Raw genomic sequence first — 141,541 nt, 5'->3', positions numbered from 1 at the left:
CAAAGTCATCCCATATCTGGCCAGTCCTATGCTCAATTTTCATCTGATTCATTAAGAATTCTATGGTTTAATTATACATTTTATAAAAGGGACGAATACGTTTTACCTGCAACTTACTAGCTGCTTTCAAAGTAAAACTCCCAAACTTGGCTGCCCTTTTATTTATATATATATATATATAGTTGTCTGTGCTTTTACTGTTGTGCACAGTCATGAAAATAAGGTGTATGAATAAGTATACCCAGTCAGTTACAGTAATCACGCAGTGGGTTGTCGATGAGCAGACGCTCAGCATGAAGCCCAGCGAGACTGTTCCCTTTTGCCAAGAAGTGTCTTGTGATATTCTCTGTGTACAGGAAGTTAGAAGTTGTATAACACAAAAATCTCAGGCAGCTGTATATGAGAAGTGACTCAAGGTCTTTTACTGACATAGACTGTGAGTGTGTGTTTGTGCAAGGCTGCCACAGCATACTTTTTTTGAAAAGTACACATTCTGAGGATTCCATAATGAGTATAAATGTTTTTACAAAATGTTGTAAAAATTCTGAAAAATCACCTCAAAGCTTCCAGTTTGCAGCATCATATGCCCTACGTGTCCTTTAGTACCAATATAAAATACCATAATAATGAATGCCAGTTTGATGCCCAGTATGCATAGGATTAGCAAAATGTGTGTCAGGTCCAGACCCCAAAAATAAAATAGCACATATGAAAAGGCATGGAGATCAGTTCAACTACTGCAAAATTGACATACATACAGCATATTGTGTGGGGTAAAGCCATGAAAAATTATGTTTAATATAGAAAACATATATCTTCGGAAAGTACATATTCGGCTGAATCCAAAATGGGTAACTACCACAGTGTAAAGTTGCACCAAACTTTGCTGTTTTTATGAAATCCACCCCAAAGCTTGCATTTTACACCATCACATGCTCCACTTATTCAGTGTTGGACTGGGGGGTTGCCACCTGGGGGAGATTGTGCAGGTGAAATTGTTCACATTTTTGCGGACATTCAAATAATTTTAGCCAGAGGTATACACAAAAAGCAGGCAAAGTGAAATGTCCACCAGTGGGCCTAAAGTAAACAAACAAGAGGTCCTCTGCACTCAACCCATTATCAGTATATTAAAGACATTTTGAGTTATTCCTGGTCTGTTGGTCTAGAATAGAATTCTTCATGAATCAGATGAGTTGAGTTTAGGACTGGCCAGACCAAGGATGACAAACAATCCCTGTTCTATTTAAAGGGAAAGGCATTTTTAGTAGCTTAAAGGAGAAAGAAAGTTTAAAATTAAGCAAGCTTTATCAGAAGGGTCTATATAAATACACCAGAAAACCCTCAAAGTAATACTGCTCTGAGTCCTCTGTCAAAAGAAACACAGCATTTCTTTTCTTATATTGTGTACACATGGGCTTCTGTATCAGACTTCCTGCCTTCAGCTTAAACCTCCAGGGCTAGGGCTTGAGCATGCTCAGTTTGCTCCTCTCCCCCTCCTTCCTACCCTCACTGCTGTAATCTGAGCTCAGAGATATGAGTGAGCAGGGAGAGACTCAGGCAGGAAGTGATGTCACACCAAGCCAATATGGCAGCTGCTATCCTAAACAAACAGAGAGAATGTCTAGAGTGTTATAGCTTGCACTATTGTGGCTAATCTATTGACAAACTGCTTCGGTAGCTTTCCTTCTCCTTTAAGGCACAAAATGTCTCATTTTGGGTTAAGTGCAGTGTATTTGCTAACATTCTAATTAATATTTTCATATTTAAAGGCAAAACAATAGGATCAAAAAGAAAAAAAAAGTATAAAAACAAAAAAATCAGCAAAGAAAAAACATTCAGTGATAACAGGGCACACCAAGATTGGAGTTTATACTAGTGAGGCATCTATTGCCAAGAATATAAACATTTTTTCCCACAGAATACTCAATTTATTTTAATTGGTGACTAATAAGTGACAACTAATTTCTTGTAGGTATGAAATAACTATGGTCAGATAGTGAAAGACAGTACACATGACACCCAAAACAGCTGAGAACAAAGAGGGAGAAGTAGGACATAGAGGGAGAGGAAGGATGGAATGTGGGTGCAATAGGAGAAGTGGCACACATAAGCATGCTTATTGCACCCTATCCAAATCCAAGACCAGTCTAAAGGTGGCCATACATGGGCTGAGTGGGCAGCTTATTGGCCCATGTATGGGGACCACCAATGCAATGTTTCTTCAAAAATATTCTTTTGTGAGCACACAAGTTTAAAATGTGCGCACAAAAGAATATTTTTGTGTGCATAGCTAAAAAGGAATTAGAAGAAACATTGCGTTGCATTAAAAACTGGGTGTGCAGGTCAGAATAAATGCAAAATGTTGTGTATTCACATAAATTTCTTTGTGAGCACTACAACTTTTTGTGTGCACATGAGCACACAGCTTAGAGGGAACATTGCGTGTACAGGCTTGACCAATATCTTGCAGAAAATCGTCCAGATATCGATTGAGCAGGTTTAAAAATCCTGTTGTCCCAGCAGACTGCATTGCCAGTGATCTGAACACGTACAAGAGTATACCCTATTTTGTGTCCCTCTGCCATATGGTCCTGGGATAAATTTCCAACAAAAGGTGACACAGGCTCCACACTGAGTTTTCAGAAAGAAGAGCTGAAAGAAAAGATCCTGCCTCTCATATACTAAATCTCTTCTATAACACAGAGTGACCTTTGTAAGGACAGTGAGTGCTAAGGCTAAAGGATATTTGCTTTGCTATAACATAGTGCTACCAGGACTAACTGGGATTTCCCCTTTGAATAGGGAAACTTCTATTTGTGCTGAAGCATTCATCGAACAATTAATGAATGTTTAGCAATAAGCCGAGTCACTGAGCTCTAAAATACAGGCTCCTCCTTCTCCCGAAATGCTTTTCCCTCTGCTAGATTCAGTCTGGATTTCCCCTGCTCACTTCCCACAACTATTCAGGAAACCACGACAGCCTAAAATCCTGTAGAAATGGGCTCTCTGTGCTCTTGCCCGTATACTCTGTCAGTCACGCAACACTCACACACTTGGGAGCTGGATTCAAACACCAAACATGTCTTAAAGAGATTTCAGTTTCTAGCTTATCCAAGTTTCAGTCTCAGTTCTGGTATCCCTAGGATATGAACCTTTGTAGTTGTATAATGGGTACAAATACAGTGAGATTTAGCATGCTAGTGACCATGTATCCTGTAAGCCGTGTGTAGTACGAGTTAGTAAAAGACCCCTGTCTCTGTACTATGTGCTGCTTACAGGATACAGGGTCACAAGATGTACTAGAACAGGTATAGGACCTGGTATCCAGAATGCCTGGGACCAGGGTTTTCCAGATTAGAAATCTTGCCCTTATTTAAATCACCATACTTTAAGGGCAGAGACCCAGCGACAAATCTCTTCTTTGGGGCGACTAATCTCCCCAAACTGCCTCCCGCCAGCTAGAATGTAAATCGCCTGCAGGATGGCAATTTGTGCACTTCATTTTCCGAAGTTGCCGAAAGCTGCCGCACGAGGAAACTTCGGGCGACTTCGGAAAATGAAGAGCTCAGAGCGCCATCCTGCCGGCAATTTAGATTCTAGCCGGAACGAGACACTCCGGGGAGATAAGTCTCCCCTGAAGAAGAGGTGATTTACCACCAGGCCACTAAATCTCCCCGAATCTAAGAGTGTGTCTCTGCCCTTAATCTACTATAAAATAATGTAAACATTAAATAAACCCAATAGGACTATTTTATCTCCAATACATATTAATTAGATCTTACATGGGATTAAGTACAAGGTACAGTTTTATTATTAGAGAAAAAAAGAATTCCTTTTTTTTTAATGTAATTAAAATGGAGTTTATGAGAGACGGCCTTCCTGTAATTCAGAGCTTTCTGGATAACCAATCCCATACCTGTACATGTTACTGGAGAGGCTACAGTGTGAATAATTTCATTTCTACCTAGGTGTCCCATGTAAAATGTAACCCCACTAACCTTCTTGAATTTAGCAATTGGAATTTACATCCTCAAGCTGTAGCTACAAATGTCTAAATTGTTCCGGTTATTTATACCCTCATCCTAACTGCCTCCGATCCATTCTCTTTATGTAAAAAGAAGATATATTTCCATTTGTGCAATGAACAGCTGTCAATCTAAAGCTTGTAATCCATGCATAAATCATACAGTGAAACTAACAAATCATTACATAATTCGACTCACATACATTTGACCCTGGGGCTAGGAATTAGATCACAAAGTAGAGGTTTTCCTCCCACACTGATCAATATCTCATAAGCCATGTATTATTCCACAGAAAAATAAGAGGAGGAAGGCCTTGCATAAGGAATTGGGAGAGTGAATGGATTACTGATTTTGAAGGCACAGGGCTGCTGGCCATGGGAAGCAAAATGCAAATGGCGTCCAACATAAATACAGTTATGGGATCCGTCATCTGTAAACCCATTATATATTTACATGATTTTCTAGTAGACTTAAGGTATAAAGATCCAAGTTATGGAAAGATCAATTATCCGTAAAACCCCAGGTCCTAAGCATTCTGGATAGCAGGCCCCATACCTGTATTGGAAATCAGTTGAAACAAAGGCTTAGAATAGATGGTCTTAAAGAAGTTAATTTAAAGATGAACTTTACTTGAATTAATTTGCTATGTATGCATATGGCACAGTGGTTGCTTTAGACTCATTTTAGGGCTAATGCACATGGGGCATTTTTTAACCTGCACAATTTCTCACTGGTGGGTGGGGGTGACAATGCCATCTTATATTTTCCTTCATAGGCTCACCATGTAATCTCTCTGACCTTGCCAGTGCAATCATTTGAAATTGGTACACATTGGCAGGGTCAAATCAATTACAAGGTAACTTATAGAACTTGCATTGGGCCCAGCTAGTTCAAAGCTATGGAGCTAGCAGCTAATGGGATAATTTTATAATCACCATGCGTCACTTTACTCAGTCTAAGGCAGGGATCCCCAACATTTTTTTTACCCATGAGCCACATTCAAATGTAAAAAAAGTTGGAGAGCATGGATAAGCATGAAAATTGTTCTCGTGTGCCAAATATGGGCTGTGATTGGCTTATTGGTAACCTCTATGTGGACTGGCAGCTTACATGAGCCTCTGATTGGAAATACATGGTTTGTATGCAACTAAAACTTGCCTGCAAGCCAGGAACTCAAAAATAAGAACCTGTTTTAAAGCCACTGGGAGTAACATCCAATGGGTTAGAGAGCAACATTTTGCTCATAAGCCACTGGTTGGGGATCACTGGGCTAAGGGATCTATTTATCATGCTGTGTAAAAAGTGGAGTAAAACACTACCGGTGATGTTGCTCATAGCAACCAATCAGTTCTGTGCTTTTGTTTTAAATCGAATTGCCGATTGGTTGTTCTGGGCAACAGCACCGGTCATGCTTCACTCCACTTTTTATTCAGAATGATAAATAGGCCAATAAATATTGAGCTAGATAAACTCTTTTCTTACAACAGGAAAATGAACAACATGCAGTGAATTTCTCTGCATATAGACTATTTAAAGGGCAACCAGAAGAGTTACGGGTTGCATGCATGTAATAAGATGTCTGCTACTCTGTAGCCATCCCATGTTGTCTTATGCCCTCGTTAGTCATCAGTTATTTCAAAGCATTTTCCACCCCCAGTTTCCTGAACTCTACTGAAATTGCAGGGATACATATCAAAAGATTATATGAAATGCAAATCAACCAGCCTACAAATGCATTAGAAATGGGCCATTCAAGGACATAGTAGGCACGGCATAGCATGAAAAAATGCTGCCACCTAGTGTTAGAAATTTTGTTCAAGCAAGGCTCTGAATAAGAAGCCGATTGATAAGAACATGAAAAATACTACAATTACTGCAATTAAATGAGACTGGAATATGATTAGGAGAGACCCTGAATGGAATGATGCATAATAAAAAAGTAGCAGTAACAATACATTTGTAGCCTTGTAGAAGATTTGTTTTTTTAGATGGGGTCAGTGACTCCCCACAGCTGAAAAGACTCCAACTGGTAATTTAAAAACTATAAAAAAGAAAAAATGAAGGACATTTGGAAAGTTGATTAGAATTAGTCATTCTATAACATACTAAAAGGTAATCAAAAGGAAGACCACCCCTTTAACTGGGACAAGGGCTGTGTAACGTGCTAGAACTATATGAATAAAAGCCAGAATTACACATTGTGTTTCCTTAGGTATCTGCTTCAAAAATGCAGTTAAAAGTCAAAATAACAATCCCACATTCTGGAGATAAAAAGGTGAATAGAGGGGATGGGATTAAGGAAGTGAAATTAGACACATACAGGGTTTCATGGGTAATAAATATGGCATGTGATGACCCCCTCACGCTCCCAGTTCAGCACAATTCTGCCTGTCTTCACAAACAATTCAGCTGAATTTTAGTTTTTTTTTTTCAATGAAATTTGTGTGCAAATTATCGAAAGCAGGCGACTATTCTGTTACTGTGGGTGTCATGAAGAATAGGAAATAGTGGACAACTCTGTGGGGTCCGTGCCTCTCTTGCATCTAATTATCTCCCTTGCAAGGATAAAATATAATGGCAATTATGTATCTACAGCGTTACTACTATATAATACTGTATTCCAATTTTACATTTTAATACAAATCTTATTTCATACATTGCAGATGGCTCCATGGTCTCCAGAACTCAGCCAGTAAGAGGCAAGGGGGCAGATCATATTGAGTGTCCATACTGAGAGACATTTGGCAGTGTTAGTCTGTACATTACAACTGTCAGACACAAAAAGCAGCTGGGAGACCATAGATTTCATAAGAAATTGTCTTTGATGCCAACGTAGACCAAATCAAGCAGTTGTTCACTATTCATGGATAGTACACCAATAGTTATTTTTATACTTGGCACAATAGGGCAGCATAATAACATTGGGTCACACAGCAATGCATTTGCACACATGTATGTTTGGACAGCATTCCTTTTAATGTGCAATATTTGGATTGTTAGTTGATTCTTGTGTGAGTATATTTAAGGGCATTGGCCATTCCAGGAAGCACAATGTTCTCAATATTCTGTGATTGCCTACTAATACAATAATATATGAGGTTAATCATGAATTTTTTGAAAAAATGGATTTAAAGAACAACACCAGCACCCGACATCTGTAGGCATTTCCTCTTTCTTCAAGTGTGGTCATATGAAATAGGAACTGTATGGAATTTAAATGATTCATAGGTACAAAAAGAGAAGCCCACAGTTTCACAAACGAAGAATGGGGAACCAGCAATATTTGTCAAGCAGTGTGTTGGGCAAAGCTAGTAACTACGGGCACTGCACAATTTGGGCTTTTTATGGGACAAAGTTCAGCTCTTTGTTAACACAGAACAGTCTATTCACAGTAGCAAGCAGACTGTTAGCACACCTGGGCAAGGGGCACAGAGTTCAAGCGTATGAAGCAAGCAGTATTTATAAATGGTCCTTGTTTTTAACCTGTCTAGCAAGCAAAGAATAAAGGGGCCAGTTTTCACCACCAAGGCATTGTGCAAAGCACAAAATATGGGAACAACGTGCCTGTTTTTAGCACACTGCCTACCCTGCTCCAGAATTGCAGCAAGTCTTTGCACTCTGAAACACTGTCTGTTTGCCAGGGCTGTATTTATAAGAGGGAGGACCATGCCCATTAGAGGATGCAGGTTGCAATGGGGCCCTTTCCTTACCGCATATCCTATGGCAACAAGGTGCAAACCACAGCCACACTAGAGGAATAAATATTGTGCCCTTAAAGTGGGGGTTCACCTTCAAACACCTAGTTGTTTTCAGATAGTTCACCAGATATAACGACTTTTTAAAATTACTTTCCATTTTCTATGTGTGACCGTTTTTTCTAATATTGAAGTGTAAATTGTAATTTTTCACCTACTAAAGCAGCTCTGAGAAGGAAGGGGGGTTGCTGACCCTGTAAACTGTTCTAATTTGGTACATTTCTTATCTTTGTCCCTGCTGAGCAGAATCCCTGGGTTACATTAAATGCAGTTGTTAGAATTGATACAATAGTTGCTAATATTCCAGAGATGCTTCTGAAAACTGTATCAACTAAATGTTTAGAGTCTGCACCTGAATTACTGAGCTGCCAGACTCAAAACACCAGAGACAGGAACATTAAACTTAGATTTTAGTTACAACATATATACAAAGCCTCAAATGGCATTTGTTAGCGTTGTACTAGAGAAAAATGCACCTTGTACCATATATTCTGGACATGTGATCTTTTGAGGCCTTTTTGGGAAGAGGTATGCTCACGGTCTGGTCAAATCCTAGGGGTCAATATACCAGCAGACCCTCTACAAGTATTGTTATTCCACAATACACAACTAGCGACAATCTTTAACTCAGACCTAGAGCCACAACTATTCAATGCAGCAAAACTTTCAATACCGTTACACTGGAAAACTACATATATCCCCACTATCAAAGATTGGTTCAATAAAATTACAGAAATAAGCAGATTCAAGAAAAGTTCATCTCTACTCCAGATCCGTTTGCAAAATTCTCTGCTGTCTGGATAAGATGGTTTCTGTTCAAAGAAACGGACTTCTACAAAGCTTATCAATAGTGAGGAGCGAGTTCACCACCACCCCGTTGCACCCCCCTCTCTACCCTCCTTCACACACCACACTATATGGCCTTTCCTATAAAGGTTAATAATAAACCTTGGCTGATATGTTCTGAAATACGCTTAATCTGTAAATATAAGTTTGTTAGTTGGCAAGCATTGGTTACAGACAAACTTATATGAAACACTGAATGTGCTAGCTCAATTGTTAATATTTCATGTTAAACAGAATTGTAAATGCATTTAAGGCTTTGCATTGTCGGAAACTAACAATAAAGCTTTTTGAAAAAATAAGTAATTGAAAAAGTCTTTATTTCCGGAGAACAATCTAAAAACAACAGGACTTAAAAACAGTGTTTGGAAGATGAACAACCCCTTTAATTGCTCTGCATTTCTTCCCTGGCTGCCATAGAGGAGAATGTAAATCTAGAACAGGGGTCAGCAATCTTTACTTTCAAAAGAGCCAATAGTCTGGAGTCGCAAAACATAACACAGCTTATAAACTTTTAGACGTTTAAACCTTTTTTTAATTTTAATTTTAACTGTTACAACAAACAGAAGTGCAGTGTGTAGTCCTACTTTGAAATTAAACACTGAATAGCCCTATTAAATGCTAGTGTTCTCATCAGTTTAATGTGACTTCTGTTTCTGAAGCTCCATGCTGATCTTCCCTCTCTTGTCTTGAGTTTGTGACCACGGTAAGGACCATGATGAATCATCTTGCTGAGGCTCAGTCTTGCCTGTCACTCCTAGGACGTCTATACAGCCCATGCACCTGCTGGCGGCTTCCTTAGTGTGAGACTGTGGTAAGCTAACCGTTGGCTTACCGCGGACGCACACTCAATGCGCCACCAGCCGGTGCAAGGGCTGTATAGACGGCAAAGCCTCAAGACTGAGCCGCAGCAAGCAGAATGTAGAGCCGCATGTGGCTCTGGAGCCGCGAGTTGCCTACCCCTGATCTAAAATGTATATATTGTGTTCTCAACAACAGCAGTCTTGTTGAACTTCACAGAGCAAAGTCTAGCTATCTTTATAAAAGAACATAAAGTTATAAGAGCTAGAGCCACCCATGCATCGGCAGAAGGGACCTCAACAGAAATTGGACTTTCAGGGCATACTATGAACCATGCTCTCATGTCTTACCACTTGTGGGTAGGAACGCGAGGAGTCCCTAAATAGGGCACTTCATTTTATGGGGGAAGTGTCATAAAAATGCACCAAAAAACGATTCATTTTTAACATAGTTGTTAGTTACAAAAGTATTGAAAACAATTGCATGACTTGCTGACACACATGTTGGAAATAAATGTTAAATGTCTTTCACAATTTAACAGCTTTTAATAGCAGGGCAGCCAGTTGAGAGGAGCAAGAATCAGAGTGAATGAGGAAGTGCATGCAACAAAATGCTCTACTGACATGAATACTGCTACTACAATAGAGATCCAGGGACTGGTCCAATTGCAGTCTTGGAGTAGGGCAAAAGTTTTAACTTGATGAAATTGTCTTTTTCAACATTACCACATATGTAACTGTAAACTAGAATGCTTGGGACCTGGCGTTTTCCATATAAAATGATCTTTTTTTATTTGGATCACCATAACATTAAGTAATTTAAATGTAAAATAAACTCAATAAGTTTGCTTGCCACCAATATGGATTCCTGCAGCTTAGCCAAGATCAAGTACAAGGTACTCTTGTTTTATTATTACAGAGAAGACGGCGATAATTTTTGAATATTAGGGGGCATATTTACGAAGGGTCGAAGTTAATTTTCAAAGTTAAAAACTTTGAATTATTTTTTGGGTACTTTGACCATTGAATAGGCCTAAATTCAACTTCGATTCGAAGTGAAAATACTTAGACTATTCGATAATCGAAGTACTGTCTCTTTAAAAAAGTTCGACTTTGACATCTTAAACCTGCCGAATTGCTAGGTTAGCCTATGGGGACCGCCTAGAACCCATAGCCAACATTTGGCTACGTTTTTAGAAGTTGAAGTAAAATCGTTCGATCAATGAAATCGTTCAATTCGAAAGATTTCATCGTACGATTTGACTTCAACTGAAAACGGTCAAATTCGATAAAGATTTTTTTTAAAAAAGACTTTCAAAGTAATCCCATTCGATGGTTGAATTTCTAAGTCTTTTCCACTTCGAAATTCGACCATAGATAAATCTGCCCCTAGAATTCTTTGAATAAAAATGCCCTTATCGGAGATGGCCTTCCTGCAATTTAAAGCTTTCTCAATAATGGGTTTCGGATATGGGATCCCATACCTGTACTTAATAGTAAAATTGCATCCGGTGTATTAATTCAAAACGAGAAAGAACAGATTTATAGTCCAAACATTTCTTTGGAATTTATGGATTAGAATTTGTTAGCAAATATTGAAAATGTACAATTTAAATGACCCCTTTGTGTTTAGCTTCCATATTGTTTATTTGATGCTTAGAATTGGTTTCATTCTGGCCTGTGGATCTGCACCCACAAGAGACATTAATGTAGAGCATACAAAAAAAAAAAAAAACCACAACACTGGTTCAGGCTAGTTTTCTCCATTTGAGATACAGACCAGCAGACAAGAATGAACTAAATCAACAGGTGTGCTTAAAAGCAAAAATTCACAGAACAACATGATTTAAAGTTCACATTTTGTATAGCCAAATGTAAATAAAATGGGTTCACATGTTGAAGACTTCTGATGCACGTCCTATTGCAAAGAAAACACTTTTTTTTCAGGCAGTGTACCTTTTAAATAAATAAAATATCACAGGTAATATGTAAACACCTGTTTTTTTTTTTCTAGAAGCTGCACCTTACTGCAGGGCATAGAAAGACAAGGCACAACAGCTGGGAAAGAATGACCAGCTATTTCTGAACGGCTGAGTACAAGGCACTGTTAAAACGAATATCACACCTTGCGGTCAATGCAAATTGGGCCAAAAATGCTCACGACAGGCAGTTACCATTAAACTAAATGACAGGGCACTGGTGATATCAGGCTTTTCCCAACAGAGCAAATACAGACAGCATGTTAATTCAGCTGTGTCAGCCATTTCCAAGGGCTAATTTTCTTACAAAAAGAAACACGCACTTTTTTTAAATTTATAATTATTTAATTTTTAAATAATTATTTACTTACCTCTTGCAGGGGATTATAGAAGGCTTTTATTAGATGTAATTATGTATTGTCAGCTTGACTGGCTATGCTTACTGTTGAACAGGGCAAGCATTCCTAAAACATGTGGGAGTGCAAAGAAGGGCGATGGTGACTAGATTTTCATCTTCTGAGTTGTATATGTGAATAACAAAAACAGGTCAGACTATATTAAACCTTAAGAATTCAAGGATTATATTTTTTAAAACAAACAAAATGTAAATTCCAAATTACGAGAGGGTCCTTCTGAGATACAACGGTTATACAGTAACCCGCTGCATATTGGTGAGCAGTCAGTAGAAGTCAAAGTCCACCTTGTGTGTTCGGAGTCTTTCCCATTATCTTTTTCGAACACTCAAGAAGTGCATTGTGTATGTCTTTGGCACAAGATATCTGTGATTTGATCATGCTCAAATACTGGGTATAAGGTAGGCTTTCGGTCTGTACTGCATCAGGTTTAGTGGCTGTAGGCACCAATGTAGGTGAATGCTTTGCGCTGTCATAGCTCTGGGAGAGGCACTCGTAGGCAAGTCGCTTGAAAAAAAAAATTGGATAAAACAAAAGTCAACAAAATAAAAACACAAACCAACATTTATTTATTTATTTTTTAAACAGCAGGCACAGGTGTTTTTTTATATGTAATTATGAAGGTCTTACACGGCCCCTTACCATACAACCTTTTCACAACTGGCACATATAAAACACTACAAATTATGCTCAAACTGACATTTATAAATACAGACTGGCTAGATGAGGGACTCACAACCATCTGACAGAATTACCAAGATCCAGAAACTACAATGGGCACAGCAGAGCAACCCTAGAACACCACAGTAATGATTTGTTAAAGTATGTTTGGCCATCTTTAATGCTGCCAAATAAAGAAATGTAAAATAAGGATATAGATTACAGCTTCCCATGACTACTTCCTCTTAACAGAGGGAATACCCCATACATATTGCTTTTGGAAGCAAGCAAGGAGTAAGCCTGGCCTTCAAGCCAAAAGCATGCTATTAGCTAAACTTAAAGTCAACAGTAGCATTGACCAAAACCCACACTATCTATAAGAACTTAATACTCACTAGACAAAGCTCCATTTGGTCACATAGGGCATAAAACTCCTCCAGGCTTTTGTCAAACCTCTGCACTGGCCCATCTGCACTTTTCCTGGAAGAAGAAGAAAAAAAAAAAAAGGTTTATCAAAAAGATGCATGTTACAGATAACCCTAGTAACCATAGTAACCATAGAAATTTCTAATTTCTAGTTTTTAAAATACTTTTGAAGTGTGATTGTTCTGAATGGTTTCTCAGTAAGTTAAGTAGATATACCCAAGTTCTGCTAATGCCTTAAGCATCTATAAATATCCAGAAAAGCTAAGTCGATTCAATAGATGTACCAACAATCAGGTAGTAAAGTTGATATTAAAAGCGGGTGTAAACTCAAATTAAATGCTGTAAAATGTTCCTCTGGGCATTACATTAATTTGTGTGTTTACAGAGATACTAGCAGTTTTATAAAACTAGGCAGGCTTTCAGCTAAACAGCATTTTGAAGGAGTTTCAATGACCCTAACTTTCTAAACAGTCTAAAAATACAAATCTCAGAAGCCAATAAAAATAGAAAATAAATTATAGTGAACACCACAAGTGCGCAAAGAAGCAGCCTGAGTAAGTTTACATCAGTTCATTATTTAGTATACCAGTTAATGAAACTGGTTGACTGCACTGGTGCATATTTATAGTCAGATTGCAGTTACCAAGCATGCACCCATAATATGCTTGACAAACTGCTTACATCAAAGCATAAGCTTATCTTGTCTTTGCACTACCACTTAGCCTGGCATCACTGCAGGCTACAGGAGTTTGCCAATGATACAGAACATTAAGTGCAGGGGAGACAAGAGTTTATCAAGTGTCACATCATTCCCATTGATAATTATCTTATCACAAAAAACGAAATATACATACAATATACATAATTTCCAACATCACATTAAGATCTTTCCCAACAGATAATATGACATGGTTTCAAATATAAATGTTACAAACTAACAAGTAAAAAGAAAATTTGGTTTTGCCCATTTACGTTTCCTAAAGTAGCCCTATGTATGAATGGCTAAATAAAGCGAATCCCTCGAGTACAGCAGTATATGATTGACCCACTTAATAATCTCTAGTTCTCTAAAGGGAAAGCCAGTATCTTGGTAATAAGATGATATCTAATCTATCCACAATTGCCAAATTGCACAAAAAGGATTAGTGTTTATCAAAGTTAATACTGGTCAATTTATCATTGGAAATAATCCAATCCAGTTTTGCCTTCACTTATTTAACTTTAAGAAAGGGTGATTTCCACGCTTAGCTATTACTTGCCTGGCTGCTAGAAAAATATTGTTCAATAACTGACCCTGTTGTTTAGTCACTACATATGGGTTTCCCTTTTCAATTTAATATGCAGAATGGAGAAAATAAAGTTATAAATCATAATCCAAAATGGTGTCATGGATGGGCATCCCTAATGAGGGACAGCCTCTGAAATGGTGGCTGATAGCATCTGGCTAAAATTTAGCTATTCGAGCTGGGGTAAAGTACCAGCAAAACAACACTTTATAGCCAGTCTCCAGCATAATGGTGTTAATAGAACTTTTCTGTGTGTTATCCTCCCATAGTTTGAACCAATCTTGTTCAGAAAGTCCACCCCATTTCTTTTCTCCATGCTTTAATGTATCCTATCTCCAATACCTGGATCAGAGTATTAAAGGACTAGTAACACCAAAATTTCCCCCCCAAGATAGCTATAATTATAGGTAAGACTTACTTCCCCATGGCTTTTTTTCACATCTTCAGCTTGAATCTGACATGCAAAGCCCCCCCACAGGAGAAAGACAAAAAGGCGACAGAAGCTTGAATTCCTCCGAGCACTAAACTAGAAGTAGGCTTCACAACGATAACCTGAAGCACCTAAGATTTTTTTTTTTCAGTGTCTGCATCTTAAATTTATGTTTTATTAATTTGGACGGCTTTGGGGGTTAATTATGCGAGCTTAGATTTATAGAGATACAGACACCAGAAAAAAAAAATATTTTTTTATATTAATAATAGCATTGTCTTTGAATGCTATTTATAAGTTTGCCATAAAAGTATTTGCCTGATGCTTTCACATTACCTTGCTTACCCCCATGTTTCTGTAGGAGGGGGCTGCCATATTTGCGCAGCAGGAGTCCGTTAGCATTAGAAACTCTGACAGGTTAAGAATAGATAGTCAGGTTGGCAAAAGTCAGGTTTAGGAACTGAAGGTATCAATTACTTACAAAAGGAGAACTATCAGCAAAAAATAATCGACATGACTATAGGTAACTTTTAATGCAGATTACCATTTTGAAAATAAATTTTTTAGTGTCAGTATCACTTTAAGCTGATGCTGAAAAAAATGTGAACAAAGAGGGTTTGTTGTAACGAAATCCACCTGTTTTACTGCTCTGTTTCCTTAAATAGGCCACAACAGTCAGACCAATATAATACGTAAATGGAGAATAGGATGGAGCACACGAATCGGCAGACTCTTGCTGCAAAATATTTATTAATCACGACATGTTTCGGTTCGATATGGATCCGAAACATGTCGTGATTAATATATATTTTGCAGCAAGAGTCTGGCGATTCGTGTGCTCCATCATATTCACCATTTATGTATTATATAGATGCTGAAAAAAAAAAAAAAAAAAAAAAGATTAGGTGCTTTTGGTCAACAGTTGGAAGACAACTTCTGGTTCAGCGCACAGAGGAAATCAAACTTCTATCTCCTTTTTGACCTTTCTTCTATGGGGCACTTTGAATGTCAAATTCAAGCTGATGATTTGAAAACATCCAAGGGGTAGTAAACCTTACATAATATTATAGCTGTTTTGTGGGGAATTAAGCATTAATAAATTTGATGTTAAAGTTCCTTTAAATTGCTTATATAGAAGGGATATAGGCCCTCTAGGCATGATTCCACCTTTCATAAAATGAACAGAGTGTATTTATTAAATCTGCCGATATTCCATTCATATTTTCATTGCACTAAAAATGTATCATAGTACAGAGTTACATGTTATAGGTACTCACTGGCCATTATCAATGTTTGTGTTCTGCGCAAGGTTCTGGGCTGCTATCTTCATGAGGTTCTGGAAAACAGACAAATAGAAAGGTTTTATACAGGTACTTCGTTCCAAAGTTTAATGCACAACATTTGTTCACCAAGGTAACACTATCTATAAAATAAAAAAATAAAAAAGTTTCCCTCTGCTTTCGCTTTTCCTTATTTTAGTTTCCTTTCATAAATGAGCCCTCCAGATGTTGAGCTCCAAATCCTAGCATGTATGGAGCCTTCCTCAGTGGGATGGTTAAAATTGTAACAGCAGGATTGTCAGCCTTCTTCCAGCTGCCTAACTGAAGAGCAACACGATTATTTGGTTTTCTACCAACCACTTCTTCAAAAGATCCTTTCCAAGATTGTAATTGTTACGTTTATGGCCAGATCCATTTTAGAAGCTCAGCCCCTGCCCTAACCCATGGGAATAGTGTTATCAGACTATTATTAACATGTATTTAAATAGCGCCAACATATTGCGTAGCACTGCGTAGACTAGCCTGTCATGGAATTACAAATATAGGGGCAACTTTGGCAACACCAACAGAAGTCACAACGATACATCCCAGGGGGAGGGGGTTTACAGAAAATCCATATAGAAGTTACCTAGAGACCCTCCCATACCTTCCCAATAGCCTAAACAGCCAGTGTGTATAGTGTTCCATTGTGTGAGTACACTACCAACATCTTATTCCAGAATGAGCACTAAAGACGTCAGCTGAATACATGATGCCAACAGATTGCCTAGTAATCCTGGAAGAAAAAGAATGCAGCATTCCCACCACTTACCTGCAGACTTTCCTTCAACTGAGGGATAAGCATCCTGTATCTTTGCACCGGGTCAAAATCCTGCTGTTGTTGCTGAAGGCCGAGCTGCTGTTGCCCAACTGGAACCCCAGGGCCAAGGGAAGCGCCTTGCGTTCCGCCACCGTCCCGAGTCTGGGGAGGCTGAGCCTGGTTCAGCAACATCGCCATTACACTGCACAACAAAACTCACCGGAACATGAGCTCTAAAGCTAATCCCTAATAGGCAAAACTAGTTGTCAATCAATTTGCGAGGGCGAAAGAGGAGGGATAAATATACGCAAATCGCGTGGCCTTTCCGGATAGAAGGCGGGCTTTCCAGAGTACATGCATTTCCCAGTGCGAGATGCTGGGCACAAAGAGATCACTGGGCGTCGGATTGAAAGCAAGCGAGCTATAGGATAAAAAGCTTGTCAATCAGGTGACTTAGAACTGTGTGTGAAGGCCTTTATTAAAGGGACGGTGACACCAAAAAAAGTGTTTTATATGCAGTTACCAGGCTCGCACTGAGCGAGTTAAAGGATAAAAAGATTTTTTGTCAGATCATGAAGCTACTACCTAACAAGACTTAGACCTGTAAAGGGCTTTATTAAAGGGACAGTGGCACCAAAAAATTAAAGTGTTTTATATAGTGAATAAAGTACCCCCTCTTGTAAAATATCAAGATATTCTAAGTTACCAAGGAGCTGGAGTTCCATGACCGAGGTCTGTTTTTTTTTCCAGGTCATGGAACTCTGAGGTAACTTCTAATATCCTCATATTTTGCAACTGGGGGTACTTTATTTATTATAATACACAAGTGTTAGTGAGTCATGTGACAGAAATTACGTAAGAACTCACCGTTTCGTTTATAAGGATATAATTTACAGGATATTCATGGCTTTTGTGTATTATAAGGATATAATTTACAGGATATTTATGGCTCTTGTGTATTATATGCAGTTACCTCGCACTGAGCAAGCTATAGGTTACAAAGCTTGTCAGTCAGGTGAAGCTACCTAACAAGAACTTTGGGCGACTTCGGTAATTTTATTAAAGGGCTACCAAAAATGAAAGTGCTTTTTTCAGTTACCTCAATCAGTTAATCAGTCGTGAATAATAATGTGGATCTGTGATGTGTAGGTACACAACACACACAACATATTATACCAATTCAGTGCTTAATATTATGGCATCTTTAAACCTGTACAGATTGTTCACCAAAAATAAATATTTTTTTCAATTGCTTTCCATTTTTTTACAGTTTTTCCTAAAATTCAAGTTTAAAGTTTAATGCTCCTGTCACTGGTGTTTCAGTCTGGCAGCTCAGTAATTCAGGCACATACTCTGAACTGTTATAATTTTGCAACATTTAGTTGATACATTTCTCAGGAGCTTCTCTGGACTATTAGCAACTATTGTATCAATTAGTGTTTAAGCACACAGGCAGATTCGGGAGATTTAGTCGTCTGGTGACTAATCGCCTCTTCTTTCGAGGCTACACTTTTTCAAACTGCCTTCCCTTGCCTTCCGCCTGCTAAAATGAAAAAATGCCTGCGGCAACGCACTTGCGGCGCTTCGATTACCGAAGTCGCCCAAAGTTGCCTCACGAGTGCATTGCCGCAGTTGTTTTTTCATTTTAGCAGGCGGAAGGCAAGGGGAAGGCAGCTTTTGGGGATTGTCGCCCCGAAGAAGAGGCGATTAGTAAATCTCCCAGAATCTGCCCGTGTGCGTAAACCCTTATAACAGCTACCTTTAATGAAACCCAGGATTTCTGCTCAGCAGGGCTACATATAAGAAATGTATCAACTAAATGTATCAATTTAGAACAATTTAGAGAGTCAGCAACCCCCTCTGAGACCTGCTTTAGAAAGGTGAAAATTTTGATCTACACTTCAATATTAGAAGAACGTTCACACATAATTGGAAACTAACTGAACTGAAGTGTTGGAAGCTGAACAACCCCTTTAGGGTTGGGGCAGACGGGCAGATTCGGGGAGATTTAGTCGCCTGGTGACTAATCGCCTCTTCTACAGGGCGAAAATTTCCCCGAACTGCCTTCCACCTGCTTGAATGATCGCCTGCGCTAATGCACTCGTGGCGCTTCGATTTCCGAAGTAGCCCGAAGTTGCCTCACAAGAAATTCGGGCAACTTCGGAAATTGAAGCGCCGCGAGTGCATTAGCGAAGGCGATTCTTCATTCAGGCAATCGGAAGGCAGTTCTGGGAGATTGTCGCCCCGCAGAAGAGGCGATTAGTCGCCAGGCGACTAAATTTCCCTGAATCTGCTCGTCTGCCCCAGAAGTAATCATCCAACTGAGTTGCAAATAGAGAGAAGTGCAACAGTGAATATACTCACCAAAAAAGCACAGTGTCTGAACCAAAAATGTTGTTTATAGACGAGATTATGAGTGCATGGGTTTGTATAGAGATGCCTAATTTTCTCCAGAGTTTTCAAATTGAAATGGGTGAAACAGGGCAAGGGTGAGGTGTGATGAAGTGTGGACTGAGCATTACTGGTAACAACCCCATAGTAAACTGACACTTATTATTGTTATCATTGTCAATTAGTACTTGGATCTATATACACAGAAGCTTGATTTGGTAGCTATTGCCTCAGTAGGTATGGTCTCAAAATGGGTATCATGGAAAGAAAATAGCAATGACCAGTGGGGTAATTATATCTTTCAGGCCCCCAAAAGGTCTAGAGGTTGCCCTATTTTACCAATATTTATCGAAAATGTATGGGTTAGAGCCTCATGGGGCCCCTATAGCTCCTGGGCTCCCCTGCAGTCACAGGTTCTGCTTCCTCTGTAGTTACGACTGGCAATCATTTGCTTTACAAATGTTTTTTATAGATTTCTAGAGCCAGTAGTAGTACTTTCACTTGGCTATTATTAATGCAAGGTGGAAAGCTAGCAGTGGTTTGAATTGCAGCCAATTTCTAGGCTTCAGAAGACAAGTTTGTGTATATAATCCATAATTCAATTTATTTTAATTATTCACAAAAGGAGATAAGTAAAAAATAACAAAAAGCCCAGACGTAATGGAGTAATCGCATTCACAGTATATGTAGACCTGGCAGCTACAGGGGTAGGAGTTGCAGGTGACCCAAGATTGCTTGCATTTCAGATTACCCATATTTTGCGCAGGGGGCCTGGATTTAGTATGAATAATGATCATGATGTAGCACTCAAGGTAAAATAACCCAAACAGTTGCATTTCTTGAATAGAAGCGCACAGTGCCGGACTGGCCCACCAGGATACCAGGAAAACTCCTGGTGGGCCCTCATGCTTCTAACCATTTGGCCTATTTCATGGCCATTCCCTATTTCTTTATGGGGCTTAATAATATAGTATGTAGAGATAGAAGACTAGGAGTATAAAAGATTGAATGAGGAGAGGAGGAATAATAGTTTGTAAAGTGGGCCCTCAGCCTAAGGCTAAGGCCACACTAGGCGATAGCGCCGCAATTTTTTCTATTGTAGCGAGGCAATTTCGAGCGACAGTAGAGAAAAGATCGCCGCGTGTGTTTTTACGCTGGCGATTTTTCGCGATTCCCCATAGACGGCAGCGCTACAGTTTCCCCAGCGATTGCGGCTTAAAAGTCGCGGCGAAAAGTCGCCGCGAGTCAAATCGCGGCGCTATCGCCTAGTGTGGCCTTAGCCTAAGGGTTTCTGGTGGGCCCCTGGCATCCCAGTCTGACACTGCATGTAAAGAAAAGAGACTTTGAGAATAGAGGTTGAGTAAGGAGAGGAAGAAGAATAGTCCTGAGAATGGCCCCTGGTCTAAGGTTTTTGGGTGGGCCTCTGATCAGGGCCGGAACTAGGGGTAGGCAGAGTAGGCACGTGCCTAGGGCGCAAAGGTGGGGGGGGCGCCAGGCACGTACCTGCTCTGTCACCCACCCCATTGTCCGGTCCTGTCTCTCCCCGACTGCCGTGGATATTTTTTCTTAATTGCGCTTTCGCGCATGCGCTCACGTAGCGCAGTTTTGCGCGTGCGCACTATAACGCGGTTACGCACTAGAGCACGCACTGAGCCAGGTTGCCTAGGGCGCCTGGCTGGGTTGGCCCGGCTCTGCCCCTGATCTAAGGTTTTTGGTGGGACCCTGGTGTTCCAGTCCGACACCTGAAGCACAGACTCAGGGCAGGAGACAAGCAACTACTAGAATCACTGGGTGCAGTGTCGGACTGGCCCACCTGGATACCAGGAAAACTCCAGGGGGCCCTCATGCTGCTTAACTTTCGGCCTATTTCATGGCCATTCCCTATTTCTATAAGAACAAAGAGGCTAAATAGATGGAATAATTGATTATAGTATGTAAAGAAAAGAGACTAGGAGAATAGAGGTTGATTGAATAGATGAAGAATAATAGCACTGAGAGTGGGCCCCTGGTCTAAGGTTTTATGGTGGGCCCCTGGTGTCTGACTGGGTGTGTTATATTACTACTGGAGCTTTCCTTCTCTTTTAACACTTTTAATTTTTGCTCTAATGGAATACGAATGAACACTGCAAATTTGTGCCCAGCAACTTTTTTTTGTTTATCAGCCATGCATGTGCCAGTTTTCAAGTTTCACAAACATACAGGCTGCTGTGAAAATGTATATCGTGTACGTGATGGAGACCTTAGATTGTAAACTCTACTGACGCAAAGAAGGACTGATGTAAAGGATGTTTAATCTCTGCTGCTAAGTCTTTTGTATCCACCTTCATTTGCGACCTTTCCCATATACTCGGACTCTCCTGCAGCTCTCCTGTTTAAACTTACACAATGCCCTTCAGTTCGGGAACTGACGTCCTGACGTCAGGCTTATAGCGTTGGGACGTTTTGTTTGCCGTAGATACACGAACAGGCATTTGCTTTTGACTCCCAGGGGCGTGGTTTTACGAGGACCCGACTTCCGGTTGTGGCTGTGAGTTGCGAGCGGTGGTTGTCGGTCCAGCGGTAAACACGACATGGCTCCTACTATCCAGACTCAGGCACAGCGAGAGGACGGACATAGGTGAGCAGGATCCTTGCTGCGCCATATCAACTCCATGAGACCGGTTCAGAACTAAAGGCGCACCGTTATCAGCCTGCCTTTAAACTCTTTTTACGGGGGGATCTTGGAAAGTTATAAGCAACTTCTTTGTGTAGTTTCAGCCTTAAAATAAGAAATGTGTGTCTTCATCCTTTCTTTCTGCTGGTATATATGACCTTCTTCTCATTTGCAAGGCATGCTGGGAAGTGTAGTACAGCAGAAACGTCAGACTGAAGAGTTATTGGGGGTCATTTATCAGTGTTGGGCAAATTTACCCATGGGCAGTAACCCATGGCAACCAATCGGATATGCATATGGCCCTACCTGTCAGTGCAGGACGTATGGGGTTAAGTTTCCTACTTGCAGCTGGCATAAAAAAAGCTAATCACAGATTGGTTGCTATAGGTAACTGCCCATGGTCAAATTTACCCACTGTTGATAAATAAGCCCCATTGTTTTCAATCAATGTTACGTCTATAATACATACATGCCCTATTGTAGTAATGAATACAAACATATAGTTAATTTTCTTACGTGCTCCACTTGCTTTGGTAAACCTGTAGCTTACAATGATACCTTTGCTTGCATTTACACTGCTAGTAAAAGCTACATTCTGTATGATTAGTGGCACTGCACTTTAGTTCTTACTGCAATATGAGTGCAGTATATAAATGGTTGTGTCTAGCTTCTAATGGCCTGAAGGGTAAAATTTTAGCTTTAATTATATGAAAAGTTTAGATTCTGTATATCTAGTGTCAGATTTATCCTCCTGGGGAACCTGGCTTTGATAGCCCACTTGAAGATCCCCTGGCAGGCTAGTCTCACACTTAATATATCAAGAGAACTTTTAGTGTTCTGTATGTAAGCATTATTGTGGCAGTATCAGTCCTCAACTTTTGGAGAAATAAACTTTAGAACACATGATTATTTTGTAACACAGACATGAACCATTGAGGATCTAGTGGTAGTGTTTGATGAGATCACCAGCGATCAAAGCTAAAGGGGAAAGAAATTTGCATTTAGCGCTGGTGATCTCTGCAAATACTATTTCATCTGAAGTTTGGAGGAGGACTACTTTACCAACCGGGTAGGGATCTGTGGATTTGTGGGGCTTTTATTTTTTATATCCTGTATTTGTTTTTAACTATGGGTTTTTATCAAAACAGTAATTCAGCAGCTGTATTTGGCAACAGCTTGATTTTAAAATTCGCTCTATGTCCAACTTATTTTTATAGTATCACCAAAGAAGAATAGGAGAGGGCCTAAATAGAAAAATAAGTATTAGAAATTAACAATAAGATTGTAGCTTTACAGGGCAAATAGTTTTTTGGCTGCCAGAGTCAGTGACCCCAATTTGGAAGCTTGAGAGAAGCAAAAATACAAAAGAAAGGGATGCTCTGAATCATATAATTTAATACTTGTTTATAATACTATTTTATAAAGGATTTGGCTGATTCCAAATGAAGGTTTAAAAAGAACAGCATGTGGAAAAAAAAATCACAATTTCTTTGTGATTCACATGATTATAGGGATTTGGTTCTGCTCGGATTTGTCTGATTTCTGCTGAAAAAGGCCAAATCCTGAATTTTGTGCATCCCTAATAAAAGATGACGACCTACTGAAAAGTTGGTACGAACAGGGCATTCCACAATATATTGAAAGTTGATTTAAAGATCCACTACCCTTTAAACTCCATGGAGTCTGCCTATTGCAGCTGGTATTAGCAGACCTGTTTTTTCTCTTTCCATGTTTACCTTTGCCATATGTCATATTCGTAGGCTTTGTTGTATGTTTATACCTGTTTATATAGATAGGGGCAAATGTGCCCAACCTGCTGTTGCAGTAAATAGTATAAGAAGATGTTAGTTGGTAGAAAGATCATGGCACCAAACTATTCTAATTCATTTGTATGCAGGTCAATGATGACTTGCAAGATCATCTATATAGAAGATTCTTGCAAAAGGAGCAACTGTTTGAGGTTATTCTGGTTGAGAGATCTGTGCTTGTGTGTTGTTTCTTATTGTCTTGTACTCATGTATGTTTTTATTAATCTTCTGCTTTAGGTCCAGTTCTCATCGTACAGTTCCAGAGAGGTACGTTTTTCTTTGTTTTACAGAAATAGAGTGTAAGCTAACAACAGTTTAGGTAGAGGACCCTAATCATTGTTGTTAATAGCTAACAGTTCAGTTATATTGATTTTAATAAATATTTCAATTTACACTGAAAATCTGGCATTGTAATCCCAATATGTGTAGGCAGTCAAGTATACACTGGCCCATGGATGATATAAACTAAGCATGGATGGTGGGGATCACTCTAACATGTAATGTCAATATTAGGCTAGACACAAGTGTAACAATTAATATCAGTACCTTATTCAGAAGTGTGGAACTCACAGCAGCCCCCCCCCCCAAAGAACCAAGCATAGTGTGGTAGGCAGAAGGGAAAAAGCCTATCAAACAAAGCTGAATCTCCCTATTTCAAGGCGGGGAGGATGTTCTTATTGAATCTCTAGACATGACCAATAGGTAATTAGAAATAATAAGGGTCACCCCAGATTCTATTTATGAACTGTACATTAAAACTAGGGATTTAATATATGAAAATATACTGATCGATAATGTGAAAGACCAATAATGCATTGGCATTTTACTGGGTAAATACACATATAAGAAAAGCTGCAAAATAATAAGGGCATAGCCATTAGCCACATTGACTCTGCACCTGATTGTGATTATACAGGCTAAATGTCATTTTATGTGAACTGGAATATTTGTGAAGTTTATTTTAGCTTCAATAACCTGTTGGCTGTTTTTTAATGTTAATATGAGCTCTTCCTCCTTTGTTTTGAGTCTGAATAGCTACAACACCATAAAGATGAGTTGCAGACTATTTTAGGATTGGCTTAATTGACGGTCACTTTATACATAACTATCTATATATTGGAGAATACCTTTCAAATAAATATATTATTTTTGAGTGAGGAGATGCAATTTTCTTACATTGTGGGCATACATAATTATTGGCACATTGCAGTACTTTTTGAGGGGGGATATATATTTTCATTTATATATTCATTTTATAATATTTGTATTTAATATTACACATCAGTCACATTACTTCTTTCTATTTACTATTTTTGTGTCTCATGTTTAGATCAGGGGTTGTCTGTCGTGTGAAATACTGCAACACGCTCCCTGATATTCCCTTTGACCCCAAGTTTATAACTTACCCTTTTGACCAGAACAGGTAAGGTTTAGAAATGTTTTTGTATATATGTGTCTAGATGTCTGCACGTCATTCTACTGGAGTATTTGTTGTGTTTTAGATTTGTACAGTATAAAGCCACATCGCTGGAGAAACAGCACAAGCATGACCTTCTGACGGAACCAGATTTGGGGGTAACCATTGACCTAATTAACCCGGATACCTATCGTATAGACCCCAATGGTGAGAAAAAAAGCAGACTCTAATCAATTGTAGTATACTGTAATTGCTTAACTGTCAGGTGTGACTGGGGGTTTTAGCCACAAGTCACTCAGATGTTGGTCAGGGGCTGTTCCCCTCTCTTAGTAGTTCTCCATGTGTTCCCTTTGAAGGGGGTAGTTGTTGTTGCCCTCATATTATGTGATACATTTTTTTTCTCAGCAATTAAGAACGAGTTATTTTGCTCACAACAATAATTGAATTGGCACACTGTTGTTTTTTTTTTTGGGTACTTGCATAACCAGTTATATCTACCAGTAATATCTAATAAATTGTAATATTGAATATTGTTTTAATTAATTGGTTACTGGTATGAAATAAATATAAAACTGTTTTGTCTAAAGTTGCAGAGTGTGGTCTCGGGTACTAAATTAACTGTTTGATAGAGAAAAAGAATGCATTATTTTGGGGAGGGGAGAATGCTGCAGAAAATAAAGCACACCTTTATAACTTCATAGGGATACTGACAGTCTACCTATGATTTGACATCCTCGGGTTAACACACTTTTTCAAAATAGTAGTGTTACTGTCCAAAGCGAGTCAGGCCTGGAAATAAATGAGTGACTTGAGTGTCTGAATGTTACAGTGTTGCTTTTGTGACAGTGTCCTATTGTGCTTTTAATTATCTTGCTATACTGACCTTCTGTTTTTGTAGTGACTCTTGATTTTGCTGATGAGAAGCTTCTAGAAGAGGAAATTCAGGCTCCCAGCAGCTCCAAAAGGTAGCAACCTTCATGTAGAAATTCTTTATCCCTAAGCTTCTCCCTCCAAGCAATGGAAATTGAAGAGACTTAAGGATGGGTACACGTGGGGAGTGAAAAATGCACAAATGTTCTTATATCTACCTATGGCAACATTTTCAGATTTTTTTTTTTAATATTTTGTCAGATCTCAGCAGCATGCTAAGGTTGTACCATGGATGAGGAAAACGGAATATATCTCCACGGAGTTTAACCGTTATGGTGTTTCCAATGAGAAGCCAGAAGTCAAGTAAGTTCATGTGGCTGGAATTCTGATGTTTAAGCCTTTTACCAGATAATGTTTCAAGTAAGAAGTGTAAAAGGTTTACCAGGACTTAACCTCCTGAAGCCTTACAATAATGTCAGTGCAGACAGAGTGGCAGAGAGTATCCTGTTTTAAGCATAAATTCAAGTTGGAAGCTCACTTTAATGATAAGAAGGCATCAGGGCCAGGCTAAAGAACCACAAGTGCTGCAGATGTAACCTGACCCTCCCCTATCCTAACTTTCTGACATCTTTTGGAAAGACCTGCATTGAAACTTCTCTGATTGATGCCATGAAGGGTAACACGTGTTCATTTGGTGTGGTGGTAGTGGGTATGATTTGTCAGGCATGAGAAAACGTAGGCAAAGTAATCGGATATGGTAGGTGTGCCTGCATAAGTTTGTCTGCGTTGTGTACGCTTCATGTCTAGTAATGTGATCAGTGCACTTATGAATGAATAAAACACAAATAAGTGAATTAACTTATAAGTGTTTAATAGTGATGTGTGGGCTGGCCTGATACCTGTGGATTCAGGCCGACAACGCTGCTCCTCTTGCTGGTTGAGGGTGGGGTTGAGCTCTTCTGCCTGCTCTCCCCGCCCGCAACCTTAGACTGCCGCCTTCCTGTTTCATAGACTTGTTCCTGTCCCACCCCTTTTGTGACATCAGCGGGGTGGCGTGGGTCTATAAATGGAGGGGTGAAGGTGGGTCTCGACCCGCACATCACTATGTGTTAAGATAATACTTTGTTTACTAGATGGTGGTGGCCTGGACTAGTTATAACTGTGCTGTTAAGAAATGGTAGGCTTTGTGCCAAGAGCTTGTGTCATTTGTCATACTTGAGCCAAACAATACAAGTCACCCTAAATCATTATTATAAATCATTGTCCCTATCTTATTTTCAATGAGCCATGGCTAATTTTATTTCTATTGGCCAGGATTGGAGTTTCTGTCAAGCAGCAATTCACAGAGGAAGATATATATAAAGACAGAGACAGCCAGATTTCTGCCATTGAGAAGACCTTTGATGATGCCCAGAAAGATGTAAGTCAAGTGTGTGATATTATTGCAAGGATTTGGGTTGTTATTTGTAAGTACTTATAAATATTTTTTTAATCTTTTCTACCCTCCTTAGATTTCACAACATTATAGCAAGCCTCGTGTTACACCAGTGGAGGTCATGCCAGTCTTCCCAGATTTCAAGGTCTGTATTTACATCATTGCTTTTAAAGGACCAGTAACACCATAAAGTGAAAATATACTTTATCTTTACATTAACATTTTGCGGATAATTAATATTTACCAATGCAGGGCAAATAATGTCTACTGTATAATAAACTCTTAAATTTTTTTAGTGTTACTGGTCCTATTTTCATCACAAGCTGTGCTGAACATATTTTATCTCTTATTGGTATTATTCCTTGAGATAAACAAGGCAAGCAGGGAGACTGAAGCTACTCCATGTTTGTTCCTTGCTAGGCAGATAATTAGATAAACCCCCTGCATAATGGACTTCTGATTATCTGTGCACTGGTGCTCACCCTGTTTAGCCCAAGAAGAAATAAAAAAAGATTCTTTTTGCGCTTAAAACAATAGGCAAAAAGTTTGTTTAGAACAAGCCCTATTGGCTGAACTATTTAAATATTAAATGTACCTTTAATATTTTTACTGTGTCCATGAATGCTATCTGTTTGTACAGATATATCACAAATTCCCAGTTTTACTGTAAATGACAATTTTTCACCCCACTTTTTCCTGCAGATGTGGATCAATCCCTGTGCTCAAGTTATATTTGACTCAGATCCAGCACCCAAGGATGCTTCAGGCACTGCTGCTTTGGATATGATGTCTCAGGCCATGATTAGGTGAGTGGCATTAGCACAAGTTGTTCTATACCTACAAATATGAATTCATGATCCTTAATTCAGATCAAGTTCAATTTACTGTTTTAATATAACAGAGCAACTGTAAATTAAACCAAAATAAGCAATGATGGATCATTATTATATTGATTTTAGTCTTATTATACCATCTTCATGTAATCAGAAGGGTTATTTTAAATAGAACCCCCTCCATTTCCATTGAAGGGGCTGGGGCTCTATGAGGAGTACAATAAAGATGGCATCATAATGCTCACCGTTAATTGGATTTTCATGCTTCCCCTCCATCAACTCTTCTGAAGAATCAAGGAGATAAAATGAAAGTGTTTTTAATTCCACTGTTGTGCACTAATAAGATCAAGAAATAACAAATGATGCAGATAGTTTCTGCCTGTTTAAAAATGTATCCAGCACATCCAGTACATGAATTCAGAATCTATTAATATTAATAAGCTTTGGGGTGGGCTAAACAATTATAAATAGGTAAAAATAAGCATGGAGATGATATTCTAAAGTAATAGTGCCACATTTAAAGTATTTCTTGTTTATTTGAAAGCCAACATTTTATGTATTTATCATTCCTTTGTTTTGTTTTTTTTTCAGGGGTATGATGGATGAGGAAGGAAACCAATTTGTAGCATACTTCCTACCAGGCGAAGACACCATGAGGAAACGAAAGAGGGATCAAGAAGAGGGTCTGGATTACATGCCAGAGGACATGTGAGTCTGAAATGCCCTCCCACTTCTGTAGGAGAAACCAGTCTCTTTTTATGTTAACATTGGAAAAATCATTTTCCAGGCAGTCTCTATCCAAAAATGAAAGGACAATTTCACTGCAGTCCCCTTTCTCGGTTGCTCTACTGAGCCCCTTTTCGATTCTTTTTTTTTTCTTCCTGTAACTTTAATCTTTCTCCAGTGTAGTTCCACTACCAGTCACTTTACACTGTTCCCTCTAATTCTTTTATCTTTTGTCTAAATGTTTAGAAAACCACTTACTTTCTGCAGTGGGTTGGGGGTTGGTCCAAACATATGTCCTGACATAAGTGTGTTCATAAAGAATCTTGTGTGTTTTTGTAATAGCTTGTGTGCATTCACATAGCTTAGTTTATGGGAAATTGTTTGTCACCTATTTTAGAGGTTGAAACCTTCTAACTGGTCCATTTTCTCTCTTAATGTAAACCCACCTATTCAATTAATTATTTATTGCAAAGGTTGACATTGGCGGCCCAATCAATCATATTAACTGTTCCATTTCCTAGAGAGAAAAATATTCGCTTATTTCCTGCATAATCCCTTCTTTTTAAGATTTGAACCTTCTGCTTTTGTTTGTAGTTACGATTACAAGATAGCAAGAGAATATAACTGGAATGTAAAGAACAAGGCCAGCAAAGGATATGAGGAGAATTACTTCTTCATCTTTCGGGAAGGTGATGGGGTGTATTATAACGAACTGGAAACTAGGTAAGCAAACGTTAAACAAAAATGTTTAAAACCTACTGTTACTGGTTTCAGTGATGTTTTGTGCTGTACACAAACCTCCAGAGGAAAGATTTGTCAGCATTTGAGAACGATTTTTTTTCCACCTGCAGAGTACGACTCAGTAAGAGGAGAGTTAAGGCTGGTGTTCAGTCAGGTACAAATGCTTTGCTTGTGGTGAAACACAGAGACATGCATGAGAAGGAACTGGAAGCTCAGGTAATTACAAATTTTAAGTTATAGATGTATAAAGGTGGTATAGATGTATGGCTTGGACCTTAACTGCAATGTAATTTGGGGTCTGGATGAGTGAAATGGTACTATATATAATAGGTGAATTGTGATGTTTTACTTACTGTCCTATATTTTGGGGGATGTACAGGAAGCACGAAGAGCTCAACTGGAGAATCATGAACCCGAAGAAGAGGAAGAAATTGAGGTCGACCGGGATACACAGGGCTCAGGTAGGAAGGATTGGCAACTTCCACTTAATATTTTTTTTATTTTAAACATTGATATATTTAGTATTGTACAAAACTATAGCTTCTGTCTATTCTCCTTCCACTGTTAACAAATTTTTTTATTTAGGTTCAGGGTAATGTTTACCTTTGGGTAAAATTAACTGAATAGTCCAATTTTCCCTTTTTATTATTTGCCCTATAGATGCTGAAGAAGGAGAAAAGGGCAGCGGAAGTGAGAAAGAAGGAAGCGGTGCAGAGCAATCTGGCAGTGAGAGTGAGAGAGAGGGGGCTGAAGAAGAGGAGAAGGAAGATGAGCAGGAGAAAGAGAGTAGTGAAGATGACCGGGCTGCCAGAGACAAGGAAGAGATCTTTGGTAGTGATGATGATGATGACGACGATGATAGCGATGAAGATGGACATAATGAGAGTGGACAAGATGGCGAGGATAGTGGCAGTGATGAGGAGGAAGAGAAAGGCCAGGGACGCAGAAGCCGTAGTGCAAGCAGTAGCCCGTTTGGTAGTGACCGTTCACAACAGGAAAATGAGGACCAAAGTGCTAGTGATCAGGGCTCTGGGTCAAGTGATGGAAGTGACAGTGACTGAATCTGGCTTTACATGGGGTTTCTTTTTTTTTTTTTTTCTTTCACCTTCTTGTAAATACATCTGTGTATATTGCTTTCTTAGTTCAATAAAGGATATTCCTCAATGGTCTGTCTATGTGCATAAATAAGCTGGATATGTCTCTGGGTTGATCTTTATCAGTGGGCAGATATCCTTGTTAACGAACGTTAGTCTCAAGCCAAGCGTGATACAGTTTGTTTATATAGTAGTACAGGTGGTTTCCTGTCTAGATGTAAGAATCATTGTAGACCGATACAAACCATATTCATGATGTAAGGAAATCTATGTATGGAGGCATTTTTCGAAAGTTACTGCAATCACTGCTCTTTTGCCTTAAGGACAATTAGTCACTTTATATGAGCACTTTTGACTTTATTTAAAGGGGGCATATAACATATTTTTTTACAATGCAGAAAACCATGTAAAATAGAAGGAATTGTTTTTATTTTAATACCTTTTGGGTCAAAAATTTCCATATTAGCCTGAAAACTGTTTTCAGCTCGCCCCTTTGGCAAGTTTTGTGTCTTGGAATCGCTAGCATGTAGCTCTGGAGCCGCTGGCTGCTTCTGCCTGTGAAATAGAGCTGCATCCATTGAGTGAGGACGCACAGTCACGGCACAGTCCTTCCCTGCATTCCTTCTACCGATTCGATCACCTTTACTGCTAGCTTCCCTTCTCTGCTCTATTCATTTAACCCCCTCCTCCCCTGCTCGTTTCTCTCGCTCTCTGTTCGTTCCCCCCTCCCTCCACTGCTGTTTCTTGTCACTCTCTGCTGTGTGTTTTACTCCCTCTCCCTCCACTGATCGTTTCTGTCACTCCCTGCTCTGCTCCTTGCTCTCCCTCTCTGTTTGTTTTACTCACTCTCCCTCCACCGATAGTTTCTGTTACTCCCTGCTCTCCTCGTTTCCTCCCCGCTATTTCTTGTCACTTTCTTTTTTATTCATTTTAATCCCCCTCCCTCCAGGCCCCTTTCTTTTTCTCTGCTCTATTAGTTTAAGCCCCTCTACCTTGCTCTACTTACTCCCTCTCTCCTCATTTTCCTCTCCATCCACTGCTTTTCTGTTACTCTCTGCTGCACCTGACAATAAAAAGCTGCCTTTTCCCTTGCAACTCTCTGCAACTAATAATAAAACATTTCAAAACAGCTGCATTTTCCCCTTGCGACTCCCTGCACCTGATAAACTTCCATAACAGCTGCCTTTTCCCTTGCAACTCCCTGTACCTGACCACAAACTGTTCCAGAACAGCTGTTTCCTTTGCATCCTTCGTAGCAGCACATCTGAGATTTAATTCTGCCTTTAAAGATAGGACAGTTAGGCACACCTCCAAACAATAGCCCTCAATAAAGCCTCCCCCTTCTCCCACATTCGCCATTGTTTTTTTTTTACAGGACAGGATAGGGTGGTAGCTATTTAGCTAGCTGATAGGAGCACGGAAGACCAGGAAGTGGCATACCAGCAGGCTCAAGGAGCCTGACGATGTGGTTTGGATACAGGAGGAGCAGCATATGCGTGGGAAGCCGGTCCTGCATAGGTAGGAAATCTTCCTCAAAAATAACGGTCGCATTATTATATGGTTTTTTTCCCCTGGTTGCGTGGAGCCAAAGTACAAGTAGTGAGGACGCATGGGGGGGGGGGTAAGCGTTTTTGTGCTTACCTACTTAGATGTCAAGCCCAAGGAAGCGCTTTCCCGGTACATCCATTTATGAAGGAGCTAATGAACATGGAATGGAAAAAGCTCCAGTCTTGAATAAAAGAATCAAACTCTTGTATTCTGTGGAACAGAGAGAAACAGATCAATGGGAAGCGCTGTCTAAAGTTGATGTAGCAGTCGCCCGTTTCACCAAGAGAACGGTGATAGCTGTGGTTCAAGCCCCAAGGACGATATGGACCGTAAAGTGAAACATCGCTAAGAAGGATTTATTCGGCGGCAGCTGCACAGTGTACAGTAGCTTCTACCTCAGTCTCCAGAGCCCTCAGGGCGTGGATTCTGCAGTTAGAAGATGTGGAAGGGAAGGTTCCAAGAGAGAACATTCTGAATTACCTTCAGGATATTAAGATAACAGATTTTCTATGCGATGCCTCGGTTCAAAACCTCAGATTGGCAGCAAGAATTATGGGGCTCTCTACCACAGCTGGAAGGGCCATCTGGTTAAAACCTTGGGAAGCAGATGTTACATCTAAAAATAATTATGCAATTTGGAATTTCAACCCGGTCACCTTTTTGGAAATCAAATAGAGGACCTTATGGAAAAGCTGTCAGATGACAAAAAACTAAAGGTAATTGGAGGAGATCCTTTTTTCGTAGACGAAGAAGATCTCCCCTTAGATATGGTCAGAGAAGTGGAAATAGGAACCAAAGTGAGGGAGCAGGTACATTCAGATCTGTTAGGAAGTGTGATGGGATGAATTTAGGTTTTTTTGTTAATGTTAATTGCTGGCCAGTAAACTGTGTAACTAGCTATGTGTATAATTATGTAAATACTTTGTTTAGGTGTAAACTAGTTTGGTTAACAAACATTACATTATAAGGATATAATGTACAGAATTTTCATGGGTTTTGTGTATTATATTGTTATAAGTGAATGATGAGGCAGCATGTGCAGGCTGGGAACACACAGGGCAAAGTGGGAGGCGTTTGCTGCAGAGTTCAGCCTGTTAGTCAGTGTTGTGACCACTTCCTGTGGGAGATTGAAGAGACACTCCTATTTCAGCCTAGCTTCTGACCTGTAAAGATCTCTCTGCAGCACTTATGACAGCTTTAATGCTTTGAAACTGTTTTTCTTTCTGCATCATTACATATTTTGAGGAAGGATGAATCATATATCAGAATATGAAGTTTATATAAAATGTCTCCTAAAAGGCTGTGAGATGTTATTTGCATTAGAGCAGGGCACAATATGGCCCTTTAATATAGCAAGGAACTTTGAGGGAGATACAGTTGTGTGTGTTGCTCTGCCAACTTGAAATGAATACTTGACTTTCACCTAAACCATCCGTACAATTTTGTTTACCATTACCAACATGCACAGGCAGGTGTCATTGATGCTTTTTGTTATTTCTCAAGCCCTTCTTGCTATTTTGGCTGAGATTTGTGCTATGGCTTTCTTGAAGGGTTGGTTCACCTTTAAGTTAACTTTTCATATGTTATAGTATGGCCAATGCTAAGCAACTTTTCCATTGGTCTTCATTATTTTTTTTTTTTTTAGAGTTTTCTAATTATTTGCCTTCTTCTTCTGATTCTTTCCAGCTTTCAGGAGGGGGTCACTGACCCCATCTAAAAACAAAGGCTCTGTAAGGCTATTGCTGTATTGCTATTGCTACTTTGTATTACTCATCTTTCTATTCAGACTGTCTCCTATTCATATAACAGTTTCTTATTCAAATCAATGCATGGTTTCTTGGGTAACTTGGACCCTAGCCACCAGATTGCTGAATAGCAAACTGGAGAGCTGCTGAATAAAAAGCTAAATAACTCAAAAACCTCAAATAATTAGACAATGAGTTAATTTAAAAGTGAACAACCCCTACACTGGGTTGGAGAAACTTTCTCCAACTGAAGCAAAATAAGACCAACAGTAAATAGGACTGCTGTATGGAAGATTTACCTTAGTTTGGGTATTGGAGGCTTGTCAATTTAATGACCCACAAGATGGAGGCAAGAGGAAACAGTGGGTATATACTGTATACAGTTAGGTCCATAAATCTTTGGACAGACAACTTTTTTCTAATTTAGGTTCTGTACTTTACTACGATGACTTATGGTAGACCTGGATATCGATACACCAACTCCTGGAGAGTGTTGTTCACTTGTTTGGCAGTTGTGAAGGGGTTTCTCTTCTTCATGGAAATTATTCTGTGATCATCCGCCACTGTTGTCTTCTGTGGACGTCCAGGTCTTTTTGTGTTGCAGTGCGTTCTCGAATGGCTTGTTTCACCTGCATGGAGAGCTCATTTGATCGCATGTTGTCAAAATCTTCCACATACAAGAACCCTCCCCCTCTCAAATCAACTGAAGGGCTTTTATCTGCTTCATTGATAGACATAACAAAGGAACTGCCCACACCTGCCCATGAAATAGCCTTTGAGTCAATGGTCCAATTACTTTGAGCCCCTGAAATGAAGTGATTGTATTAAAAAAAGGCTTTAGTTCCTCACATTTTTATGCAATTTTTTTGTTCAACCCACTGAATTAAAGATGAATGTCTGCAGTTCAACTGCATCTGAGTTTCATTTAAAATTCATTGTGGTAATGTACAGAACCAAAATTAGAAAAAAGTTCTCTCTGTCCAAAGATTGATGGACCTAACTTTATAAGCATTGTAGCATCAATTGCTCAGATGTACATTCAGAAAACGCTTAATCATAGGCTCCGAGCTTATGATTAAGTTTTAGAACAGAAAACCCATAAGGCTACCTCTTTACACCTAATTCAACTATTATTGGATTTTACACGTCTGTTTGAGAGCCTGTGGTTTTTCGCATACCAAGAATCCACCCCGTGTGGCTCAGCCTCACAGATCACATTTAAACTTTTGTTACGGAGATCTGAGCACAAACTGATAATAAAGTATTCAACGTTAGCCCAACATCCATAGTAGTGATGTGCAGGCCGAACCGATACCCGCGGGTCGGGGTCGACCTCGCAGTGCTCCTCGCGGGGTGGCAGCGGGTTGCGCTCTTCCAGCCCGCCACCTTTAAATGCAGGCATCCGACTTCCGGTTTTATTGTCTTGTGTCTGCTTGCCCTGCCCCTTTTGTGACATCATCGGCAGGGCGGGTCTATAAAAGGACCCCGGAAGCGGGTTAGGGAAACCCTGACCCGCACATCACTAATGCATATCCTTCTCTGTTGCGTTGGGTCTGTGGGTTTTGCCTCCAAGTGTTATCCTGCCCCTTATGAGTACCTGTTTCTGCTTATGCCGTAGCATTTATCAATGGGCGAAAGTGAAAGTTTAAATAAACACGCCTTTCAAAATCCCATAGAAATTAATGAAGTGGCGGAATTTCACTCTAGCAGACTGTGGCAATCTTTATCAGAGTGAAGTTAAATATACCCCTTTATCTTTTAAAGCCAGACCAACTTTTTCACCCATACATTTTTTGAAAAGATGAAAAAAACCTCTGATTTTTGGATACTATATGTTGACTTTAATCAATACATGACATTGTCAAATTTCTAAAAATGTATAATTTTTATTCTGAACCTAGATGGGAAAATCTCTTCCAAAAACATTCCTTACCCAGATGGAACTAAGCTAATTGTCTGGCTACAAGGCTAAGGGCAAGCTTGTGTAGCTCATTGGCGTTTTGGTTTTCAGAGTATGCAGGTGTATTTGTGGACCAGGTCCAACAGCGCCGTCAAACTGTCATCATTTCAAGTATTTCACATGTAGCCTAGAATCAGTTTTGCTAGTTGTTTTATACAAAAACAAACTTGATACAGAATGACCTGTTCTTGACCAGCCCATTGTAGGTGAAATGAAGCTCAAGTGGTGGAAAGAACACCATGACACTTGCAATATCTCTTATCACCCTGGCAGCAAACTCCTGCTGCTGAATTCACTGGCTTGTAAAATGATTTCCTTCTATAAAGTAGCACTTGAGTAACTACTTCTCATCAGTTATTTTCCATTAGCCTTGATAGCACAGCGACACCAAATATGAATTCTGTATACAGTACCACCAAATGGTGATGTTCTTCTTAATTCTTTGGCCTAGGCAAATGAGCGGAGGCAGGCTGAATATAAAAGTGCAATGTAACTGCCTGTCTTGCTTCATAAGGACACACATCTGTGTTCACTTCTAAAATGTAACATGATGAGATTACAATTAAAAAAACGATTTACATTACAATACAAACCAGGACTGAAGAGGAAGTTGCTTTGTGAACAAAAATCCAGGTACAAAAGAACACTCAAAGGGTCACATTTTTACATTATCTTTTAATAATTTTGAACTCATGGTTACCAGCCATAGTCATAACAAAAGTTATTCATAATAAAATGTATCTAAAATAACATTTTTGTTTTCTATTTGAAAAGGAGCTGTGTTTCTATGTTAGAAATAAATAGTTAGCGATATTCTGAAAATACTTCTGGAGAAGGAGGTCACTGGCAGTCTCAGCGGGCACTGCCCAACTCTTAACCTCCACGCTCTGCGTGTGGCAACAAGGGCAGCTCCCAGGACTGAAGCTCTAGTCTACAAGTAAGCAAGGAAGGAGGGCTATGGGCTGATCAGGCCTAGCTGGTGGAAATGCATGATATGGTTGGATACAGTTGGAGGTTGGGCACATATACAGGGGTACACTTCCCCACACATCTGCAAGATTAGTGTTATGAGCAGGACAAACTGCCCCTGCGGGTATTATATTGGCAACATAGCTGCAGTTATGGAATCCAACACTCCTGTCTTTTGTGGCGTCCAAAGAAAAAAATCCTAACAACCTCTCCTGACTTTTTAAGATGCCTTTCACATTGCCCAGTATGCTTTTGTGAGCAGCCCTGTCCTGTCCAATCATACATTTGTTTCCGAGTGCATCAGCCTTCAACATCCTTTTACGGTGGCATTTCTTTTCCTCTAGCTTAGTGTGGTAGCCGAGCTTCTGGCTCCATTGCGCTTTGCTTTCCCCCAAACTGCACATATTGAGAGATTGGACCTCTCCTCCTCACCTCAGTACAGCTCTTTACTATAACAGAGACCAGCACAAGGTACAAGAATAGTGTCTGATCGGGATCCTCCCACATGCAACTTTGCCTCAGTCATCTCATACAGAGAGAACAAGCTCCTTTTCTCAATGTGAACGCTTAGCCGTGCTTCTGTGTGTTTGGATAAGTTAAAGGGTACAATAGCTTAAACAAGTATTAGAACATGGTGGGAGAAAGATGTAGTGACAGCCTCATGGAGAGTGTGATGGGAAATAGCAGTTACTGCCTCTGCCAGGCCGAGGACGTGAGATAGAGTCTCCGGTTCTGCCTTATTATGAAGGTGTCGGGGGCACAAGATCAGATGGTCGATGTCTTGTCTGTTCCCTCTGTTACAAAGAAAGCAGAAGTTATAAAGGTTCCTAGTGCATAATACAAATGAATACCCAGCCCTAGCACATAAATGTATTTACATATACCAGTAAACCCCCAAAGTAATGTTGCTCTGAGTCCCCTGTCAAAAGAAACACAGCATTTCTTTCCTTCTATTGTGTACACATGGGCTTCTGTATCAGACTTCCTGCCTTCAGCTTAAACCTCCTTGCCCTGGGCAAGAGCATGCTCAGTTTGTTCCTCTTCCCCCACCCCTCCCTTCTCTACTGTAATCTGAGCCCAGAGTAGGTAGAGACTCAGGCAGGAAGTGATGTCACACCATGTTAATACTGCAGCTCCTATCCTAAACAAACAGAGAGTTTTTAGAGCTTTTTACTCAGGTATGGTAAAACATTCTACAGAATAAAGATAGCATTCTAGCTTGCACTATTGCAGCTAATCTATTGGCAATAAAATGCCTCTGTACCTTTCCTTCTCCTTTAAACATTTATCACAAGATTAAATGAGCACTAAGTGGCAGTTTGCTACTATATACAATGCACATCTGGATCTGCAGCCATATTACACTTGTAAAGACAGTGACCTGACACTGAGGAAAGCGACACTTGGTGAAAAGAACAACCAACTGTGTTGTAGAGGACACAAAGGTTTGACACTGAGGAATTTATTGGCAAAATCAGTCTGGTGTTTGAGGGAGTGACATGGTAATATCCGGGATTAGTGCAAGCAGGTGGGCACCCTAAAGAGGTTACCAATGGCACTTCTAAACCTAATCCTACTGTCTCACTTACCATTAAAAACCTGTTGTCCTAAATGCTAAAAGGCAGTAAAAAGCATTTTTTCCCATTTGCTTGTGTGTGTCTGTCCTGTGAATGTTTTGACAGTTACACACCTCCTGGTTATCCTATTATGCCTTAAATAAAGTATATTACACATCAATTGCATAAAATCAGATGGTTTTTGTATTACCTTCTAAAGCATGCTCTGTCATACTCAGACACAAGGACTCCAACCGGGGGTTAATCTCTAAATCAGCCCCAGGCACCTGGCAATCTGCAGAAACAGAAGAAATCAGTCATGCAGGCATTAGTATTAGGAAAGAATAATCAAAAAATGTGTAACCGGTCTATAACCAGTATCTGGTTCCTAGAATCCTAGTAGCTGCACAAATGCCAAATAGCAGTGAAACTGAATTAAAAAAAATCCAGCTTTACAATCAGGGAAACTGGTACAAGATAAAAGATGGTGACCTTCACCTTATTAAATTGTATTAAAGGGGTGGTTCACCTTTAAGTTAACTTTAAGTATGTTATAGAATGGCTAATTCTAAGCAACTTTTCACTTGCCTTTCATTTTTAATAGTTTTTGAATTATTTGCTGCCGCCTTCAAACTCTTTACAGCTTTCAAATGGAGGTCTAAAAAATAAATGTTCCGTAAGGCTGCACATTTTTTGTTATTGCAACCTATTGCAGCCCCTCCCCTATTCAAATTGCAGTCTTTTTTTCAAATCAATGCATGGTTGCTAGGGTAACTTGGATCCTAGCAACCACACTGCTGAAATGGCAAACTGTTGAATAAAAAGCTAAATAACACAAAAATCCACAGATAATAACAAACAAAAACCAATTACAAATGGTCTCAGAATATCACCGTCTACATCATACAAAAAGTTAACTGAAAGGTGAACAACCACTTTAAATGTAGGAAACACTTAAAGTATCAGTAACATCAAAATTGTTTTTAAAACAAATTTGTTTGTATACTACGAAAAAAAAACCACCAACACATATTAAACTTTAAAATAGCAAAATCTTTATTAAGAAATAACTTACTGTGTGATCCATCGTGCGTCTCTCGATTTCTCTTCCCTGCCTTTCTTATAGGAGATAGCCAGGGAGGAGAAATTGAGTGCCACACGATGGATCGTTGCCTTTTCTGAAGAGGAGCACAAGCAGAGATTCGGTGAGTTATTTCTAAAAAAAAAAAAAAAAAAAAAAAAAAAAAAGACTTTGCAATTTTTAAGTTTAATATGTGTTGGTGTTTTTTTCCGTAGTTATGTTACTGGTCCTTTAAGAAGTCACAAATACCAACAGCCATAATACACTGGAATACAATGGAGTCAAATTACTAAAACACACGTAAATCTTACCAGGGGGAAACTTTAAAATACTCTGTGGAGAAGTGTGTACGGGTAATGAATGTGTGCGTTGCACAGAACTGTGACTTGGGCATGGCATACTGTTGCTGCCCCCAGGATTGGCAAACCACAGGTTCTATGGAAACAAAAGCACATTCCATTAATAGTAAATGTGATAAATACAACTAACTATAAGAATTCATTTGGTTTTAATATAGTAAATAACATCCTTTAAAGCAATCTTTTTAGTTAATGCCAAGTGATCATCAAAGCAAGGAATTTTTTAGTTTTTTTTTCTCACCTGCCGACCCTGGCTTCCAGTGCTCGGGCTGGTAAGTGCATGCCTTGGAGAGACACCTCCAATTGACCCAGGGCTCATAACATTAATACGGGAAGGTGGCACTACCCTAGGAGGCATCTGGAATGGACGCTGTCCTCTCCGAGCTATGGAAGACCCCACAGATCCAGCTAAGGGGAGAGAGTTGGATGCAAACGCCCAGCTGCAGAATGAAATTATTACAATATTAGACAGTGTCCCACAGTATCCTGTATTAGTGCAAACACACACACACATCCACTTTCTCTAGCATTCGCTCAATGCCCTCTTTACCCAACTTGAGTACACAAACATGCTACTACCGCTTACTATATACTACCTTTCCACATTCCCTAATCTGTATCATAATACACTGCCTATGTTCCCTAGCCTATACACACACACAATATCTCTTGCCTAGATGAGAAAATTTAGAGTGATCAAAATTCTGGATTTATGAGATTGCAATGTATAGTATACTGTTGTGAAAGTATGCCCATTGTTCCGGTCATATCACTGGTAAGCCCCAAAGTAAAGGCAGGTTCTGTCTACTGACTACTATTCAATAGTTTGCACAGGCTGGTAACTAGGAGTAAGATAATGGGTTTCAACACTCTCTCTGGTGGAGGCTGGACTTGTGTGTGAACTACATACACCGTAAACTACGAGTGAATAGGTTGGAATTAGAAGGATGTTTAAGCAGTTTTCAGTAGGTGTCAGCTTTAGCAGGTTGCCAGCCTGTATGTAGGATGCTGTGGTTTTAGTGCCAGACTGTCAACTCATAATTATGTGATTTTTCATATTTTTCCATCTTGGAGCAAAGCTGAATAAAAAAGTGTTTGGAATCTACAGCTGCTGTGAAGACTTTCTGACAAGTGTAACCCCCAAAAAGAACCAAAAATATTGTACCTTCTTTTATTTTATTTTTTTATGCTAACATAGCATAAAGCTTGTGCTACCTGTAACATGTACTACACCAGGAAAGCTATTATTCTTCACTGAAATGAATGACTGTCCCTGCTGGAGGAAAAAAAAAAAAAGACAAATGCTTCTAGAATTAGTTTTACAGTCCAAATTGATTTGAGGTCGCCGCATGAAATTCTTCAAGTTTTAGGAAACTTGGCGTTTGCCACGATTGTTATTACTTGACTCTTCATAGGTCAGTGTTACAGATCCCTGGCCTAGCAGTGGAGAAAAAGAAAACGTTTTTCGCTCATGCACCTCTCCACAAGTTTATTTGTAAAAATAAATTCCTCAAAAAATGAACAGTAAAATAATGATAATTAAGGGTTAGTAAATAATCCCTGGATATGTTCTGTTAAAAAAAAAAGGCCAAGCCTAAAGAGATAATAATCATACATAAAATATTCCAGAACTTTTGAACATTCTAAGTGAGTTGTTTCCTCTTCCACAGTCCAATGAACACAGGGCTCAAAACCTCTTATTTTCCTGTACAACTACAGACCTTGAGTGTCATCCTTCTCGTATTCAAAGCCTTGCATTCACATTCCTTTACTTTTCTATTCCATTGCTATACTGCTCACCTGCCAATTGTTTTTTTTAAACAGCAACTAGGCCAGCACCAGAGTTTACAAAGTGTGCAACCTTTGTGCAAGTTAATAAATCCCATTACCTATCTGCAACCTTTTCTTACCTGTGCCCCTACTCACACACACTGCCCACCTGCACCCCTTTTGTTTTCTGTACCCCTGCATTTCCAGCAATGCTTTTCTGGGAAGCGTCCGGAGTAATTTCAAAACTTGCTGCTTCCAAGACATCAGCCTCTTCTTTTGGGTTTCTGTGAATGCCTTTTGCAACAAACAGATACAGGGTTAAGATCATTTTAGGGAAATATAAGTAAAAGTTACATCATGAGACACAACTGATGGAAGCAAAGAAATGCATCAGATAAAGTGCAGAAATCCCACAATACACTACAAATAATTTCACTCATTCTCAGTCTGGTTGCAATAGTTAAGCAGACCTCTGATAGCCAAGAAAAAAATACACCTTAGGATAGGAGTACACGGACGTTTTCGGCGTGATCCGACGCGCTGCGTCAAAACGCCAGCGACGGAAATCAGGTAAGAGATCGAAATGTCAGATGCAACATCCGACAGTCGTGTCGGATCAACGCTGCGACTTCATCCGACAATTCATTCACTTACCTTATTTCTGTCACATGCGATCTGACGCCGGCGTTTTGTCGCAGCGCGTTGGTTCGCACCGAAAATGTCCGTGTAGTCCTACCCTTAAAGACCCCCCCCCACAGAAAGCATTGTATAAATGCAGGGTTTCCAAATTCACGTATGTATATCCTTGAAAAAGGTCCCCAGGTGGGACCGAAACGTCGGATAAAAATGTGTTTTGTTTGAAAATAAATAAATATAAATATATATATATATATAAATAAATAACACGTTCCAATGAGCATCCGCACTCCAATGCACTCTGGTATAGCTTCTCCAGCTGGGGTGCACGGTTAAAATATATGCATTTGAATTCTCCGAAGAACCAGCACTCCCGTATATAAAAATATCAGTTTTTATTTCAGTTACATTCCAACGTTTCGGTCCCTGTTGGGACCTTTCTCAAGGATCCTTGAGAAAGGTCCCAACAGGGACCGAAACGTTGGAATGTAACAGAAATAAAAATGATATTTTTATATACGGGAGTGCTGGTTCTTCAGAGAATTCAAATATATATATGTATATATGTATTTATATGTATATCTATATATATCTATATATCTATATATATCTATATATATCTATCTATCTATATATATATCTCTATCTATATATATATCTCTATCTATATATATATCTCTATATATATCTCTATATATATATATATATATATATATATATATATATATATATATATATATATATATATATATATATCTCTATATCTATATATATATATATATATATATGAGATTTATATATAAACATATACACACACTTGGAAACCATCTTTTTTTCCCATCAAGCTATGCATTTATATGCACAGTTGAAGTGTTTAACAGGAATACGTGTGTTTAAAAACAACATATTTGCAAATGTTAATGCTACATTACAATTTATTTCATAAAATTTAAAACATGGGAACAAATTAAATAGTGGGGCCTGTGTAAAAGTCTGGACACCCTAGGAAGTCAAAATTGATATCATCACCATATGTAAATTGACAAGGGATGCCCAAAGATCAGCGTTCAATGGTATTTCCATCAAATATACAGCACATTATGATTTAGTAGTGATAACCTTCAAAGTATTTGTTAAAGGAAAACTATAACCCCAAAATGAATACTTAAGCATCAAAATGCACTACCCACAGACATGGTCTTACCTCATGTGAAATGCACTTTTCTAAAAGCTGCAGGTAACACGAGATGTTGTCTTCATCTGGTCGGGACACCAGAAGCTGTGTACAAACTATGTAGAGACAAAAAAAAACCCAAACATACAGTTTAGAAAATCGTTACATAGGCAATAATGAGTAATATATTGTGCTGGTTTCTCTTTGGATAAAAATTAACATTATCTTTAAAAATTGTCTCTTTTTTGGAGCTCCCTATAGATCTACTACAGTCTCTGTGTGTGGTTCAAACGATGAATGGGGGACTGGGGGTGTGCCCTGCAAGCACAAAGAAAAGACAGGCTTCAGTTCTCTATCATTTCAGCTTCACTGCAGATTCCTATCCTAAGTGAGTGTGCCGAGTCCCGCTGGCTCCCCTGTACAGCCTGGGAAAGGAGGCAGCAGGACGTGAAACAGATTGGTGGGACTAGTAAGGTTTTTGCAAAAATTTTCAATAAAACCCTATACACTACTTTTTGAAGTACATTCCTTATAATATAGTGGTACACTGTTATTTTTCAAACAATAAATCCCCTTTATCTGGTATGGTGCCTATGGATTGGAGAAAAGCTAATGTTATTCCAATATTTAAAAAGGGACTATGATCTCAGCCTGGCATTTATAGGCCAGTAAGTTTGACATCTGTGGTGGGCTTGTTAAGGGATCACATTCCTAATGAATGGCATTATGAGCAGCAATCAGCATGGCTTTATGAAGGATAAGTCACGTCAGACAAATTTGATTGCTGTTTATAATAAGATAAGTAAGATGCTGGACAGTAGGGGGGGGCAGTAGATGTGATCTCTTTGGATTTTGCCAAAAATAGATCACGGGATACATTAAAAGGGTCATAGAGTCAGGGGAGGAGGGGGTCATTCTTCCACTGTATAGAGCACTTGTAAGGCCCCATCTAGAATATGCCGTACAGTTTTGGTCTCCATCACTCAAACAGGACATTATTGTATTAGAGGGGGTACAGAGAAGGCAACTAAAATGGTAAAAGGTATTGAAAATCTTAGCTATGAGGAAAGACTGGCCAAATTGGGGATGTTCACGCTGGAGAAGAGATCCTGAAGGGGTGATATGATGACTATGTATAAATATATAAGGGGATCGTATAATAATCTCTCTAATGCTTTATTTACCAGTAGGTCTTTCCAGCTGACACAAGGTCACCCATTCCGATTAGAAGAAAAGAGGTTCCGCCTAAATATTCTGAAGGGGTTTTTTTACAGTGAGAGCTGTGAAGATGTGGAATTCTCTCCCTGAATCAGTTGTACAGGCTGATACATTAGATAGCTTTAAGAAGGGGTTGGATTGCTTTTTAGCAAGTGAGGGAATACAGGGTTATGGGAGAGCTCATAGTACAAGTTGATCCAGGGTCTAGTCCGATTGCCATTTTGGAGTCAGGAAGGAATTTTTCCCCATCTGAGGCAAATTGAAGAGGGTTTTTTTGCCTTCCTTTGCCTTCCTCTGGATCAACTAGCAGTTAGGCAGATTAAACGAAAAAAAACCAAAACATAACTAAAAGGTTGAACTTGATGGACGTGTGTCAGAACAGATGACTAGAAGATAAAAGTATATTTCACTGGGAATAACAATGCTCAGCAGTAGAGTCAAACATATCTAGAACTTGACCTCAATGACCCAAAACTATTCGTTAAAACACATTTGGCTCTGTTGCTCCTCACCTTTTCCAAGCACTCTGGTAAGCTGCCCTGGGAGATCTCCCTCTGCTATAGGTGGTACTGCTGGCTCAGAATCACAAGCTGGGCTACTCTGTTGTTGCTGGAAACCATCTGCTGGGAGTCCAGGCGGAGGTTGATTCTCATCTGATCCTTTACAGCTTGGATCTTGGTTTGGCCTCTGTGAGGGAGTTTGCTCCCTGCCAGTACCATCCATCTGGTTAGGACGGTAGTATTTAATGGGTGTGATGACAATCTGCTGCAACTCCTGAAGAGCATTACGCACATTTCCGCCTTCTAAAATATCCTATACAAAATAAATAAAATGAAATATAGAAAGAGAGAGAAAGAGAGAGATGTGTATACAAAGCTAGCCAAGAACACTTTCTTACCTTTTCTAAGGATTTGAGGACACATGGTCTCTCCCGGAGCTTTTGTATACTCAAGGCGATTTTGTGTCTTGCCCCTTTGGTAACATTCTATTTGGGACAGGAAAGTGAGAAAGGAAACTGAACGTTATTATGTGGCCTATTCTACAGATATTTGAAGACAGCAATAGCTTCACAGTGGCCAGAGAAGCATTCAATGAAGTGGGTGTTTGTCAAATCACTAAGGGGTCAATCACATCAATATGTGAAAACACTTTTTAATATAAGCATGGTAATGAATACATCTTGTAAAGAAATACAAATAGTAGCAACAAACACATTTATGGAGTTTTTTATATGTTTTTTTAAACTGCATATTAAACAAGGTACAATAAAAAAAAGTTAAAGGAGACGTAAACCTTAAAATGAATGTATGCTACAAAACTGCTTAGAAAAGTACTCTGAGCAATTTTATAAATTTTTCACTTTCAGAGCCATTTAAGTTTTAATTATTTGCTAATCCAGTTATGGGACCTGGGGTTTTCCAGATAATGGATCTTTCTGTAATTTGGATCTTCATAACTTAAGTCTACTAGAAAATAATGCCAACATTAAGGACGGAATTATGGAAAGGCTATTTTAGACTCCATTTTATCCAAATAATCCAAAGTTTTAAAAATGATTTCCTTTTACTCTGTAAAAACAAAACAGTACCTTATACTTGATCCAAAGAAGTGATCCAAAGAAGATATAATTAATCCTTATTGGAAGCAAAACCAGTCTGATGGGTTTCTTTAGGGTAGAGACACACGCTCAGATTCAGGGAGATGTCACCCGGCGACAAATCTCCTCTTCTTTGGGGCAACTAATCTCCCCAAACTGCCTTCCCGCCAGCTAGAATGTAAATCGCCGACGAGATGGCATTTAGAGCGCTTCGTTTACCAAAGTTGCCTCACAAGGAAACTTCAGGCAGCTTCGGAAAGGAATCGCTCTGAGTGCCATCCCGCCGGAGATTTACATTCTAGCTGGCGGGAAGGCAGTTCGGGGAGATTAGTTGCCCCAAAGAAGAGGAGATTTGTCGCCAGGTGACTAATCTCCCCGAATCTGAGCGTGTGTCTCTTCAGAAAAGAAAACAGAAGTATTCTGATGCAAGTTGTTGGAAGGAAGTGTTTGGGAAAGCCAGCTTCTCTAAAAAGACTGCACCCCAAAACCTCTGAACTATCACAAGTCCAGAAAATAGGGAAGAGTCCATCTCATCCCTACATTTAAACTAAGCCCACCCTGAAATTTAAGTGTGGATCTTCCCCTGACCATAAAAAATCCCTTGATAATTTTATCAACTGCTAGGGAGAAGAGGGGAGTTTACGCAAGACATAGAAAAACCTATGGAAATTATTTTAAACATATTAATTTTACCAGGCAAGGAGAGAGGACGGTTTCGCTAAATAGAAATTTTGGTGTCCAACAGGGCTTATGTCTAATTGTTTAAACCAAGGTATCAAAAGGAGTTCTCCACCTGGAGCTGCAGTATAGATTCAGGGGTTCCTGGTGGGGTGGGGTCTATAGGGAAAATAACGGACTTGTTATAATTAATCTTTATTTGGGAGTACTGGCCAAATTTGGAGACCACCGTCAGGAGAGTTTTGCGGCCTGATTAGGATATGCTTAATATTGCAGCATGTCTTTGCCATTAAGTGATATTTTTTTTCAATAAATCTACCATACAAGCCCTCTATTTCCTTGCTTTCCTGATACAGATAGCCAACTGGCACTGGGTAGGGGCCACTTCCATCGCCAGAATCTTAGTCTATGCAAGAGTATGCAGTGCTCTTACAAATCTGTGACCAGATGCATACATTTGTATGAAAAAGTTTGGGAACCCATCTTAATTCTTTGGAGTTTTGTTTATCATTGGCTGAATCTAGCAACTTCCTTTTAATATATAACATGCCTTATGGAAACAGTAGTATTTCAGCCATGACAAAGTTTATTGGATTAACAGAAAATATGCATCATAACAAAATTAGACAGGTGCATAAATGTGGGCACCCAAACAGAGATATTATGTGAATACTTAGTTGTGCCCATTTTGCAAATGTAACAGCCTCTAGACACCTCCTATAGCCTTTGATGAGTGTCTGGATTCTGGATGGAGGTATTTTTGACCATTGGTCCATACAAAATCTCTCCAGTTCAGTTAAATTTGATGGCTGCCGAGCATGGACAGTCTGCTTCAAATCATCCCAAAGATTTTTCATGATATTCAAGTCAGGGGACTGTGACGGCCATTGCAGAATATTGTACTTCTCCCTCTGCATAAATGCCTTTGTAGATTTCCAAGTGTGTTTAGGGTCATTGTCTTGTTGGAATATCCAACCTCTGCCTAACTTCAACTTTGTGACTGATGCTTGAACATTATCCTGAAGAATTTGTTGATATTGGGTTGAATTCATCTGACCCTCGACTTTAACAAGGGCCCCAGTCCCTGAACTAACCCCACAACCCCACAGCATGATGGAACCTCCAGCAAATTTGACAGTAGATATCAGGTGTTTTTCTTGGAATGCAGTGTTCTTCTTCCACCATGGAAAGCGCTTTTTGTTATGACCAAATAATTTTTGTTCCATCAGTCCAAAGCACTTTGTTCCAAAATGATTGTGGCTTGTCTAAATGAGCTTTTGCATACAACAAGCGACTGTTTGTGGCGTGAGTGCAGAAAGGGCTTCTTTCTCATCACCCTGCCATACAGATGTTCTTTGTGCAAATTGCGCTGAATTGTAGAACGATGTACAGATACACCATCTGCAGCAAGATGTTCTTGCAGGTCTTTGGAGGTGATCTTTGGGTTGTCTGTAACCACTCACAATCATTCGCATATGCCGCTCCTGTATTTTTCTTGGCCTGCCAGACCTGGGTTTTACAGCAACTGTGCCTGTGGCCTTCCATTTCCTGATGACATTCCTTACAGTTGAAACTGCCTTCCCCTAAACCATGAGACTGAACAATCTTTGTTTTCAGATCTTTTGAGAGTTGCTTTGAGGATCCCATGCTGTCACTCTTCAGAGGAGAGTCAAACAGAAGCACAACTTGCAACTAACCACCTTTAATAACTTTTCTCATGATTGGACACACCTGTCTATGAAGTTAAAGACTTAAACTAATCCAACCAATTAGGTGTTGCCAGTAATCAATATTGAGCAATTACATGCATTCAAATTAGCAAAATTACAATGGTACCCAAATTTTTGCACAGACAGTTTTTCACATTTGATTTAATTTCATACAACTGAATACTGCTTCACTAAAAATCTTTGTTCAGAAAACACCCCAGTACCCATGTTCCTGGGAAATGAAAGACATACCACTGGTATATTTTTTGTTGAAATTATTATGCAGGGTGAGAGAGGTTTCCAAACTTTTTCATTTGACTGTATATGACCAAAACTTCTGGATTGTATCAAAAGCCTTAGCAGTGTCTAGAGGTCAGTGGATTTGGAGGGCATAAAGCATGTCAGGGAAGGATGAATTAGTTCAGGTGCAGCCAGTGTTTATTGCTTCTTAAGGGGAAAAGATAATCCGCCTTTTTGACACAAACTCATTCAGTTGGGACTATGTAAAAAAAGGTACATAAACACTGATAAATCTGTAAAGACACAAAATAGGAATTTTCAAAAATAATTATATATTTTTTTAAATTGAAGACATACCGGATTCCATAGATTGAAAAGAAACCATGATAGTCAATGACTGCAGAGTTTAGTTCCACACCCAACAGTGCAAAGCAACCACCCCTCTCACCTCTTTCCATTGTGAAGTGGTGCACAGATTCGTGAAGTCCCAGAATCCATCACTTCACAATAGAACAAGGCAAGTTTCGACTGTTCCCAAGTCCAGCCAACAAAAATGTTCCTCCCACCTGACATTCAAGGTGCTGCTCGGTCAGCGTCATCATCTCTTCATAGCTCATCTGAGCAAACAACGATGCATATTTGTGCAATCGTAAACTCTTCAACCAGGTGGGTACATCTAGGACAAAGAGATATGGATGAAGGCGGACAATGTAAAAATAGATAATTTATACCTGGGAGTGCCATGGAACCAACCCAGATTAGCAGGGTTTTTGTCAATAATCATTCCAGGGTTTCAAGGTTTCCTATAGAGGGAGGAGCTTTTGCCTCTGTACTGCACTGTTGGAGATAGTCTGCCTCAACCTTGCACCCTTAAAGGAGTTGTTCACCTTCCAAACACAGTTTTTCAATTCCATTTTCAGATTGTTCACCAGAAATAAAGACTTTTGTCAATTACTTTTAATTTTTTACCATTTTTCCAAAATTGAAGTCTAAATTTAATGTTCCTGTCCCTGGTATTTTATTCTAGCACCCCAGTAATCCAGGTGCAGATTTTGAACGGTTACATTTAATTTTAACAATTGTTACAAGTTGCTACATTTAATCGATACATTTCTTTGGAATATTAGCAACTATTGTACCAATTCTAACGGCTGCCTTCAGCTGTACCCAAAGATAAGATAATCAAACTTAATCTATCAATTTGGAGCAGTTTACATAGTCGGCGTACTCCCCCCCCCCCACCCAGAGCGGCTTCCGAAAGACAAATAAAACGGTGAAAAACTTCAATAATAGAAAAACTTTCGCAAATAGAAATAGGTGACCAATCTGAAAACAACTGAAAAAAAGTGTTGGAAGGTAAACAACCTCTATAATAGAAATGAAAGGGTGGAGGTACATTATTACACTCTCACCTTGCCTACTTAATGACATTCAAAGGCTCTCTCCTATATTGCTCTATAGGAACCACTGCTACATGAATGTTTTGCCATACAAAACTGGGAAAGCAATAGAACAAAAAAGTAATGGGACATTAAAAATGCCAATTTTAGACCCTGAAAAGGATGTTGTGTAGATTTTCTGTTTGTAAAGATACCATGCACAATAAATTCTTTGTTAAAAAGTAAATGCCATAAAGTCAAGCAAGAAGTCCGACATTCTCAGTCTGAATAGAATTAGTGTTTCAATAGTCTGTGGAGAGAAAAGGGAGAGCACAAGGCACTAAAGCAAAACCAACAATGTACTTACGGAGCATCTTGGTGGGGGATTCCTGTGTCGCACAGAGACCGGGTAAATATTCAGCATTCATTTCTATTAATAAATCATTTTAATTTCTTGATACTCTTTAGGTCTAACCTGGTATCAAAAAAGAGAGATTTTTGTACTTCCCGTTAAATCTTTTTCTCTTGTCCTATATTGGGGGACACAGGCACCATGGGGATGAAGATCCTGCAGCTGGAGAATGGACACTAACTTGTTAACTTGTGACTCCTCCTCCTGCTCTGGGCTTCATCCCCTGCCTCCTCCTGTTACTTCCAGGTTTAACCGAAGAAGGAGCAAAGCAACCCAAAACCGAAGAGGAACACAAGATACCCCTCAACAACCAGAAACATAACCAAAAATTTGTAGAGAAACTATGTACATAGAATGAACAGTGTCAAAAGCAGGGAGGGAAGGCCTGTGTCCCCCAATATAGGACAAGAGAAAAAGATTTAACGGTAAGTACAAAAATCTCTCTTTCTCTTGCCTAATTGGGGGACACAGGCACCATGGGGATGTCCCAAAGCAATCCCAGAGGGCGGGACGCTGTATACACCCCTAGTGCTCAGAAACAACCGTCTGGAGCACCTTTCTCCCAAAAACAGCTTCTGCTGAAGCCTGTGTGTGTAACCTGTAAAATCGCGTGAAAGTATGATGGGAAGCCCAAGTGGCCGCTCTGCATATCTGTTCAGCCGATGCTTGATGCCGAACCGCCCAGGAGGTAGGTATGGCATCCGGAGGCGCGCCCTTGCTTTTCAGCACTAAGGTCTCAAGAGCCAAGCCGTTAAAGCCCACAGATGTGAATTCGGGTGGACAACGGGACCTTGAGTGAGAAGATCTACTCTTCTTGGAAGCCGAAGCGGATCCTCCCGAGCCAGCTTCACCACTTCGGCAAACCAGGCTCTCCGCGGCCAGTAGGGAGCGACCAGAATGGTCAGAGTTCTTTCTCTCTTTATCTTCTTGATGACCTTGGGGAGCAAGGCCAGCGGGGGAAAGATGTAAACCTTGGCGAAAGTCCATGGGATGACTAGAGCGTCCACCCCGAGAGCAAGTGGGTCGAGACTTCTGGCCACGAATCTTGGCACTTTCCGATTGTCCCGAGACGCCATGAGGTCTACCTCTGGAAGGCCCCACCTGTCTACAATGGACTGGAAGACATCGGGATGTAGGCTCCACTCTCCCTGGTCTAATGTTTCCCTGCTGAGGTAGTCGGCAATCCAGTTGTCTACCCCGGGAATGTGTACAGCGGAGATTTCTGGAACATGAGTCTCCGCCCACTTAGGATGGAACTTGCTTCTTTCAGGGCAGCTGGGCTTCTCGTGCCCCCTTGGTGGTTGACGTACGCCACAGCGGTGACGTTGTCCGACTGAATCCGAATCGGGTGACCCCTGAGGAATGGGGCTAGCCCTTCTAAGGAGTATCTGATTGCTCGGAGCTCGAGGAGATTGATTGACAGCGAGGCTTCCTCCGATGTCCAGAGACCCTGAATTGTCCTCTGACCCAGGACACCTCCCCACCCCGAAAGACTGGCATCTGTCGTGAGTACTGTCCATTGATGACTGGGGAAGGGTTTGCCCAGGGACGTGCGATGTGGGTGGAGCCACCAAACCAGAGAGTGTCTGACTGGTTCTGGAAGGGCTATGAGGCGCTCCAGGTCGTGTCGATTCAGTTGCTGGTAGCGCAGTACGGTCCGTTGTAGGGGTCTCGTATGGAATGGCTGGGAAGGATGCCACCATCGTGCCCAACGTCTGCATGGCTCTCCGCAGTGGGATGGAAGACGCAGACTGAAGGGTCAGAATTCGCGCCCGAAGGGTCGAGCTCTTGACTTCCGGGAGGAAGGTTCTCCCCGTCCTGGAGTCGATGATGAGGCCGAGATATTCCACCCTTTGTGACGGCAGAAGGTGAGACTTGTCGTGGTTGATGAGCCAGCCGAAATCCGTTAGGGTCTTGAGAACAAGAGAGGTGTGGCTGGAGGCGACTTCCGCCGATGGGCCTTTTATGAGAAGATCGTCCAAATAGGGGATGACCGAGATCCCTGTGATGCGAAGGGTTTCCAATGTAGCTGCCATCACCTTGGTGAAGGTGCGAGGGGCGGACGATAGACCAAAGGGTAGGGCGACAAACTGCCAGTGTTGCCCGTCTACAAAAAATCTGAGGAACCGGTGATGGGATGGGTGGATTGGGATGTGGAGGTATGCATCCTTGACGTCTATCACTGTCATGAATTCGTTCAGCTCCATGGAGTTGAGAACTGATTGAATGGACTCCATCTTGAAGTGACAGTGTCTGACAAACGGATTGAGAGACTAGTACTGGTCGTAGAGAACCGTCCTTCTTGGGTACAGTGAAGAGATTGGAATAGTACCCCTTTCCCTTGTAAGCAGCTGGAACGGGTTGGATAGTTCCCGCTGCTGCGAGATCGTGAACCACCGAAAGAAACTGTGCCCGGTTGTACGGGTGTGTGGGAAGACGGGATATGAAGAATCGTTGGGGTGGGGGTTGGGTGAATTCTATAAGAAGGCCTTGCGATACCACTTGTAGTACCCAGCGGTCCTTTACTTTGTTTGACCACACCTCCCGAAAGGATTTGAGGCGTCCGCCCACAGGGATCTCTTCGGGGGTGGGCACCCCTTCAGGCTGTGCTGGGCTTATCCTGAGAGGGCTTGGATGGACCGCGCGAGGGCAAGCCACTGGGACGTTGCTTGTTCTGGAAACGGGAACGAAAGTTGGAGTTGGTCTTTTCCGTGTGAGTCTTGTGCCCTTGAGTCTGGCGAAAAAAGGGACGTCTCTTAAAAGTTGTTCTCCTGGTTCTGGTCTGAGGGAGTAGTGTACTCTTACTGCCTGTAGCCTGAGAGATAATCTTGTCCAGTTCTGCCCCAAATAGAAGTTTACCTTGGAAGGGGAGGCTGACCAAGGATCTCTTAGAAGTTAGGTCTGCCGACCAAGTTTTCAGCCAAAGGAACAGACGGGTAGCAATAGATTGGGCTGAGGCTTGGGCCACCATTTTCGCTGCATCAAGGGCTGCATCGCAGATGTAGGTAGTCGCATCAGCAATCTGTGAGAGGAGATTGTCTGTCGTTGGGTCTTCGGAACCTATCGACTGGGCCGCTTGTTCAACCCAAACTTCCATTGCCTTAGCAACCCAGGCGATAGCGAAAATAGGACGAAAAGCAGTACCCGTCGCAGTGAAGGTAGATTTACAAAAGCCTTCAAGACGTTTATCAATAGGGTCCTTAAACGCTGCAGCGTCAGCTACAGGAATGGTAGTATTCCTAGACAGTCTAGAAACAGGAGGGTCCACCATTGGGGGTGACGCCCATAGCTCTGTGCACTCCTGTGGGAAAGGGTAAGTCTGAGAAAAACGTCGAGAAATTTGAACCCTGTGGTCAGGAGTCTTCCATTGAGATTTGATTATCTCTTCTAATTGCTCATATGCTGGAAATATGGCCGAACTCTTCTTTTGTCTTTTGAAGATATTCTTTGCGGGTTCTGCAGTGGAAACAGTATCTTCAATATTAAGGGTAGAAAGTACCGCCTGTATGAGGCCTTCAACCTCCTTTTGAGTTCTAGGCATATCTTGTTCAGGATCGAGGTCCTGGTCAGACTCTCCCTCAGACTGTAGTTGTCCGTCCTCATCGGAAGGGGACATAGCTTCCCTTGGAGAGTCAGGAGGGGAGGTTGTGGGACGCTTCGAGCCTGAGGGTCTACAGTCGGGAGCCTGTGGCTGAGACAGGCGTTCGAGGACTTTGTCTAAAGTCTCGGGTATGCGGGCTAAATTTTGGATGCCTGCGAGTGAGAGGGACAGGGCCCTAACTAAATCAGCTTCTGTAGTGCCGGAAGAGGGTAGGGTCTTGGAACTACAGTCCACACACGCCGACTCGGCAGAAGCTGTGTGAAATTTGGTCTTACAGACAGTACAAGCCAGATAAGAGACCTGATTGGCCTTACGTGATTGAGCTGAGGATTTGGGTATCCTGGGCTCTTCAGTTTTGTCTGCCATATTGCTCATAATATCCTTTTTCTTTCTCTCTATCTTTGTTGTTTTTTTTTTTTTTTTGAGTACTGTAACTTTAAGAAAGAAGGAGGCAGGGGATACCCTTGGCAGGGATGACAGGCAGATCTTGGTTGCAAAGATGTGCTCTGTAGTATGAGAGAAGAAAGGGGGGAGTGCATTAGATCCCCAAGGGAACATCCATTATATCCTTCCCCAAACACAGAGGTATAGTAAGTAGTAAGCACTTGCCTGTAGAAAGCGCTGCCAAGCGCAGGAGACACCTCAGTACAGTCGGGTCCCTGTGGGCAGTGTGCAGAGGAAGCGCGTTCAGAAGGCGCCGCCTGTGGAGAAGAGCCCCAAACAACCGGAGTCAGGGCGCCGCGCGCAGCTCAAGAAGAAGCGGCGAGCTGAGGATAGAGCCGGAATGCGCTGAACAGAAGGCGCGCACCGGAAGTGCGCAAGGGAATTCAGGCGCCAGCGTGGGCGGAAGTGAGAGAGGCAGGAAGGCGCGAATAAGCGCACTATTAGAGTTTTGAATAGCGGGGGACACAAGGAAGGCAGTTGAAACCATGCACAAACAACCCACTAATAAAAAGGGGACCCCGTCCGACCAGCGCACAAACACACTACCTAAAAGGGAGCCCAGGGAAGGAAGCATGTAGCGTTATGAGGGGGGAAGAGGAGAGTATACTCACCAATTGTAGCCAGCTGACGATATGCCCTATATGTTGTGAGTCTGCCACCCTGAAATAGAATATGTGCTTATAATATATTTTTAAATACAAGTATATAAACCTATAAATAAACACATATATGTATATCACCAGAATATGGTGTATACCACTGGTGCAGCCTCCGTAGAGCGGGAATCCAGTGCAGGGGGATCTGGGAGCAAGCCTGCAGTCCTCCGTAGAGCGGGAAGGCGGTCGGGCAGAGAAATACTCAGTCAGCTGGAAGGGCTCTTGAATGGATCAGTGGCCCTTAATGTGGCATGATCTGACCGGAGTCCTTGATCACCTGCTTCAGCCACAAAAAATCCTGTATCTTCTCCTTCTGAGGACACTAAAGAAAACTGGAAGTAACAGGAGGAGGCAGGGGATGAAGCCCAGAGCAGGAGGAGGAGTCACAAGTTAACAAGTTAGTGTCCATTCTCCAGCTGCAGGATCTTCATCCCCATGGTGCCTGTGTCCCCCAATTAGGCAAGAGAAACTAGGGATGCAGCAGATTCACTATTTTGGATTCGACCCCCGAATCCTTCGTGAAAGATTCGGCCAGAACACTAAACAGAATCCAAACCCTAATTTCCATATGCAAATCAGGGAGAGTGGGGAAAAGCCACACACATGGCAAAACATTTTTTTACTTCTTTGTTTTGGGACAAGGATTCGCTTTGGCCAGGCAGGGGTCTCATTTAGTCAAGGAAAGTATCCAAGTACTTAACTGCTATTATAACTTCAGACCTATTCTTATGTATCTTTGAAAGTAAAGCTATGCAATTAGATCCCAGACCTCACCTTTCATCCCACTCCCATCCTCTGTGAAAGTGTTGCGTCCAGCGCTCACTTCCTCAGTTTGCTCGCTGCCGGATGATGCCACGCTGCTCTGTGGAGACAGTGGAGCAAGGTCTGGGGTGAGGAACACTGACCGACTTCCCACTTCATCTGGCCCCATCCATTCACCAGGTCCCTGCTGAGATGTTGGAATAAGCGACATGGAACGTTTGAGTGGACTTGGATGCACCTGGCAGGACAGCACTGGAAAAAAAACACACAGCTTAAAGTGAAGGGTGTGGTAGATTTGGAACAAAGCATATAATTTGTGGTGTTAGTCATAAAAACAGAAACCTTAGTTAGTAGACAGTGTAAATATAGCGCAACTCTGCAATTTCAACCAGAAAACGGAGACATAACTAAAATAAAATGTGATTCTCTAAATCTAAAATATTGTTAACTAACATAACAAGTTCAACATGAACAAAACAAATAAGACTTGCAGAAAAAGGAACTTTGCTTAACCTTTAATTTGTTTGTTTTCACCCTTCCTACCCCACCCTCCCCTCGAATAAAGAATTAAAGAGAGATAATAAACTATGTATAATCAAGCCCCTGCATTCATACCAATTTATCTGTTTAACAGTAGTAAGAAGGTATTCATTATACAGGCTATTTGTCAGTAAAAGGTATACATTTTCTCTTCCTCCCACAATTGCTCTGAAGAACTGGGATATTGAGAAACACAACTACTTTCAGTTTCTCTGGCTGCCCTGTTAAGTGCAGGTAATTACAAAGACTAATATAAAGAAGAAAGAAAAGCTCCCATGCAGTGTTTTGGCAACTTCCATATTGATTCAAATAGGTCTTGCCTGAAAGTACTGTGGTGATTTAAACAGTCTATAGCCCAATTTGGTGGTTTACAGCTTCCCTTGAAACAGCTCTTTATACACAGAACATTCCAATTCTTTGCTGCGTCACTGTTGGGCCTCGGTACAATTTTGGCTTCCCTGTGCCGCCATTTTTTTCCAAAATTTGTTCGTATACATCGAAAAATAAACACCAAGACAAATAAAACGTTAAAATTGCAGAGCCTTTATTAAGAAATAACTTACCAACTCCTGTTCAGAAAAGACGACAGGGCGACCATCCATCCTGTGGCGCTCAATTTCTCCTCCCTGGCTATTCACTGACAGCATGTGAAGGAGCAACAGTCGCAGCAACCATAGCCATGGGGCACAGCTAGTCAGAGCAGCAACTCAGCCGCACTAGCAACTCAGCCGCAGGGCTGGCAGAGGCTGAGCTGGTGGGCATACGGGTGGTGGGTCTGACGTCCCCGGTGCTTTGGAAAGTTTTCTCCAGAGCAAGATAAATGCCTTGATAGCTTTGCAGGGCTGCAGTCATCAGTGTCAGTGATCAGTTCCTCGGATCTAAACGGAGCTGCCGAAGGTGCCCACGGTCGGTGCAATTGTACTGCCTGAATAGCCAGGGAGGATAAATCAATCGCCGCAGGATGGATGGTCGGCCTGTTGCCTTTCTGAACAGGAGCGGAAGTGGAGTTTCGGTAAGTTATTTCTTGCAATTTTAAAGTTTTATTTGTCTTGGTGTTTATTTTTCGATGTATACCAACGAGTTTTGAAAAACATTTTTTTTCATGTTACTGGTCCTTTAAGTAAATGTCCTTCTGCTCATCAACTGTAGCTTAAGTTAGGCAAGCGTTGGACTACATGAACTTGATAGACATTTTCACTACTGTTTCATAAAGAGCTTGATCGAAAGAGCAGTCTACTTGGAAACCATACAACAGAGTTTGTAACAGTTTAAACAGTCTGTCTCCTTGCCAGTAACATGCTAATCACATTCTTTTTACATAAAAGCATTTCCCTTCTTAAAGGAACAGTAATACCAAACATGAAAGTGTTTTTAATGAATGACAAAATAACGTACTGTTGCCCTGCACTGGTAACACTCATGTATTTGCTTCAGAAACACTACTATAGTTTATATAAACCAGCTGCTGGGTAGCCATGGGGGCAGCCGTTCAAGCACAGGATACACAGTAGATAAGTTCTGAAGAATCCCATTGTATACTACAGAGCTTATCTGTTATTTGATGTGTATCCTGTGCCTTTCCTCCTTTTTCAGCATTGAATGGCTGCCCCCATGGCTACACAGCAGCTTTGTTATATAAACTATTGTAGAGTTTCTGAAGAAAACACACCAGTTTTACCAGTGCAGTGCAACAGTAAGTTATATTGTCATTCCTTTAAAAGAGTTTTACTTATTGGTGTTACCAAGTATTAAAAAAAAAAAAAAGCTAACTTTGTGCACAGGATGCTCATTACTTGCCTGTGTTGCTCCCCATATTTTGAATGCCTGAGGGCACTAGGTTAGAAGAATGATAGGGCATCATGCCATTTTCACGCGGTGGTTTATCCTGCCAACTGAGACTTGCCTCCCCAATACCAGGATCCACTGGAGGCTGCCACTCATCTGAATCCTGCCGTAAATGTGCAGAAGGTGTTTCGATTCTTCCATGACGGCTGTAGCCTGTAGAGAATCGTTCTTCCAGATGGTTGAGCCATAAAGCCAGCGAGTTTCGGTCTTCAAGGGTAGTCGCAGGATGAATAAGTGCATAGGATAGTAACTGGCGACTCTCTTCTATGTACAAATTGCTCTCAGTAGTGTAAGCCAGAACTTTTTGCAGCAGTTTCATATACTCGCATTTGGCTTCTGTATTCCGGGGCTGCAATAGTGGCAAGTGAGAAAGAAGTAGAGAAATCACCTTCTCTTTGGACTCTTGATGCCACTGGCTGATGAGAGCTACAGAGAAAAAGATGTTTTTATTAATCATTTCTAATCGCTAACATTAAAGGTTATGTAAACACAAATATACAACTTTGTATAATGAAAGAGTATACAATATACAGGTACAGGATCTATTAATTGGAATGCTTGGGACCTAGGGTTTTTCATTTAAGGAATCTTTCCATAATTTGCATCATCATACGTTTGCTAAAAAATATTTACATATTAAATAAACCTAATAAAACGGTTTTGCAGGAAACATGGATTAATGTTTTCATGGAATGGGAAAAGGTCTAGTAGCAAAAAATGAACAGACAGTTGCAAGTGAAGATTAAGCACACGTTATAAGGAACCTATAAACAAATAAATATTTGTGGCCTGTATTGCACAGCAAATAAGGTACAACATATGAATTAAAAGTTCAATGTCAATGAAAGTGACTGTTCACCTTTAAATAAACTTTTAGCATAATGTAGAGCGATATTCTAAAATAATCTGCAGTTGGTTTTAATTTTTTATTATTTATGTTTTTTCTAGTTATTTAACAGGTTTTTTTTGTAATTTTTCAATGGGGGAGGTAGGAGAGCTACTTTTCTTTTTTAACTATTTAGCTTTTTATTCAGTAGCTCTCATTTTCAATTTCAGAAATCTGGTTGCTGTGGTCCAAAATAGCCTAGCAGCCACGCCCTGATTTGAATAAGAGACTGGAATATGAATAGGAGAGGGTCTGAATAGAAAGAGGAGTAATAAAAAGTAGCAACAACAATACATTTGTAGCCTTAGAGAGCATTTGCTTTTTAGATGGGGTCAGTGAGTCCCATTTGAAAGAGCTGGAAAGAGCCAGAAGGCAGCAAAAAATTCAAAGATTCCAATTGAAAAGTTGCTTAGAATTAGCCATTCCATGATATACTAAAAAGAGAAAATACTTACACCTCTTAATATTATCACTAGACAAATACAAAAAGGAAAATAAAAAATAAGGGTAGAATGGTCATTTAATGAATGGAACAGAGTATGTATTTTGAACATTCACTCTACATTCTTCTTAAAGGAAAACTATACCCCCCCAAACAATGTAGGTCTCTATAAAAAGATATTGCATAAAACAGCTCATATGTAAAACCCTGCTTCATGTAAATAAACCATTTTCATAATAATATACTTTTCTATTAGTATGTGCCATTGAGTAATCATAAATAGAAAATTGCCATTTTAAAAAATAAGGACAGCCCCCTGGGATTGTAGGATTCACTGTACTCTCAAACATACCAACAAACCATACATGTTAGGTCACATGAGCCAATTAACAGACAGAGTTGTGTCTTTTGCTTCCTCACTTCTTCCTGTTACAGTTAGAGTTGAAGTATTTCTGGTCAGGTGATCTCTGAGGCAGCACACAGACCATCACGAAATGGTGTCTCAAGGCAAGAGATGTAAAAGGGCAATATTTACTTAAATATATATTCCAGTTTGGTAAGATTCTTTAATATGCCACTTAATATGATATGAACTATCTGTTGCTTAAGTGTTCACTTTGGGGGTATAGTTTTCCTTTAAAGGCTGAATGCAATATTAGAAATGTGCACTATGCCTACATATTCCCTGTACAGTAAGTAAGAAGCTTGCTGGCCAAATTGGTGAATGATTTTGGAAGTACAGGCCCTGAGCCAATTGCTCAGCAGTCACCCAAACAATCATATTCAGAGTGTGGCCCAGTAAACGTTTCAACGGATTAATGTATTCGTACTTGTATACATTCAACTGCCAAAAGGATGTTCCCAGATATTTGTTCAGTATGTACAGATGGTAGCGTGGACCTGGTTGGATGTCAGCAGACGTAACTGGGAAAACTAAGCAGCATTAACATCTCATACTTGTGTTTGTTGCAGTGTAAGAGGATTGGTTCTCCTTGTTTCATTGTTTGTATTGTGGCGTAAGCAGTTTACAGCTCTGCAACATATGGTATTATATAAACCAGTGCTTCTAAATTCTTCTCAGGGGACCCAAAACAGAGTTGTGCATTGTAGAACCAGCATGGCAAACTAAAAATTGGTTTAATTGGTTATGCTAGTCATTTCACATTATACGGGGGGTTATGGAGACATACCCTAAACAGCATGGGAACCACAAACTAGAAAACACGCAAGCAATTTGCAGGCTTATTGGAATCACAAAGTGCAGGTTTGTGTATGGCCTCAGAAACTATTTATGCACGAGCTGAACAGGCTTGTGCCACAATGAATATCACTGTAACATTTTTAATGTACAGGAAAATGCATTTTCATGTGCTTTAAGGTTAAAAACAAAATGTAATTTGAAGCAAATGTCCAGTGTACATTTGTTAAAATTTTGTGTGGTTTTATTTCTTGTTATCAACATTTATAAAACACAAACACATTCCTCAGCACTGTACAATAAACGTGTGCGTATATCAAACATACAGAAAATACATCAATGACCAATAGAAGAGGTAAAGAGGGCCCTGCCCACAAGAGCCGTTTATAACTTTATTAAGAGCAATTTTGTGCATCAGTTGTCCTGAAACAATGCAGCAGAAGTTTATTAAAAGCCCTTGACTGAGTCAGAACCACTAGTAAATGCAGAGCTCAGAACATGCTAATGAGAATACACGTGGAGCTCACCTACTCTCTTAGTCAGATTTTCCCACGGGGTATCCTGTGCTTGATATCCCAGTTTAGTCAAACTGTAGAAAATATGAAGGTGTGGGACACATCCAAAGCAGCAACTGGACTGCAATAGTTTCTTTATTGGGGGTAGAGATACAGAACATGTTTCGGGCGGCGCCCGAAACATGTTGTGTATCTCTACCCCCAATAAAGAAACTAGAGCTCAGAAACATACTGCTTCCAATTGCAATTACATTTAAATATTTTCAGAGTACATAATAAAAAAAAAAGGCAATTCTAAGTCACTTTACTCCACCCCCCATACACAAACAAATTTTTGGATGAATACCCTCTTGTACTTCATTCCAACTAAGAAAACAAAACCATATTGGTGGCAAACAATCCCAATGGATTTATTTAATGGTTAACTGATTTTATCATACTTAAGGTGTACAGATTATAATTACAGAAAGATCCCTTATCTGGAAAACCCCAGTTCCCGAGCATTCTGGATAACAAGCCACACACCTTTAGGCTAAAGCCAAATGACAGGTTCTCAGACGGCATTTCTCTCCAGCTTCTTCTTCGCTCCTGTACTGCCTGTACCCAAAAGCATTGTATCTGCTCGGGTGCTGGCAGATGTGGTGAATTTTGGCCGCAAAATGCATTTTGCACCGAAATCTGCCCACAGTTCAAAAGACACGAGGAACAGCAGGGTAACAGATAATCTGTTTGCAGAGAATATGCAATTGTATCGCCTGGCTATAGCCGAAATATACATTTTCATATCTGAATCTTTATCATATTAAAGATGGAAAGAGTTGTGTTTTTTTTTTACCAGAAATAAGAAAAAAGGAAAGAAATTAAAAAACATAAAACATGAGCTGTCCTAACCAGAACTGAAAAAAAAATTGAAGGAGCTAAATGCAGTATAAATAGGTTTGTATCTAACAAAAATCACACTGGATATTTTTCCCATTTTTATAGATCTCCAAGTGGGGTTCTACCCTATTAATTGGCAATGCAGACAGGGACATTTCTGTGAATATCATGTATGAAACCAAAGCTGGTGTGATAGTGACCCCGTATAAAAGAGAGAGAGAGCTAGGTAAATGTGATATAGCTGCTGCTACACCTTGTGCAAGAATAATATTTGTTGTTTTTGGTAAGTAAATTCGAAATGTAGGATTAAAAGGCCAGTAACAAAAAAATTTAAGGGTTTTGTATGCATTCAGTTATAATGCACAATTATGGTAATAGCACACAGAAGTGCTTACAGGCTACTGCCACTCAAGTCAATACGGTGCACTTTGGCCTCAAAGGCATAGGGCCTTCCTCACCTTTTGTACCTGTATTGATTGTGATGTATGTAACTCAATATGTTCTATGTATATGTATGTGATTTAGTTGTATAATCACATTTACTTTACAGTGCTATGCAATATGTTGGCACTATATAAATACATGTTAATAAAAAGTTATTTAATTACTTAAAAAGCTGGAGCTTGGGGAGTCCCAAATACCAGTACCCCTTTGTGCTTACTTCAGAAGCACTATTATAGTTTTTAAATATAAACTACTGTGTAGTCATTGAAAAATGAAACTGAACTATACGGCACAAGTTTACATAGCAGATCTGTGTAGAATATGATAGTTTTAGTTCTTACGCAGAAACATACTGGAGTCAAAAAGCCATTCATTGTATAATGCAGTAATGTTTAAAAATGTATATATCTATTCTCAATCTGCCTTTTAGGGTTGAGGTGTATAGAATAATGCTCCAAATTTCTAGCAATGCTGCAACATTCTGACCCTCTGGCACTCCATTGAGAGACAGCAGAGCTGCCTTTACCTATACTTGAAACACTGATTTGCCATGGTCATCTGAGTACACCATGTTTTCTGTTTCACTACTTCTAGGAAACACCAAGAAGCATAACAAAAGATATAGAAATCCCAGGAGGGAGAGGACAGCTGCCATCCATAAATAACAAAAAGTCAACTGAAATACCCTGTGTGCATATATGCTTGTTGGTAACGAGGTGAACACAACTCAAATCCTAGGCTCAAAAACACTCATATTTGAAATCATCTGATTATTTGTGTAAAGCAAACAAGCTTCATCAAGAAAGCCCAAACAAAAACAGTGGTAAAAGAGATGGGGGACACAAACAAGAGAGAGAAAATAAAGTGATAGTTTTTCCAGCTTTCCAAACATAACTTCAAAAATCCACCCCCCCTTGTATTTTTAACTATTTTAGAGAAACACATTTTCTCTCTCTGTGTGCCAATTTCTCATGTGCCAACTCAAGGGAATGTGTAATTATACCAGCTAAGGCCTGGTCCTTGTTAATGGATTAAAAGTACATACACACATAGGCAGTGATCCCCAACCAGTGACTTGCGAGCAACATGTTGCTCACCAACCCCTTCGATGTTGCTCCCAATGGCCTCAAAGCAGCCAGTCAGAACCTATATTTGGCACATCCAGGTGACTATGTTGCTCTCCAACTTTTTCTTCTTCTTTTTTTTGCACTAAACAGGGCAAAGGCTGACACTAAAAGATTACTGCTTTATAATAGAACAAACAGGAAAAAAGTTTAGTTAAAAGAACAGGCAGAATATGCAAAGTCTATTTATTGCACTCACGTTGAACAAAGGTGTATATAGGCATATACAGCCCATTAAAGTTAATAAAACATGTGTTCTAAGTTTGGAGACCTTGGCAAGTCTTAAGATGCAATCTTAGTAAAAGCTAGAGAAAACAAACCAAGTAGTAAATTCTAAATGCTAGGGTTGAAAATGTCTAGTCATTAGTTGACCATTATCATCCTCTCCGAAACTTAGTTGAAATTAAATGTTTGATGGGGCAATGTACTTGACATTACCCTTCCCTAAGCTCCATGTATATAATGTTGCCTGGCAACAAACAATGCAAGGGGTAAGCATTCCTTATAGAAAATATGGATCGCTTCACTTGCTTCCGTAGCATTTACTGTGCTATTCTCAACCCTTAGGGCTATTCCACACGGGGAGATAGCGACGCGTTTGCGGTCGCGGCGACAAAGCGCCGCGACAGTTTTGTATGGGCGCCTATGTAAAAACGCCTGTGCTAACCACACGAGGCGATGCGCTTTTCAACAGTCGCCTGAAAATGCCTCGCCAGGCTTTTTCAGGCGACTGTTGAAAAGCGCATCGCCTCGTGTGGTTAGCACAGGCGTTTTTACATAGGCGCCCATACAAAACTGTCGCCTGCGCCGGTCGCGGCGACTGTCGCGGCGCTTTGTCGCCGCGACCGCAAACGCGTCGCTATCTCCCCGTGTGGACTAGCCCTTAAGATGAGACTGCCAACGGCTTGCTGATATAACTTATCTGGTCATATCTTTAGTACCAATTAGTGATGCAGTGTGACTGGTGAAAACACAGACTCATTCTCTTAGTAAAATGTATAGCTTTGTGATTAACTACCCCGGTTCCATACTTGCATTGTTGATGTCCAGCTTGATAATGCAGTGGGCTTGTGGTGCAGTGTGACTAATCCTACCGTACCCTAAAGAATATGCATAGCATAGCAATAAACCATGAATGGTGCCAACATTCCTTATCGAACCTCTAGATGGTGCAGGTCAGAGATGCAGTGCAATTGATGCGATTGTTCCCTGGAGAAAATGTAGAAAGTGAATCTTGGCAATAGTGTCCTTGGTGCCATTTCTCCCCTTATACATTTTCATCATGCAGCATATACAGTGTGCCCAATGCCATCCTTCCCTACAGATGCACTTTCCCAGATGGCATCCTTTTCTGAATGGACAAGGAGCATTGTCATGATGCAGCAAGCCTGGTAGCATTCTTTGCTAGTGGAAGCCCTGCGTTATGCTTCTAGAAAACATAGAGATGGTACCGCTTGGTGAGCAAGAATGACTGGTAGGAAGGCGAGAATCAGGACCCCATATGGACCTTAAATATATGTGCCAACCTACCAAAAGTAAGCATAGAGCTGTGGGCAAACTGTGTTGCACAGATATTAGGGTCCCTTACCTGCACTGTTGGCCTCTGTCTCAAGGATGTGTACCTCCGTACAGTCTGATAAAGAGTGCTCCAAACACAGTTGCAGGAAGCGTGCCTGGGTCCTGGTGATCCTCTTAAGTAAAGATAGAAGGGCCACTGTTTGTTCACATTCGTTCCAGCCCTTAAACCAGTCAGACAATGTGCTCACCTGATCACGGAATTTCATGTTGTATGCAGGGAGAAAGTAGGGAGAAGGTGAGCAAAGGTTCACCTGGGAATAAAGGAAATCTATCACATGGCGTGTGACCCTTTATTGCTGCGGTGCACCGTTAGGTAAACAAAAGATGTCACATGGGTTGAAATTTGTCTTCTACAAGGCTCCTCTTCCAATATCACTGCAAGAATAGACAATATCATTAAAATATACACCTACAGGAAAAAAAAGACTCACTTCTGTAAAGATACTAATGATCATATGAACTATTATAAAGTCTGGCTACTAAAGTATTGGTAATAGGATATGTACTGCACTCTCCTAACTGATCATATTGATTGTTAGTAGCCTCTTCTGAGGATGTCAATTTATTTTGTAGGACTGTACAATAGGTAAAAATACAAATACTTCCAGATAACGCAGAAACTTCCATTCTAGACAGGCTACACAAGAAAATAACATGTAGGGAAATGAACCTTGAGTAGCAAGAATAATTTGTTTAAAGTCAATCACCAAGGTTAACCATAAACACATCTTGGTGTCGTTTTATGCTTCACATGTGTATTTTAATAACAATTCTATATATAATTTCCACAAGAACTTTTATTGAACTCCGCTCACTTTAAAATCTATGCTTAGACTCCATCCACCTTTCCCATTTGGTATGCAATACTCAAGTCAAAAAAAAATGTGTATGCAATGCGTGAATACACAAATAGGAACGGTCATATTGTTTGGCTGTTTAATATACAAACAACATAACGGAGGATTATTTTAGGCTGGTAACCAAATGATTCTATAAATGTACATGACACCAAGCTCCCTGCTTTGACATATTACAAGCCTGGCGTCCTACAATTAGGGACATTTAACAATTTCCCAACAGCTGGAAGTTATAATTAAACATACATTCACAGTCATATGACTTGTCCATCATGCAGCTCCTTCTGTAATATGTATAGTTTCTGATGTGCCGGTTTGTTGCACAGAAGGAAGAAGACTCAGATGGTCTCTAAGAAAGTCAGGCTGCAGAATGCAAATTACACTCACTGGAAGCATCAAAGATTACAAGTGTTGGAGAAAAGCCCCGATAATAGAGAGTGTAATAAAATATGTTCAATGGTATTAAAATAATTGACAAGTGTAAATACTATTCAAAGCAAGATGTGGTTGGTTCTTTGCGCTACTAATTCAGACTCCGATGTAGCCGAAGGCATCTGATGAACAAATCTTATTCCCTATGAATTCTGGTACATTATTTCATGAGTCAGAACCACATAAAAGAAGAGGATTAAAAGGCAGCTCATTCCTCAACCCCCACTTATTTGATTGTAGCGCTGTCTTTTCTATGGACCATACTGAATTTGCGTCAGGTCTCCAATAATGTTATCAGCCCCAGTCTAGCGCCCTATATAGTTGCTGCAATATCTACGCGATTACTCCTCTTGTTGCTCGGATCATTTCTTGGTTACGAAGTAACTAAGCCCGTGCCTACTACCCCAATACTCTTGTCTTAACATTCCACCTCTGATGTCGTTATACCATACGATTGCTTGGTGACAATTGAAACGTACAGCAGAGCCCTATTTATGCTGGCAGTCACGCCAAGCCTTCAGAACACTCCCGGAACCTAATCACATTTCTCACCTCCCGCTTCAATCGTTGCCAGTCTCCCCCGGGGAGCCACACAAGCAACCACAGCCGCCAGCACGTCGCACGTTACGTCCTGCGTAGTCCCTACGCAACCACGTTCAAAGAAGATACGCCTACCAGCGTCGATTGGCTAAGAACAAAAAAAAGATTGACTTGAAGCGCGACTGAGCTTCAGTGCCACGCCTAGGAAGTGTATTATGATTGGCTGAGCTTGTGTAACTGACAGCTTAGAGACAATGCGGGAGGTGGGCCTGGCGTTAATGTCTAGAATCAGGGAGCCGTACAATAATAACGGGGACTGAAACAGTAAAGCTAATAAACACTTTAGCTGAAATTGCTTCCTTATTAACAGCATATTCGCTTGTTTTCTACACGATATTAAAAACATATCAATGTTATGTCAAAGAAAATCATACCGGACCAAAGCAATTGGTTACAGGCTCAGCACTGGTGTTGTGTGAATAAGTCATTTAAGAAATAGAATCTTAGAGTTGTAAAGCGGGAAAAGTGCTGTACCAATTTGTGGAAGTGAGGTATATAGGACAAAATTGATTGTAAAGCCCAAATGGGACAGGCAGAGGGGAATACGTCACGAGGGAACGGTTTCCAGGTGCCACTTCAGGAGAAGCAACATGGTGGAAATAATGCTCTTCAGAGCTGGAGAGTGAATTTATGATCTTTACTTAACTCCCAACCCTTTCCTCCACCTCATCCAGTAATCTTGTTTGTGGGGGCTGCATTGAGTCCAACATAGTTCCAATCCTGTCATACCTCCCAACTGTCCCTTTTTCGGAGGGGCAGTCCCTCTTTTGACAGCTCAACCTGCAGTCCCTCATTTGTACTGGAAAGTCCCTATTTTCTCTGCACTGAACAGCCAGAAAAAAAGAAACAACGTTTCTAACTTAATTGGCTTTTGGAAGAGAGCCCAGAACACCTAACAGGTGCAAATAAGATGCTTTGTAACAATTTTGAGATAAGAAAATAAGTAATTGTAACAGTTAGGATAAGGAGAAATATTTTCAAACTTTCATAACCTGCTAAATTTTGTAAAATGAACATGGTAATTAGGGGGTGTGGCCACACATGGGCGTGGTCAAAAAATGTCACCACGCTACGTGTGAACTTTTTACTTCCAAAATGTTGGGAGGTATGCTGTCCTTAGGGTTGCCACCTGGCTGGTATTTTACTGGCCTGGCCAGTAAAAATGATGCTTGTACAGAAAACTCCAGCACATGGGTTAGATCAGTGATCCCCAACCAGTGGCTCGTGAGCAACATGTTGTTCTCCGACCTCTTGGATGTTGCTCCCAGTGGCCTCAAAGCAGGTGCTTGCTTTTTAATTCTTGCATTAAAGGCAAGATTTAGTTGCATAAAAACCATGTCTACTGCCAAACAGAGCCTCCTGTTGCTTTGCAAGTCCACATAGTAGCTGCCAATACCCAATCACAGCCTTTATTTGTCACCCAAGGGACTTTTTGCATGCTTATGTTGCTCTCCAACATTATTTTACACTTGAATGTGGCTCACGGGTAAAAAAAGGTTGGGGGCCCCTGGGTTAGATGCAGAACTGAGATAAACCCATGTGCTAGAGTTTTCTTTACTTTAGTTGTGGTGGATCTTCTGTCCTTCTATAATTAACAGTACTGGGTATGACTAATTCAGAGAGACCAGGTGTGCATGTGGTTTTCCTTTTGACCCTCCCACGCTTGCTCACAAGAATTAGGATGTTGAAATGTGAAAGTAATTAACATTATGTTTGCAACCAGAATAAGTTTTTATTCTATCATTGTGTTCAGTTCTAATGCAAGATACTGGGCTGTTAAGGCAGGAGCAGTCAAGTAGTACTGCCAGTATGATGAATTTTATACAAATTTGCTATTAAGAGCAGGGACTTGCAGAGTAGCACTAAAATCCCCTTAGCCCTGACTGTTCCTGACTTCACACTGCTCAACTCTTGATCAGCACTGAACCTGATGACCAGATAAGAGTTTAATCTGTTTGAAAATAAAAAGAAGCATTGTGTCATTATATATCAAATTGTGTAGTACTTAATTTGAAAAGTACTACAGGTATGGAACCCGTTATCCAGAATGCTTTATAACACATCTTTCCGTTATTTGGATCTTCATACCTTAAGTCTACTAGAAAATCATACAAATATTAAATAAAACCAATAGGCTGGTTTTGCTTTCAATAAGGATTAATTATATCTTAGTTTGGGTCAAATGCAAGATACTGTTTTATTCTTACAGATAAAAAGGAAATTATTTTTAAAAAGTTGGATACAATGGAGTCTATGGGAGATGGCCTTTCTGTAATTTCGAGCTTTCTAAATAACGGGTTTACGGATAACTGACCCCATACCTGTACTGTGTTCATTTTACTTTATTAAAAGTTAAAGTCCCTTCAACTAAAAAGACAATAACCTTTTTTTTCCAGAAAAGGTGGAACACAAATTACTATTCCAGCTTTGGTTTTGGCTGGTTTAAAGCCAAAATTAGATGGTGAGTTGGGAGGGGGTACGTAAGGAGTGCAGGGAAGTTCTGGAGTGAAAGTCAAAGTAATTATCTGCCCAACCTCTATGCCTAAGGCATGGGACAGGCTGGCAATTAATGACTGACAGTTGAGATTTTTAAGTACCTTGGGTATGGATGTGTTTATTAAAAAAGAATTTGGTTTTCATGTTTTATTTCAAAATGATTTTATTTTGAAATTTATTATGCAGCTTTTTATGTCTGGGTGACAGATCCCTTTAACACACTGCACCTTCAGAATAAATACTTAACTAACTGATAATTTATATCATAATAAGCAACCATTTTAAAGAATCTTACTAACATGGCATATATGTATCAGTAAATATTTACCTTCTAAATCTTCTCACTTGAGCCACCATTTTGTAAAGGTCTGTGACATCCATCAGAGATCACCTAATGCAGCTCTAACTGTAACAGCAAGAAGTGTGGGAGTAAAAAACAGAACTTTTGTTTTGGCAATTTTCTATTGAGGATTGCCCAATGGGACATACTATTAAGTATATTTTCATGAAAATGGTGTTTGTATGTTGTTTGAAATATATGTTTATAGAGACCTGCATGTTCAGGAGTATAGTTCCTCTTTAAACAAAATGAGCTGTAAGGTATAGGATTACATTGTGCCATTAGCTGGCTCCACTGGGCTCATAAAAGTAAGGTTTGCATCTCAGTCACAACAGGAGCTAAAAGCTCCAGTAACTTACTTTATGGTGTTTCCATCAATACAAATTTTGAGTGATTTTGGTACATTTGGGCCTGCCGTTAGCAATGGCACTTGAAATAAAACACATCACTATGGAACAAAGATCATGCATTTCCTTTTTTCATTTGAATTTTTCCTATAAACAGAAATATTGTGGTCACAGACCATTCATTTTCTGCTTATTTGCTTTTGTACATATGTGAGTGAGCGGACATACATCTTAATGCCTTGGGTGAATTTAATAGGAAAATTCTCTACATGCAGCAAAAGCAACAGCTCAATACGTACGCTAAGATTTTTATATTTTTGTTTTTAATGTTTAGAACATGCAATTTTACACTTTTAAACACTAATATAAGAGTACAGTTGGGCTCTTTTATTAAATTAGTACTGAATTGCACCATTGCTGTTGCTTTTAGCAGCCAATTAGTGGAAAGTCACTAAATAGTGAACTGAAGATGGTTTTCTGGAAGTTCAATATTTTCTAGATAGTCAAGAATGTGTTTAGCCAATTGACAGATTTATTAGAGACCTGCAGCAAAATCCAGCTCAAATATCTCACCAAATTGTTAACCCCCAAAAATGAATTATGCAAGTTAATCAGAGGCTTAACAATTTGGGAAATAGCTTTATAAATCCTTAAATATAGATATTGTTTTAGGCTCTGTAAAAAGAAAAATATGGGTAATATGTGAGATTATCGATTGTTAATTTTACGTACACTGCTAACATTTAGAACTATTATCTTAGAAATAAGTCCCAGTTTATCTTGAAAATGTTTCTGTAAAATGAATACAGGACCCTCCAAGCATTCTATCTACAGCAACCTGCACTCAGGAGGTTTTATGCTTTACATATCCTTTGCAAGACTAGATTTTATTGGGCCGTTTTTGTGACTCCACTCCCATCCCAAACCATGGTTTGATATTTGAACTGCACTTTAGTGATGACTTTAATATACTCCAAGTCCCCAGCTTTACTTTCTTGCGCTGTTTTTATTTATTAATACCCTTGCAACCCTATAATAGTATACCAACTATTTTTTAAGTGACCTTGATTGGCACTGCAGGTTTTGAAGGAATACCAAAAACATATCTTCAGATCAATCAATAAAAGAAAATAATTTAAAGTTCTCAGCTATTTTTTAGGAGACACACATGAATTAAAAGAGAGGCCGTGCAGTGTTCTAAACACTCCATAAATTTGTCTCACTGCATTTTATGTGCATGATAAAAGATTTAAAGTTAACATGAGTTCATGGAGTTGGACTTATGCTGAATATACTTTTACATACATTATTTTAATCACATACAATCCATAGTTTTCATTATTTCTTGAGCTGCAGTGGGTCCCAAATATCAGATTTTCTGGTGGGCCATAGGAGGTTCAGTGTAACTGTGACAAATTACTCTCACCTCCATAGCTGGCAATGATGTGCAAATCCAGACACAAAACAGGCCTGGCTAAAACAAGTCATTGTTACAGCTACTGCCAAGATTCTTTGTATTCGATGATCTTTATTCTACGTGAACATGCATTCTGACTGTATTTTTTACAATAAACTCTTTTCCCTGCATATTTGTGGTGAGGCTGCCATTTCACAAGGCACAGTGCACAGACTGAATTTAACATAGACTATTTTAGTTTAGCAGTTTTTGATAAAAAGGTGAAAGTTTCCTTCCAAATAGATCCTGCACTGAGTTTATTGTGTGTCTGCAGACAATAAGCTCTGGTGTCTTTCCTTTGTCAGCTAAATAACAAAATGTTCACATTGCACTTTCATAACAGGATGTGATGATGGAACAGCTTGTGAGCATTTAGTCCTTCTGCCGAGTGCTTATTCTACACCAAACGGACTAACCAACTCCCCCTCCTCCTTTCCTTTCTCTTTCCCCCTCCCTGGCTTCGGCAGCTTTACATCCTGCTGTCATTTTAGGTAGGGGTACAAGACTACTCAACAAGAACCTTGCCACCGAGGAGACACCCTTCAGAATGGTAAGATATAACTCATCTGTGCTTTCAAACTCAGACTCATGTAACACAAGTCCACATGCACCTGGGTTAACAAACTCTGAAACTTGAATTGTGAATAAATATAGAGGAAGAGTTGCACTTGCAGGTCTTATGAATGCTGTGAATTTTAATAGCAGGAGACTGATGTTTCGGCTATTACTTACTAGCCGGAACATCGGTCTCTTGCTATTAAAATTCACAGCATTCATAAGACCTGCGAGTGCGACTGAGGCGACAGCCTCAACTCGCCTCATTGGAGAAGCGCCCCTGATTGTAGTAGAGAACAGCACTCCATTTCTTATGTTAACCCAGGTGCACGGTAAATATATATACTACTACATCTACATTTATTCAAAATTCAAGCAGCATAAGTCACATGAGCAGAAACAACTGATAGGAACTACTATATTCATTATCTGCTTAATCAACACTGCATTAGCACATTGTGCAAATAAGAACTGTACCCTACTAAATTTTCCTGCAGTGCAAATGTTAAAAAAATCAAGCAGAATTAAATTGTTTTAATAGATTCAATTGCATTTATTATTGTGTACAGTACATTGTAAGCTGACTTGCACCACAAGAAGATTAAAATATTAGGGATACTAGTGGAGATAACAGAAACATAAAGCAGTAAATATGGGTCCTGTAAAAAAAAAATGTAATTTATTCAATGCAAACTACATTTTCTGGAATTAGGATATACAGCATGGAGTTGTTCATACTACCCAAACACTCACAACTGTTAACTCAGTTAACTGAGATTTTCTTGTTACACAGTTGTCCTTATGTGCTGTGATATTGCACTGCAACTAAATGTAGTTAAAACCAGTTTAAATCAATAATTATATGGGATTTGTTGCATGTTAGATTTTCCTTCACAACTCAAATGTAACTATTTTCTCTGATGCTTTGTATTGGATTCATTCCTTTTTCAGTTAAAATAGAAAACTGTCCAGTCCACCAACCGGTGGTGAGATGACTGCAGTACTCTCATGAAGAACTACTGCAATAAAATGGCCGTCAAGTGATACTGTCACAAAAAGCAAACTTTTCAAAATATGAATGTGCATTAAAAGTTAACTATAGGTCATGCAGATCATTTTTTTTACTGATAGGGCTGCTTTTGTAAGTAATTGTTACTTTGTAACTTTGTAACTTGTTATTGTTACTTAAAGTACCTAAACTTAACTCTTTTGCCAACCTCACTGTCCCTTCTCAAAGTATTTTATGCTAACAGACTACTGCTGCACAAATTTGGCAACCCCAATAGAGGTACTTGGGGATTATATAGGTAATGTAAAGCCATCAGGAAGTATATTTATGGCAAAATTATAAAGCTCATGCAAAGACAGTGTTTTGATATATTTAAAAACAACTTAATTTCAAGAGAATTTTGTGCCCAGTGTCGGACTGGGACACCAGGGGCCCACCCAAAAACCTTAGACCAGGGGCCCACCATAAAACCTTAGATGAGGGTCCCACTCTCCGTACTAATATTCTGCATCTCCTTAATCAACCTCTATTCTCCTAGTCTGTTCTCTTTATACTATAATCAATTATTCCATATATTTAGACTCTTTGTTCTCAAAGAAATAGGGAATGGCCATGAATAAGGCCAAAAGTTTAGCAGCATGAAGGACCACTGACACCTGGGCCCACCGGGAGTTTTCCTGGTATCCTGGTGGGCCAGTCCGACACTGTTTGTGCCTCATTCACAGTACTGTATAATTAGGATGAACATATTGTTAACTGTAGTGGAGAAGCCATAGCTCATCTCTAGCTAATACCTGGTTTCCCCACTGCCCAACATTCCCACCCCATAATTTCCCAAAAGCACATTTGAATGTGTGTAGCCAATCACAGCTTTTACGTCCCACCAGGAAAGATGTAGTGAAGCTGGAATTTATCTGGCATTATTTTTAGAAAGGTGTAACACAAAGGCAAATATTTGCTGCTTACACTGTGTGGCAGATTTACTAAGCTCGAGTGAATAATTCGAATAAAAAAAATTCGAATTTCGAAGTATTTTTTTGGGTACTTCGACCATCGAATTGGTCAAATTTGATCGAATGATTCGAAGTAAAAATCGTTCGACCATTCGATAATCGAAGTACTGTCTCTTTAAAAAAAACTTTGACTTCATACTTCGCCACTTTAAACCTACCGAAGTCCAATGTTAGCCTATGGAGACCTTCCATAGCACAGGTTTTTTGGGTCAAATAAAAATCCTTTGATAGAATGCTTAAAATCGTTCGAAGGATTTTATCGTTCGATCGGACGATTTTTATTCGACCGTTCGATCGAACGTTTTGCGCTAAAATCCTTCGAATTCGATATTCGAAGGATTATACTTTGAGGGTCGAATTAAAAAACCCTCGAAATTCAACCCGTGATAAATCTGCGCCTGTATGTCCAATTTCAATTAGCGTAAATTACATATGAAGTTACTGCAAAGCTTACACAATTTATAAAACTTCTGCAAAAACTGCCCTTGTGTGTCTAGAAACTTGTGTAACTTAAGTGAAAGCTTACAGAACTTACCTATAAAACAAAGACATCTATATATTTATATTGGGATCTACTGTATTTATGGAATTATATGAGTTCCCGCGGCCTCGCCAATCAGTACAAAATCCAGGCAGGTGGCAGCCCTAGTCACGACCTGATTGAGCTTGGTTCAATATTAGAGGTGCTTCATACAGATGGAGCCAGCTGGATTTTGAGTAGTAATGTAATTGGTTCTAAGAAACCTTGCTGTTTTATTAGTAAAGCAGCTACACCTTTACCTTCATTCTCCTCTACAGTCAGATTCCTTAGTGGTGTGTGACGTGGACCCAGAGCTTAAAGAGATGTTAAGAAAATTCCGATTTCGGAAGGAAACCAATAATGCAGCCATTCTGAGTAAGTGACTTTCCAAAATAAATACATGATCATCATTAATTTTTATTACTTAGTTTATATAATGGTGCTATATAATGAATGTAGTCCGAACCAAAACAACTTTTGTTTTGTGCTCTTTCTGGGGTAAGTTCCAAATCCCCTTTAAAGTCTGCCTTCTTAGTCTTCACTATTCTCAAGCTGGTGCCTGCTGCTATAGAATCCTGCTAAAGGCTTTTTCTTTCCAGTCCTATTGCCTGGTTACTGACTTCACCTGAATACAGGCTTCTATTGTGATCCGATTTTTCCCTACTACTTGAACTCTGAAGTTTCATCTGTGTTATATAGTATATATAGTCATTATAAGGCATAGTTGCCAAACACCTGCTAGCAGACCTATGTTTAAACTCAGGATTACCCTCATTGCATATTGACGATTGTTAAATGTTGTAACTTCAATACTACTACATCTGGTTCCAGTGTCCTATCCTAAGCACTACACTGTTTTGTATCTGGTCTTTCCATCCAGACCTACATTTCCTTTATACTGCTACAACTGTGGCACATAACTTGGTAGTTGGTAATACTTTTCTAATGTGATTTTTTTTTTTGCTCACTTTTTGCTGTTTACCATTGTTCCTTCTTGCTGTTTCTTTTCTTTTGTGATATGTTACTAGGCACTGTATTCGGTCCCTAGTATCTTCTCTGCAATTGTCCTGCTCCTCCCCAACCTTATTTCATTTTACTTTTGTAAAAGCACTTGAGGTTGCTCATGAAGTTCTGTACATGTCTTATAGTATCATCATGTGATTTATTTCAGGAATGTCCAGCACTACATGTTTCGGCCCTATAGTCTTCATCAGCTTTTTACTAAGTTCCCCTGCCACCTTTCTTCACAGATCGTGTTATATTGTTTCTTTCGTTGCCCTGTAACATTTTTACTGGCTAACATGGTGCAGCAACTTTACCTGCAATTGTTTCTTTCTAAAGACGGTAGGACTGCACACTTTATTTTCAGATGAACACAGTCCTATCGGCTTCTACAGAAACAACTCTAATAAGGGGGGCTCATTCTTTTCCCCACCATTCTTTTTTTCTGGGGAGAACTCTAGACTGCTTTGCACTCTATGCCCTCTGTAACAAATTACTTAGTGTTTGAGTCTGCAAGCACCTAGAGAGGAGCATATAGATAAATCTAGGGTAAATTATTCCTCCATAAAATAATACTTATTGCTGCAGGCATGGAGAGAAAAAAAACTGACCAGTTTTCATATTTTAATGTGTTTTCAGTGAAGATAGACAAAGAGAAGCAACTGGTGATATTAGAAGAAGAATATCAGGTGGGAACTCTCATATTCTTTGTAGCTGGAGGCCAGCATGTTAAAGTCACTCCTAAAAAAATCCACTGAACTCTAAAAAATATTTTTATTATAGCTATTTATACTGTATGTTTAATCAGTTATTTGGAAGTTATTCGGCCAAACATATTTTTTGAGCTGCAGCTTACACTCCTGCACCTGCTGTTAAATGGCTGATCCCAGGCTCTAGTTTTCAATGTGCAACTATGACACAGGGGCAAATCTTTTTTCTGTTGCCTGTTCACAATTATTGGTATTAGTTTTTAGTATTCGTAAAACTGTTTAGTGTATATAACTTACAAATACATAATTACCAGTTTGCCTTATGAATTCTCTTATAGGATATTTCTCCTGATGAGCTACAGAACGAGCTGCCTGAACGGCAACCAAGATATCCTTTCTGGCTATATGGGTGGGAGAACCCAGGGTTCTGAGTTATATAGTATACTGTATAAGCCCTATACAAGAAGAGACAATAATTAATTGTATTAATTTGTAGGCATAGTTCTTTTCCCAGGATAGTTGTAGGCAAAGTAATCATAATGGCATGTATTGGTATAAAAAAAATATTATTTATATTTAAATTTAACACAAATTTAGCACATTATGTATACAATATTTCAAGCTTATGTGGTGTAGGAGTGTTCCATGATACCCTTCCTTATCTTGCATTTATTAAATCAGAAATAAGCCCCACCATAATTTTTAAACTAATAGCCTCCATACATAGTTTCCCTGCCACCGTCTGAGCTGCATCAACCTGACTCCATAAAAGTCAGCAATTCCTCCATACAGACAGGCCAAATGCAGAACTGCATAGTTGGTTGGGGGCTATTATGTTTGGCTGCATCAGTCTCAGGCTCCACCATAAGGAACACTTGCACAATAACTTAACCTGGCTGTACAATAGTGGTTGTTGTAAAAAATAAAAAAAAGAACACTTTAGTGGGGTGGAACTGCTATATGCTCAGTTGTGCCATCAAGCTTTTTTATTCATAACTGAGCTTTCTGGCAAGAGCATATACTAGTGTGCAAAGCCTACTGAATCATTGGAAGACATATCACACAATAAGTTCTTGTTTGGCTTCCATGACTGGCCAGTGCAAGATGGATTCTGTAGCACCTGCATAGGTAATCCTGTTATTTATAATACCATACTGTAGGTGCTACTCTTAGGGTTCTGTGTGGACATGATTGTTATGTTTTCAGATTGGGCACTTTTTAAGTAAGATGAACAAGTGACCTTTCATTTTTTTCTTGTTTTGCTTTGTCTGTCTCCCAATATTTGATTTCTTAATCAAGTATATCATTGCCTTATGTCTAGACTGCTCCTAGTTATATAAAATCATTATGTAGTATATTTGTCAGGTGCTAGATGAGAATATGGGCAGATACATTGTATTAGATCCTTGACATCTACTCAAGTTCTTGGTGTACAGTTATAAGTATGTGCATGAAGATGGCAGGATCTCCTATCCACTCTGCTTTATATTCTCCAGCCCAGTGGGTAAGTATCCAATTGTGCAATCTATTTTTATGCAGCTCGTCTTAATATTTCTAGTATTATGCTCTACTAATTTGGTGCTGATTTATCAACATTTGAATTTGGGTTTTTATTTTCATATCTTTTAATGAGGTAACATTCACGTTTTTTTAAAATTGTTTGTTTATTTGAAGTAGAAAAAGCCTCTAAAATTACACAAATTCTAATATAGATAAATGAGGCCCAACGTGTCATGATGTGCTTTATGTTTTAAATTTAGGCTTTATGGTGTTTTGTCTTAAAGGGATACTGTCATGGGAAAAAAAAAATTCAAAATGAATCAGGTAATAGTGCTGCTCCAGCAGAATTCTGCACTGAAATCCATTTCTCAAAAGAGCAAACAGATTTTTTTATATTCAATTTTGAAATCTGACATGGGGCTAGACATTTTGTCAATTTCCCAGCTGCCCCTGGTCATGTGACTTGTGCCTGCACTTTAGGAGAGAAATGCTTTCTGGCAGGCTGCTGTTTTTCCTTCTCAATGTAACTGAATGTGTCTCAGTGGGACATGGGTTTTTCCTATTGAGTGTTGTTCTTAGATCTACCAGGAAGCTGTTATATTGTGTTAGGGAGCTGCTATCTGGTGACCTTCCCATTGTTCTTTTGTTTGGCTGCTGGGGGGAAAAAGGGAGGGGGGTGACATCACTCCAACTTGCAGTACAGCAGTAAAGAGTGATTGAAGTTTATCAGAGCACAAGTCACATGACTTGGGGCAGCTGGGAAATTGAAAATATGTCTAGCCCCATGTCAGATTTCAAAATTCAATATAAAAAATCTGTTTGCTCTTTTGAGAAATGCATTTCAGTGCAGAATTTTGCTGGAGCAGCACTATTAACTGATTCATTTTGAAAAACATTTTTTTTCCCATGACAGTATCCCCTTAAGATTGCTGGCCATATGCACTAAAATTTGCTTAGTGATGCCCAGAATTGGGCCAATCATGGGCAACCAGCTGGATCACGTCAGGAAAGAACTACATCACTCATCAACTCAGATATTGGTTAGGTAGCCTGCCAATTTGGCTAATAAATCTCAGACCCAAGAGTGGTCAGGAATGTCAGCAGCCAACATCGCATGGCCAAGTGGCTAACTTTACTTTTCTTCTAAAATCCTCACCTGCTTGTTGTGACTGAAACAAATCAATAAGATTTTGCATCTCCCTGGCCTTTTGTACTCCAGCCTGTATTTGCAAATTAAGAACTTGTTTGATAATTTCAGATGTCCTTGTTGGTATGGTTTAACAAAAGATCTTTTATATATCTGAGGCCTGGACGGCTTGTGGTATTGACTGCAGTGCTTGCTCACTTGTATAAACAATACTCAACTCAGTTGTTGTTATTAAAAGTATGCCATCTATTCATAAATTGTGTTAATTATTATGTCATAAATGCATTACTTTGCAATTAAATTTATGAAGTAAATATTTATTAACACCTCCTGTAATATCTACAGTTTGAATAAACTTGTTGTGATATCACACAGTGCACAATATGTACCAGCATTCATTTTAATGGAGAAATTACAAATAATGAACTAGTTAAACAGATTGATATGGCGGTACACGATGAGCCACATGAACCAGATTTGTAAATAAACTTTGCTCCATCTGTATTTTCTTCTTTGTCTTTGCCACCTCTTTGCTCCTTACTGGATCTGTATGTTTTCTTTTTCTTGCTCAGTGTGCCATCTCCTTTCTACTATAGTTCTCTGTTGAGTTCCTTCTATTTATAGCTTTGCATGCTCTCATTAGCCATTGTAACACAAGGAAAAAGAAATATATTTCTAAAAAATAGCATCTGGCCTCCTTTAATGCTGTAACGTCATGCAGAGATTAGTCAGGCTTGTTTACCTATGCTGAGCAAATGTGCTCTGTGCAGATACCCCTAGCACATTCATAGCAATTAGCTTTCTTCTGTCCACCGAACATAAAAAAATTAAAGCAAATCTCTGATTGGTTGCTATAGGGTATTGCACCTGGGAAAATTTGCCCAGTGATATTACATACCCCCACTAGTTTATATTCACTTTCTGTTTACTTACTTTCCCTCTTCCATTCTAGCTTTAAGTATGCAAATAAAACAAATAGCTGTATTTATTGAAGGTACATGTTCTTTATAGTCCTTATTGCCCAGTGGCCTTGAAAAAGGGCCGGAAGCAGGCCTGAAACGTTGTATTGTTACATATCATAAAACCATGTGCTAAATAAAGTATTTTTAAATTTGACACTTTTGAACAGAGCTGTGTCAAATATTGGAACCAGTGACCCAAAGAAACAGTATTTACCACAATTATTCATTGCTGGTGCCAGTAAGAGTTTTTTCTTTTTTTGCAGGATGTAAACCTGAGCAGCAGATGATGTATGCAGGAAGTAAAAACAGACTAGTACAAACTGCTGAGCTTACAAAGGTAAGGAGACCATGCTCAATGTGCTTGTTTCATATTTTGTCAAAATATCACATTTTAAAACTAGCAAAACACATTTAAGTTATTTGTATTGTTAATGATTCATTTTAGCAGTTGACACAGGTGATTAAAAATACATTACATTCAAAGTAAAATGAAGTTATTGTAAAAAGACACAAAGTAGAGCAGCATTACTGGATAAACACTTCCAATACTTGAATCCCTCACAAATAAGTCACAGAATGTAGAATTATAGCAACATACACAGTTCGGCATCATCAGAGTGCTATAACTGGCGCCATTTATGTATTTGAGGTGCAGCGGTATTTATATTCAAATGCAGCAGGCGGATGTGGAGTCTGGTATGTAAGTGTGTGATTGACTCACTATTTAAACAGCGCATGTAAGTAATTTATCACACTTACAAATGTCATATTGCAGGCCATCAGCTGGTAAGTAGAGATTGGAATATGAAATAGCAGTCATCACAATGACATGCATGGAGCTTGCAATGGGGGGAGTAAGGCTAATAAACATCAGGCACAACAGGGTACGTATGGGTGGCATGTGCCATGCTGAAAAATGAATTGCCCATAAAAGCGCTGTATTTAAGCTGGGCACAAACATACCAATAAATTTACAAAAAGCTAAGTTTGATAATCTTATCTGCTGATGCTTAATATCTGCTACTTTATGGTGCGGAAGAGGAAGTGAAAAGAAGCTGCAGCTCTTTCTAAAAAAGCCACATTACACAGGTACATGAAAGAAGCTGAATTATTCTGACATTTAAGAAAACAACAATATGCTGCTGCATTGATTGAAAAGCACCACTTTAATAAACTTATTATGAGCCCCTAATGCCATTTTTAAAAATGTTTGTTACAACAAAGAAGATTTATGTAAAGGAACAACCAGGGAACAATATTAAAGCATTTGTGGATAAGAATATTACAAGCCATCTTGCAAATGTGTATTTTGAAGGTTCAGGTAGCCTATATGCTTATAAAGCACTCTGACTTCTTATCATTAATGTTTCAATATTTCTATTATTCATTTTGTATTATGAAATATTAAAGGGGTGGTTCACATTTTAGCTAACTTTTAGTATATAAAAGTTATAGAATGGCTAATTCTAAGCAGCTTTTCAAATAGACTTCATATTTTCTTTTATAGTTTTTGTATTATTTTCCATCTTCTTCACTGGTGCTTTCCAGCTTTCAAATTGGGATCACTGACCTCATCTAGGATACAAATGTATTGTTATTGCTGCTTTTTATTACCCATCTTTCTATTCATCCCTCTCCTATTCATATCCCAGTCTCTTCATATTTATTCAAATCAATGCATGGTTAGTAGGGTAATTTGGTCCCTAGCACCCAGATTGCTAAAATTGCAAACTGGAGAGCTGCTGAAATTTAATTATAATTGTTAATGACAGTTAAAATGATAATTTGTTGTGGGTTACTAGACTTTGGTGCAAATGTTGACACTAGGTATTAATTGTAAAGCAAATCCGCAGCATCAGTTTGCCGTGCAAGGTCTGTTTCTTACTAAACTTACTGAACTTTTTTTCACTGTAGGTCTTTGAGATCAGAAACACAAGTGATCTGACAGAGGACTGGCTGAAAGAACGCTTGGCATTTTTCCGTTGATATGAAGCCATGAAACACATTCCTATTTTTGGATGGCCTTACAGCTGTTCGCTATTATACTTAAAAGCCAACAGGTGGAAGTTATTATACTTAATTACAAAAGAGAATTTCCAGTGCATGCTATCCTTGCTTGTCAGCTAGCTCTGAAACAGTTAGCTGAAAAGCTCATTCAGAAAACGTTTCAGTCCACGCTTATGTGTGGAGTTGGAATTATCCAGCTCTCATGTCTAATAGTTCACAAATGTTTGAGGAAACAGGAAAGGAAGAAGAGAATGTTACATTTTTTTGTTTCGGTGATCATTGGCAGCTGCTGTTTTGAGAGAATGAATTACAATTTAAAAATTCCTGTTTCTTCAGTGGTTTCTATTTTGAGAGGGACCAGTCCCCTATAAATAGTACACTTAAATTAATTTGCTTGTAAATGTTCAGAAAGGCTTAATTACCTGCACAATCATATTTTGTTAATGGAGTTAAAAAAATCATCAAATACACAAAAGCCTCTTGCCAGTTTTGTGAATTTTTTACCATGTAAGTACTATTCAAGAATCACACATCTCTGTTAGAACTTACAAGTTGCTCAAAAATAAACAGAACCCAGATCACACTTTGATACACACTAAAGGGCAAGGAATGGTGCATTTAAACAGTAGTTCATTTGCAAGGGCCCTTTACAAAGATTTGCTGCAACTCCCTGCATTGAGTGCTCAGACACTACAATAATCCCACACTACCTCTGCTCCTTTATTCATAGGGCGATATCTACAAACTCCCAGTCTTTGCATGATACTCCCTAGAAAGGGAAATAGCATGCCCACAACACTTGTCCAGAGTATGTGCATGATCCCTATCCGAATAATATTTTTCAGTTCTAGTATTTTAAATAAGGATTTTGTGCAGAGAGGGAAAGAGAACAGGAGAAGCTATGTGCTTTCAGTACAGGTGGTGGTTGCGAAAATGTTGAGAAAAAAAATAATGTTGAGGGGCATGTGGGGAAATCCAGGAATGAGAAAGAAGCACAGAAAAATAAATCTGTGCTTTAAGACAGGGGCTTAAGTCCTACTCATATGATGTATGTTTTTCAGATACAATTTATTCTCTTCACATTCATTTATTTGAAACAATAATCCACCCACTGCATAACCAATTAAAATATTAAAAATCCAATTATTAAAACTAATCATGAAAAACCTCATCATATGAAGAGTCACAACAATGTTTTGTGTATGGGAGCAGAGTGAGATGTTCCAAAGTTTCAATAATTATCAGCCATGATATGAAGCTTTTAATTATGGGAGCCACTAAAATATAAGATAATGTGCATCAAAGGGCGCTCATTATTTTACTTTTGAGGCACATATATGTCAGCGCAAAGGAAAGCACAATGGCTTCATCGCTATGGTTGTTTTTCAGTAGATTATCAGTTCCCGGAGATGTAAAACCCATTGTCTGATCTGATGGTTATTGTTTGCTGATATAACTAAGACCCACATGCAAAATAATATATGAGCAAAGTATCCATGTAGTTGCATATTGGACCATGGCAGAATCTGAAGGACACATCTATATCTTCAAGCCAGTCTGTATTGGATATTACATTTAACTAATATGATTTATGAGTCATTGGCTGGACCAGCACTATTACACGAAAGGCCACTTTATTGTCTTAACCACACCAGCCAAAGTTGCCAGCCCTTCCCTAGAAGAAATATTTCCCCTGTAGAGTGGAAAAAGGCATAGTATTCCACTTTTTTTAAAATATTGAAAAAAAAAAAAGATTTTGTTCAATGTATATGGTTATGGGTAGAATACAAGTCTTGATATCACAAAGAAGCAGATATTTGATATAAACATTCTACAAAGAACAGACTTGTAAAATCAAAGTAGTTTATTGAAATTACAGCATCATCTTGGCCTAACATTTTGTGTTGTACCTAGCAATTACTCATGTGATAGCCTGTGAGTACAGCAGGAAAACATTATACTATTTGAATTAAGAACTCAGACTTAGACTTGAAGGGAGGGTATGAGGTTGGGTACCTGCATGTCACCCCCCCACACACAACATAATTAAATTGAACGTTATAAAAATGCCTTTATTACTTTATGACTCCAATATAAACAGTGTTCCTAAATATTAAAAAAAAAGTGCAGGTTTTATATCCTGAGTGATAAAAGGGCATAGAGCATTTGAAATAATTAAAAACATATACACTGTACTGCTAAGGGAACATTGTACACTGTAATCATTTGCCAAGAACTGCACAATAACTTGACGCCTACTTAGTCTTGCACAGCATGTAATGCCCTTCAACCAATGTATATGTTATTTAGGCAAACATACATTGAATATTGCTATTGTTCAGCTCATTCCCTGAATAACATATGATTCTACATGTTAACATTTTTTTTAAGCATGTAATCTGTAGCAATATCTATATTAGAAACTGTTAATGAGCCGCACACTTCAGAAGGGAGGGTGGCTATTCCAATGCCTGCTTCTTTTTTTCCTGTAAGAGGCGCCTGTGAGCTCTGAAGTTTACGTCCCGGTAGAACTGCACAGGGATTGGATGGTTGAAGTTTAAACTTCCTCTCCAGCCTATCCAATCCCCATGCGGTCACTGACCAATGAGCTCACAGACAGCTCTTCTCTGAAATAAAAGCAGGCCTTTAAATGCTTTAAAGTCTTTTAAAGGAATGACAATATAATGTACTGTTGCTATGCATTGGTAAACTGGTTTGTTTGCTCCAGAAACGCTGCAATAGTTTATATAAACAAGCTGCTGTGTAGCCATGGGGGCAGCCATTCAAAGCTGAAAAAGGCACAGGTTACACAGCAGATTTTACTGGCAAATGTTTTCATGAAAGGGTTACAGCCTCAGGGCCAAACAGTGGAACAGTATCTTCTGTGATATCCAAGGGATTTTTTTTAATGGCGGTGCATGTAGATGACAAACACAGTGTTGGACTGGGACACCAGAGGCCCACCCAAAAACCTTAGACCAGGGGCCCACCATAAAATTTTAGACCAGGGGCCCACTTTCAGTACTAATTTTCTTTATCTCCTCAATCAACCTCTATTCTGCTAGTTTGTTTTCTTTACATACTATAATCTATTATTACATCTATTTAGCCTCTTTGTTCTCATAGAATAGAGAAAGGCCATGAAATAGGCCAAAAGTTTAGCAGCATGAGGGCCCACTGACACCTTGGCCCACCGGGAGTTTTCCTGGTATCCCTGCGGGCCAGTCCGACACTGGACAAACAGACTACCAGTGTTAGGTGCTACTGTTGCTTTTGAAGTTTGCACAATTTAAAATGCAATTTCTGATGACCTCAGTTCTTCTGAGGGTCTGGAGATATATCAAGATCTGGAATTACCTGAGAGAGTGTTTGGTTGTGTAAACTCATAAGAGAAGAGAGAAATAAGATTCTTTCTCAGTGCCTCTGTGTTCTCACATTATGTGGACACAGACAGTAAGAAATTATTTTATGCCTCGTTATTCATGTAACTTATCTACAAAAAAAATGCTTCAACCAGTTTTTAGCATGACTAATTAAGCATCAAGAACCTGTTCTAACAGTACAGAGGTTAAATAAGGACATTGGCTCCAGCCAGTAGAATTATGTAATTAGTACCATCGATCAAGAGGTAATGCCTATGCAGTGCTTAATTGTAATGGAATCAGATTATGGAAGCTGTAATTGTTTCACACTTCAGCACAAGACAATCAGCTAGTATGGCATGTAATTGAAGGCGTAGATTGTAGATTTGCTGGAAGTGGGTCTGTCTTATATTTCTCCATTCTTTTTCTTCCTGTTCAGCTGTAGAATCCATAATTTAATAAGGATACAAATTCTTGTAAATTGGATATTTATGCACCATCACTGGCCCATCTCATTTGCTAGTTCAGTATTCATTTTTGTGGACTAATGAAACAAACTAATATTGTCATACCCCAAGCACCTAGTGCATCAATTACACTGATACATGTAAAAAGTACATCTGAACTCTTCCCTTTGTTTTCTTCTTTCCCATCTCTTTCTCTTCCTTCTTTTTCTCTCCCTTTTCATTTTTTCTGTTCTTTGCCTGAACCCACACAGGTAATTCTGCTTTGCTTTTGCCATAATCACTGGTCATGGTATAACAAAACATACAGAAAACTGCACAGTTATTATTAGATTATTGCAGTTATTATTACATTAGAATTACAACTGTGCAGACTTGCTGGAGAAGTAACTGATTTTTTTTAAAAAACTAGCCTATGTGTTGATGTTGGCAACTGGGCAGCAGTTTACAGTATTTACCACTTGAGGGCACTGCTCGCTAATAAGATACATACTGTATCAGTTTCTAAACACATAAAACACATAACATTCAAATCTGAGTGCATGCTCCAGATGAATGTGTTGCCCACAAAGATGGCATTTTAAAAGGTAATGTGTAAGCGAGGAACTAGGAACCTGTATAATCTGCCTTTTTCAGATTCGGAATCTACTTCATGTCCAGTCATGGTCAAAATGATTTTATTTTTACTGGCTCTGGTGGAAAGAAATAGGGTAATACAATAAAAGACACAACATTTGCCCAGGCATAGTTACCCATCTTTTATTAAATTACCTTTAACTGTTTCCATCTGCTGCTACATAAAAGTACAAATACGTTTTTAAAAAAAAAAAAAAAAAAAAATAGTATTGTAACCCTAATTTGGCTAAAATAGACAAATACCAACCATGAGCTACACTGGACCCGCTTGCACCAGGATGGGCTTTTGCTATGTGGAAAGTGCAAGTTAGGGTGTTGTTGAACTACACCTCTATACTGCCAAAATGTAAAAGAATAGAAAAAGGACCCCAGGGTTTTTTTGCAAAACAATATTTCAGACTTTATTCAATTATAAAGCGTCACAGGGTTGATAATACTTACACATGAGTTAGGTCAATAAATGCCAGGTACAATCAAAGAGTTAGCAGACACAAAATAAATGACACCACTAAAAGAATAGCATGGGGAGCTGAAGTATACACCTTTCAGGTTGTCAGTACCTCATGGGAACCGGATCCCCTACAGTAGACACAGAACAGGGATAGAACAATAACCTGGTTCCTTTGTTAATGCTGCGGTCCCTTCACTACAGGCAAGCAGGGCCTGGGGGAGAGCTTCTTCCTTCTATCCTCCTTGGTGGACCTGAAAAGCTGCTCTTACTAACTGGAGCTCACTAACTCACTCTCTCTAGAGGAAGTGCTATCCTGCACACTAGTTAACCTCGCTCACGTTGTCCCTGTACCCTGACTTCTCTAAAGGGGTTGTCCCTTTAGGGCCTAACACTTCTGGGGCCTTATTGACTCCAGGCTCAGTGAACCTTCCACCCAGATCAACTCCTGTAAGCCAAAGAGAAAGGACCTCCCCCTGCAAAGCACTTTGTTACAGTGATGCAGGATATGGCCAACCTACGGGCTAATGAACTGGGTATGCAAAATAAGGTACAACATGTTACATGGGGTTTAACCCAGCAACCGGGAAATGAGGCACTGGTAGGGACATGAAGCCATAAGGGCCATTAGACCTATGGGTCCCTACAGTATTTATGTAATGGAATGCACTAACACATTTCTCACTGAATTGTGTACAGAGGAATACTTTTGCTGGCACAGATTCATGGCTGACCTTAGATTAAATTGTACCCTATGCAAACTTTAACCTTTCAATGCATACTAAAAGCTTGACCACCCTAAACACTTATGAGGTAATTACTGCTATTGATATCCATTTGATTACGTACAATGTTCAAAACATTTGGCACAATGTGATCTGGGTGCAGAAAAGGATTTGCAAAAGGATTATACAACTACAGGAGGGCGATAAAGAAGTTTGTGACCAGAGAGAATGATGAACAAGGAAGGCTTACAGGAAGCTCAAACTAGAAGCTCAGGGATGAGAAGGAAAAAAAACAAAACAATATCTGCAATATTTCAGATAAACATACAAAAGCTTGTATATAAATGGTAGCCTAACAAACAAAAAACTGTGTGTGCTTAAACACTATTCACAAAAATGCACATACCTTTACATGTTACTTTCAACTTGCAAAATGCAGGGTGCACAGATATACAAAGGAATCCATTGGAGTAAACGTCTGCATTACAGAGATGTTACTTCTAGAGTTCCCTTAATGCGTCTTAGCCAAAATACTCACATAAGTGATCTATTGAATTGCACGCCAATGATAATGCAAGCATCAGGACAGCAGATGTGAAACCATTTGCTCATACAATGACAAGGAAAAAACAGAATCACTATGATTCCTATTGCAGATGCTAATATGCACCTACAGTACAAAAAACATGTACTTGGTATTTTGTGGGTGCCTGGAATTCTGGGGGAAAATGCTACATGCCAATTTCCATATATTTGTTCAGCTTGCTTTTTGCACTTGCATTAGGAAATGAGATTAGAAACGTAATTAACAGAGTGGTTTGCCAATGTCCACCAATGCACAATAACATGTGACATGTAAGATGTTTGGGAATTTTCAAATTGGCAGAGGATGTTAGAGCAGCAGCTGCTGGTTGTGAGGCCTGAGCATTGTCAGATCACCAGCTCTTTGGCCAGTACAGTTTTTACAGTGAAATTCATCAGCTACAGTTTCACCATGTGGTCTGTTTTGTGGAGAACAAATGCAGCCTGTCATTATTGCCCCAAGGTCAATCCATCAGATGATCCTGCATATCCAACATCCCTGTGTCAAGATTAACATGTCTGACGTCCTTGCATCAAGATCAGCACATACAATATCCCTGTGCCAAGATTAACATGTCTGACGTCCTTGCATCAAAATCAGCACATACAACATCCCTGTGTCAAGATTAACATGTCTGACGTCCTTGCATCAAGATCAGCACATACAATATCCCTGTGTCAAGATTAACATGTCTGACGTCCTTGCATCAAGATCAGCACATACAACATCCCTGTGTCAAGATTAACATGTCTGATGTCCTTGCATCAAGATCAGCACATACAACATCCCTGTGTCAAGATTAACATGTCTGACGTCCTTGCATCAAGATCAGCACATACAACATCCCTGTGTCAAGATTAACATGTCTGACGTCTTTGCATCAAAATCAGCACATACAACATCCCTGTGTCAAGATTGATGCACCTGACACGTTTGACAAGACTGACACATCAGAAGTATTACATTGGCCTCTGCTTGAGCTGTCTGCTTCATAATTACTTGTCCGGGTTTCAGAAGTCTGAAATCCAGACAAGATTGTGCATTGATTAACCCAGCAGACAGCCAATCATGTCACCCTGCCATGGGATCTGTATTTTCCTTTAGGGATACTGGGACAGTGTTCCTATCATCAAATTGAAAGGATATATTTCCTTTAAACTAGTGAGCTGCAGCTGAAATGAATGTCTTCATGATTAGCGCCTTCAGGAATGTGAGAACCTAGATAAGCAGTTTGGGATAATCTACAGAGGATGATGGATTACCCAGGCAAATGTCTCGTGAGCATTCCCAGCACTTCTTAGACAATTTTATCTAGAAAGCAATGTGATAAAAGACAGCATCCAACGTCTCCCTATCTCTTCACTCCCAGCACTCCTGCCTTTTTTCTGTCTTTCTCCAGCTTCCATCCTCTCATTACACCAACTGCCTTACTTTCTCTTGGCCCCCTCCTGTTTGCAGTTCTCAGTGATTTTTCACCTTGACTCAGACTCCAAGCCTACCTGTTAAAACTCTACTCAACTCTCTTTTTAGTCTTGTTCTGCTTTGCTTTCTGGCTATAACTTGCCATGGCCCAATTCCACTCTCCTCAATGCTTTAAATCACTGCTCGCCTTCTAATTTTATCTTTTTACATCATTTTAACTCCTCACCCAGTACAAAAATTTCACTTTAGTTCTCTCTAACTCTATGTCTAACCACAAAAACGTCCCTGGTGTCCCTAACTTCTCTTCTGAATGTATTTCTCTGGTCTCCAGTCTCTAACTTGACTTAAATTCCATCTCCAGCCTTCCAGCCATTATTATATTTATATATCACTGTGATATTCCACAGCTCTTTACATGGACTATATGTCAGTTATTAATGTTCCTGCATGTTTTGCCTGTAAGTGTGTGAGGAAACTGGAGTATTTGTAGGAAACTCACACAGACATGGAGAAATTATGGAAACTTCTTACAAAGAGCGCCCCTGGCTGGAAACAAGCCTAGAATATGGACTGCGCCATTATGCTGCTCAAACGCTTCCGGTCTCCAAATTGTCTCCTATCCTATCAGTGGCTCTAGCAATCAGATAACGGTCTGACTGCTAGAATGAATTAAGAGAGATAATTAAAAGGTAAGAAATGTGAAATTACTGTTAAATAATATAACAGCAATAGAGATAGAAGTAACATTAATGTATGCACAAAATGCAGATAAAATTGGACATACAGTACACAATTTTATCTGTGTTCAGTGTTTCAGGGTGCTTCTATCGGTACAATCCCCTTAGAGATGACTGGGGACCCTTTACTACTGCATTCCCGCAGGATCACACAGTTACTAACACCCGTGTGTAAAGCCCCTAAGAAGGAGAAGAAAAAGGACTCTTTGTTTTAATGCACAACGCATGTATAAAGATTTGATTTGTCACAAAATTGATTCCATAACATGAATTTCAACCATATATTCTTTTACCTATGCACTTCTGTTTTTTTGCTATTTGCTTCCCCAGTCTATTTATTTCTTTTTTCTTGTTTTTCTTGTATAATTGGAAAAGCATTTGAAACAGAGTCTGATCTGTCAGCATATAGACTGCTCCCCTAAAGACTTGCAGGCAAATTGAGTTTACACGTTCATCTCATTATTGAACAAAATCAGAGAAGAGAAAACCCACCTGCTGATCTATGTATTTGCTAATTTTCTTTAAGAAATGAGTGATTGCACATTAACCTCCTCCCTGCTAGAAGAATCTCAGGTAGGATGCTTCACAGGAGAAATTTGCTCTGGCCCATACTGGGCAGGAGGGGACATATTCTCTTTTCTCTGAAAGACAAAATGCAATTTGTTACCATGGCAACTACATTGGAGCTTAAACCAGCCCATTTTGCCTCTACACACCAGATCCATCACATGCCTCTAATTCTGCCATATGTTGAAATAAAACTGAATTCTAAGGCAATCTTTTGGGGCTTTGTCAGCTCTTGACAGAAAGCAGACGCCAATGTCTGGTTTGTCTGCAGAGCTTGTAGCCTTACAAGAAAGACGGAATCATTTAGACTATTGCATGTCCTGGAGCCAAGTGCATGGGCTTTTTAAAGAAAGAGTAGATGGGATATTCACCCTGATATCTGAGGCAACAGTACAATTTACATATTATGTTTTGTGTAATAATGGTAAAACATTTTGTATTTACTCCAGGGATAATGAAACTGTGACCCAGGAAGAGAAAATACAATTAGAGCTTATCCACTTAAAGCTTCTGTGGCAGGGTGATTGTAATGCAGTAATAAGGGTAGGGCTGTAGGTTGCAAACCATGATTAATATTTCAGTATAAATTTGGGAGCCCTAGCCTTTCTCCACTGCTTCTCTGCTCCTATCCTTCCCAGATATGAGTGGTCATTCTCCAAAACCTGCAAGTGCAAGAGCAGTAAGGGCTGCATTATAAACATCCGAAGGCCCTGATGTGGTTGTGGGCTGCCCCTCCTGGCGCTCGATATTGATCATGAGCAAATTGGGGGATCAAATGCTGCCTTAAAGAGATGTGAGGCTCATTTATCAACACTGGGCAAATTTGCCCATGGGCAGTAACCCATGGCAACCAATCAAATTGCTGCATTCATTGTTCTACTTGCAGCTGGCTTTAAAAAGCTAATCACTGATTGGTTGCTATAGGTAACTGCCCATGGGCAAATTTGCCCAGCGTTGATAAATGAGCCCCACACCAGAAATTAAACCTTTTTTTACATCTATCATAATATTGTCTTCGCATGCTATCTACAGAGGCTTTTACATTATCCATCTGATCCCGCATGTTCCTCTCCGTTGGTGCCACCATATCTGAGCTTCAGTAGTCTGTTAGCAATAGAAATTCTAACTGACATGTTGAGAAGGGACAGTCAGGTTGGCAAACAGTCAGGTTTAGGAACTTCAAGTAACAATTATTACAAAGGCAGACTTATGAGTGAAAAACAATAAACATGAGCTATAGGTGACTTTAATGTACATTCATATTTTGAATAATAATTTTTTAGTGTCAGTATCACTTTAAGTAAGTAGCGCTCAATCCAAGGGACATGCAGCAGGCCTGTGGCTATTTATACAAAGGAGGAGACAGTGCAAAGTGCAAAAAAATGGCCTATTGCTGCCTTTATTGCACTTTGCACGTTGCTTTCAGGATTATAAATTACTCCTATGGTGTTTCTCCCACAAGGTAGGTCTACTACTACTACTACTACTTGCCTCTGCTCACACATAGCTCCTGTAAGCATAAAACCTCACAGCTATCTATAATAATATATATATATATCCCACAAAACTGCCAGGACTGTATTTTCCATTATATGCAAATAAAATACAGAATTCCCTAATTTTCTGCAGGTAATGCCCACACAGCATCAGACTGGGCCTGCTCTTCCCCTAGGGCCCCCTGCCCCAGCAGCAAAGCCCTTCTCTGACCCAGCCACAACCCCCCTCCGCCCGCCCGCCCGCGTGTACCTTTTTTGTTCTCAGGGCTGCAACCGGGGCCAGAGAGGGAGGTCAGGGGCAGCTGTAATAGTTTCATGCAGGGAACTAGTCTGGTCCGATGGGGCCCACCAGGTTTTTTCCCAGTGTCCTGCCAACCCAGTCCAACCCTGTGCACACATTTTAAAAACCATGTTTTTTATGTGTGTGACAATAGCTGTGTCTGCTAGTGCCGTATCACTTTTACAACTTTTTAGCTCATGTTAAGGCTTTTGTTTTTCTATGTCAAACTTTATTTCTATTGAATACTATCCTGCAGTGTTGCCATTTCCACTCCTGGCATACCCTCTGAAGATTTAGGTATTAACAATAGCTTAATAATTATCAAGAGTTATCTTTTAATGAGTTTATGTAAATATGATAAACGTATTATAATGCAGGGGTGCCAGGAACATTTCAATGAGTGTGTCAGGAAAATAATACTGTCTGATGTGCTTTTCTGACATTATGTAGAAAAGCTGTCATATGTAAGAGTAACAGGAGAAAAAAAAAGAATGTCAGCACAAATCTGTTAAAAATAGTCTTACACACATAAAATCTTAGATCCCCAGTTTACCTTCATGTGGGATAATTAAATTTAATAATAATAAGAGCAAACGGCTAGATTTGCTAACACGTGATATCAACCACTATTTCCAGTATAAAGGAAAAACGATAAGAACTACTTCTCTGCTATCCTAAGGAATAAATGTTGTCACTGTCACTGGAACAGAGAAATCTGCTTTGCAGGCCATTACACTCCCTACATTGATAGGACATCTTAAAACAGTATTGAACTCATCTGACGTGTTTTTCCAACCCTATCTCCATAAATCAGTTTGGTCATTTTGTGTTCTGTTCCTCTGCTCTCAGCTAATTCAGTTCTCGTGGAAGCAGCGGAAGAATGCAATAAAACAGATGTGACGTTCCCCATCTGTTTGGTACAGGTATAATGGAGGAATAAGAAAAGAAAGACATAATAAAGAGACATTATCAGGGGGTGGCCTGGAAAACAGCTGATAGATTCATTACTGTGGATTAGTTGCAAACAGCTGCTTTGCAATAGGAAGAAGCAAAGAAAGTTTGAAACAGATTTATTCACAAGACAAGCCAGAGCTCTTGGCCAAGGTACTAAAGACATTAGATGTAGACAATGATTTAAGTGAAGGCAAACAAAGCTGTTCATTTCAAGCCATTCAAGGTTATTTTCTGTCAACAGAGTGAAATGGAATAGAGTTACTTCTATCTTAAAGGGTAGTGGAATCATTGAACTTCTTAGTATGGGATAACACTGGGGACATAATAACAAATAAGTAATGCGCTGGAAGGAACACAGCATATCTTTATCATTCACAGCTTTTAGCATTATCTGTTTTTAATACCAGCTTGTGAGGCTTATAAGCTGCACAAACCAGAGGGTTAAATCTTGCCCATCACTCAGAAGGCGTCTTTTCATTTGATCTTACTTCACAACTAGCATTTTTATTGCTACCATGATCTCAGGGAGAAGCACTGTAGGCAAAACACACGCTGCCTATGGCATATTCTGGCAGAGACCGTTGGGCCAGGGAGGGCTTTATGAATGCCAACCTTCTCCCTGAAAACAGCACAACAGTGAAAATGCCTGGTATGTATTATTGTTAATCCTGGGGCAATGGAAGTAGGCATGGTTACCAGGGCCGGATTTACATAGCGGGCGCCCCTAGGCCCCCTGGCGTTCGTCGCCCCTGTCCCATTCCCTTTATTTGTGCAAATCTTCATGGAGATTGTATCTCCTGTGCATCCCCAGTGTTTTTGAACCAATGTGGGTGTGGTTGGGCAGCATGCTGCCCCCATAAAATCCTGCCGCCCTAGGCCCGGGCCTAGGTGGCCTTTCCACAAATCCAGGCCTGATGGTTACTCAACTTTATATAAGATCCCATACATAATAAAAATCAGTGGCCGAGGAGAAATGCTTTTCAAACCTAAAAAGGTACCTCCACCTACTCAGCCAGAGATGGACTAAAACGGGCTGGTACCAAATGTATAAACATAATCACACACATTAATATTTAAAATAATATGGAATTTTCACACTATAACCAAGGATGATCTTACATTTAAAAACAAGAATTGCAACAGGATAAGGAAGATGCATGCATTGTATACAGTGGTCTCATTTGTCTCACCATTGAATCATCTCCCTTTTTTCACCTTTCTTCTTCTTTTGCAAAATCATAAAAGAAAGAAAAAACAAATATGGCCTAACCATCATTCTTATTAACTCTAACGGACTAGTGTATTCATCTTTTGAGTCTAAGAATTCAAGTTTCATGTGCAGATATGAATTGACAGCGAAATGCGTCAGACAAGAGCGCCACTTCTGGGAGCAGCCAGAGCACGGGAGCGAGTGATGGGATTGCTGGCTACCCAATCACAAAAGTGATACATCTTACTCTAAAGTGATCATTTTTAGCACAATTGTAAGAGCATTACTTTTTTTATGGGCAATGCACCTCTCTCCTCTTAACTTCATTATTAGATTGCCATGAGAGGGGATTTTACAGCAAGTAAGACTAATCTATGAAAGGCACTGGGAGAAAGTACAAGTCAATGAGTAGGCCCTTCTGCCATACAAATTGGTGAAAAAGCACGTTGTGGAGACAAAACCTTACATGGTCTGTGTGTTTAAAGGGCAACTAAACTTAAAAGTGTCATGACACACTTCACTTAAAATAGAACCACTTGTCCTATTTTAAGTGAAGTGTGTCATCAATGTTCATGGTCTGTGTGTTTAAAGGGCAACTAAACTTAAAAGTCTGATGATACACTTCACTTAAAATAGATGTGGTGATTAAGTTTAAACATTAATACTACACTATATATTTTTTAATATTTTCCTTTTTTATTGTTGTACTCCTTCACCAGGGCATGATCATTATTAAATAATATACAATGGTCTCAGTTGTCTCACCATTAAATCATCTCCCTTTTCACCTTTATTCTTTTTTTGCAAAATCATCAAAGACAGAAAAAAACATGACCCAGCCTTCATGCTTATTGATTCTAAAGAACTAGTGTCTTCTTCTGTTGAGTCTAAGAATTTAAGTTCCATGGACAGATATGGGATCCCTTACCCTAAAATGCAATATCCAGAAAGATCCAAATTACTATAAGGCCATTTCCCATAGAGACCATTTTAAGCCAATGATTTTTAAAAAAATTATTCCCTTTTTCTCTGTAATAATAAAACTGTACCTTCCACTTGGTCCTAACTAAGCTGCATGAATCTATATTGGTGGCAAAAGAATCCTGTAATTAAATAAATTTCAGCAGACTTGGAGATATGGAGATCCAAATTAGAGAAAGATCCCAAATCTTGGAAATTGAAATCCCAAGCATTCTGCATAATAGTACAAGGGTAAAAGGAGTTTGTTCTCTTTGAATGATGCCTGTTGTCTGGACAATGTTTACTTCATTAAAACATTCTATTAAATGCTTATAAAGATTTTCTTTAGAAATGTAGTCTTTTTTACTGGTGTTGGGCATCAACAAACATTTTGCCAAGTACTATAAAGCTACCAACGAATGTTTAGGGTGGAAAGTGTTAAACACGTTCCTGCTCTGAAATGTAATTTATTATCTAACATCAGGAATGAAATTCCAACTCTCATATGTGCATGTTTTCATGATGCACATACAGTATCTGATCATCAATAGTCATAGATGCAAAAATCCTGCCCACACCACCAGAGATATTTTTCATATGGTCAGTCCTGATAGCATTGTTTGCAGCTCTATATGTGTCATGGGGAGTTACCTAAAAGGGCACAGTAATTTGATATTAATATTCTTTTTAATGATTATAGACTTTGCCACTAAACTAAATGTATTCAATCTGACACTGAAAATTGTCTGTTAGAATATAATGTGATACACCAGCATTGATGTGATATAGTAAAAATTGCTTTTTGCAAATGACTGCTTTTTAATGCTATACAATACATACTGTCTCTTGACAATAAACAGGAATTATGGATAAAAGATATATCATCCTGGCAGTGAGACAGCGTATTTGAGTTTAAGGTGCATTATTCAATTAAATAGATTCTTCACCCAGTATTTTTGGTAGGTTGGTTAGGAAGGGAAGATAGAGATGTGTTGTTTCACTAATTTACTAAGAATGGGGTGTGAAAAACAAAAGAATGCAGTGTCATTATATGTGTGAAAATGTTCTGAACGGGAAATGGGATATGAGGAATGGAATGTAATTACAGGCTCAATTGTTGTAGCATATCTACTGAGTCAATACACAAACCCTCTTACATTCGAAACCGGCCTGTATAGGGCAACACATATTAAGGGGCACGCAGGAAATATTCTGCACTTCCTGTCCTGCGGCAAATTACAGGTTGTGCATCCTCGCGATCAGATGGGGTGATGGTGGGAGGGGTCTGCAGGGGGCAGCCACTGGGCACCGTTACAAGAAATCTGGCCCGATTCCAATATTTTATTAATTCCACTGAGTCAGCAGACAGGGGCCCCTTGGTACATTTGCTGGAAATTAGCAAGGCAAGATAGAAACTAGGAACCATTTTTAGGCAGCACTCCTGACATATACTGTTATATATATACAGAAACTCTCCTTTTACAGCAAAACAAATCTGCCACCAAGTCTGCACTTCCCAGATAACTTGGAAGTATATTGTTACCATTTTAAGTTTATATGTAGGGTTGGACTGCTCCACAACACTTAAGGCCCTTTAACCTTCTGGATAGAGAACTGGCTGAAGGATAGATTAAAAATTGTGGTAGAAGGAACATTTTCTGATTGGACCAATGTTGTTGAGTAATGGGAATCAATTATATAGCGCTTTTAACCTGACGGACTTAAAGCACTTTACAGCAATCAAAGCAGCTATTATAGGTGCACTAAGTATGCTGGGACACCAGGAGATTAAATGACTTGTCCAGGGTCACAAGGAATTGAACCAGCGTCTCTAGCATGAGACAAAACATAAATGTCAGATCACTTAACCTCTAGGCTAACTCCTCCTGCTAACTACCTTTGGGCTCTGTCCTTAGCTCTTTTGCCCTTTAATTTGTTTATTAATAATCTTGGTTGGGATTGTAAGTATTTTTGCTGATGAAACAAAATTGTGTAGATTTGACAAAATTAGATAATTGGGCAACGAATTGTAAAATGTGTTTCAATGTTGATCAATGCAAGTTTATGCATAAGGTAAACCGGACATTGATGCTAATTATATACTTAATTGTAGTTTGCTGGGGGCCACCTTAACTGAGAAGAATTGGGGGATTTTTGTACATCAGACCTATGCGAATAAAGTGCTGTCTTGGTTAAAAAAATATATTGGGACATAGTCCAACTGGAGGGGCCACATCAGGGGACTGTAACCTTCCAAGAGCCCTCCACCCCCTACTCTACCCCCAGGGTCCCCCCACCAAGGGCAAATCCCGCTCTGTCCGCCACTCATAGGTTCTTCATGCACCGATCTGCTCTGCGGTCGGGGGAGGGGAGGGCAGGAAGTAAGAAGCTCTTCCAGCCTTGTGTGAGTGGACCTGGGCAGCGAATGGTATGCTTGTACGTCAAGCCAACTGATAGGAATACCCTACTCCATTTTGATTCCTTTCATCCCCAGCAGGTTAAAAAGTCCCTTCCTAAATCTCAGTTTACCAGGGTCAAGCGGATTGTAAGGGACGAGCCATTACTGGGTCTAAGATTAACTGAGATGCAAGACAAATTTAAAGAACGGGGTTACCCTAATAATATGCTTAAGTTACAACGAAAACAGGTAGAGGAAATGGAGGGAACAAGCAGGAAAGTAGGCCAGATAACTCAACAGCAAGATCGTATTCCCTTTGTCTCTAAGTTCAATACCTTATCCCATAATGTCTCTGATATTGTTAGAAAACATTGGAAAATTTTGAGGGAAGGTCTTCCTAATGTGAGAAGCTTTCAAAATTTTCCCATTATGTCCTACAAGAAAAGTAAAACTCTAGCCTCAGCACTTGTAAAATCTGATATAGGAAGTCAAAAAATGATACAAGGCACATTACGACCAATAAAGAATGGTACTTTTCCGTGTCTTGGGTGCAACTGCTGTTCCAATTGCCAAAAAGGTGAAGTGGTTCATCATCCGCGACAGGGTACACCATTTAAAATACAGGGTTACTATACATGCGCCACAAGTTTTGTAGTATATAGCATTAAATGCCCCTGTGGCCTATCATACGTGGGTCAAACATCACGTCCCATTCGTGAAAGAGTTAGGGAACATAAATCAGCAATTAGAACGAAAAAAAATGGATAGTGTAAAATCTCTATTAAAAAAGGAAGCCCAATGGATTAGGAGACTTGGGACATTGTCCCCACATGGACTGAATAGGGAATACGATCTACAAGCTATTTTTCGCTGATTTCGTTTTTAATATACATTTTAACTGTTTTTTTAATTTATTTTGTTTTTCAGATAATTTACATAAACTGATTGGTCTGTGACCGACAAAGAGTTTACTACGAAACTTAATGATTTGAAGTACTTAGTAACAGTATGTATGCAATATACTCTTTAATACTAAAATGTAACCAATAGGTGGCGCTTAGGTGACACAATTTTGTTACTATCATAACAATGTGTGCATAATTAATTGCGATTACTACCATGTAACCAGTAGATGGCGAAAATCTCCCCTGTATAAAAGGGGTGTTTCTAGAGGGTGATTTTAGAGCTTGATAAAAGGCCTGAAGGCTTTAAACGTCGCAGACCAGGCTGTTTGCCATGTAATTTACTAATAAAGGCATTTTAATCTACTGGTGCTGTACGAAAACTTTTTGGATCAATGGTGGAGGATGTACCACTGATGGTACGTGCACCTAATATTGCTTTCATATTGGGGAATCCAGCTGACTCAAGCAAACAAGTATCAGCGAATGGTATGCTAACATGTTTTCAAAATAATCTATATTTACTCTCAAGGCACCCTATTTTCAGTTTGACAGTTTACTCATGGTATAAGTACAATTGCTACATATTGTGCCCCTTAGGCCTCATACATTAAAAACCTGAGCCTGTACTATGAGCAGGGGTAAACCTGCACTGTGCATAGTGATGTTTATGGGTGCAAGGGAGCCCCGTATATTTGATATGGTAAAAAGCTAAAATTGTAAACCTCACTATTACTGAATATTTAGAAAGGTCAAACTAATTTGTGACATTTTAATTGACAAGTGTAAACTGACATTACAAAAACTATTTGTCACCTGGACATAAAATATGCCACATCCTTGACTACCAAATAAAACTGTCACACCCTTACACTAAATTTCTATACAATAACTGCCCTGTGAAATGCCAAAAAGAATACCAGGTTTGTAACATGGCCTCCTACAGCTATTAACTTTTTTCTACTCTGACATTTACTTGTGTGTTATTCTGGGACATACACACATTCGATACCGAATCATTACTGTTATACTGTGATACATTTGGAAGAGAAACAGTGAGAATAATACACAAAGCAATGGGATACCATATGTAATATAGATGGAAATCCTGTCTGACTAAATTAAAGGGTAAGTTCACCTAAAAACAAACCTTTAGTATGATGTTGTGAGTAGTATTCTAAGACAATTCTTTTATTTACTTTTTGTGTGTTATTGAATTAACTTTTGTATTGCAACAGGCAGTGGTTTTAACTTAATTATGGAAGATTCAATGAATCCTATGGAAGATAGATAAGTCATTGAAAGAAGGATGTGCAATAGAAAAATATTAATTCAAATCTAGCCTTACATTCAGGCAGCTTTCTTAATGCTAAGGTCATACATCCTAGCAACCAAGCAACCTAGCATTTTATATTCCAGTCTTACAAGGGAAGAATAGACAGGAAAAGCAACTCAAAACCGTAAGCAATAAAAATTAGCAATACTATGCAATACAGGTATGGGACCTGTTATCCAGAACGCTTGGGGCCTGGTGTTTTCCAGATAATGGATCTTTCTGTATTTTGGATCTCCATATTTCAAGTCTACTATAAAATCATTTAAACATTGATTAAACACAGGAGGATTGTGTTGCCAGCAATATGGATTAATTATATCTTAGTTGGGTTCAAGTACAAGGTACTGTATTACAGAGACCAAGTCCAGAGATTTGTGGAAAGGCCACCTAGGCCCGGGCCTAGGGCGGCAGGATTTTAGGGGGGCGGCATGCTGCCCAACCACACCTACATTGGTTCAAAAACACTGGGGATGCGCTGGAGATACAATTATTTTTTAAATTTCCGCATTGATGATGAAAATTTGCACGAATAAAGGGGATGGAGCAGGGGCGACGAACGGCAGTGGGCCTAGGGGTGCCCACTATGTAAATCCGGCCCTGACCAAGTCTATAAAAATGAAGTCTATGGGAGATAGCCTTTCCGTAATTTGGGATGTTCTGGCTATCGGGTTTCCGGATAACGGATCCCATACCCGTATGAAGACTGGTTGCAAAATTGCTTAGCTGAGTTCAGTCTGCAATGTGTTACTTCAAAGTTAAACTTGCTCTTTAAATTGATAACTGAAGTGATAACTGTCCTTTATTTAAATTAAATGTGAATTTGTAGAGAGATGATAAAAATAGTAGTATACAAGACTTGTTTACTATTAATACAATGCTATTGTTCTGACTTACTGTGAGTCAGATATAATCAAGTTTCCCATTTTGTCCTTTTCCCCAATCTATATAATCTGTCTCCCTTCATTTTCTTTCTATAAATCTACCAGTCACAACACTATTACCTATTGGCCCTCCACAGAAACAGCAAACCACGTTTTCTGAATGGAGGTCTAACTGCCAGAACCATGTCTGTCTTATGCAGCATATTTTCCATGTAGTTTTATGGGTAGCAGTGACAGGTAGGCATTTACTACGTTTTTCTGGCTACTTACAGAAACAACCCATGTGCCGTAAGGTGTGGCAGGAAAATATTATTCTTTAGCTAGAGGGCTATAGAGCTCTTATACCGTATGTTCTTCCTTGTTGACGGCTTATATAACTCAGATTGCACTATTAGTACTATTAGACATAGTTTTATACTATATAATGTTGACAACATGGTGCCCTGCATTGCTGCCATGCATTATTATTAACTTCTTGGGTTTTAAGTTGTAATTTCAATAAGAGCACTATATGTATTTATGTGCCCCAATGTTTGAATGGTTTCCTTTAAAGGAAAACTATGCCCCCAAAATGAATATTTAAGCAACAAATGGCAGTTTTCTATTTATGATTACCCAATGGCACATATTACTAAACAAGTATATTATTATGAAAATGGTTTATTTACATGAAGCAGGGTTTTACATATGAGCTGTTTTATGCAATACATTTTTATAGAGACCTACATTGTTTGAGGGGTATAGTTTTCCTTTAGCATTGTAAGCTCTGCTACACGGTATGCAATTTACATTTAAATTGTACCACCAGAGGTCACAACCTCATCAGGGCGTTTGAACAAGGTTTTAATATCAGAGCAATCACGGCTGTTCCCTTTCACATAAACACAAGGTTGAAGACAAATAAAGCTCCCTGTGCAAAATAGCCTAGGCCAGAATCTTTTAATTAAGATTTCAACAAAAATAGAAGGAATGGAAAATCAACCTTGCTGTGAAAGGGACAGGTACCAGGGATATCAAAATAACCATCTAAAAAAAGCAGCATAAAAATGTATATAATAGTAATAGGAATAAACATTCATTTTTCCAGAGGCTTTATGTTTTATTTAAATTGAAGTTCACAGATTAAATTTTGCAATCTGTGAAAGTGTTCCCATTTTTTGAATGGTTGAGTAGCCTGAACATTATAGTGAAAGCAGTACATTTTTGTAAACATAGGTGTATATTTCCCATGCATGCAGAACTGGGATTCTCTCTCTATGTATCATATGGTTTAGTGCAAGAATAGTAAGCTTTTGATTGAGACATATAGGAATGTGGCAAAATCACATCAATAGCAGATATGGGCCCATGGATAGTGTCGTCTATGGGGTAAATGGAGAAAGAGTGAACTTAGTGTAGCTTGTCTGGTGATGTAGATCTTGCATGAGGGTGGTCAATGCAGCCCAGTGATAGGTCTCTTCTATGTTATGTATGGAGTGCTGGATTAAAGCGACGCTGGTGGAGTTGAGCACTATGATATTTATTTTATGAGTAAAGACTTGATGTGTAGTGATCTGAATTTCTATGTATATGATGGGAAGAGATTTTTGTGATTTGTGAGTTTGGAAACAGTGAATGATGAGAGAAGGTACATGAAAAGGCATATTGTGTGTATTTATCAAATGTGAGCTTGGGGCACAGTGATCAATATCATTAATTACATGGAAGGGCAGGCATTGAATGCCACATGAGTGAGAGGATCTTTGAGAGATTTTAGTAGGGACAGTGGAATGCAGCGGTATTGTCCCTTGTGTGTTAGTATACAGGGAGTAATATCAGAAAGTAAGAATAGGGTTTTGATTTTTCCATGGCACAACATGCAGACAAAAACATGCCATACACTGGTGATTCCTACCACCAGATGTCACCATCACACATCAGATTTTAGACTCAATTTGTCTAGAATTAGCACCATTATAGAGAGCTTGTTTGTGATTTCTGGTTGCTCTTTGCTTATGGGAAACACTGCATGGAGTTCAGACGATCAAATGGCAAATTAAGGGCGACAATAGGGCCAAATGCAGGTAGTTTAAAAAAAGAACTTACTAAAGAAATGCTTTGAATAGGGCAGAGATTTATGGACTACATAACTTATTTTCTCATTATTATGTTGCCGTTTTACAGGGCCTTAAAAATAAGGAAATTTGGATTGATTCAACACAAATCATTTCCAGTTTTTAACAGATGACATTATGGGACAGAGTTTTCAAGGGTATTTTTCAGTCAAAACTTGAATTTTCAGGTTAAAAGGAAAACGAGAAAAATATGAGCTGGAAATAGCTTGAATCCGAAAATACACTGTCTAAAACATGTTGAGGTCATGTAGAAGCCAATGGCAGAGTTCCCTTGAACCATTTGAAGATGTTAATAGCCTTCATGATGTTTGAGTATTTTTGCTCAAAAACTCGATCAATTTGATCGATTCGAGTTTTTTTATCGGCGAAACTCAATTTGAGTATTCCAGTCTTTCACCCCGACTATACTGATTTGAGTTTTTTACATTCAAGTTGTTTGTTAAATTGGAAACAATTCGAGTTGTGAGTTCAGTCGAGGTCTAAAAAAGTTCACATCGCTCTAAAATTCTACCTTTAATAAATAACCCCCTCTATGTCAGATCCAGTAGATAAAGTGCATGATAATACATAAAAAATCATGGGGGTGGAGTGATTTTGTATTGTAACACATGTGTGCATACAGTATATGTTAAATATATTGATTAGGTCAGCCATCAGCAATAGTGATGGGCGAATCTGTGCAGTTTTGCCTAAAATTTGCAAATTTACAGCAAATTTGCAAAATGGCGAAAAATTTGCCAAATGCATCGAGGTCAATGGGCGTCAAAAAAATTTTGACGTGAGCGTCAATTTTTATATGCGTGACTATTTGATCCAAATGCATTAAAGTCAATGGGTATATATAATTTTGACGCATGACAATTTTTATGCGTATGACAATTTTGACTCACGTCACCGTAGTTTTGCAAATTAATTCACTTGTGACGAAACCGGCAAATTTGCCGCAAATTTGTGTCTGGTGAATTTATTCACTCATCACTAATCAGCAATCATGAGGCAATATAATACATTATTGAGGATATAAGTATAATTCACAGACCTGACTCAGTGAGGACATGATTGGGATGTGCTGATTTTGGGCAAATCAGGGGTGTGTTGGAATGGTTGTGCTGAGTGTAGATCGGGCTAGGCAGCATCTTGTTCAATCAAATCAGCAGTGCTCCCCTAGGTAGTGGGTTAATAACTTATACCTCTCCTCTGATTCCCCTTTTCGTGTTTATCTGCACAAGCCACAAAACAGCCACATTAGAGCATTAGAGCACCAGCAATATTATGCCCACAATAATAGACATTCCCAAAAGAATTCGTTTCATTCATCTGTGGGAAAGGCGCCATTATATTTGCTACCAAATTGCAGGCATATTACATTACACTGTAAATAGAGGAGGTATTTTACATTTGTAACAGTTTAAATATGAATTTTTAAAGTGAATGTAAAATGCATTTTTCCTGGAGCTGAAAACTACAGATTGAGTAGAAAGCAGATATGAGTAGTATGTGAGAACCAGTGCCTACAACGCTGATACAGAGAGCTCACTGTCAGAAACTATCACAGGGAACAGACAAGTAATGTGTTCACATGAGGGATTACCAGGCTTTTGCATTTAGAGGTTGTTCTATCACCCACAACTTTCATTTAACGCCCATGTAGCAAGCCACAAACAGCTAAATCAGTTGTGGCTGCGGAATCCTAAACAGCTCTTAGCTAATTAATGCTAATGGTTCAAGCAACTTGTTCATTTGTGTGTAAGAAATATGGCATTGGCACCTTTACATATAGAAAATATGATAATTTGCTGTTTCTATTACTCAGTATCACTTTGAGTTTTGTCAAATTACCAGAAACTTGGGTAAAGCCTTAGGCCCACCTAAAGGAAAACGAAAGCTGAAATATATGCTTTCCTTATTGGCATAATATATTAGTTGACTTAAATAGTTATTGAAGCGTTTCCAATTGATGATTCTGTTTGTATCTAAACAGTTGGGGAAGGTCAGACATGGGGGAAGCAGGGGCATTCTAAAACACCCAGAAAGGGGCAGGTTTTTATTACTTTTATATCAACATCTTTTTTTGGAGGAGTTGTTCTTCATAATGGCACTGTGCCAAGTTCTAGAGTGGAAGTCTTAATCCAGAAGCTTGTCCCTGGCAACATAGTGAAAGCAACAGTTTTCTGAGTGAGTGGGGAAGCACTGGTGTCTGCAAATATGGGTGAAGAGGTTTTCTAGCCCTCTTTGATTGGTTGGTTTTACGAGGAAATGGCAGTTATAATCTAACCAGCCCTTTGTCATATGGGTAGTTCAGAGTTTACACCTAACTGTTATCACTAGTTCATCAGTTCCACTTCTCAAAACCCAAAGCCCAGTCCAAAACAGTGGGGCTGTCCCCTTCCCCCATATTTATAAATGACACTGCTTACATTGCAAATAATTCACTCTACTATTTAAAATCTTATTCTTGAACCAACAAGTGTATTTTATTAAAAATACAAATAAAAATTAGGTTGTTATTTGATACATAATCTTGTAACTTTGACTAAATGGCTGATACGCCAATATTTTCCTCTATATCTTATTTTGGTATGAGAACCCAGAACAAGACGTAGCTCGCCAAGTAGGGACTTAAACGAAAAAAGTACTAAACAAACACTGCCATAACATATTATGATATATATATAAATGATATATCTAGCAATAACAAACATAACTTTAAAATTTGTGTACAGAAATCAGAAAAAATATTTTTCAGATGCTTAAAACATACCTCATTGTATCTGGTCTACAAAGATCACAATGGTTGACAAAGCTCAGCCTAACTGTACACCTATATTGTAATAGCTCTCTCTAATGCTAAATAGTTGCATGTGAGTCACTGCAAAAGATAAAACACATCTGAAATAAATTCCCTTAACCTCATTTGAGAAGTAGAAATACAGCAATTAAATCTACAAAAGAGATAGCAATGACAATGTTCAGCCAGATGTACCTACTAAAATGTTAACATCAGTACAGCAATTAAAATATGAATGCAAGTTTCCTTCATCGTATAACAGAGCCTTCTTTTTATGGAGACTAAATGGGGCAATCAACACACATTTTATAATAAACTTTGTTTATGAGTTTATTTTGATTTGTATTTTAATTTTCTTTTGTGAGAGAAGTGAAGAAAATGTTTAGTGCAAAAAGTTCGATGAGAGGGGCGACCATGATAAGAAACTGATTCAACATGAAACCGAGTGGATGTTCAGATTGAACACATAAAGGTATGGAACCTGTTATCCAGAATGCTTGGGACTTGGGGTTTTCTGGATAAGGAGACTTTCCATAATTTGGAACTTTATACCTTAAGTCTGCAAAAAATCATTTAAACATTAAATAAATGCAATAGAATTGTTTTCCAGCCAATAAAGATTAATTGTATCTTAATTGAGATCAAGGACATGGTACTGTTTTGTTAATACAGAGAAAAAGGAAATACGTTTTAAAATTTTGAATTATTGAATTAATTATTGAATTATTGAGTCTATAGGATGAGACCTTCCCATAATTCAGCGTTTTCTGGATGACAGCTTTCTGGTTAACAGATTCTATACCTGTAGGGCTAAGTGTGGTGAGAATGGTACCCTTAACTTGTAGGCAATTGTTTAGACAACTATTGTAGAATGTGTTCATTCAATATGCATATGTCATATTAATTTTTTCAATGTTAGTTCCATGAATTTTACTATTATCTATTTTTTTTGTGCTCCCCCACACGTAGAGACATGTTCAGTTCTATCTCTAAAGATTCTTTATGTTTTGAATATGAGATATATATATATATATATATATATATATATATATATATATATATATATATATATATATATATATTCTATGGCAGATGCATCCTGGAGTAGGACTCTCTCTACTAAAGACATTGCAATAGGAAACTCGGTAACTCAGATTGTGCCAAATTTCACAGCATTCGTTACAGTACTTATAAATACAAAGCAGATCTATCCCCATGTGAAGAGATCGTTATAAGCTGATGTGGACTAGGCAGAATTTTTTATACCCCTGATTAACAACTATTGGAGTGAAGATTTTATGTGGATTTGTAATTATGCTGACATGAGCGGATAATTATCTAAGAGATTCAAAAGCACTGGAGCAATCTACATTATCATTCTTAAATGTATAGAGATTACATGAGGGCACTGGAGCAAGACAGATTTGGTCAGTCTTTTTAAAGCTACAGCAGTGTGTACTGATTTGTATTTTTCCTTGACCAACATTGTGCTGTATCTCAGACAGTTTTGATTACAATACTCTGATTATATGAAGAGGAGCAGCTCTCATAGGATTTAACTACATATTTTTAAGGGATGGGGATGTATTTAACAATTTGGTGGATGTAATAAATATTTGTTTTAGTTTATTGTGTGTTATATCCAGGGGCGCTTCGCCAATGAGGCGACTTGAGACTGTCGCCTCAGGCGGCAGCACCCCACTAGGTACCAGGGGCGGCGCAGTTAGGCTCTCTCCGCTAGTGCATTGGCCCTCTCTTCTGCCCTGGTGGACCCCCCCGGACCCCCTCAGGTGCAAAAAGGTAAGCGCACGGGGGAAGGGGGGCGGCAGCAACTGCTGCTGCCTCGGGCGGTGGAGGGGCCAGGATCGCCCCTGGTTATATCTATATATTGACTTTGTCTGTTGTGAGAGGTCTACTGGTGTGAAGACTCTCAGACTTCCAGCCACCTGCAGATATAAAGAAGCTGTTTTCTAGGTAGCTGTCAGGTTAACTGCAGGGTTTTTTTATTTATAGAACTCTAAATCCAATTTCTTATTCCGTGGACATCCAGGCCCATCTCCCTCCATGTTTTAAGAGTTTAATGTTCCAAAGAAGTATTTTCTCAGTGCTATAGCCTATTGACAATACTTTTTCAGAAAAAGAAATTACCCAACTATTTACAATGAAACAGTGCAGTGGTTCTATGAGAATTTTTTATGCGAAAAATCATAGCAAGTTAATAAAGATGATACCTCATATGAATAGTTAAAAGAACATGTTCCTTGGCTAAGGAAGTTTTCCATTTGCACTTGGAGAGCTTACTCCATCTTTCATCATTATGGGAAAAATCTTTTCAGCACAATAACTAAATTTTCCTGTTGCCAAGATAGATGTTGTCTAAAATTGGGGACATGTTATTCTTAGAGATGTAGCGAACGGCGGAAAAAATGTTCGTGAACATATTCGCGAACTTTCGTCAAAAAATGCGAACGTCGCGAACCCCATAGACTTCAATGGGAAGGTGAATTTTAAAAGCTAGAAAAGACATTTCTGGCCAGAAAAATGATTTTAAAGTTGTTTAAAGGGTGCAACGACCTGGACAGTGGCATGCCAGAGGGGGATCAAGGGCAAAAATGTATCTGAAAAATACATTGTTGACACAGCGCTGCGTTTTGTGCTGTAAAGGGCAGAAATCACACTACGTCACTCAGGTGATGTTTCTGGACACGGAATGTGAAAAAGCTCACACAGCTAGGTGGCACTTGGTTAAAGACTGGGCAAACAATGCCTGCAAGGGCAACGTATACAGTAGTGGATACGGAATATATTATTGCTGCTGTAAAAACATCACTCAGGTGATGTTTACGGACACGGAATTATTATTGTTATTTAGACAGAATGTGAAAAAGCTCACACAGCTAGGTGGCACTTGCATACCTCCCAACTGTCCCTCTTTTGACCACTCAACCCCCTGTCCCTCTTTTGTACTGGAAAGTCCCTCTTTTCTCTGCACTGAACAGCCAGAAAAAAACCAGTTTCTAACTTAATTGGCTTTTGGCAGAGAGCTCAGAACAGATAACAGGTGCAAATAAGATACTTTGTAACAATTTTGACTCTGGTTGGTGCTGGTAGTGGTGAACTACTAGGAGGAGCAGCACACCAGTCCCTCTTTTCTCTGCACTGAACAGCCAGAAAAAAAAACAGTTTCTAACTTAATTAGCTTTTGGCAGAGAGCTCAGAACAGCTAACAGGTGCAAATAAGATACTTTGTAACTCTGACTTTGACTCTGGTTGGTGCTGGTAGTGGTGAACTACTAGGAGGAGCAGCACACCAGTCCCACTCCCCAACACAGCTAGACTAATAGCACTGGGCTCTTACAGTAGCAAAGTAAAAAAAACAAAAAAGAAAATAAAAGCAGTCCTTACAAGGACTATTGGGTTATTACAGCAGTCAGCAGATGAGATCAGAAGCAGTGCCCACAGCAGCTACATACAGAGCACTGCAGTAGAAGGTAGATTACTAGTCAGCAAAGCTAACTAACCTAAACTCACTGTCCCTCAAATCCCTGCAGAGTTCTGTCCCTACAATACAGAGCAGTATCAAGTCGATTACTAGCCAGCAAAGTTACTATCAACTGTCCCTCAAATCACTAAACAGCTCTCTCCCTACACTAGCTCTTCCAAGCACACACAGGCAGAATGAAAAAACGCTGCAGGGCTTCAGTTTATATATGGAAGGGGAGTGGTCCAGGGGGTGTGGGGGTGGTCCAGGAGGGAGAGCTTCCTGATTGGCTGCCATGTATCTGCTGGTCTGGGGTGAGAAGTCAAAAATAAGCGCCAGCTAAGGTGAACCCAAATTGGCGAACGTCGCGCGACGTTCGCGAACATTCGGCGGACGCGAACAGCCGATGTTCGCACGAATTAGTTCGCGGGCGAACAGTCCGCGACATCCCTAGTTATTCTTAATGAGAGATGAACTATTCCATCATATTGCACCTTTACCAATCTCTACAATTTACAGGTACGTCATTTATTTACCAAATTTATCACCTATCTGTGACCTGTACTCTCTTATCTCAAAGTGTGCAATAAACAATTGCTCTTTAGGATCAGTGTAGATTCATTGGAGCTAAACTCATAGTTAATCCATAATATATATCCATAATATATTCATTGTGGCTTGCTGTGCCCCTACCCTTTCTCTGTGAGCATCTTGTTGGTGCAGGGACAAAGTACCATTTGCAGAGTTTCTGCCTGTTTCTCCTTAGTAATTTGATATGCTACTATAGGGACCCATAGAGTTAGCAATCCCTATGGCTTTAAATCCCCTACACTTTCTATTCTTTACTAGTCACTTGACAGAAGCCCATCTATCTAATTTCTATAATCTACATATTTATGTTATTGGTTCTAGATAGTGACTATTTCCTGATAGCTGGATGCAATTGTCCCATAGGTTCTGCTAACCTAAGTAATGGGGTCACAATATTGAAATGGCATTCAGCTTATGTTGTTCTCCCTGATCCATTTCTGCTTTAGGGGATCTGGACCAAATTGGCTAGAAAACCTACAGGTGAACCTTAAACCTACCAGGCCATCTCCACCATGGTGTCACAGAACCCTTGCTCTACCTATGTTTGTATCTGACATCGAATCCACCCTAATACTACTCAATTGCTTGTGAGTATTTACCCTGTAGTGCTTTCACAATAAAGCATTTGTTCTGTTTGAATGGATCTCTGGTGTTCTCTTACTTTAAAGGTAATACACGGGCCGATAAAAGCTGCCGACAGACTGAGTCAGCAGCTTATTAGCCCCTGAGTGGGGCCCTACGACAGGCTTTCTCCGATTGATATCTGGTCAAGATTCGGGTAGATGTCAATTGGACAGGGGTAAAAATCCTGTCGTATCGTGGACCCCATCTGTTGGTTGATGCAGTCCTGAAATACAACCGCCCATATTCCTTGCATTATGATCTAATCGTTGGGCCTTAGGGACCATGATCGGATAAGTCTGATATCGTCCATCTCAAGGTGGGCATATCAGGGAGAGATCTCACTGTGTATGGCCACCTTTACACTACAGAAAGGGAGGTGTAGTTGCACAACACCCTCACCATCACTCTTTCACTTGCGGATCCAATGTGACCTGTGTTATATTTTAACTAGCTGAGAGGCACTGTTTTTGCCAAGTTAGGGTTACACTAGCTTTCAGACTCTTTCTCTTGCTTTTTCTGGTCATTGAAATCCTCCCTAGAGCCTAATATATTGTTCTTGCACTAATGGATTCCTCTGGGCTCTGGGCTTTAGGAAGGGATTTCTCAGCAGATGACCTCCCCAGCAGCTTAGTGTGAGGATTACTCACCCTAGTGGTCTAGTGGGCCGGCAAGGACGCCCGCCACCCCGGTCTTCTTCCTCTGATGCGCTGGTTCCTAAGGGCGTGCGTGGCTGGTCCTGGTTTATAGGCACAGTCACCCTGACATAACAGCGCGCAATGGCGTGAAATTTAAACATTTTTAAAGGGGCAATTTGTATTTTGTCTTTGCCCGTTATAGGTTCACCTAAGTGAGTTTCTGGGAGCTATTCTGTATCCTATCTGTGATCTGATTCGTATTGTGACCCCTGTCTGTCTTCATTCTGCTGTCTTCTGTGATTCTGACCCCTTGCCTGGTAACCGACTATTCTACTCTCTGTAATCCGACCCTTGCCTGTCTTGACTCATTCTTGATTGATACCCCAGTTTTGACCCTTGCCTGTCTGACACCGATTGAATACTGCCTGCACCGACCTAGCCTGATTTGGCTATGCTTTCTGTCTACGCCTTGTACTGTGACCTTCTGCCCAAAAGACTTTGCTTTACCGTCATGCCCTTTGCTCGTCCAGAACCCTTCGCTTGGCACCTCTCTTAATAAGACCCGATGGCATCCGATTAGCCATGGGCTCCTCCTCAGGTGAAAGGCTGTTGTTAAAGGCAGAAGCAAGAGCCGAGAACAGGGTGCTTAGCATTGGTTCTGCCGACCGTGACACTTAGGTTTTGATGGTTGAAATTCCCAATATACCTCTCCCTATAAAATGTAATGTGGATCACGTTAAGGAACTTTATAACAAATGTAAACTACTGTTCCAACCCCTTTGCCTACCAGTTAGCATAGGTGTGCTTCAGTCTCACATTATCAGCTGATGAAACTTTAACTAAGGCAGTAAATCCCATTGTTGCCTGATTTAGATCAAGCCATATAAATGTTTTTAAATTACCCGATTAGGGCTTCTAACACTCAAAGTGAGCAAAGTATTCAGTCATTTTCCTTATCTGGCTTAAGGAGAACTCAAAACTTCCATTTCAGGAAGGGGTTAGGTGAGGATAATAAAGTAAAAGTCTGGACTCCCAGAACACTTGGATAGCTTTATCTCTTTGTGTATTAATATTAAGGCTGTTAAATATGTATAGGGAAAAAAACTGAACAATTTTTTCACAAGCTTGAAATAGATACAGACCTGAAGCAAAAGAAATACCACATTTGCTTTGGCACCAAGCTGAAAGTGCTAAATTTGTCAGTGACAAAGCCTGTGGTGAATTAAAAGAATCTATTTTGTTCCTGGAAACCCTATACATTATCATATTTCTTCAGCAAGGAAACAGAATAATAATAATAATATGAATACTTTTCTCTGTTCATTGAAAGCAGCATCTTCTTTGCAGACAAAACACTACATCCATATGTTTTATCTATGTGTCTATTTATATTCCATTTGGATACACAGTGGGCTTGCTTTTGTTTTGCATTTGATTAATGATAAAATGAAATTTCTGTGCAATTCCTAAAATAAATAAGCATTGGTTTCTTTGTACTGAATCACTGTAGTCCATTTTCTTTGATAAACTGTATTTCTGGGCTAGAATCCTGTCCTTGGCTTTGCATGGCACTCTTAGGTGTCTTTATGCTCCTAGTCTCTTTATCCGCTACACCTGGCATGCAGGTCAGAGGGCCAAGGCAATGACAGATGCTCATTAAATGTTTTAGCATTTAATTTGGCTTGTACAATAAATAAAAACGGCAGGTCTTTGATGGAAGAACACATTGATTATAAGACTTATAATGGAAGCAAGAAGGTGTATTATCCAGAGAGCCAGTATGAGAGAGGAGTGTTTCATTTCTAAGGTTACAATCTTTTTTTTTTATCAGTACTGCAAAATGGGGCAGTACATCTCTGGAGAAGGATTCATGATCCATGTCCTAGATGTTCCAGACTCTTATGTATAAGGGATAATAAGAAAGTGTTTCTAACTGCATTCTTCTAATGGATCCTTTATCCTGGGAACCTCTTTTCATCTGTTTTATGTAATACTGTCATAGTTGCTGCTCTCATCTTTATATACACTTTTCTGCCTGCTACAGCCTTCATCATAAACCGTTCTAATAAAAGTTTTGAGGGATGTGCCCCTTCTTCAGTCACATTCCATGGACCTCACCAATAAAATATGTAGCATTGCAGGTGCTCTGTGTCTTTTCCTGAATTAACTTAAGACAAATTAGATGAATTAGTTCCGCAGCTTCTCCCATATTATCCTTCCGGCAGACACTTTGCACAAGACACTTTGTGCTGCTGTAAAAATGTTTTACAGTGACAAGAATCTGAGAACAACAATTAGCAGTGTCATCAAACCAAAACTGAATCTGCGAAATGCCTTAATTTAACATCTACAATTGCCTATGGTAGGTACACAATGAATACTGTACACTCTTTTGCTGTGTTTGCTGAAAGATCAGACCGTGCAAAGCAGGTAAAATCAAATACAAGATGTTCCTTTTATGGTTAGATGTAACCAAGACGTATACAGACAGTAGACTATTAAATAAAAATGATTAAGGAAGAGATTACTCTTTCTTTGCATTGGTGGAATCCATCTTATATCCCTCTTCAGAGGCATAAAGGTCATAAAAATGCAAGATCAGGTGCTCCAATATTTGGAACATTTTTATACAAAGTTGCATAAACTTTGCAATGCCAAGACAGAAGAGGTATAGACACTAATAATGTCTTGTTTGAGTTTAGGGGGCAGATTTAATAAGGGTCGAAGGGAAAATTCGAATTCGATTTTTTTTTGGGTCAAAACTCTTAAATTCAAATTGTCAATTATCCAAACTTGATTCGAGTTTTAATCTGAATTTTGAATTTCGAGATTTATCATACTCTGGCCCTTAAAGAACTCAAATTCGATTATTCGCAACCTAAAACCTACCGAATTACTAAGTTAATGGGAGAGGTCCAGGGATCAATTTGGTGATGTTTGCAGCCTTCCTGACATTAGAGTTTTTAAATTCTAATTGAGTTTTTATAATTTGAATCAAATTCGAATCGAGTTTTTATAATCCAAATCAAATTTTGTTTCGAGTTCTCGGGTCGATTCAATTCGTCTGACTTTAAAAAATTAGATTTTAATAATACATTTTGATTGGTTTAATTTATGGGAGTTTAAAAAAAACTCACATGAATTCAAAATTTGACCCTTGACAAATGTGCCTCCCTGTGTTGTTTTTAATAAAAATGATCCATGAAGAGTTTCTGGCATAAGATGAGGGTTGAAGAACCCCACACATTATGGATGAACCTATTCATTTAAAAAGAAGACACTGTACTGATGTTATGTTTTTCTGATATACAAATTTAACTCACATGTTTGCCTACAGAATACACACATGTTAAATGAGGAACTGTGCCTTATAAAGCTTCTGTAAAAGCAGCCATTGCTGTACATACTCATCACAAAGAAGAAGCCATCCCGGATGTTGAAACCCAAAGGGAAAATAAATAATTTATAATTATTCTTAATATTTTTTAGGGGATGTATTCCTGTTGCAGAGCTTACACTGGCTTTTCTTTCTACCTGTAGCTGCCATCCTTCCTTTCATGGATATGAAATGCCCATTCAATGAAGGCCCTGAATTACATAGTGTTAAAGGAAAACTATACCCCCAAAATGAATACTTAAGAAACAGATAGTTTATATCAAATTGAATGACATATTAAAGAATCTTACCAAACTGGAATATATATTTACATAAATATTGCCCTTTTACATCTCTTGCCTTGAACCACCATTTCGTGACTCTATCTGTGCTGCCTCAGAGATCACCTGACCAGAAATACTACAACACTAACTGTAACAGGAAGAAGTGAGGAAGCAAAAGGCAGAACTCTGTCTGTTAATTGGCTCATGTGACCTTACATGTGGTTTGTATGTGTGCACAGTGAATCGTACGATCTCAGGGGGCGGCCCTTATTTTTTAAAATGGCAATTTTCTATTTATGATTACCCAATGGCACATACTACTAAAAAAGTATATTATTATGATAATGGTTCATTTACATGAAGCAGGGTTTTACACATGAGCTGTTTTACATAGTATCTTTTAATAGAGACCTACATTGTTTGGGGGGTATAGTTTTCCTTTAAGGTAGAGGGGGTCCTAATGGTAAGTACCATAGAGCCAGCAGAGAAAATACTTCTCTAATTAACACTGTAAGTAGAAGTTATGGAACCCAGCAATAATATATATATATACTGAACAATTAAACATAATTTACATATTTGCTATGGAACATCCTCCTGTTATTCTTAGTAACAAGTGATAATTGTATTTACTGTAAATACTGAAATTGCATTTGTAATCTAATATCCTCCTGATGTCAGATGTGATAATGTATCATAATGAAGCAAATTAGGGTCATAGCCTAGCTACTAAATGGTATTGTTAAATGTCATTTTGAGTGTTGTCTGATATCACTGGGAGTTAAGTTGACAGCTGAAAGACGACCAAAATGGCAGTGAACGGGCAGAGAGCAGACAGACCTGACCCCTTAATCGACATGGTTACATAGTTAATTTGCCTTGAAAAAGACAATTGTTAAGCAAGTATAACCCTTAACTCACAGTCTGTAAATAAACGGTATAGGCACAAGCTGAATTTGGTAGAAAACAGATAAACAATGATTATAGTTTTTTTTAGCAGGCTGGCTCACAGGTGTCTTGTTTCTGCTTGATAGAAGTTCAAAAGAGTCGATTTTTTTATTTGAACTCAGCAATTAACTGGCTGTATGATACCAACATAAGGATCTGATAAAATATGCTGTGCTAATGACTGTAACAAACAACAAGTCATTACATTTGTGCCAGTGTAGTTGTGTGAGAATGATTGTACTGGATGCTTATGGGAGAACAGAGATTTTTGTCACTTGGTAGTTGGCATTGCAACGCTGGGGTGCTGAGATTTATTATAACCCAGCCACAATCTGTTAGAAGTTTGATCTCATTGTGTTTTGAAAATGATTTCATTTAAACCAGATGTTCAATCAAGTATAGAGAATAAAATGTAGGTACCTCATAATATCATCCATTCATTTGTTACTCAATTATTGTCAGCAATTTAATTAGTGTAGACTCATTGCTTATGGTCTGGTGCTCAATTCTGGCTTTACACAAGCTTCAGTTTCCTACAGGAAATGACTGCATGAAGGATGCTTCCATCCTTTGTCTCTCTCATTTTACTGATTTTGTTCTTGTAGATTAAAAAGGTGTTTGAGAGGGTTCTCGAGTGAAGCTGTGCAAGGCCTGTGTGTGCATTCATTAAGGAAATGAAAGGAGCAGGCTTACCAGAAAATTAGTAGCAAGCGAATGTGTTTTAAGATGATACTCTGCCCCTGTCTCACACACAAGATGTTCTTTTACCAGCTGAGGTGAGAGACGGAACACAGTTCCAATTTAAACCTAAGGGAACCTAAATAGGCTTAAGGGATTGCAAACCTAATACAAATCTTCTATATCAATATGAGCATTATACACTGACACTATGGGGGTTGTTTATCAAAGGTCGAATTAAAGAGCTTTGTGAGCTTTTTTAGACCTCGAATAAGGGTTGGACTGGAGCATTGGGCGCCCAACGGGACTGCAACCAAAAGGTCCCTCCTGGCAGTCACCGGACCCCTCCCGACTTTTAAACTATGCCCCCTGTGTGCATGTGCGAACAGCTTCGTATGCGCAGCCGCGCGTAGCGCGAACCATGCAGCACTATTCAGGTGATGAACTCACAACTCGAATGGTTTCTGATTTAAGAAAAAACTCGAATGGAAAAAACTTGAATTGCCATTGACTTCTCCATGACCTCTACAGGTTTTAGATGGTGTATTTTCGGATTTAAGCTATTTCTGTGCTTTTTTTAATTTGAGTTTTTACTGAAAAATACCTTTGAAAAACTTGAATTTTTCATGGAAAAAAACAACTCATTCTTTAATAAATCTACCCCTATGTGTAGATATTGATTCATTTCCAACAGAAAGCATTTAGCCTGGCTGTCAGTTCCAGCCTCCTCCCTGTGACACCAGTACACTGGACAGCACTGCATGCATCAAATCAATAAGAAATCTCCACAAATCTCTTAAATTGCACCCTGTCACAAGTATTATTGCTGATGGGTTTCTTCCTTTAAAGCAGTTAGTGTCCCCACATCTCTCTGTTAGGCAAATGATGTATTTTAAGGGAAGACTCAATTGTGTATCATAAAGACGCAAAACGAAAACTTATTTTCCCACAATGCCTTGCATTAAGGCGTTATCTGTGGGTAGACAGATGAGGCTTTTTCCCTGGGTACTTGACCAGTTTGGCACTCATTTGTGGGTCATCCTGCATGCTTCTATTTCAAACTGCACTTTGACACAAGCATACCTTATGTATTTAAGGAGAACAATGTTCTTGTTTATAAATATTCCCTTTGGATTTCAGACTGGATAATGTTCAGTGAGAGAGTGGTGGTGCTTGATATCTATACTGGATGCATTTTATTTCTGCTTTTCTAGCAAATAGCAAAATGACACTCCCTGCACTAGCTATGTAGCCCATCCTCTTCAGACACTGAAGAGTTAAGCATTGGGGTGCAGCATTGGAAAGGTCACCTTGGGGCAGCACACCCCCCCCCCCCCCCCGGTTCATCCCTGAGAATTAGGCTCGTGGAGTAAATACACTAAAGAATATTCCCTACTACAGTTGTATGGGGAATTGTCTCAGAGAATTTACGTCAAAAGAAATTTTGCCAAAACGGTGTAATTATTTTTAGTAAGTGTGAGATGTCTTGTGAAAATATACCTGAAATATTAAGTTTAATTTTGGTGCAAGGACAAGACAAAACAAAATTCACATTTTGGAAAATATACCACCGAGATCCAACGTTGCCTTGTATTTGTCTTTTCAGGCCTATTAATCAGCTGGCTGCTTCTTCTTTATTGTTTCAATGTGTCTTCCTTTGGGCAAAATAAACATATAGATATAGATAAACACATTCCCCGCACACATAGCCAACTGTCATACATGGCCAGCTATATTTATTGATATAGCATCAAACATATTGAATGGTATAGTATAACTCATAGTTATGCAAAATGCTAGCGGAAAAACAATTATGAAAAAGGAAGGGTGTATGGCTATGATGAAATGTACATAGTGATGTATTATCTAACTTAAGGGTTGTTGCTAGTAAGTTTATTTTAGTCTGTGCTTTCTATACCTCTGCCCTGCAGTGCATTAAGAGAACATCTGTTGTTCCAGTTGGTCTCTTGGTCATAATTACTTTAAAAGCCCTTAGGACACGTATTTTGCCTTTAAAGGGTATATTTAGCATAGCTCTGTACATACTGTACTCATGACCCATTATTTGTGGTGCAAATACAAGCTGACAGAATGAAGCTTTCAGCTAAGATGCCTGGATGAGCTCAGTTGAAAGCATCTTCCTATAAGCCCAGCCTTATAAAATATAGATGGAGAAGCCTACGCCCGTACAGAAAAATCCAGCTTGACAGAAATGGCTCTTCCTGCCTTTAGAATCTCCCTTAAAACCCAAGAGCCCTAAAGTCCATGCCCTGTGTTGTTCAATCTGCAAGTGTGCTGTACTGCAATTTAGCTGTCATACATACAAGCGGGTGGGGGCCAAATAGTGAGGGAAAATAAAACTTTAACAACCTGAAGCTACTTTACAGTCGATTTGGAAGAGGTCAAACTAATGTGATCGGACATAATGAAACAGTCAGGATTAAAAGTAGAATCAGTTAGTTGAAGAAGGAGAAGCCGTAAACTAAATACTGAAATATAAGCACATTCTCTGCGAATCGATCACAGCAGAAGATTTATACGCAATGCTTCCCGCTGGCCAGAGCCAGAAGTATTGACAATACAATAAGGCAAAACGCAGACTGTCATGTAACCTTATTTCTGCTCTTTTAAAAGTGTATTTCATAATCTAATTTATATTTAACAGCTTAACATACTTAGGCCTTATATTATCCTGCCACCCTGGGAAATGGAAATTCAGTTCCGGCTCAGTCATGTGTTAGCTGGCAGAACTGAATCTTATTCTGTACATTAAGAGAAACTGATTTGGTTATGGGGTTTGACAGGTAAAAATGAATTTCATGTGCTGAGAGGTACTGACAACACATTTTTATTAAGATATCCATGAATTTGCTTAATAATAAACATTTGTTATCAATACTGTCTGGTTGCACAGACAAGGTGACTGGGCTCCATTGCAATTTTAAGTTAAAACCAGCACTTCATCATATTATTGGCAAAGATGCTCGTCTTTCTCAGCATCTTATGCGTCTGTTTTAAAAAATCTTATTTTACGAAGGGTCTGCTACATTAATGTTCTTAAAGCATCTAATCCCTCCACCCTCCTTTCCTGTTATTTATCACATGGGACAGAACTGACAAGGGAGAAATATCCTTGCTGTTACCAATTAAACATATATCCTAGGCTTCCATGTGGCTGTTATCAGCTTGGGTGTCATGATTCTTTTTATTGATTTTGCTGGGCATCTTCTCTGGGCTATCTGTCGCCACAATTGATTTTTGTTAAACGCAACAATAAATTTCCCCATCTGACATTAACCTAAGAGTGTTAGGGCAACCAGTGAATACACCATTTATATCCTTCCCTAAAGAACACTAAAGACCTCAACCACATTTATTACTTATCCAAGGACAATTAAAGTGAAAAGATTAGAGTAAGCAATTTTAGGGGATTTTATTTTATTACATTAAGGGGAATGGGGTCAGGTCAGTATGTGGAAATGGAGTCATCTGAATATATTCTGTATGATATAATACAATGCTGGGTGAGCAAAAGGTCACAGATGTAGATGGAAAGCAGGAAAGGAATATTTTTATTGTATCAAGGAAAAGTGCAGTTTGGTTGATTCCAAGAGAAGATAGGGGTCATTTTTTATTTCCCCAGGAAGAAGTGCAGGAGCACTAAGGGAGCAAGAGCATGCACCATAGTACTCAGCAGTGTAAGAATTTTTACAGCCCTCCAGCTGTCATTTGGGGAAAAGGACTCGTGTTTCAAAGAATCCTGTCTCTTACAAGTCCCATCAAAGAGAGACTGGCATATTCTTTATCTATTACTTACAAACAGTTCGCTGTCTTTTCTATGTAGAGGATGGAAAAAACATAACTCTTCTTTACTGGATGCCCAGCTGTATGATTACACAGGCAAGCAAAATGTTTATCTACAAGGTCGGCTTTGCAATTGCTAAAGAACACAATTCTTAAAGGCACAGTTACGCTAACAGAAGAAATATATAGTAAATTAATATTTAAAGGTATAGATATCCATTACAGCTATGGCTGCCAACTTTTGGTTGGACCCTTACTGCTCTATGCCTTAGAGGTACTTGAGGGATATGAGACAATGTGGTCAGGACTATGATGCTTATGGGGATAAAGCTGGCAGCCAAAGAGAAGACAACATTGGAGGAAAAGGTGGTTGAAAGAGGTAATGGACAGGATGGATGGCAAGTAGGAAGCAAAATCACGGCAGATCAGGGGTGTGTCAGATGCACTACAAATAGGGTTTACAAATTTACCGCCAAGTACAGTCAGTAAATATGTAATACTGGCCCCTATTTTACAGACTAGGCTGATGAAATACAGACTGGGTGGCAACCCTAATCACAGCTGTATTTCCTAGGGCAGCCAAAGATATCTGTATTCTAAAAGCACAGATACCTGCAGCAATTCTGGACCAGTGACAGGTAATGTGCAGAAAAATGACCAAACTGCAGACATTTTTTGCATACTTCCGTCCTAAAAGAGCTTTCCCACCCAAAAATATGTTTGCCTAATTCAATGAAATGTAATAACAATGATTATAACTACTGGAAACTTATGTCATGTATGTAGAAAAGTTGCTCTAAAATAAGTTTTTGGATGGCGAGACCCGTTTAAAGGAGAATGAAAGTTCCAATCCAAGGGGACGTACCAAATGTCAGGGCACCCCCAAGGAGTTTAATCACTTACCTGGGCCAGGGCTGAAAACTACCCCTCCCCCCGGGGGACATGCCAGAGAGAGATCTTCTTCCTTCATGTGTGAACACATTCGAAGTAGAGTTGAAAGCTGGACTTTAAAAATAAAGCGGCTTTTTTGTCCCATTGTACAAATGCGTCAGCTGCTGCTAGTGCCTCTGGCCAGATCACTTTTCTGCTAACAGGAGCACCGGCCTGGGGTATCAGGTAAGTCATTAAAATATTTGGGGGCTACCCTAACATTTGGCACCCCCTTGGATTGGAACTATCCTTCTTCTTTAAATGGAACAGACTTTCACATTTATATCATTGTTATCAGGTTAGAATTGGCAGCTTAATTGATCTGGTGAGCTGGATAGGGGACAGGCCAATAAAAGGTACTTGGAATACCATAATGTAGAATAAACTATTTCAAGGTAGTCGTAAAGTAGCATGTGCCCCAACATAACTGCAAGGGGCATTTTATTACCAAAAAAAAAACTGGTGGTGGAACTATTTTTCTATCATAGTTTGTCACTTTTTTCTTCATTCTCCAGGCATGGTGCCACCAAGGTCTCTAGGACTTAAAGGTCCCAAGTACTAATATCAGTGTAGCTACACTTATGTCTTTCACTTTCCTCTAGAAACAGGGGTTTCCAGGTTGTTTTACCTGTGAGCCACATTCAATTGTAAAAAGCTATTTTGTAACTCCTAAGTGCATCAGCAGTCTCAATGACGCTCTGTTTGAAGTAAATCTGTTCTTTTTACAACCAAAACTTGCCTCCGAGTCAAGAATTCAAAAATAAGCACCTGCTTTGAGGGGTCAGTGAGCAACATCACTGCTCTAGAATGTTCTTGTAAAAACCAAATGAGGCCTCATATTGTGCGGGTAAATAGGTTTCACTAAAAGTTACTTTTGGGGGAATGTAATATGTGTTCTTACCGGAAAAAATGTTTGCGAACAACTTTGCGAATGTTAGCGACCAAGAATTTCATAGTTTGTGTCCTTTTTAACCGATTTGAGACCTCAACGACTTCCTTGCAAAGTTTGCAAACAAATGGCTTTTGCTATATGCGCAGTGTAGTAAGTTTTTTGCGATAAAATATTTAACGAAACTCCAGAGGTAACCTTTGCTTCGCGATTAAGAGTAAAGTAAGAACTTTCATTTGAAGCAACGTAGAGGGTTCTTCACAGTCAGGACAGTGAGGTTGTGGAATGCACTGCCGGGTGATGTTGTGATGGCTGATTCAGTTAATTCCTTTAAGAATGGCTTGGATGATTTTTTGGACAGACAGAATATCAAAGGCTATTGTGATACTAAGCTCTATAGTTAGTATAGATATGGGTATATATAATTTATGTGAAAGTAGGGAGGGGTGTGTGTATGGATGCTGGGTTTTCATTTGGAGGGTTTGAACTTGATGGACTTTGTCTTTTTTCAACCCAATTTAACTATGTACCGTAACTATGTAATATTTGTCAGTGAATGAGCAGTGCTAAACATTCGCAAAAGCGTCATTTTAAACAACGCTTGCGGTTTTAATTACAGTCCCCGTTTTCTGTATCTGAGGATCACAAGCAAGCTGTTCTTTTGCGGATGGTTCTGAGATATAAGATATAAATTAACAGGGTTAATGAAGCGTTCCTGATGGCATGTTTATATGACTACACTAAACAATGTTACTATATTAAATATAAAACAATCCTCCAGTACATATGTAAAACTCAATTATTCTCCAACCAGCTCGGGCTTTGGTTAATTCTGCTAAGCGTGCCCCAAGACTACGGAGAGAATTCCACTGAAGTGGAGAGATTTAAGATTCTGTTGAACTTGTAATTTAATACATTTGTTCTGCAGCATTACACAAAATGATCACAGAGCGGAAGAAAGGGGCAAATGAAGAAAATCAGTCAGATTCATTTTCTAGCAGGCTTTATGGCCAGAGAAGACAAGATAATTGAATATCTTCCACTCTGTGAGGCGGAATGTGTGTGTCCAGTGGCTGCACTTTCACAAGACTGTTGACTTCCTACATAAGCAAAAATGATTTGTAGCTGACATTTTTTCTCCTGTGTTTACTTTTCTTTTTCATCAACCAAATAAGACTGCAAAATATAAAAGGACTTATATATGCCATACTTTTTATAACTCCAAATCACCCCCAGAAGGGTTACCTTGAATTTGACTGGGCAAGTTACAATTTCCTGTAGTTCACCGTGGGCTCTTGTACTGGATGGAAGAAGGGTTAACCACATAGGATTCACACATAAAACTTGATCTCTTAAACAACTTGGGCACCAGTGGTTCAAAAAAACCCAAAATGCTAAGTCTTTATTGACTGAAGGTTACACAGTCTCTTTGCTGGCAAAGATGGTACAAGTATTAATGATTTTATAAATGCTGAAATAATTTAATCTCCTAGATGGTGTTCATACAGTCACAGCTATACTGTTCTCAACACGCCAGAGGTACTACAGGTATGGGACCTGTTATCCAAAATCCTTGGGACCTGGGGTTTTCCAGATAACTGATCTTTCCGTAATTTGGATCTTCATACCTTAAGTCTACTAAAAAATCAAGTAAACATTAGATAAACCCAACAGGCTGACTTTGCATCTAATAAGGGTTAATTATATCTTAGTTGGGATCAAGTACAAGGTACTGTTTTTTAATTACAGAGAAAAAGGAAATCATTTTTAAAAATTTGGATTATTTGGATAAAATGGAGTCTATGGGAGACAGAATTTCCATAATTCGAAGCTTTCTAGATAATGGGTTTCCGGATAACAGATCCCATACCTGTACTCTCAAATCTGTGAACTAGTTCCCAGTGCTCTTCAGTGGTCACTGTGGTGTATTACTCCAGGAATTTCCTATTGTTGACCCTAACTGCTTGTGACTGCAGGTGACACCGCAAGGTACTAATCCGTACTGGCCTTGTTTTTGGAACATTTGGCTGCTCTACTTACTAGTAATTCAAAAGGAAGAAAAAGTTAACCCTTGAAATAGCACCACCCCATCATAGAGCCCGATAACTCAGGGAACAATATTAAAACTTAACTTTTACTAATAAATTAAATAAAATCGTGAGTCTAGGAGAACATTTAAAATGAAGTTAGGAACAGGGAGACGAAGAACCTAGATTAGGTTAAGCTATAAATGCAAACAATAAGTTGAGTATAGGGCTGATTCATTGAGTCTGTAGTGAAACACTACAGTCTGTAGTAAACCACTACAGTGATAATGTGGTATAGGGCAATAAAGACAAATATCTCGTAGTCTATAGAAAATAGGTATCAAACTCAAATGCCAAACCTGGCATAAGCTCACTTGTGAATCCCAATCGGTTCGCCACCCCTTCACCCTTGTTCGAACCCTCCCAGTTTCCTGGTACAAAGAGACGGGTAAGTAGAGTGGCAATTACACAGATCGGTTACACACAACCTGCCAATGGTCATAAATTAAACTGCCCATTCCACCACCAATACACTTTCCAGCCATAGTAATTCCACCACCCATTCACCCTCAGGTGCACCCTCCCATTTCCATAGAAGGAGATAGTATGATTAGGTGGTATCAAAAGTTGATCCACTGTTCAATTAATAGAAACGAACTGTGTTACTTAGAATAGGCTCTCATCAAAGTTTGCATCAAATTCTACCCCAGAAAGAGGCTCCGTTGATCGCCCACCCCTTCACCCACAGAGCTTCCCTCCCGTTTCAGCCGTGAAGCCTATAAAAGTCTACAATGGTTCGGTCCCCCTGCCTAGCTAAACTAAAATGCGCCTGACGCGCGTTTCACCCGCGTTAAGTAGGCTTTGTCAAAGGCATTCAGCTGCTGTGGAGAACAGTTAGCATTTGAACCGGCAAAACAGGGAGCAAAACGTCACGAAAGAGGAGAATCCAATGCGTCAGTGATTCTATTATGACGGTCCGGTCGGGTTGGCAAGCTATGCGGCTTTTAGAATCTATCTGTTACCAATGTAGCTATGCGGCCAGTCCCACACTGTCAAATTATTATAACTGCCGCATGCTCAGTAATTGTGCAACCACTTTGGATTTTACTGACGATATATTGCTACAGCCACTAGCAGTGTATACTGTCTAGAAATAAAATGCCTGAAACCGCCTCCTGTTCTTAATAATAAACTGCTTATTTACACATCAGACACTTATTTGGTAAGCCTATTTGCAGTTACAGACTAGACAACATGTGTAAGTGAAACATTTTATAGAGAAAAGAATTGAGCAATTCAGAGCAACATAAAACACCCGAAAGTATGGATTATGATTGCCTATATGGCTGATGTTACCATTTATAGTGAGCACTGTAACATTGTAATTATATCAAATAAGGCAAAGAAATATGATGGATATTTTTTTATCTCCTTATCTTCAAAAGAATGGTGGGTATCTTCAGATGAATACATTCATTGTTATGCTCTCATTAAGTCCCATTGGAGCCAATGCATTCATTCTAAAGATCCATTGACTTTCTCTGGATAGTAGTACCGTTTCAATGTCACCACCTCTAATCCCAAGAGAGACTTTATAGAGACCCATTGCTCTGAGATCAGTGCTGGAATTATTATGAGATTCCATAAAGTGCCGACTGACTGGTGGTAATTTTCTATGATTCTATATACATTCTGGTGCATTCTCAATGCTAGAGACATGCCCAGAAGGTGTTTTTTTAAAAGGCCTGTTGGTTTTACCAATATAGATCTTGTTGCATGGACAGATTAACATGTAGATAACATTGTCAGTAGTGCAAGTAAATGTCTGTGTGATCCTATATATCTTACCAAAGATGCTCTACTTACTACCCTGATTTTGCCTCTCACTCATGGAGCAAGTTAGCAAGCAAGCAACCCAGTGATTTCTCTGGGTTTCAGAGCAGTGAACCAAGTGGTTTTTAACTGGACAACCTAAAAGGAAGACTAGGCTGCCCAGTTGAAAATTGGGCAGGAGACAACCCTAGAACCCTGACACTACTGGGCAGTTACTGGATTGCCTGGGAAATACTATATCCCAGGAATAGGAAACACTCCTCTCCCAACTGTAAATCTGGACCAGCTCTTAGCTGTCTAAAACCTGCCTGGGTCTTCCTGAAATAAAGGTTGGCAAAACCTTTAACCTCTTCACATAAATAACTAAATTTATTGGTCCACTTGACTTTAACCTCCTACATATAAATAACTCTTAATTTATTGGTCACTTGACAGCTTCTTCTTTATAACTCTAATAAACCAAGCTTAAGATCTGTTGTACAGGCTGTGGAAATGAGTGCCTGCTCAGGTGTGAGGTCTGATTTGCCTCACCTCTAATTAAAAGGTGCTGTCTAAGGTTAGGGCCAGACAGGGCAGAAATCAGCCTGCCGAAAATCCAGCTCCTAACTGCTAGCCGAATCTTCTTGTCTGCTCGCGTCTGGAAGCCTTGTGTCTGGCCTTGTGCTCCGGCGCTAACAAACTCAGCAGATTTCACCTTGAAATGCAAGGTCTTGCGTTTCTTCCCTAAAATCCATGGAGTAGTCAAGAAGATTCGGCTAGTGGTCAGGGGCTGAAATCTGGCCCTAGCCTAAGAGAAGGATCTCTGCTCAGAGAGAAAGGTGAGTTACTGGAGCTGTGTCTTGGAACTCAGAAATAACACTGCATGTAACACTGAGTTGTTTAAAAAAAGAACTGTTTTGTTCTACAACCAGTTGCCTCTCAGTGAGGAGATTTGTTCCTAAAGAGGCAGGATTCCCTGTTAACAAGGTCTGTTTACTATTTGCTACCTTAAATAGATTTGGGAGTAAGGTACAAGCTGCTGTGAAGAGAACAAAGGGAATCTCCAAAGGACTCTGAGTGCAGTTTTAATTTGCTTGTATTGGATTCATACAAGTGTGGTTGTGGGTCCTTAGAGAATTCCAATTCTTTGTCAGCAAGACTGACAATAAATTGCTTTACTGTGAACCACACATATGAACTTTACTCTCTCTGTCTAAACTTCTGTGTGAAATAAATACACAAACAAGTGTTGTATTGGGAACTTTGGTTACCTGTCTATTATATGTGTAAAAGGTGCTGCCATATTCAGAAACCTCCAAATTGCAGGAAAATCATATCCTATAGAGTTCATTTTAAAGGAGAATGAAAGTCGTTTACCATTTTGCGTGCCAAATGTTAGGCAGCCCCAAGTGAATGTATTTACTTACGTGAAACCCCGGGCCAGTGCTCCTATCTGCAGAAAACTGCACCGGCCTGGGTTATTCCAGTGAGCGCTCCTCTTCACGCTTCTTCTTTTTTTGCACGGCTGCGTACCTACCTATTTGAATTATAACCCAACAACTCTATGGGGTATATTTATCAAAGAGTGAAGTTAGAGATTGTATCCAACATATAGTAGTACAAAATTCTGTGGATATATTCCTGTGGTGCGTAATCTGGAAACCTTGCTGCAAACCTTAGTTCCAATCATCCATGTAATGTAGAAAATTAGATGGCAAACACTCAGGCAATCGTGTTAAATATTTGCAATTTATTGAGATCTCCATACAACTTTTTGGAGAAAGGAGGTTGTGCGGAGATCTCAATAAATTGTAAATATTTAGCATGATTGCCAGATTGTGTGCCATCTGATTTTCTACATTACAGGAAGTTAGAGATTGCTACATTCCTCTAGAGGGAAATTCCGCCTCTCTCAATTCATTTCTATGGGAGTTTGAAAGGCGTATTTATCAAAGGATGAATTTTCACTTTCACCCATTGATAAATACTCTTTTAAAAATCCCATAGAAATAAATGGAGAGTGGCAGAATTTCACTCTAGAGGACTGTGGCGATCTCTAACTTCACTTTTTGATAAATATACCCTAATGTATCTATGTAATGAAAATAAAGAGGAATATATATGGAAAACTTCTTGACTTGTTATTTAGAATACATCTTTCCTTTGATGCTTAATATAGGTTTGCTTGAATTTGTTTAATGAACACTATGGGACAAAATCACTAACCAATTTTTTAGGAACTCTACTTTATTGCACTTCGCCTGGTCTGAGGTGGCGAAGGCAAGTTGGACGCAAGAGGTAAGGTTCAGTAAAATCTGCATCTTAGTGAATTTGCGTAGTTACATCCATTCGCCAGAGCGAAAATTCGCCTGGCGTTAGGGAGCGAAGTACCGCTAGATTCTATCTTCTTTGCTAGCGAAGTTACGCCGGCGACCGCTAGTAAATCTGCAAAGTTCCCGAAATGACGTCACGCTGACGATTTTTCGACACCCTTTAGTAAATTTGCTCCTATATCCATTAACAGATGTGCATATTGTTTTGTACAAAAAAGACATTTGTAGCATTGTAGCAACGATGGATTGTCGGAGAGCGCTCAGTTGAGCCACATTATTTCTTTAATGATTTTACAGGTTAAGATTGGATGGATAATATATACTTCAGGTTTTGCCCTGAAACATTACAAGCTGTCTGTGTTCCCCGGGACATGACTTGATTTATAGTACAGAGGTCTGTTCCTTTAGAGAGTGGGAGAAAAATGTTACTGAGATCAGCATTTATTTAGAGTGGGGTGACTGTCTGACTTCAGCTTAATTAGGGATCATCAAGCAATGTACCCAATGGCACTAAAGTTAATTAAACCTCTTATTATAGTTAAAAGGTTTTAATTGATCAAAAAATCCACTGTGAAAAAACAGGCTCATGAACTCATGAATATCTAATGAATTGTACAGATGTATTGGAGTGTTCCTAGGCATTTATACAGGTATACAGTAGATGTAGTTGTAAATGCAGTAGGCCTGAGAATGAAATGCGCATTGTAGGTATCACAGTTCTACTATCTCTACTGACTGACCAGTGCAATAACTCCTTGTCACTGAACCTTTGCTTTATAGAATAACTGTACATTATTGCTGGTCCTTTAACTTTGCTGATACATTCCTAATGCTCAGTCTTTGCTATTGTCCTCAAGCTTCAAAGTTTTATCACCTTCATTTACTTGCTGAGTTGAGACCTTAGCCTGCAGCTAAGGCAGCTAGGAAATTTCAAAGGTCCATCACAATCTCATTCTTCTTCCTCAGTCAACCACTATAGTCCTGATGCAATCGACAGTGCTGCATTCATCTGGGGTTGGCTGGGGGAAGGCACATATGCTTCTCCCCTTCCACCCCTACACCTCCCCTAATGGATGTATGTCAGGGAGTGATGGGCAGTGCACAGCAATGCCTCAGATAAGATTTCTATGTAAATGAGAATGAAGGGGGTGTGACCTTTCACCACTTGGTCTGACACATCATCCATATAGCAACTATTTCTGCTATTCAGGAATAGTTTTACCATGCCCAGAGGAGACTTCCTAAGTGTACCAAGGGACTACTTGACTGTTGTCTTATTAGCTTTCACCTTAGACTTTATTTTCCAGCTGAAAAATTGTAGCCTGGAATCTGTAACGTTCTCGTTGTACGAACCTTGCACAGTGAGCGGTACACTCGGTGGCACAGGTTAACCCTGTGGTCTCCAGTGTTCACCGACACCCTTTTGGGGCCCCAGGCTTTCTGCTGCGGAAACCAGCAAGGATGTGTTTCCGTAAGCGAGGTACCGCCAAGGATTTAGAAGAGGCATAGACAAAAACAGGGGAAGGGTTCAAGGCAGGTGGCAGGAATTTGTAATCAAAAAGTCAGGCAGGAGTCAAAACCAGATAATTATATTATATACTTTTGAGCAGGAACAGTAAACTGAAGCCTTGCTTGGGCACTGAAAAATGGTGGACTGGGTTTTTAAACAGGGATTGGCGCCAAGATTTTTATATTTGGCGCTCAATAGTGACGTCATGACACTCAGCGTCATGACGCTGGCGTCAGAACGTCCAGCGTCAAGGACCAGCGTCAGACTGCACTAAGCAGGAAGTGCAGACAATGAGGTGTGCCGGGAGGTAAGAGAGGAGTTAGATCTCTCGGTGCGTCTTACAGTACCCCCCTTCAGGAGTACCCTCCGGGGACTCCCATAACTTTTGAGGGAACCTTCTATGAAAAGCTCTGACCAAATAAGGAGCATGGGTATCAGAGGCTTTTACCCATGACCTCTCTTCAGGACCAAATATCTTCAAATGTACAAGGTACTGAACATTGCCTCTCGCTTTCTACAGTCCAACATTTCTTCTACCTCAAATTCTTGATGGTCGTCGAGGACAGGAGGAAGTTGAACATCAGAGAAGGCATTCCTAACAAAAGGCTTGACCAGGGAAATGTGGAAGGAATTGGAAATGTTCGAATTGGAAGGAGGATCTAATCTAAAAGATACAGGGTTAATGATTTCTGTAATTTTGAAGGGACGATGTAGCGAGGTCCGAGCTTAGAAGATGGCAAGCGGAGTTTAACATGTTGAGTGGTCAGCCAAACAAAATCTCCAAGTTGATAGGAAGGGCCAGAACGATGATACTTGTCGGCAGCAGTTTTCTGATGAGAAGAGGCCTTAAGAAGAGATTGATGAGTCTGGCCCGAGATGGACTTGAAGTCACAAACAAGTGCATCCACTGCAGGTATTTCAGTCTTGAAAACATTAGGCGGAAGAGAAGAAGGGTTATAGTCAAAGACAGAAAAATGGAGAACAACCTAGCTAGTAATGTTGTAAATTATTATTGGCAAATTCAGTCCAAGGGAGACGCTCAACCCAATTATCCTGGTTTTGGGAAAAAAAACATTGAAGGAACTGTTCCAAGCTCTGATTGTTCCTCTCGGTCTGCCCCTTGCTTTGGGGTTGAAAAGCCAAAGAAAAGTTCAATTTGATGCCCAAATGTTTCGTGAAGGTACACCAAAATCTGGATACAAACTGCACCCCACAATCGTAAACAATGGACTGAGCAGTAAACTGAAGCCTTGCTTGGGCACTGAAAAATGGTGGACTGGGCTTTTAAACAGGGATTGGTGCCAAGATTTTCAAATTTCGCACTCAGTAGTGATGTCATGATGCTCAGAGTCAGAACGCCCAGCGTCAAGGGCCAGCGTCGGACTGCAGAAGCAGACAACGAGGCACGCTGGGAGGTAAAAGAGGAGTTAGATCTCTCGGCGCGTCTTACAGAAACTTTGTAAAAGGCATCAAAACTATTAGGCTCATAAAACAGCATAAATTACCCAAAAATGACTTTAAAGAAGCATATTTCTTTATTCCAGCTGGAGTTACTGCATGACTAAGGATGTTTCAGTCCCAGTAAATCAGAAATTCTTATGATTTATAAAGAAATAATAAAATATAGAAAACAGCACGACTGGCCTTATTGCTCTGCAATATTATCACTAACAACCAACAAACATTTCTTTTCTACCAGAATATATAGGTCAGAATAGACAACCAGGGAGACCATTATTTTAATATGAGTTCTGTCCTACAGCTGGCAGTGTATGCATTTAATATCTATTAACATATATTTATAAAGAGCCAACATATTCATCAGTGTTGCTGAATATGTTGGTGCTTTAAAAATATGTAATAATTCTAACAATTCACTGAAACCATATAGATGACAGGCTAAACGGAAGATGTATGTCATTCCATTGGCATTTCCAGTTTCTGCCCTCCTTTAGGCATGGTATATATTTTTATTGGGTGATTCTGAAGTTAAAATATATAACAGTTTTTATTGTTGCCTTTTTGCAATCAGTTTTTTTACAAAATCCTGGGTTGTAAGATAAGATGCTATATTTCAAGATCTGAGGTTTTTTTTTTACATATCAGAGCCCAATGCCCCAATGTGAAACCTGACAATTAAAGAATGAAACTATGTAGGCTGTTCTCCAGATTTGCTGCATGATGGATCCCAACCCACATTTCTTCAGAAAATGAACAGAACCTCTTGCAGCACAAGCTACTGACAAGGTGCTTCCACCTTCATCTGTGCTGCATATATATTTAGATACTTAACTACTGTGCTTTGTATTAGCCTCATTAAACTGCTGGGAAAGTGGAAAATGTCCTGGAACTTTCCTAAATAATTAGATTTATTAAACCAGTGCATTTTTTTTTCTTGAAGTCTGTGGCATGTGGGTGTCATCTTTCCATATTAAAACAGCTTTGCGCATGACTCTATTCTTACGCTTAGAGAATATTCCACTATCTCATTAAATAGGACATGGCAATGTTCTCAACATATCTCACAGTATTAATATCTGGGAGTAAGCCTTACCGCTCTCATCCGCTATACCTGCCATAATTAAGTTCTTTTGTGGCCCAGAAGGAAAATGAGAAAACTAGAACAGAGCTTGAAAATCTTAATTAAAGAGGAAAAATGTTTTTGAAATTTTAATGTTAAAAATTAATGTGCATTAAGCAGATGTATTCTGTTATATCCCTCTTCACATGTTTTGTAGTAAAGTTTAATTAAAACTTTGGGAAACTCATTTGGTAAGTGACCATTAAATTCCATGGTGCCCTCATTACTGATTAGTTTGAAGTCCAGTGTTAGCCATAGACTAGCACATGGCATCAGTACCTAGAGCTCCACTAGTGAATAGGACACAGTGACCAGATCAACTGAACAATCACACTGGTAAATGTGCTTAGAAAGGCTGCACTTGGACTAGCAAGTGGCAGGAAACATACTCCGCAGTGTCTCAAACATCAAATAAAACGTTCCTGGTGCATAGCCAAAAGTATATAATCTCACCAGTTTAAACGTGGGGTCTGGGTGCACATGCCCCAGACCTACAACTCAAGGTGGAGGTATTCGACCATGAAAGAGACGACAGGCACTCACAGATACCATGAACAGGCATGAAACTAAACTGTAGACTTCATTTTAGGCAAAAAGTAGACAGACACAACCTTACACAAGCTTTGAGGCACTTAATCATAGGCTTTAACAGAAAGGGTGGTATACAGCATATATACCCCGTCCTACCAATCCACAAATCCACCCTTAGTCTAAATTATGATTTTGACGTGTGCTGCTTTTATGAATAACTTTCTGCAAGTGTGTTTTTAGATGTCTTGTTTGTATATATATATATATATATATATATATATATATATATATATCATGCATTGTTTTTAATGTCCCTTCCCCTCCTTCATTATCGGATTGGCGGGATGGGGTATATATGCTGTATACCACCCCTCTCTGTCCAAGCCTATGTTTAAGTGCCTCAAGGCACGAGACGCTTAAGGCTGTACGTCTGTCTACCTTTTGCCTAAAATAAAGTCTAGAGTTCATTTGCATGCCTGTTTGTGGGATCTGTGAGTGCCGGCCATCTCTTTCAGCGTCTCATACATGCCATATGATACATGCCAGCCATAAGCCTCTACTATTCACTTTTGCACTAAAGCAGATGTTGGTAGTGAACGCATGGGGGTAGAGTTACGAGTGCCCTTGCCTTTAGTAAAGTAATATTATTATCATCCTGCTCTGTTCATAGTCCCCTCATTTTTATTATAAAAAAAGGTTCCTTCAGAGTGCTGAATGTATAGTATGTAAGTCTTTAGTTCAACAGAAGTTTGTAGTTATAACATTTATTGCTATCTGACTATTCCAGATAATGGCTGTTGTTACCTTTGTTTTTCTATTTATTTGGTTAGCTGTCTAGTGAAAAATCCTCTATAGCTTATCATATCTATAATATATGCATAGCATGTAGTCTACAGAGAAATTTACCACCACGAGGTGTGAATGACAGAGGAACTGGCACATGCTGCTTGAGATCAATTTCTCGGAGATGTTACCTGGCACATGTAGCCTACAGGAAACCAATAATGTATTTCCAGAGCAATTGATATACAGCTATGCAGGCTACAGAAAAATCACTAAAGAGTTTGTAATATACTTGGATCATAGAGAGGAGAAATCCTGCAAATGAATTAGCATCCAGGGCTTGAAATCTGCAAACTAACGCTATAAGCTTTACGCCACCCAAATAAAAAATAAAATTTCATCAGGGAAAGAAAATAACATTTTAAAGGGTAAGTAAACCTTTCAAATAAGTGAATGTAAAATTGATGAGGGGGTTATTCTAAACACTATTGCAATGTACATTCATTATTTATTTATTTTTAATTCCAAGATATTAAGGGATACATGTATTGTTAATATGAATGTTTACATATTGTTTACATACAACAGCGCCACCTGCTGGTCATTTTCCCACCAGTCTGACCACCAAGTAGTCAAGGAATTTGTCAGGAGAAAGAAAGAGGCTGCTCTGATGTTCTTCTGCTTTAAATAATTAGAAACCTTTCTTCTCACATCTTTCCTAAGCAGAAGAACATCAGAGCAGCCTCTTTCTTTCTCCTGACAACTTCCTTGACTACTTGGTGGTCAGACTGGTGGGAAAATGACCAGCAGGTGGCGCTGTTGTAACAAAATTCAATTCATAGTAACAGAACATGTATCCCTTAATATCTTGGAATTAAATATAAAAAAAATAATGCATGTGCATTGCAAATGTGCTTAGAATAGACCCCTCATCAGTTTTACATTCACTTATTGTAAAGGTTTACTTACCCTTTAAGCAATTTGTTACAATTATATGACACTTACATTTTCATTGATTTGTCGTTTTTTCCCCATTTCAACATTATGGACCATTTGGTGACATGAAATCCAATTTAGTTTCAGGTTATAATACAACAGCATTTACTTATGCAAGATGGAATGTATACCAGCACTCTGTGGTTTCAAAGGGCGCTGTCTTACGGCTATTATGTTTGGATGATATCACACTAGAAAGGAGGATTGCACACTCAAATGGAATACTTATTTATCACATCAAAAGTTTCAAAAGATGCCTCTTTTTTCACTTTTCTGTTATTGTAATTTTCCCCCTGATGAATACTACTTGTGGTCGAAACGCATAGGGCTCATGGGTTAGTGCCTTTACTCTGTAAACTTTTGATGTAATAAAATGGATATATGTTTTCATTTAAGTGTGAACTCCTCCTTTTTATTGAAATTATCATAAACCTTGGTGACTCTAATGGGGAGTTCGCTTTGGATTAGCACCTCATACTTTTTTGATTGAGTATGCGCCTTCTAACTATTTATTTATTGATTTTTTTATATCACACTAGAGGCTGGATTATAAATCATTTTATGCAATTGGACTAGAGGTTTTACTGCTTGTCTGTGGGACCAATATATAGCTCTGCTTTTTAAACATATGGCCATTCTCTAAAGGAGAAACTGAAACAAGAAGGGGAATACTTGGGGTGCTGAAATTGTTTCTTACTGTCTTAACTGGATAATGCAAAGGAGCAGGACTATGGCAGAGAGGAGAACCTGTAAATTGAGTAAAAGGGGCTACAAGAAAAAGGAGGCAAGATTGAGCCATTTATCTTAGGGACTGATTAAGGAAGAGGCTGCCACTTCATACTGTATATAGTTACATAGTTACATAGTTATATAGTTAAATTGGGTTGAAAAAAGACAGCACCCATACACACCCATACACACACCCCTCCCTACATTCACATAAATTCTATATACCCATACCTATACTAACTAAAGAGCTCACAATAGCCTTTGATATTATGTCTGTCCAAAAAATCATCCAAGCCATTCTTAAAGGCATTAACTGAATCAGCCATCACAACATCACCCGACAAAGCATTCCACAACCTCACTGACTTCACTGTGAAGAACCCCCTACGTTGCTTCAAATGAAATTTCTTTTCTTCTAGTCTAAAATTAAATAAATGTAGTTTTTATTTCTAAATTATACTGCTTACACTGCAAATAACTCACTCTACTATATACAATTGTATTCTTGGACCAACAAGTGTATTTATTTTTTAGTTGTAATATTGGTGTGTGGCCATCTCAGGTCATTTTGCCTGGTCATGTGCTTTCAGAAAGAGCCAGCACAATGGAACTGCTTTCAGATAAGCTATTGTTTCTCCTACTTAATGTCACATAGGACTTGAATTCTTACTACTGAGTGCTGTTCTTATATCTACCAGGGAGCTGTTATCTGGTTACCTTCCTATTGTTCTGTTGTTAAGCTGCTGGAAGGGAAAGGGAGGGGGAGACATCAGTCCAACTTGCAGTGCAGCAGTAAAAAGTGACAGAAGTTTATCAGAGCACATGATTGGGGTACCTGGGAAAATCACAATATGTCTAGCCCCATGTCAGATTTCAATGATGAAAAAAAATATATCTGTTTGCTCTTTTGAAAAATGGATTTCAGTGCAGAATTCTGCTGCACTATTAACAGATGCATTTTGAAAAAAACATGTTCTCACTTCCATGAAATAATATGTTAGAAAATATGCAGGGTTAGACTTACCTACCAGAATGGGCCCAGGCCTAAGATAATTCCTATCAGCTCATCCTTATTTTCAACATGGTCCTAAAAAAAACTATACCATTTGGCACTTCTATATCTAATTGCTGAGAGTGGACCCAGGGTGACAGATTCTCTGATGAAGACCCAGTCCAACACTGGTAGTACAGAAAAGGTTTTAGTATGTATTTTTCAATGTATTTGATGACTATCACACAGATCTTAAACTCTGCATCATTTGTGAAGTGGGGAAGTTTTTTTTTCTTGCTGTATGCTAGACAAAGAACAGTGCCTTTCTCATTGAAGCTATTTACAGAATGCTGCACCATTCTTTCTATTATTGATTTTCTAAGAAACCCTTAAGTGGAGATCACCATTGTCTGCCCAGAAAGTGTACTCCATATGCTGGAGCTACATGGTGTTTCTGCCACGTTGTGAGACTCTTTTTGATGTAGCCTGAACCTGTGAAAAGCAGACAACAGTAGGGGGATAACTTCCTTCCAATAACTAAGAGAATAATGGAGCCATCATGGAAAGTAAACCCCCAGGGGTGACTAGGCACCACTAACTGCACCATAGTATCATAGTTCCACTAATTAGCAAATCTGGTCAAACTTTAGGGATGGCACATGGCATAAATTAAAGCAGGTGTTTCAGTAACCCCTAGAGACCTTGGCAACTTTCTTATGATGCCTGTCTACCCTTGCAGCAGAGTTTGCACTTCTATCTTGGAATGTAATAGTATGAACAATAAGAAGTCATACCTTCTTAATTTCAAAATGGAACTATTGTGAAAATGAAAATGTAATATGAGCTTCAACTCATGGAACTAAGGAAGTTTTTAAATATAATCAGTTAAAAACCCTATACCGATTCAAGCATAGTCAAGCTAAGCTTCGGTTTTCTCCTCTCAGCAATCTGTCTATTTATGCAGAATTCAGAGTGAGATTTTTGATGACAGTTAGGTCAAACGCATAGGTATGTGTTCCCTTTGCCTACACAATGTATTAGAGGTAACTGTCCTTCAAAATAACCACCTCCAACACAAAACTAGAGGGAGACAGATTTCTGGGAAGGGGTTAGTGAAGACAAACTTGATTATTTCAGACACAGCACAGAATTTCTAATTGTTTCTATTCAGAAAGATTCATGTTGCAGATTCATTTAATGAACTTCACTGCTGGTTAAAGTATACAGACTTCTCACCTAAAACACATATAGGTGTATATTTATCATGCATAAAAATAAGGCATACTTACCAAGCTGTGCAGCGTACCTCTGTGTAATAAATCAGTGTAAAAATCCAGTGTAAAACTAAGCAGCCACACAAATGGTATGAGAAAATGCATTTTTTAATGTATTTTTATCCACAGCAATTCCACCATAACTTTTGAATTTTTCCAATTGACTTAAACAGATCACACAAGGTCTGACGTGGTGTAAAATAACGGTGTCAAATCCGGTGTTCAGGTAGTGTAAAATACACAGCTTTTTACTCATTTTTTCAGTGTTAATAGGGTCCTTAATGTCACATGGGAAATATATCGGAACGTTATTTAGACAGTTATTATTATACTAAATTAGTAATGCAGTGTCTACAAGTTCATCATTTGCTCCTGGTAGGAGAAGTAAAACATGCTTAAAATTTAAGAATCTGGCATATATTTTTTACCACAGGAAAAACTCAAAGTAAGACAGAAGCACTGTTTATATACACACCACCCATAATGCTCTGATTAATGGAATGGCTCTGCCTGGTTAGAAATGCTCTCCATGGATCATTCTGTCCAGTATCTGATTCAGAACCACATGTTCTGCAATATATTATTATCAAACAAGCTTATTTGGTATTGTCTATTCTGTTGGGGACAAGTGTGCTTAATCATGCAGAGAGGGAGGAATTTGATGTAATGCCGGTGTTGCTGTCCATGCGATGGCAGTAACACCAGCTGTCTTAATTAGCCAATTTTCTTCTTTGTGCGTGTCTGGATTTTATTATTCTGAAAGCGTCCCTTGTTATAAAAAGAAAAAAGCCTCGAATGACATTCCCACGTCCCTGCACGAGAGACAGTATGCCGAGTTAAATGGTCAGGGTGAAGAGGAATCCTTTCCTCTGATTTTCAGAGATGCAGAAAGGAGACAGAATCAATTATTTATTAATTTATGGTAGAGTTAGAGTGGTCAGGAATGATGAATCTGATATAGGAAGGAGTGAAGAATGGCTCACTGAATTTGTTCAGGTAAAAATTCTGCTTCTACATGAATAAAAATGAATTTGGAGAAAACAAATAAAGACAGGAGAGGAGGTGGAAGAGAGCTTTATAAGGTTAGAAGGATTTCAATTTATCAGTTTTATATTACTGATCTTTTTTGTGGCTGAAGTGAAACCATTTGCCAGTCAGGGTGGTACCAATTTGTTTAATATTCTGCACTTCTTCAAATAACCTCATTTCACTCACTCATTTCCTTGACATGAGAACCAGTTAAGCGAAAAATAAGTTAATTTTACCCAGGGACTGCAGATTATGTTTGAGGCTGATAATATGCAGAAATGTGAGAAAAGGAATAAAAATATAGAAAAATAAAGGAAGGAGGGTGCATAGAGATTTGACGAGAGGAATAAAACATTTGCATTAGAAAGAGAACTCCATATTTCATTGGCTGTAACTATACAGTATACGGAGAAAGCCATCATCCTGTCACTGTTTCACTTTAGCAGCTACTTTCCAGATGAAACCACAGCATCCCAAGAGCTCTCTCTTATTATAGCTTGTCGAAACTATTTATCTTTCCCATGCAAAAAATTAATTGTTAATCTAAAATGATCTGTAACTTTTTATTAAGCATAACCGATCATTGAAAAATTGAGTCCTTTGTATTGGAAAGAAAAAAAATCTATGCCATCGCATTTAGCTAAAAATACAAAACAAGAATACAGTAAGTGGGATATTTTTAATGGCAAACTAAAATATACACACATATTTCTGGACTCTGAGGTCCCTTCATCAGGCTGTTTATTTGGGCGTTGGGAAGCCACGTGTTGCTGAGGAGATTCTTTCATATGTGAGCACACTTAAAAATCTTCAATAATGTTTCTTCATTTATTCACATCAGTGCTTTACTTACAAAACTACAGTTTTCTGAATTGGATCATTCATATGTATGTACAGCCGCAGTGCAACTGCCTGTCTAAATCTCTTGCAGAGCTATGGCTGAGAGCCTATAAGAAAATATAGCAGATGAACATATAACAATTTTTTTTACCTTTACATTATGACTGAGGGTAATTTTTGTTTCAAGTGTTTCAGTGCTGATTCGGAAGTGTGTGAATCCATTCCTTAATGTTCTTCTAGACAGTATGCACAGAAAGCTTCAGTCTATTAACTACTTCCCAGAAACATGACTGCTCAAGAACTGCAGTGTTTTCTAAACTATCATATGTATGCATAGGCTGAGCTTCTCTGGGAGAAGGATACCCAGCAAGCTCCATCAGAAGCCTATACCATGCTGCTTCACATCACAAATAGTTTTAAAAAAATAACTGCTAAGGTATTATACAGAATGGATGTGTTTCACATCCTCACCAGATTGTTAATGCCATGAGAGAGGATGGCAGTGTGTCAGAGGCACCTCTAGTCTGACAATCTGCTCTGCCTGAGGATTTGCTATTTGTCTCAGTGTTGATATTTTCAGTGCTGTAAAAGCAATCATAGTAATCAAGAACAGGTGAAATCTACAATATTAGACAATTTAGAGTTTCAAGAAACCTAATTGGGCATTGAACACTGACCTTTGACTGTGGTTTTTTTATTCTGAATTCTGAGCTAAATTGTGGTTTGATATTGTCACACAGTGGTGCATCATTGGAGGCCTGATTGGCAAAATTGTGTAATGATGCCATCACTGCCACGGGTGCCACCATCTTGGATCTGACATGCTCACGTTAGGTTTCCCAAAAACCCAGAAAAGAACACAATGTTCCGGTTTCAGCTCGCTCTTCTGCCTATAACTGCTGCCTTACACTTCAGGAGGAGCCCTTCACTACTCGGATGCCACCAGGACTTACAGCAAGAGAATCTGGGTGAGCTAGGAAACCAGAGCATATGAACAGATGGACAGGAGCCAGACAGAGCGTCATCAGGAAACAGGC

The 141,541-nt window shown here is 39.3% G+C and overlaps 4 protein-coding genes across 6 annotated transcripts; 2 read left to right on the top strand and 2 right to left on the bottom strand.

The window, feature by feature from the left end:
• Positions 1 to 11,275: 11,275 nt before the first annotated feature.
• med29.L (mediator complex subunit 29 L homeolog) lies at positions 11,276 to 16,913 on the bottom strand. Its single transcript, NM_001093829.1, is given in 4 exon segments — positions 11,276 to 12,325; positions 12,874 to 12,958; positions 15,898 to 15,956; positions 16,712 to 16,913. Coding segments are annotated over 4 exon segments (561 nt in total). The 5' UTR covers positions 16,898 to 16,913; the 3' UTR covers positions 11,276 to 12,094.
• Positions 16,914 to 21,624: 4,711 nt separating this feature from the next.
• paf1.L (PAF1 homolog, Paf1/RNA polymerase II complex component L homeolog) lies at positions 21,625 to 30,737 on the top strand (the record flags this gene model as incomplete). Its single annotated transcript, NM_001092989.1, is given in 14 exon segments — positions 21,625 to 21,707; positions 23,789 to 23,818; positions 24,882 to 24,974; positions 25,054 to 25,175; positions 25,867 to 25,933; positions 26,100 to 26,201; positions 27,153 to 27,258; positions 27,350 to 27,418; positions 27,976 to 28,079; positions 28,698 to 28,814; positions 29,427 to 29,555; positions 29,684 to 29,789; positions 29,953 to 30,034; positions 30,234 to 30,737. Coding segments are annotated over 14 exon segments (1,575 nt in total). The 3' UTR covers positions 30,635 to 30,737.
• Positions 30,738 to 36,575: 5,838 nt separating this feature from the next.
• On the bottom strand, positions 36,576 to 67,609 carry samd4b.L (sterile alpha motif domain containing 4B L homeolog). Of its 2 annotated transcripts, none has more exons than XM_018228941.2 (13): positions 67,454 to 67,609; positions 65,623 to 65,987; positions 58,499 to 58,972; positions 56,174 to 56,413; positions 49,474 to 49,583; positions 45,582 to 45,668; positions 45,196 to 45,496; positions 43,496 to 43,581; positions 41,825 to 41,949; positions 40,127 to 40,325; positions 39,838 to 39,961; positions 38,657 to 38,740; positions 36,576 to 37,683 (listed from the first exon to the last, which is right to left on the bottom strand). In XM_018228941.2, exons 2-13 carry the CDS (start codon positions 65,816 to 65,818, stop codon positions 37,655 to 37,657), a joined length of 2,055 nt encoding a protein of 684 aa, XP_018084430.1. In that variant the 5' UTR covers positions 65,819 to 65,987; positions 67,454 to 67,609; the 3' UTR covers positions 36,576 to 37,654.
• Positions 67,610 to 72,517: 4,908 nt separating this feature from the next.
• On the top strand, positions 72,518 to 83,051 carry MGC85221 (protein). 2 transcript variants are annotated; one of them, XM_018229019.2, is made up of 7 exons: positions 72,518 to 72,690; positions 75,516 to 75,612; positions 76,879 to 76,928; positions 77,288 to 77,337; positions 78,371 to 78,453; positions 80,822 to 80,895; positions 82,473 to 83,051. In XM_018229019.2, exons 1-7 carry the CDS (start codon positions 72,688 to 72,690, stop codon positions 82,542 to 82,544), a joined length of 429 nt encoding a protein of 142 aa, XP_018084508.1. In that variant the 5' UTR covers positions 72,518 to 72,687; the 3' UTR covers positions 82,545 to 83,051.
• Positions 83,052 to 141,541: the final 58,490 nt, after the last annotated feature.

This window comes from Xenopus laevis, chromosome 8L (assembly GCF_017654675.1).
Source record: "Xenopus laevis strain J_2021 chromosome 8L, Xenopus_laevis_v10.1, whole genome shotgun sequence".
Classification (NCBI taxonomy): Eukaryota; Metazoa; Chordata; class Amphibia; order Anura; family Pipidae; genus Xenopus; species Xenopus laevis.
The sequence above is the reverse complement of the archived record's forward strand: the minus strand, read 5'-3'. Positions and strand labels throughout refer to the sequence as shown.

Excerpts from the sequence above, each read along its gene's own strand:
- samd4b.L (XM_018228941.2), bottom strand. The coding sequence starts at position 65,818 with ATGAAATTCCGTGATCAGGTGAGCACATTGTCTGACTGGTTTAAGGGC. Across the intron at positions 41,950-43,495 it reads AAAAGTGCATTTCACATGAG|GCATTCACAGAAACCCAAAA; the intron begins GTAAGACCATGT and ends TTGTTGCAAAAG. Across the intron at positions 40,326-41,824 it reads AGAAAACAAAAGGGGTGCAG|CTGGGCGTTTGCATCCAACT; the intron begins GTGGGCAGTGTG and ends TTCATTCTGCAG.
- MGC85221 (XM_018229019.2), top strand. Across the intron at positions 75,613-76,878 it reads CAATAATGCAGCCATTCTGA|TGAAGATAGACAAAGAGAAG; the intron begins GTAAGTGACTTT and ends ATGTGTTTTCAG. Across the intron at positions 80,896-82,472 it reads AAACTGCTGAGCTTACAAAG|GTCTTTGAGATCAGAAACAC; the intron begins GTAAGGAGACCA and ends TTTTCACTGTAG.